The 106,044-nt window shown below is 38.7% G+C and overlaps 1 protein-coding gene across 2 annotated transcripts; it reads right to left on the reverse strand.

The window, feature by feature from the left end:
• Window positions 1-23,542: 23,542 nt before the first annotated feature.
• Window positions 23,543-98,538, reverse strand: brpf3b (bromodomain and PHD finger containing, 3b). Of its 2 annotated transcripts, XM_028796538.2 has the most exons (13): window positions 98,068-98,536; window positions 90,768-92,184; window positions 66,378-66,534; window positions 57,920-58,051; window positions 53,097-53,225; window positions 52,514-52,826; window positions 51,233-51,517; window positions 50,580-51,113; window positions 38,904-38,997; window positions 37,896-37,993; window positions 25,067-25,164; window positions 24,775-24,929; window positions 23,543-24,533 (listed from the first exon to the last, which is right to left on the reverse strand). In XM_028796538.2, exons 2-13 carry the CDS (start codon window positions 92,168-92,170, stop codon window positions 24,350-24,352), a joined length of 3,582 nt encoding a protein of 1,193 aa, XP_028652371.1. In that variant the 5' UTR covers window positions 92,171-92,184; window positions 98,068-98,536; the 3' UTR covers window positions 23,543-24,349. The 2 variants fall into 2 exon arrangements, with proteins under 2 accessions (XP_028652371.1, XP_051780367.1); XM_051924407.1 differs by lacking the exons at window positions 50,580-51,113; window positions 51,233-51,517 and having other exon boundaries at window positions 98,068-98,538.
• Window positions 98,539-106,044: the final 7,506 nt, after the last annotated feature.

Here is a 106,044-nt window from a genome sequence, read left to right on the forward strand (position 1 = left end):
TTTTAAAGCTTTGAGTGTTCCCAGAAGCCCAGTGGTCTCAATGATTGTGAAAGGGAATAAGTTTGGAACCACCAGGACCTCTCATAGAGTTGGTCAAAGTGAGTAGCCAGCCAAGACAGGACCGTCTTAACAGCATTATATGCCCCGGGGCAAAGCAGTGCACTGGGGTCCCCTACCTACTCAACCACTCACAGGAATAAAAGTGTAAATACAGATTAGCATGGACCCCCTATGCTCGTGGGGTCCCCGGGGAACTGCTCAGCGTGATGGCCCTGAGTAGTCAGAGTGGTGACTAAGAACCCAATGGTCTCTCTAACTGGGTAGAAAAAGCTCAAAACCGAGAAGGGATGTTGTACGTGACACGCTGGCTGTGCTGTCACAACAGATATTTGGACCGAAAACTATTAATCAGAACTACAGTCTCGTGTCAAGGGTGCTTTTTGCAAGCCCGTACGAAGAAAAGCGCAAGTAAAATTGGTGAAAACATTCGCGCTTTACTGTTCGAAGAGTTTTCGACATTGACTGCAAACACGGTCGCTGCCTTGCGCGGCTACTCCGGACTAAACCGCGGCGCCCACGTTCTTAACACGATTCTCTCAAGTGCCTTTACACCTGCCCTGATGGAGAAAGCACTCCAAGGTGGAAAACAGGTTAGTGCAGGAATGTTAGACATGCTGGACAACAAGGCGAGCTTACGAGGTCACTCAGACAGGCCTGTGGACACAAGATGGAACTCTGATCTCGATATGCAGGATTCAGTGCTGCAGCAATTTGACGATCGGCCGCATCAACAAAAAGATACTCACGAGTGTGGTCTCCTAAACAGGGTTTTCAGCGCCCGGGGACAACTGAAGATTTCGCGCTCCCTCCTGTTTGCCAAAATGAAATAGGGAACATCAATTCGGCGCCCCATGAATGCTGCGCCCGGGGACAGATGTCCCCCCTTAATCCCCCCCGCTACGTCACTGCTCCTAAATGAAACCGTTCAACTGTCGGACGACTGATTTAGAATCAGATATTACGACTTCATGGATGAATTTGTCAGCTAACTGTTCAGCGCCAACTCTTATCCACGTGCTCTACAAAGCAGCAACATTACCTCAGCCCAAAGCTTCTGTTTCTATATACATTTTATTTAAGAGGATCGCAAAGGCGCAGGAACAAGAAGAGATGTGTAATAATTTGTAATCATCGCAATTTAGTGTATTTGCATTAAATCAAAGGGTGCAGTGAAGTTCACTGGACAGCAGTTAATAATGCCCTCTGTCAGAGCCGGACTGACGTTTACTATCAACGGGAGCTTTCAGAGAAACCAGTGAAATAAACGAATGGTGAGATTCATCCATCCATCCATTTTCCAACCCGCTGAATCCGAACACAGGGTCACGGGGGTCTGCTGGAGCCAATCCCAGCCAACACAGGGCACAAGGCAGGAACCAATCCTGGGCAGGGTGCCAACCCACCGCAGACGAATGGTGAGATTATATAATTTTATTATACTGGAAAACCAGCGGGCGTTATTGCTCTGTAGTGGGCACAAACCCTTTCGGTGTAACATTAGAGGGCTTCTTGTCTGCTTTCTGGTTGGATGGTTTCTTATTTTTGCTCAAGTCAAGTTTTCACTTCACGTGAGTCTCGCGCTCTGACAGTTAAACGGGAGCGCAATGATGAGAGGTGCGTAGGTCTGGGGCTTTTGTGATTAAAGTTATATATGAAGATTGGTTAAAAGTGTATAATATACTTTGAATTATATTTGGATGTTGTGTGGGTTTTGGTATTTGTTACTGTGTGTTTATTTTGTTTAATTTTTGTTAATGAAGTGTAGCGTATGGTCACATCTTTAACGTTTATGTTTTTCCTTTTCCCTCAGAGTGACTGAATAAGCCACACGAAATGTTTTATTTTATTAATGAAACGTGTATGTGAGTGGAATGATTTGTGTTTTTAAATGTACCTGTTGTTGTTTATTTCATGTTAAGTTTGTTCATGAATGTGTCTTGTTTTCACTTTATTTGAATATTTTTAAAGTGCGTCTCTCACGCTCTCTGACAGTTAAACCTTAGCGCCATGACGAGCGAGTGACCGAGTAGGCGACACGAAATGTTTCATAGTTTTTTGTTTACCAAGTGCCCTCTTTAAAAAATGATTGTCAGAATTCTGTCTGTTTTTGAGTCTTTTGTCTACTGAAGAAATTCAAAGTGGTCTTTTTTGAGCAAAACTTCAGAACTTTGTAGACGAGTATTCAGCTTTACCATCCAGACACGGACAGCGGCTCGGCTCTGGAGATTCAGGGCTCATAATCTCTGCACTGGGGATTCCGCTGACAACTGTGTTTAGTGCTTCAGTGCTTTTTGTACATTTGTTTTGATATAAATATTATAGAACTACATGGTTTATTTATGAAGTGTTTACATTTATGAAGATTTGTTCCACACTTTATCAGAGGTTGTCTTGAGGCTAATATTTAAGAGTGAAATGTATGTGTAAAAGTTGAATATACTGTCAACTCATTCATAAAAAAAATCCAAGACAAAATGGTGTTTATTGGTTGTTTGAGTCTGTGCCTGTACAAGAAAATGGAGGTTAGACTTGGGATTCCCAGCCTGAATGATCTTCCCCGTGATGGCCCGGCCCGGCCCTCTGTCATGTCAGAGCCCAGAGTCCTCTCTGTTTATCCGGGTCTGGCATCGGCACCACGTTTGGGCGGGTTTGCACCCCCTGGTGGCGACAATCATGATGTCTCACCTGAATCTGCAAAATGACTGCCAATGTAATGAATCAGATCGGATGTGACCCCATAAACATGAAGAGCAGATTCAGGATGGCTTGAAATTCTTCATAGCTCATGACGCCAGCAAACAGTAACGTCAGTTCAACGCTCTAATCAAAGTTTAGATTACACAAAAAGCGCAATCAACCAAAATCTAAGATTTTATTTTATGTGGTAATAAGTGAAGCAGTAATACACTTAATAAATGGACAGCATTGATAAAGTTTGACTATCAATTCCACCGGATGTATGAGACCTTAATAAACGATCTTCGTCTGGTTTACTTCATTTCATTCCGTTCAAATAAAGTACATTTACTGAGTGAACAAAGTATTAAGGATAGAAAAACATGACATCAAAAAAGAATTAAATATAATCATTTACTTGTATGAGTGTGTCATATTTTAAAAATATATAAACTGAAAATTTAGTCTGAAAATAACAGCGATATATTTTTCTTTGATTTACTCCTCTGTTCCACAGTTTAAAATTACAAACCAAACAATTCAGACATCGTGACTAAAGTGCGCATGGCAGACTGTCATTTAAGGGGATTTGCATACATTTTGGTCACACAACACTTTCTCTACACGGACCCCCCATTTCAGGGCACCATAATGTTTGGACCAGTTTGGTGTCACAGGTGGTTGTTGTTCCTCAGGTGGGTTTCATTGCTTCATAAGATACCTCGGCCTGCTTCTACCCTTTGGAGTCTGTAGCTGCCATTGTTCAACATGAGAACGAGAGCTGTGCCAATGAAAGTCAAAGAGGCCATTATGAGGATAAAAAACAAGAATTAGAGACATCAGTGACACCGTAGGGTGACCTAAATCAGCTGTCTGGAGTATCATTGAGAAGAACACACCAGTGAGCTCAGTATTCACAAAGGGACTGGTGGGCCAATGAAGACCTCCACTGCTGATGACAGAAGAATCCTCACTGTGATGAAGGTAAAGCCCCCAAAGGCCTGTCTGGTAGATCAGAGACAGACTTCAGGAGGCCGATGTGTGTGTGTCAGAGATGACTATCAGCAGAAGACTTCATGAGGAGAAACACAAGAGGCCACACTGCAAGATGCAGTCCACTAGTTAGTCACAAAAACAGGACGGCCATGTTACAGTTTGGGATAAAGGACTTAAAAGAGCCTGCAGAATTCTGGGGAAAAGTCTTGTGGACAAACAAGACAAAGATGAACCTCAGAATGATGGTGAGAGGAAAGTGTGGAGACAAAAATGAACTGCCCAAGATCCAAAGCAGACCACCTCATCTGCTAGACATGGTGCTGGGGGTGTTATGGCTTGGGCGTGTATGGCTGACACAGGTCCTGGCACACTTCTCTCCATTGATGATGGAACTGCTGACGGCACTCGCACAATGAATTCTGAGGTGAACAGAAACATCTGAGCTGCTCAAATTCCAGTAAGTGCCTCTAAACGCAATGGACGGTGTTTATCGTACAACTAGATAACAACCTCAAACATACTGCTATGACAACACAGGAGTTTTGCAAAGTTATTTCACCTTGAGGATTAATGCAGTGCACCAAATACCAAATTAATAATTAAAAATTCTTGAATGGCCAAGACAGTCACCCAATTCAAATCCAACTGAGCAGGCCTTCCATATGCTGAAGAGAAAACTTAAGAGGATAAGCCCCCCCTGAAACACTCAGGAGATGAAGATGGTGGCTTGGCAGAGCATCACCAGAGATGACACTGAGCACCTGGTGATTTCTTTCTCCAATATGAAGAGACGCCTATTAGCTCATATTGGCAGCTATTGCACCATCAATATATTGAATGGAGCTTTTAAATAATTTGTAATGTGATTGATAAAGTGAATTGCATAAAGTAATCAACTATTCCAATGTGTTACTGTATATGCAATCTTACAAGTTAAAAGAGTTGAACAAAAACGATTTCACTTGCACCTTCCCACTTTGTCCACGAGATGTCATCGTTCAGTTCATTTTCAACCTGCGCTGCCGCCGCTTTTCCAAGTGCGCTTGCGCGGCAGTTTCAACTCGCGCCTCGCCGTGGAGATGACCGCGTCTTCGGGAGGAGTCGAGTAGCAGCGACCTCGCTTGGGCAACTCTAGGATTGCAGGTAAAGGGCTCGGTACACCCACTATTTTTTTAATTTAGATTCTCTCTTCTACCCGTTCTATTTGTTTTGCTTTATTTTGAAATACATTTTTGATAATGAAGTGTAAAATCAAATTAAATTGACAAAATTTAGAATTATCCTGCGGTGGGTTGGCACCCTGCCCGGGATTGGTTCCTGCCTTGTGCCCTGTGTTGGCTGGGATTGGCTCCAGCAGACCCCCGTGACCCTGTGTTCGGATTCAGCGGGTTGGAAAATGGATGGATGGATGGATGGATATTTAGAATTAAAACAACAGCAGAATATTGTGTAAATGCTTGTAACATTAAATGTTCATACAGACTAAGGGGAAGTAGAATGGCAGGTTATTCTCCTTTGTGTAATTTGAGCCTCCTCATTGATGTTGGAGAAATGGAGGCTGCCCATTTATCTTCATTTGCATTCTGCGAGTTGTGTCTCTTCTTCTGTGCCACACTTTAAAACATGAAGTAGATACAGAGTGTGACTGGATAAATAAAAAAAATAGAGGTTACCAGGGGCACATATACCAATATGGAGGGGCAGGACTGCTCAGAAAGCCAACTGGCAATGGGCAATGAGCACCTAAGACTGAGACCTGGAAATGAAGGGGACATCAGAACAAGAGCAAAAGTGTGGCACTAGAGGGCTTGCGACCCACCAGACACAGTTGGCATCTGACCTCCTCCTCCTCCTAGTGACAGAGGTCAGTAATGATTAGTTGGGAAAAATGCTCTGCACAGACCCTGTCAAAAAAGATAAAGACCAGGCCATAGAGGATGGGAGCGCAACGACCCGCAGCCAGCAAGATGTCAAATAAAAGGACAAGAGAAGATGGTGACGAGAAACGGCGAACTGAAAACAAAAGTAAAAACTCACGTCAGAAATGAAATGCCTGTGGACAAAAATACGCATAAAGGGTTTCAGTTTTGTGGCATTCTCCTAGTTTATACAATAAGACAAGCTTAGAACTCTTTATATGCAACAATGACGGTGTTTTATTATTATTATTATCATTATTATCCATCCATCCATCCATTTTCCAACCCGCTGAATCCAAATACAGGGTCACGGGGGTCTGCTGGAGCCAATCCCAGCCAGCACAGGGCACAAGGCAGGAACCAATCCTGGGCAGGGTGCCAACCCACCCACACACCAAGCACACACTAGGGACGATTTAGGCTTACCAATCCACCTAACCTGCATGTCTTTGGACTGTGGGAGGAAACCCACGCAGACACAGGGAGAACATGCAAACTCCACGCAGGGAGGACCTGGGAAGCGAACCCCGGGCTGCATAATGCGAAGCAGCGGCGCTACCACTGCGCCACCGTGCTGCCCATTATTATTATTATTATTATTATTACTATTATTATTATTTAACAGATGCCTTTATCCAAGGTGATTTACAAAGCAAGGTATAATACATTGTCACCTGAGTGCTTTGGGGTCTCTGGCGGAGGTAATTCCTCGTCAATCCACAGGGTGGTGCTGTATTCTAACATCTCTTTCTTCCTCTACAGACCAGATAATTGACAGCCTCAGCACCTCTGACATCACTTCCTGAGTTCCACAACCCCAGACCCGCCTCTTCCTTCCTGGCTGGCATTTAACTGAAAGTGTTGCCAGCTTGGACAGTTCGATCTAAGACTGGGGTCCTTAGTGATGTTTTCTTTTGCTGAAAAGCTCCATTCATTTATGCCTTTATAATATATGGGGTCGCGGTGTCACCCCAACTCTTTATCTTTGTTTTGCCCTCTTTTACAACATACAAGAATGAAGGTAAAAGCATTGAAGCAACAGAGATAAGATAAAAAAAATGAGCAGAAGGGAGTAGAAGTTCTACACAATCACACCTACAACTAGACTAAGACTCAAATGTCAGCCAGCATCCTAACCTCTTTGTCATTTCAGCAGCAGCTACCCTGTAGAAGAGACAACAAGCAGATCCAAAATATTTAAGAAAAAGACCCATAAACACAAGTAAATTGGGTGCCGTTCAAACAGATAACAGGAGATCATTCCACCACTTTGGAGCTAAAACAGGGAAGCGTCATCCAGTCTTGACACGTCTAGTAAGAGGAGGGACAGTCAACAGACACGCAGATGCAGAACGGAGACTTCTTGAGGGGATGTAAGGAGAAACCAAGGATTGGAGATCTTGAGCAGCAAAGCTGTTCAGAGAACTGTGGGTCAAGACAAGAGTTTTGAACTGGACCCTTGTAGCAACAGGAAGCCAATGGAGGGACAGAAGGACGGGAGGAGGAGGCGGAGGTTGTAAGCATGCACTGATACAGCACATTGCTGCACCCACCACACGACGTACCACCTCAGGATCCCAAATTAGGACCCGAGTGCAGCCGTGCAACAAGTGACACCTCAGCACCACACTGGTTCAAATGAAGTGGATCAGGGTGAGGTTTTCTACAGTAACTGGAGTGCCAATCCTGGGACCAACCCCCAAGATTTCTCTGTAGGTTGGAGGACCTGCTTACAGGTTGACATACCCAGGAGGGAGCAATTGCAGGTTAAGGGCCTTGCTCAAGGGCCCAACAGAGTGGAATTGAAGACCACCAGTTGGGCTACTGCACACTCTGGAGGAGCTGGAGAGGCCCAATAGCAGCTGAAGAAAGTCCTACCAGGAGAGAGTTGTAATAGTCCAGCCAAGACCGAACCAGTGCCAGAACCAGGAGTTGGGTGGCATAATTAGTGAGGAAGAGTCAAATCCTCTGAATATTACAAAGAAGGAAATGACAGGACTGGGTCCTTGAAGAAATATGTTCAATGAATGAAAGTGAGGTGTCCAGAGTCACACCAAGACTCCTGAATGTGACCAACGGTAAAAGGGTGACATCTTCCAGGGTGATGCTTAGAGACAAATGTGAGGAATGGGAATACGAGGTCAAGGTCAAGATATCTGACTTTGAAAGGTTAAGTTTAAGGGGATCAGCATTCATCCATGATGAGATAGCAGACAGACAACTGGAGATCTGGGCCAAAACCTGTGGACTGTAAAAGGGAAATGAGAGGAAGATCCATGCGTCTCCGGCGTTGAGGTGGTAGAAGAAGCCATGAGAAGAAATGACATTGTCTAAGGAGAGAGTGTACAGAGAAGAGAGAAGAGGAGTCAGCACTGATCCTTGAGGAGCACTTGTAGAGAAGGCAAGGAGACCAGGAGACACAAAAGGATCAGACTCGAATGAAGAACCGCTAATTCCAAGCAGAGCAGTGGTTAACCATATCGAAGGTTGATGAAAGATCAAGAAGGACAAGGACCGAGGAGAGACAAGCAGACCGAGAAGATCTAAGAACATCATTAACTGACAGCAGTGCAGTCTCTGTAGAGCGACCTTCGCTGATTTCAGGCTGAAGTGGATCTAGTAGATTGCTGTCAGAGAGAAAGGAGGAGAGTTAGTTATGGACTATGCCTTTTAGGTTCTTCAATAGGAACAGTAGAAGGTAGAAGGACACCAGCCTAAAGATGAAGACACCAATATGGCTTCTCAGTAGTTTGCAAGCTTCCCCCTTTGATTAAAAAAGCAACCCCATCTACTTGTACGTCTTTGAGGAGACCCCATGAATATTTACAGCAGCATGTGAACACAGCTTCATTATTTTCCGCACTTAAAAGGATTGTTGACCACAAAACGCCAGTAGATGGCTTAGAATCTGAGTAGGATCTTCACAGTGACCCCAGTGGAGAGGAGAAGAAGGGGCCTAGATACAGTTAGGTCCATAAATATCTGCACAGAGACAACTTTTTTCTAATTTTGGTTCTGTACATTACCACAATGAATTTTAAATGAAACAACTCAGATGCAGTTGAAGTGCAGATTTCAGCTTTAATTCAGTGGGGTGAACAAAACGATTCATAAAAATGTGAGGCAACTAAAGCATTTTTATAACACAATCTCTTCATTTCAGGGGCTCAAAAGTAAATGGACAATTGACTCAAAGGCTATTTCATGGGCAGGTGTGGGCAAGTCCGTCGTTATGTCATTATCAATTAAGCAGATAAAAGACCTGGAGTTGATTTGAGGTGTGGTGCTTGCATGTGGAAGATTTGCTCTGAACAGACAACATGCGGTCAAAGGAGCTCTCCATGCAGGTGAAAGAAGCATCCTTAAGCTGCGAAAACAGAAAAAAACCCATCTGAGAAATTGCTACAATATTACGAGTGGCAAAATCTGCAGTTTTGGTACATCCTGAGAAAGAAAGCAAGCACTGGTGAACTCAGCAGCGCAAAAAGACCTGGATGTCCACGGAAGACAACAGTGGTGGATGATCGCAGAATCATTTCTATGGCGAAGAGAAACCCCTTCACAACAGCCAACCAAGTGAACAACACTCTCCAGGGGTAGGCGTATCGATATCCAAGTCTACCATAAAGAGAAGACTGCATGAAAGTAAATACAGAGGGTGCACTGCAAGGTGCAAGTCACTCATAAGCCTCAAGAATAGAAAAGGCTAGATTGGACTTTGCTAAAGAACATCTTAAAAAAGCCAGCACAGTTCTGGAAAAACATTCCTTGGACAGATGAAACCAAGATCAACCTCTACCAGAATGAGGGCAAGAGAAAAGTATGGAGAAGGCGTGGAACAGCTCATTATCTAAAGTATAGCACATCATCTGTAAAACACGGTGGAGGGAGGCAGTGTGATGGCTTGGGCGTGCATGGCTGCCAGTGGCACTGGGACACTAGTGTTACTGATGATGTGACACAAGACAGAAGCAGCCGAATGAATTCTGAGGTGTTCAGAGACATACTGTCTGCTCAAATCCAGCTAAATGACGTCAAACTGATTGGGCGGCGTTTCATGATACAGATGGACAATGACCTAAAACATACAGCCAAAGCAACCCAGGAGTTTATTAAAGGAAAGAAGTGGAAAATTCTTGAATAGCCAAGTCAGTCACCTGATCTTAACCCAATTGAGCAGGCATTTCACTTGTTGAAGACTAAACTTCAGACAGAAAGGCCCACAAACAAACAACAACTGAAAGCCGCTGCAGTAAAGGCCTGGCAGAGCATTAAAAAGGAGGAAACCCAGCATCTGGTGATGTCCAGGAGCAAAGGGTTTTCAACCAAGTATCAGAAATGAACATTTTATTTCCAATTATTTAATTTGTCCAATTACTTTTGAGCCCCTGAAATGAAGGGATTGTGTTCAAAAAATGCTTTAGTTGCCTCACAATTTTATGCAATCGTTTTGTTCACCCCACTGAATTAAAGCTGAAAGTCTGCACTTCAACTGCATCGGAGTTGTTTCATTTAAAATTCATTGTGGTAATGTACAGAACCAAAATTAAAGAAGAAGTTGTCTCTGTCCAAATATTTATGGACCTAACTGTAAGTGTCTTGTAATAAAGCACAAACGAGCATAAAGAGTTGAGGCATTCCACCACCGAGTATACTCGAAAGCGAAGGGGAAAATGAAAACGTCTTAACAGACATGGGTTTGAAATGGAACTGAGCAATACAAAAGAGATGGCAAATATATAGCCGGGAGACAGGAACTGGAAGTGATGTCATATGAGTCGGGTTGTTGGGGGCCGGAACTGGAAGTGATGTCATTAGGAGGCGGGCTCTTCTGATGGTCTGCAGAGAGAAAAGAGAAAGTATCAGAGGACAGCACCAACCTCTGGCCTGGCTGAGAAACACAATTATTCGAGCCTGTAAAGTGCGCACGTGTGTCACAGTGTGTATATAAAACAAGTCATCGAGTACAGTGCCGATAGAAGTGTTCACCTCTGCAGAAGGCTACACATTTTATTGTTATACTAGGGGGTTCGCCCTCTGCTCGTTACGCTCGCCAACCCCCCAGGCCTGCACTACGCGCCAGCCACTTCGTGTGTCTGCCGCTCACGTTGTGAAGAGGGGGGCTGAACGCACCCCAAGGAGATATGGTTGCTCCTCCGAAACCCCCTCTTAAACGGTGATACAATGGGAAACAAATACAGCTTTTTTTACCTCCTTTTTGCCCGATCAGCTGCTGGCTTGCTGCTGCTGCCGTGCCACGTGATCTGCGTCTCACACGGCACTTCGAACATTTAAAAGCCTGTACAGCAGCTGTCCTACTCTTTGTCTTTTATTTCTGGCCCTGGACGTGGTAAAATCTGTTGGCACAAAGTCTTGTCTTGTGGGACATGAGTTCTTGATATTTTTTGGTTTATAATTGAAAAACAGAATAAGAATCTGAAAAATCTAACAACGGGCAGCACAGAGGCGCAGTGGTAGCGCTGCTGCCTCGCAGTAAGGAGACCCGGGTTCGCTTCCTGGGTCCTCCCTGCATGGAGTTTGCTTGTACTCCCCGTGTCTGTGTGGGTTTCCTCCCACAGTCCAAAGACATGCAGGTTAGGTGGATTGGCGATCCTAAATTGTCCCTGGTGTGTGTGTTTGGTGTGTGTGCCCTGCGGTGGGCTGGCGCCCTGCCTGGGATTTGTTCCTGCCTTGCTCCCTGTGTTGGCTGGCATTGGCTCCAGCAGACCCCCGTGACCCTGTAGTTAGGATATAGCGGGTTGGATAATGGATGGATGGATGGAAATCTAACAACATCACATTAAAGTTCGATAAATTCTGAAAAGAATGATACCAAACATATACAGTATCTCACAAAAGTGAGTACACCCACCCCTCACATTTTTGTAAATATTTTATTAAATCTTTTCATGGGATAACACTGAAGATATGACACTTTGATCCAATGTAAAGTAGTCCGTGTACAGCTTGTATAGCAGTGTAAATTTGCAGGCCCCTCAAAATAACTCAACGTACAGCCATTAATGTCTAAACCGCTGGCAACAAAAGTGAGTACACCCCGAAGTGAAAAATGTCCAAATTGTGCCCAATTAGCCATGTGCCCTCCCCGGTGTCATGTGACTTGTTAGTGTTACAAGGTCTCAGGTGTAAATGGGGAGCAGGTGTTTTAAAGTTGGTGTTATCGCTCTCACGCTCTCTCATACTGGTCACTGGAAGTTCAACATGGCACCTCATGGCAAAGAACTCTCTGAGGATCTGAAAAAAAAAATTGTTGCTCTACATAAAGATGGCCTCGGCTATAAGAAGATTGTCAACACCCTGAAACTGTGCTGCAGCATGGTGGCCAAGACCATACGGCCGTTTAACAGGACAGGTTCGACAAAGAACAGGCCTCGCCATGGTCAACCAAAGAAGTCGAGTGCACGTGCTCAGCGTCATATCTAGAGGTGGTCTTTTCAAAATAGACGTATGAGTGCTGCTAGCATTGCTGCAGAGGTTGAAGGGGTGGGGGGACAGCCTGTCAGTGCTCAGACCATACGCCCGACGCACACTGTATCGAATTGGTCTGCATGGCTGTCGTCCCAGAAGGAAGCCTCTTCTAAACATGATGCACAAGAAAGCCCACAAAACAGTTTGCTGAAGACAAGCAGACTAAGGACATGGATTACTGGAACTATGTGCTATGGTCTGATGAGACCAACATAAACTTATTTGGTTCAGATGGTGTCAAGCGTGTGTGAGGAGTACAAAGACAAGTGTGTCTTGCCTACAGTCAAGCATGGTGGTGGGAGTGTCATGGTTTGGGGCTGCAGGAGTGCTGCCGGCACTGGGGAGCTACAATTCATTGAGGGAACCATGAATGCCAACATGTACTGTGACACACTGAAGCAGAGCATGATCCCCTCCCTGGGCCGCAGGGCAGTATTCCAACATGATAACGACCCCAAACACACCTCCAAGACCACCACTGCCTTGCTAAAGAAACTGAGGGTAAAGGTGCTGGACTGGCCAAGCATGTCTCCAGACCTAAACCCTATTGAGCATCTGTGGGGCAGGTAGAGGAGCACAAGGTCTCTAACATCCACCAGCTCTGTGATGTCGTCATGGAGGAGTAGAAGTGGATTCCAGTGGCAACCTGTGAAGCTCTAGTGAACTCCATGCCCAAGAGAGTTAAGGCAGTACTGGAGAATAATGGTGGCCACACAAAATATTGACACTTTGGGCACAATTTGGACATTTTTCACTTAGGGATGTACAGTGAACCCTCGTTTATCACGGTTAATCCGTTCCAGACTCTACCGCGATAAATGAATTTTCGCGAAGTAGGATTCTTTATTTATAAATCGAATATTTTCACAGTTAGAGTATAGAAAACCTGTTTACGATCTTCTAAATACGTTTTTTAACATTATTAGAGCCCTCTAGACATGAAATAACACCCTTTAGTCACCATTACACTCATATTACCCAATATATTAGACAAAATAAGACATATTAGATGTTACAAATATCATATTACAGTGATCCCTCGCTATATCGCGCTTCGCCTTTCACGGCTTCACTCTATTGCGGATTTTATATGTAAGCATATTTAAATATATATCGCGGATTTTTCGCTGCTTCGCGGGTTTCTGCGGACAATGGGTCTTTTAATTTCTGGTGCATGCTTCCTCAGTTGGTTTGCCCAGTTGATTTCATACAAGGGACGCTATTGGCAGATGGCTGAGAAGCTACCCAGCTTACTTTTCTCCCTCTCTTGCGCTGACTTTCTCTGATCCTGACGTAGGAGTTGTGAGCAGGGGGGCTGTTCGCACACCTAGACGATAAGGACGCTCGTCTAAAAATGCTGAAAGATTATCTTCACGTTGCTACCTTCTGTGTGCAGCTGCTTCCTGAAGCGCCATGCTGCACGGTGCTTCGCATACTTAAAAGCTCAAAGGGCACGTATTGATTTTTCAGTTCGTTTTTATCTCTCTCTCTCTCTCTCTCTCTCTCTCTCTCTCCCTGCTCCTGACGGAGGGGGTGTGAGCTGCCGCCTTCAACAGCTTTGCATACTTAAAAACAAACAGCCCTATTGATTTGTTTGCTTTCCTCTCTCTCCTGACGCGCACTCCTTTGAAGAGGAAGATATGTTTGCATTCTTTTTAATTGTGAGACTGAACTGCCATCTCTGTCTTGTCATGGAGCACAGTTTAAACTTTTGAAAAAGAGACAAATGTTTGTTTGCAGTGTTTGAATAACGTTCCTGTCTCTCTACAACCTCCTGTGTTTCTGCGCAAATCTGTGACCCAAGCATGACAATATAAAAATAACCATATAAACATATGGTTTCTACTTCGCGGATTTTCTTATTTTGCGGGTGGCTCTGGAACGCAACCCCTGCGATGGAGGAGGGATTACTGTATTATTATTGTACTGTACATTTAATTACACACACACACAGTTCTTACACACAACCACTAACCTATGAAGGCACGAGCTCAGTAGGAGAGTCTTCAGGTGGTGCAGTATCTTCAGCAGGTGCGTCGCTGTCTTCTTCCGCTGAAGGAGTACTAGGAGTAGGCAGTGGGTGTCTGGGTGCGCGGCTGAAGAACATCTTGATAGGCAGTTGCTGGCGCTGTCTTTTCATATGCGTGAGGAGGCTTTGTAGGGTATTGCCATCTTTGATCATATCCAAGAGTTTCACCATCTCCTGGATGGTAAGCATCTTCCTCCGGCGCTTAGTTTCATTGTCAGAAGGCTTAGAAAAAGCAGCACGTTTAGGAGCCATCGTGGGGCTTAGATAAAAGTTCTCAAAAAGCGCACATGTAGTGACGTAAGCGTGTATGAGAAAAAATCACGATAGAGTGAAGCCGTGAAAGTCGAAGCGTGATATAGCGAGGGATCACTGTACTCACTTTTGTTGCCAGCGGTTTAGACGTTAATGGCTGTGTGTTGAGTTATTTTGAGGGGACAGCAAATTGACACCGTTATACAAGCTGTACACGGACTACTTTACATTGGATCAAAGTGTCATATCTCCAATGTTGTCCCATGAAAAGATATAATGAAGTATTTACAAAAATGTGAGGGGTGGGTGTACTCACTTTTGTGAGATACTGTATGTAGGTTTTAAAATAAGCCCAATTTAAGCGTGACATAAAAAGTCACAAAAAATTGTTGCAATTTTAGGCTCAGGATTTTATATATAGAGAGTAGATAAGACATGAAATTACAGTGGAGTTAATTTAACGTTTTTAATTTTGATCAACAGGAGAAGTCTCCTTAATGTCAATGTGAAGACAGATCTCTGCAAAGTGGTCAAAATTCATTACAAACATAAACTACTAAAGAATCGATCACATAAGTATTGACCCCCTTCAATATGACCCACTTGAATCATCAGCGGTGCCACCAATTGGTGTTAAAAGTCACAGAATTATTTCAATGGAGGTCACCTGTCTGGGCTTTCAGTTCATTTTCAGTTCAAAGGCTCCTGTAGGGTATCTGGAAGAGTCAACCTGAGGTGAATCAGTATGGTGGGCTAACCTACACAAAAAAAATAAATAAATAAAACACATCAAGCAACTCCATGAAAAGCACAAGACAAGAAAGTCTGTGAATATCCCTTGGAGTCCAGTTAAATCAATTATTAAGAAATTAAAAGAACATGGCTGAGGTGTAAGTCTGCAGAAACTTGGCCTTCCAGAAAAAAACGAGTGATGGTGCCAGAAGAAGGAGACCACCAAGAGTCCTCTGAGAACTGGGAAGGAGTGACAAGCTACAGTGGAGGAGCCTGGGAAGACTGAGAAGACAACAACTGTTGCTTGAGTGCTTCAGGGTGGAGCAGCAAAGAGAGAAAACACACAGGACATCTTGGCAGAAGGCAACATGGAAGACCCTGAAGTCAGCTGGAAGAAGGTCTGGTGGTCTGATGGGACTAAAACTGGCCATCATACAGTATATACAGTGCTATTCAAAATGAAAGAGCAGATTTCAAAAATGTATTTCAAACAAACTGTATAAGACAGAGCAACATATTCCACACATCAATGGATAGGAGGAAAGTTCAAAGTTTGGTCGTATGGTTCTTGAGGTTGCATGCACTCAACATGACCACCATGTGTAGCGTGACAAACATCTAAACAGTAGACCATTTCAGGCCACACACAAGTCAACTGGTCCCTAGTTACTGAATTCACAGCTTCCTCAATTCAATGTCGCAAATCTTGAAGATTAGAAGATATAGGTGCAACAAACATTCTCTCTTTAATGTATACCCATAGATAAAAATCGCAGGGGGTAAGGTCTGGAGACCTGGGAGGCCATAGACAATGAGCAAGATCTTGTTATCCACCTCTTCCAATCCATCGTCCTGGTATGGTGTCATTCAGGTAATGCCAGACCTCCAAGTGGAAATGAGGCGGGGTGCCATGTTGCATAAAAATGAAGTCATTCGAATCTTCTTGAAGTTTGTGAGATGTCCAGGTGTGAAAATCCAGGCAACAGTTTGCTGCGCAAAAAAGGAAAGGTCCATAAACTTTGCGTGCAGAAATGGCACAAAACACATTTACCTTCACTGATTTCTCTTGTGGTGTTGTTGCCATTTTACTATAAATGAGAATCAACGCTCGGTGGCATTCACTGGTACTTTTAGGTAGGCTTTTAAACTTTGAGCTTTCCTCTCTCCAATGATGTGCGGAATGTGTTTCTGTCTTATACAGTTTGTTTGAAATAAATTTTTGAAATCCGCTCTTTCATTTTGAATAGCCCTGCATTATACCACACATTATCAAAAACACACCATGCCCACCGTGAAGCATGGTGGTGGCCACATCACCCTGTGAGGATGCTTCTCTGGAGGGTAAAAAGGAATGCAGCAAAATATGGAGAAATCCTGGAGGAACCTGCACCTAGAGAGAAAATCAGTTTACCAGCAAGACAACAACCCAAACCATAAAGCTAAAGCTACACAGGAACGGCTTCAAAACAGCAATGTGAGCGTCCTGAGGTGGCCGAGTCAGAGTCCAGATCTCAATCCAACAGGGAAGTCGTGGCTGGACATAATAGAGGCTGCTGGATGAATAGTAACTTTCTCAAATTAAATAAAGAAAAAACCGAAATCTTAGTGATTGGCAATAATGGATACAATGAGGCTATTAGAAATAAACTGGATGCATTAGGATTAAAAGTCAAATCGGAGGTAAAAAGCTTAGGGGTAACCGTTGATTGTAATCTGAATTTTAAATCGCATATTAATCAGATCACTAGGACAGCATTTTTTCACCTAAGAAACATAGCAAAAGTTAGACCTCTTATATCATCGAAAGATGCAGAGAAATTAGTTCATGCGTTTGTCTTTAGTCGGCTAGATTACTGTAATGCACTCCTCTCAGGTCTACCCAAAAAAGACATCAATCGTTTGCAACTAGTGCAGAATGCAGCTGCTAGAATCCTTACCAGGAAAAGAAAATCCGAGCACATCTCTCCAGTTTTGATGTCACTACACTGGTTACCTGTGTCATTCAGAATTGACTTTAAAATTCTGCTTATGGTTTATAAAGCTTTAAATAATCTCGCCCCGGCTTATATATCGGAATGTCTGACATCTTATATTCCAAATCGTAACCTCAGATCCTCAACTGAGTGTCTCCTTAGAATTCCAAGAGCAAAACTTAAAAGAAGTGGTGAGTCGGCCTTCTGCTGTTATGCACCTAAAATCTGGAATAGCCTGCCAGTAGGAATTCGCCAGGCTAATACAGTGGAGCACTTTAAAAAGCTACTGAAAACACATTATTTTAACATGGCCTTCTCATAACTTCACTGTAATTTAATCCTGACACTCTGTATATCCAATTCATTATAATAACTATTCATTCAAAATTTGTACTAACCCCTACTCTCTCTTCTGTTTTCTTTTCCGGTGTCCTATTGGTGGTGGCTTGTGCCACCACCATCTACCCAAAGCACCATGATGTTCCAACAATGATGGATGGATTAAAAGCCAGAAGTCTGTATGACCATCAGCATCAAGTGACTCCGTGAGAACCCTAACTACAAAGAGGACTATTTCATTTATGTTAGGTAGAATGCCCAGAGGGGACTGGGCGGTCTCGTGGCCTGGAACCCCTACAGATTTTATTTTTTTCTCCAGCCTTCTGGAGTTTTTTTTTTGTTTTTTCTGTCCACCCTGGCCATCGGACCTTACTCTTATTCTATGTTAATTAATGTTGTCTTATTTTAATTTCTTATTTGTCTTTTATTCTTCTTTTCTTCATTATGTAAAGCACTTTGAGCTACTTTTTGTATGAAAATGTGCTATATAAATAAATGTTGTTGTTGTTGTTGCCAACTTCATGAGCTCCATGCGACCTGGCAGGACTTGAGCAGCTCTGCAAAGTGTGGAAATGTCCAGAGCTGATGGAGCACACGGACTCGAGGCGGTCATGGCTGCCAAAGTCACATCTGCTGAATCCTGACATGAAGGGTGTGAATACTTATGCGATTCATTCATTAATGTGTTTTATATTTGTAACTTATTTAGACCACCCTGCTTTCACTTTGACGTTAAAGAGTCTTTTCCATTCATCGGTGTCAAAAAAGCCAAACCAAAGCCACCATGATAACAATCAAACGTGAAAACTTGCGAGGAGCGTGAAGACTTTTTATAGGCGCCGTGTGTGTGCGTATCTCTCAGCCTGGTTTTACTGTACGATTGTTTGGTTGACCCGATGGCACATGTGTGCCCACCCACTAGCCTGGCCTGCCAGCCTCAGAGAAGGCTCCATGTTTGCATTCAGCATTCATTTGAATGATTTTGAGAGCCGACAAGCTGAGGCTGACGTCGAGATATTTCATTTGAGAATGATGCCCGCCACTTTGAGATAAAAGGCGGCAGCTGAATTGTTGAAAATCTAAATTACAAGCCGTTTTACTTGATAGCTAAACCTGACCCTTTATATTAGATCACAGTCTGCCCGTTAGCCAGTAGAAACTCCGTGGCCCGAATCGGGCAGACGACAGTTATGTTGGCGAGCTGTTGTGGCCTGGTGCAAGAATGGCAGGTCAAGTAAAGATCAAAGTGGAGACACAAACCGGGTTGTCCCATTTAATCAACAACAAAAAAAAAGGTGTCTTGGTGTTACGTTTGCAGCACTCGGGTGAAAATAGAAACAAAACTGATTTGGGGGTCAGTCACAGGAGCTCCATCTGTTGGGTTGCGCTGGTCATAAAAGTCGCCTCCTTCTGGGCAGCCGGGTTTCTTCTAGCTGATGAACTGAAAGGGGCGGGACTAAGTGCCCTCACTGAGCGGTTATTCGGGCCTGCAGGGAAAGACGAAGAAGAAGAAGAGAATGTTAGCGACAGCGCCCCCTCGTGCCCTGGGGGATTATTACATACTTCAATCAAGCCGGTGAGGAGATCCAGTAACACACATGTGCAGCAAAGAAAAGCACAGAATGCTGCATCTTACGGAGAAAATGGTGGACATCATGTATAACATTGAGTTACGTCAATTTCTAACAAGTATTTGTAATCAATTACTTGATTAATTAACATAACAATCTGTACAGTACAGTAACTGGCTACCAATTTAGTTGACAGTGACAGCACTGTGCCGCAGTAAAGGACGTCTCCTGTAATGGAGGGTTGAAATACTTAGTTTTTATTGAAGGCATGCCCAACTGGCAAGAGGCTGCCAATGTCTCAACCCATGCCATCCAAGTGTGAGAGCCTATCCTAGCACCATTGGGTACATTGACCTCATGACATTTACAGCAGTAGTAACGTGTTACATTCAACATATTTGTGCTTGTTGCTGACTCCCGCGCTCAGGCCACCCAATAGAGGTCCTCATATTTAGCGACGAGAACTTTGGTCTACTTCTGCACTACCAGCCAAAGACGTTCAGCAGCAACAGCATCGTGATTGTCAATGTATGAGGCCGATTAGCATGGCTTATCCATGCCCGTTTCAGAGTGGAGCCAGGTGGGGTTTGAGGCGCTTTCACAAACGCACATTTACAAGATGATTGTGATTTAGAAAAGGGGTCAATTGCACTGAAACATGCATCCATCAGGTTTTATTTATTTTTTTTTATTTTGGCTTATGCACTTTCTCACTCAGAATCATGAAAGGTTTTATAAATGTGGCCTTTGGACCATAATTGAGGAACCTTCCCATAAAGTGTGGCTGTAGCTCTTTTAATTTAAAATTCTGTATTGTTACATCATGCCATCACTTCAAAGTTCTGCAGAACAAATGGTGGCCACTGGAGGGTGACAAATCACTAGATTTCCTAATTTGAAAAATCATAAACCCTACAAAGTCTTATTTACTCCACATTTATGTGCCACTGTTAAAACCACAGATTCAGAGCCTATCAGCATTAGTGCTAACATGTCAGCCTTATGGCTTTGTTTAGTGCTGCTACAGAAAACAGGGTTTGAAACCCAGCTCTGTCACTTTCTTTGAATATTCCTCCCCAGTCCCAAATAAGTCAATCTCAGTGAATCCCAGATAGTACCGTCCATGTGTTTTAGGGGTGACTCCCCAAGAGGTGGGGCTTCCTGCCAGTCAGCTCCAGGAATTGTCCTCTGCTCGATAAATCTGCTGCTGGCCCTTCTTCATGCATGTGCTCTGCTGTTGGTTTGTGCTGTTTTTTGACTTCACCTCTAAACATCTGAATTTTTTACTTTGGATTGCTTTTGCATTACAGGCAACTCCATTTGGGCTTTTGAGCTTCAATGAGCTTTCTTTTGTACCTCTGGGGAGTTTATGGAAATAACTCTTTAAAAAAATAAGATTCTATGAGGCCTTTTTTTTGTGTCTAGTCTGGCTTTTTGATGGGATTTCCCACACTACTGGGCATTTTTGGAAGCACTTTTGGAGCCTTTGGGGACTCTCTGGTGCTCTGAAGTACGAGTTAATGACAGTATGGTAGCAGCACTACTTAAATGGCCTACAAAATCCCAGCAGCCCAAGTAGTATTAGATAGAGGATGAAAGGCACCATATAATAGATATATAGTGCCTTTCATATCTGTCTAATAGATAAGTAGATATGAAAGGCACTATATAATAGGTGGATATGAATATCACTATATAATAGATACTGTAGGTAGATATGAAAGGCACTATATACTAGATAGATAGAAAAGGCACTATGTGATAGATATGAAATGCACTATATAATAAACAGACATGAAAAGCACTATATGATAGATAAAACTTTGTCTCTAGGGGGAAATAGGCTTTTTACAGAAGCTCTTTAAATAAACACATATGGGGATTAAAAAGAAAGAATAGTTCTGACTTGGCTGTGATAGTCACAGCTGATGCCTTATGCAGGGGTTTTTGCTCTTGGTATAAAGGAGCCCCCATAATGTTTCTTGACCAACTTCTGCCGATTAATTAATTGGGCAGCTTCAGAGAAGTGCAGGGGTTGCTGGCAACAAGGAGGATTAGGTGCTATCTTTAAAAAAGAAGCCAAAGGGGGATGGCAATCATCGGTGTCTGTTTCTATGCTTCACACTCTATTGAACTACAAATACAACCTACATGATTTTCAGTTCTTTCTGGATTTATGTGCTTGTCCAGCGCCTTCCCTTCCTTTTTGTGCGACTTCATCATGGGTGGACGTGTCTTCATCTAGGGAGTGCTCCCAATCACATCAAATCTTCACGTAACAACTGGAACCTGGTAGGAGAAAACTTCATTCAGAGGGTTGTTTTCATTTCTAATCATCGACATCTGCACCTGCTGTAGCGGACTGTGTCTGGACTTGTGTTAATTGTTTATCATGTAATAACTAGTATTTTGTTTGATTTCATCTGTTCAGTGTTTGTTAAATAATTATATTTGTTTACGGATTGTTTTTTTTTTAGTTAATATACACTTTATCCATTCATTTTTAGCTGCTTTATTATGTGTCTCTTGAGTTTGAGAGCCAGGTCAAGACAGAGTGCATTCCTGGGGTCTCCAAAATCAAAAAAATAAATCACCATATTAAAAACTGGGAGAATCTGAACAGCTCATCCTAACTGCTACTGTATGGTAGTATGAAGTGATAGTTGATTCACAAACCTGCCGTCACTGAGGCTCTGCGAGACCCCAGTTTCACACCCCTGGTCAATTCTCTGGCCCTTGCTTTGGCGTTTTAGACCTCCGACGCTGTTACCCAGCAGCACTAAACATGCAGCAGTCATATGACGGAAGAAACCTGGTAAGTACAAATGAAGCCGAGAGGCTGGCTGCAGGAGGGGCCCGACGGTGAGACACACGTGCCATGAGCCCCCTCCTGCAGCCAAGAACTTGTGATGAAGCCCAGGCACAAGGCTGTTCACACTATTCTGTTTTCATTTAAAGACAGCATTTTTCAAATTGAAAACCTCACATTTTGAAATAATTATTTATTTATATTTATAAAAATATCTCTGGCCACAGTAAAACAACCTAAAAGCGCCTATGACGTAGCCATTTGCCTTGGCAAAAAAAAACAATGTCAATGTTTTTTTGTTTTTTATTAAACAAAAAAACAGCGTGGCAATAGTCTAAATCAGGATTCTAGGGTTATAAAAAAGTAGTTCTGAGTATATACCCGTATAGTGTTTACCTGTCTTTACACCCCTTGATTTATTTATTTTGCACTTTGTGAATAACAGACTTTAATAGTGCTGTTAAAGCACATCACAAACGAGAAACTAAAGAGTCAATCAAGTCTGAACTGAAGACAGGACCCTTGACCAACAATGAGGGGGAGAGGTGGGTCTTCAATTCAAAAAGTCAGTCCCATGAGGCTTTAGCTTCATGTTTACGATGTGCAAGTTATTATTGCAGAAGGACACATTTGACAGTATTTTAGAGAGAGAGTGTGTGTTTGCACGTTTTGGGCATACGATTGAATAACTGACATGTAGATTATGCAACACAAGTATCTCCAGGGACGTTTTCCCACATTGTTTGTCGTTGCACAGCGTTCGTCACTATTGGCTTCTATTATATCAAACATTTTTCTGTCCATGGTGCACAAAAACATGACACTGAATTTTTTTCTCAGTCATCACTTCAAACTACATGGGGTTTAAGTAGCATATTAAAAAAAAATCATCTTTGGGTGGAGTAGTCCTTAACGTTTACAGTAAATGTATAAATTCAGGTTAGCACTCTGTGTCTGCCTTTCAAGAACAACTTGGTAATGCAGGAGGAAAACAGGCTTTTGAGTAGGGAGAAAAGTGCAATTTAAATGTATTTAAGTATTATCATTATCCCGACCAGGAGGGAGGATGGTTTATTACCCAAACAGGAGGCCAGAGTGAAATGACAGATGGACAGGCCGGTGGGACTAAAACATAACTTTATGCCCAGTCAGTGTAATATAGTGGATGGACCAGCGAAAGCATACAGTTTCATCTCATATACGCCAAGTGGCAAGGGTCCTTGTGTGGCAGCCCAATTGAGAAATCTGCAGGGGTGGTTGGGAGTTGAAATCTGGAAGTGCAGCCCTGTCAGGGGCCGATAGAGGGCGCTGTTGGTCTAGGACCTTCTACTTTTTCTTTATGGCCCAGAAATACTTCCTGGGAGACACGGAATAGCATCGGAAGCATTTCTGGGTCCAGCTTAAAAGGGAGCCTGTTGCCTTACATCAAGAAGTCAGAGTCAGAAGACAGCGGGCAATACTGAACAGGAGGACGAGAGGAGGAAGAATTTGTTTACTTATCGTGTACTTTGGCTAATCTTTGGAAGGGTGATTATTGGAGATGCACCATGTTTCAATAAATTATTTATTAGAACCCAAAAGTGGGCTGGGCATTGCTGTGTCTGAGGTTTGGAGCTTAGTGGCATCAGCTGGTGGTTACAGTAAAAATTAACTGAAGTGAATTTTACCCAACTAAACTCCAACAAAAGCAGAACAACTACATTAGAACATTTATTTCTCAAGAGAGAAAATATAATTTCAGACAGTAAGGTTATAGTAGGTAAAATCTGCACTTTGTACAAGCGTATAGTCTCTCATAGCCATCTTATAAACAGATCTAGAAAGCAAATGAACACTTTCTACAATAAATACAACATTCTGTGCTTTACAGTGGACTAACAGCAACATTTAGGTCCCATAGCAATAATAGCTCAATAACATTAAAAATGAAATAAAATGTAATAAAGTGTATTTTAAAACCTTAATATTACAACATTATACACAAGTCACAAAGCCCACTGCTTGATTTCTTACTCTTTTCTTTTAAATAGCTCATCTAATTCTTACAATTGTCAAACCGCAGGGTTTCTTCCATACATTTCTCTTAAATAAATTACTATGAGTATTTAATTAAAAAATTAAAAAACATTTACCACCACAGAGATTTAAATGAGTGCTGCAGCCAGCAATAATTTATCGTGGTATTTTACACCTATGTACAGGTCTTTTTCCCCACAGTGATGTATTCCCTTATCCCTCCCATCCTTGCCCCATTTACAAACACAGGAGTCATGATGTATATGCTTCATGTACAAGTGGTTTGTCAATTTGTAAAAGTAAAAAGCTATTATTACAAATGGCAGTGAGGATTCTTTCCTTTAGAAATATATGAAAAAAAGTATTTAAAAATGAATTTGGAACACAAAAAAAGCATTAAAAAAATTAAATTCGTGACATCTTGCTGATTTTTTTTCTTTTTGTCCATTAAGAAAAAAAAGCCAACAGCACCCTCCTTTTAACAAAGTCTACAGGTAGTTTGAGGTGACAAATGCATGGTCCCCTCGCACACGGCTCAGGTGCATCATGGCCCGGTCATACGCAACTTGAACAGATTTACGTATGCTGGTCTTGCGGCCCTCCATCATTCGCAGTTTGTCCACTGTGTCATCAACACCCAGCGGTAGGACCTTGTCACGAGGAAGCCACTGCCTGGAGAGGAATGCAAAGCAAAACCCACAATTAAATTAGAACCTAACAGGTACGAAAAAGAAACTAGTTCTAGAAAGCTACATGATCAAATTAGCATTAAAGTCTCTATTTATGCAGTATGCTGAACTTTGTAACTACACATGCTGCAAGGGGAACCAGCACACTTGAACAGTACAGATACAGAGATTTCCCCCACACTCCATTTTTTTTTTTTACATGCAGTTCATTGCAGTGCACTCACCATGTCCGTTTATTATCAAAAAAGAGCACGAGGTAGAGCTTTTCTCCAGCTTCAACCTGCATCTGATCGCCCAGTTTCAATACATCCAGTGGTGGGACAGGAATGGGAACCCCATTGTGAAGCAGCCCCTCCCTTGGCATCTCTGGATCAATGATCTGATACAAGGGCAATTTAGAAATGGTCAGTTAAAACATCTCTTTTAGACATTAATAACACACAATAGAACTTGTACACAATAACATTTCACAAACGTACACTGTCTATACAAGAAAAATGTCTGAATCCAGCTCACCAGTGCAGGGTAGGATGGGTAACCACGGCACTTTGCCCAAACCAAGTCTAAAGGCTCCAGTTCTGCACTGTTCTCAAAAGGCATCAGAATATTTCTGCCTGTCCAAATGAGAAGATATTTACCACAATTATCACAATACCTTTCATATATGATGGTTTACTAAATCAAATGTTCATGTAAACTTCCACGCACACATTCTTACCCCAGAATATGTTCATGACCAACCATAGCTATTACCAGCATAAAAACTGAAAACATCAAGCACTGCACAATTATGCTGCACTCTCAAATGATGCAAGTTACAACACTGATTATTAATATTTTTATTTTATTAATTTTCATTGTAATCATTCCATACAAACAGATCGATTTATAACCCAACAAATTTGAAGACTAATCAAACCCCACCCCTGAGAAGGAGAGCTTAGCTAAAGGAAAATTGCTTTAGGCTTTTTAATAAGGCAACATTAAACAAAAGAAAGGGAGAAGTAAATATCTATGTAAATAAGAGATGGAGAAGGGAGTTAAATGCAATAATAGTTATTTCTCTTATTCTAAAATAATACTGATTAAATCCTGCCATGTTTTGAAAAAATTTTGTACAGATCCTCTAACTGAAAATTTGATTTTTTCCAATTTCAAATAATATAAAACATCGGTTTCCCACTGACTTATAAGAGGAGAATTAGGATTCTTCCAATTTAACAAAATAAGTCTGCGTGCCAAGAGTGTAGTGAATGCAATCACCGTTTGCTTGTCCTTCTCCAATTGAAGTCCATCTGGAAGAACACCGAACACAGCTGTTAATGGGTTAGGAGGGATTGTGATACCAAGGCTGTCTGAGAGGCACTTAAAAATTTTTGTCCAAAATGATGTTAGTTTGGTGCAGGTCCAAAACATGTGACCCAGTGAGGCAGGAGCTTGGTTGCAGCGCTCGCAGGTTGGATCCTGCCCTGGAAACATTTTGGACAGTTTTAAGCGAGACAGATGGGCTCGATATATAATTTTTAGTTGAATAATTCTATGCTTTGTGCATATAGAACTCGAGTGAATTCTCTGCTTTGCTACCTTCCACTCCTTTTCTGATATATTGATTAAGAGATCTTCTTCCCAATATCCTCTTGGATCTTTGAAAGGTAGGGACTCTAATAAGATTTTATATATTGCGGAAATAGTGTTTGTTTCCTCGAAATTGAGCAGTATTTTTTCCAGCATTGTGGAGGGTGCAAGGTGGGGGAAATCGGGCAATTTCTGTTTAACAAAATTTCTAATTTGAAGATAGTAAAAGAAATGTGTAGCTGGGAGGTTGAATTTTGAACATAATTGTTCAAAAGATGTAAATATGTTGTCTATATAAAGATCTCTGAGCATTTTAATCCCAAAACTTTTCCAGGTATTAAAAACTGGATATACTTGCGAAGGTTGAAAGAGGTGGTTCTCTTGCAGAGGTGCCACTGATAAAAGATTTTCCATCTTAAAATGCTTTCTAATTTGGTTCCATATTCTGAGTGAGTAAAGCACAATTGGGTTTTTAGTATATTTGCGATAACTTTCATTTATTGGAGAGCAGAGCAGGGAATATAAAGAAGTACTACAGGATTTTACTTCTATTGCGGACCAAGCCTGTGTATGTTCATTTATTTGTGTCCAGGTTTTTATGGCTTGTATGTTTGCTGCCCAGTAATAAAACTGAAAATTAGGTAAAGCCATGCCACCTTCTGCCTGAGGTCTTTGTAGGGTCGCTCTTTGGGTGTTTTGAGTTCCAAATGAATGAGGTTATTATTGAATCTAACTGTTTAAAAAACGATTTATTGATATATATTGGAATGTTTTGAAATAAAAAGAGAAGTTTAGGAAGGATATTCATCTTAACAATGTTAATTCTTCCGGCTAGAGTGAGATGAAGGGTTGACCATCTATGCAAGTCTTGCTTAATTTTTTCCATACAGACGGCAAAATTTTGTTGATAAAGAGCTTTATGTTTACTTGTGATATTTACCCCTAGATATTTAAACTGATCTGCTATGGTAAAAGGTAGGGTGTCTAATCCAATATTATATGCTTGTGAATTCACTGGAAGAGTATACTTTTATTCAGATTAATTCTAAGACCAGATATCTTTTGAAATTCTGTTAGTGCTGTTAAAACAGCGGGGACAGTGTTTTCTGGGTCTGATATATATAAGACCATATCATCTGCATATAGAGAAATTTTCTGTTCCAGTCCTTCTCTGACAATCCCCTTTATCTGATAAGAATTTCAGCAGTGAACCGCCAGTGGTTCAATAGCGATTGCAAACAACAGTGGCGACAAGGGACATCCTTGTCTGGTACCACGTTCTAGTTTAAAGTAGTCTGAGCAAATGTTATTAATACAAACTGAAGCTTCTGGATTGGTATACAGTAGTTTGATCCAAGCACAAATATTCGGGGCAAACCCAAATTTCTCCAATGCAGTGAAAAGGTAATTACATTCAATCATATCAAATGCTTTTTCTGCGTCTAATGATAGTAATATCTCTGGGGTGTTTGATTTTGCTGGTGAATATATAACATTAACTCTTTTAGGGCTAATTTTTTTTTTGTTTCTTTTCTCCCAGGGCTGAATATTTTTCCAAAAACTAACATTTTTTAAAAAAGAACACAAAGCAATTGTTTAACATATCAAATCAACAAAAAATATTTACTTTTGACAAATGTTACTGTCTTGCATGTTGTATGAGCCTGAATTCTCTATGTGTTGTTTTGATGCCTATTTTTCAATTGTCTGTTGCTGCATTTTCTAACATATATTGTTAGTGTGTACTGTAGAGAGACAAGTCGCCCATTTGCCATCGTGCCATGCCACTGCCACCAAGTTTTCTGCCTGCATGAAAACCGTATTGTCACCTCTTTTCATCTTCTGAAACTTTATGAACTTTATGTATGGCATTATAGCCTGGCTCACCCCATGGGATTTGCTTCTGTTTATTACAGAAGTGAATAAAACTTTGCAGCAGCACGTACCTAAGCCACCAGGGGACAAAACACGTTTGGACCAATGCTCCCTGAAGTTATCTCACCAGTTCTGTCCCATCTCTATTTGTAATGCCACAGCGCGCTTCATCTCGTCTTTCGTTGTGGGTTTCCACTTTGAATAACGAGAATGCGATGCAAACGCAGCCCGCGATTCAAAAAAAATCTCTGCCTACCTGTTTGTCTCGTCTGACAGTAGCTGAAAAGCAGCATCAGGAGAGAGCAACCTGAAGTACAGCAGCTGGTGATCTGTCGTGTCCAAAAGCAAGCCATGCCGTCTTGTAAACTCCGGTAGCCATATCGGCTCTCAACGGATCAATGTATGTGTATTTATCCCATGCGAACCTTGCCGTAGATGCATCGGCTGCGCGAAGGCACTCAACTGGCAGCAGATCCGCTCGCGCGGCATCGGCTGGTGTCTGATCAGTTGATGCCTGCTTCTAACTCTCTTGCTCGATCTCCTGATCACTGCCAATAAAGTCCGATTCTGAAAAACCAAGAGTCCGACTCCGCGGTAATGCGCAACACAACGTCTGCCAAGTGTTTTCTTTTCTGCACTTGCTTCGCTGCCTTTTCACATGTCGGTGCCATCTTGCCATTGTTTACATTTCGCAACTCACGCACACGCAATGTTTATTTGCCGAGTCAACGAGTCTAGCATTCCTCCAAGCACAGAGGGAATGCCTGTGACGTGACAGTGAGATTTGTCGCCATTAACAGCTGATTGTCGCCCTTTATCCCTGGATGTCGACTTTTGTCGACATTCGCCTTCAACCCCTCCTGTCGACAAAAGTCGACATCCGCCCTAAAAGAGTTAAACAAGCGTCGGAGATTTGAAGATAGGTGTCGGCCTTTAATAAATCCAGTTTGATCTTGTGATATTACCGAGGGCAGCACTTTCTCCATCCTTCTAGCTAGGATTTTTGAGAGTATCTTAACATCATTATTCAGGAGTGAAATTGGTCTGTATGATGCACATTGTAACAAGTCCTTATTTTGTTTAGGAAAGACAGTGATTAATGCTTGTCGAAATGTTTGAGGTAGTATTTGGTTGTCTCTAGCTTCTGTAAATGTTGCCAATAAGAGGGGAGCTAGCTGAGTGGAGAATTTCTTATAAAATTCTACGGGGTAACCATCAGGGCCTGATGATTTCCCGCTTTGTTGTGACTTTATAGCGTCTAGTAATTCTGTTAGCATTAGAGGTTTATCCAGTTCCTCAGCACTTAAAGCATCTATTTGTGGTATCTGTGAAGTATCCAGAAATGCATTAGATTGTGTGTTGTCTTCTTTGGGCTCAGTGGAATATAAAGACTTATAGTAATCTCTAAATGTGTGCATTATTTTATTATGGTCGATGATTTCTTCTCCATTCTTGTTGGTGATTACTGGTATTGCATTGTGAACTTCTTGTTTATGAATTTGTTGAGCTAAAAGCTTATTAGCTTTTTCTCCGTGTTCATAGTAATGCTGTCTAGACTTCTAAATAAGTTGTTCAGTTTCTTTGGTTGTTAAGATGTTAAGTTCTGTATGTAGGGCCTGCCTTTTCCTGTGGAGAACTTCATTTGGACGCCTGGCTTGTTCTTCATCTATTCTAGTAATTTAATTTCTTGGCTCTGACACTTTCTTGGTTTCTAATTTATTTCTGTGGGAAAGATATGAAATAATCTGTCCTCTTAAGAAGGCCTTTAGAGTTTCCCAGAGTGTTCCTGCAGAAACCTCTGTGGACGTGTTTGTCTCTAGGAAGAAACTGATTTGTTTGGATATAAATTCTGTGCAGTTCTCGTCTGCCAATAAAAGAGGGTTAAGACGCCATCTGCGAGGTGAGTGTGAGAGGCTTATTGATTTTAGCTCCAAGACTAGAGGGGCATGGTCAGAGATAACAATTGTGTCATATTTGCATGATTTAATTGTAGGCAAGAAATTATTATCTATAAAAAAATAATCAGTTCTTGAGTAGCTATAATGCACTGGTGAGTAGAACGAATATGTTCTTGAGTTTGGGTTAAGAAACCTCCAGGGGTCTGATAAGTTGTGATCATTCAAAAACTGTGTAATTATCTTTGCAGTATTAGATGTCGTCCCCACTGTCACAGGAGTCCTATCTAAGAGTGGATTTAAAACACAATTAAAGTCCCCAGCCATTATAATTTTATGAGTGTTCACATTGGGAATGGATGCAAATAGATTTTGCATGAATTCCTTATCATCAACATTGGGTGCATAAACATTTATCAAAATCATTTTACTGTTATATAAGTTGCCCATGGCCATCACATATCTCCCTTCAGGGTCCGACACTACATCTGATGCTACAAATGGAACTGTTCTATGTATTAGAATTCCCACCCCTCTAGTTTTCTTTATAAAGCTAGAATGGAACATTTGGCCAGTCCAGTCTTTTTGTAATCTGAACTGATCCTTGGTTAGTAAGTAGGTCTCCTGTAAAAATACTATTTTAGCGTTTAAGCCTGTTAGGTGAGAGCATACTTTCTTTCTCTTTAATTCGTGATTCAGGCCTTTAACATTCCAGCTCACAAAGTTAACTGTCCCATCATGGAGACATTGATTCTGAGTTTTTAATGTCATTTTATAGTTTTAATTGGTAATATGGCAGTTATTAAATTAAAAAGAGTGCCAGCTTAGCTAGATGATGATCCATGGGGAAGGTTACTCTAAATCTCCAGTCATCAAATTGCCTTGTTACTTTATACTGTACATTCAAGCTGTGATGTATAAATAAATAAATCACAGTTTCAATGAAACTGATACCCATCTATGCAGCTACTATTCACTCTCACTTTTGATAGACAGAGCTTTTATTAAATTGTACTTCATGGTCAAAAAAAAAAAAAAAATTATATATATATACAAATGGAAGCACTTTATTGTCACAGCCCCAAGGTGCATTTAAAGAAAAGTCAAATAATTCCAAATATGTTGTATACAGTGTTAAGTATATGATATATATACAGGGTAGGATTCAAAAGTAATGAGCCTCATTTTGTTCTGACGCGAACGTACCTCGCCACGCGCCCCACTTGCCAGCGACGGCGACGGTGGGTGTTGGCTTCACAACGAAAGCTCGGAGCGGTAGGATCGTCCTTGACGGGAACCCCTGTGCGTTACACGGTGGAATGGAAAGTTCGTTAGAGTAACGGTACGCGTTGAAGACGAAGACCATGCTCATTGCCTTCTTTGGAGTGAAGGGGATCATCCAGTACGAGTTTGTCCCACAAGGACAGACCGTGAATGCTGCTTACTACTTGGAAGTCCTGAAAAGGCTGAAAAGAAGCGTCGCGTGAGCGCCTACCTGGCCCGGGTGAACGTTCCAGTTGTCCCCCAGCCTCCCTACAGTCTGGACGTGTCGCCTTCTGACTTCTTGTTTCCGCACTTAAAATCAGCACTGAAAGGAAAACGCTTCGACTCGATCGAGGACATCCAAGCAAATGTCAAGGCAGCCCTTGCAGCCATCCCGGAACAGGCCTACGTGGACGCCTTCGAGTCATGGAAATGCCGCCTACAAAAGTGTATTGATGCAGGAGGTGCCTATTTTGAAGACTATTAATTAGTTGTACCGATTTGCTCAATAAATTTGTCTTTTTGAACAAAGGCTCATTACTTTTGAATCCTACCCTGTATATTATATATAAGATATATATATCTCGGTAATACACTGTTCTTCCTAGAAAGTATTGAAATTAAAAGATCCTTTGTCTTCCGTACATGCATTTCTCCATTTGCAGTGGAAAAATATACAAAATGTTATGAAAAGAACTAAATTCTTTCTTATTCTATAACGACATTCCAAAATGGCTGAGACAAAATTATCAGAACCTGTTTATAAGTTATAACAATTGCCTCATAGTGATCCTTCAGGCAGACTCCTGTGTTTTAATGATTATCACAGATGTCTTCCATCTTGTAGTCACTCATTCGGCCAGTTTATGTGGAGAAAATAACTCAATTGTTTTGTGTCGCATTAAACATGGGAAAGAGAAGGAAAAGCAGAGAGCTGTTTGAAGAGTCAAGGCAGACATTATCAGCCATGTATGGTCAACGAAAAAATACAACAAAGAAGTCTTATAAATCCACAATTGAAAGTATCCTGACAGGAAGTATTACCACCCGATTTGGAAAACAGCACCCAGCAGGACCGCAAGGCACAGACAGCTGAACAAATCACTGAGTGTGCACTCTATAAATTCCAAGACAAGGCAAGCAATGTCAGACCAGGGCAAAGAATATTATCAGTAAAATCGACCGTTGCAACAATGGCTTGTTTTCTGTGCTGCATTCAGGGAAACGCTAATGCTACCTGAAGACCAACTCACAGAGTTTGAGGGGAGCTTCTGTCCAAGATCTAAACTTCAAAATACTCAGAGCTGCTCTTCAAGCTTAAGGAGCAACAGTTTCAAGCTGCACCATCTGTGTCTGTCTAAATGAAAATAGGCTTCATGGTAAATGACCCAGAAAGAACGCACTTCTATGGGAGAAACATGAGCAAGCTCTGGTGCTTCCAACATTGCATATTGTCAAGAAACAGTCCTTGTGAGAGAATAACAAAACAAAATGAGAACTTTCTGGTAAATCATACTAATTCTGCATTCACAGTAAAAAAAAAAAATAAAAAAAAAAAAAAAAGAAGAAGAAAAAATTAAGCTTGTAAAGAAAAGAACACCATCCCTAAGGTCAAACGAGGAGGAGGCTCAGTGATTTGCTGCCTCTTTGAATTTGTACAGGCAACAATAAAATCAGATGGTCATCAGGGGTCTCATGCACAATGCCGTGTGTAGAACTTGCACTATAACATGACGTAAGCACAAAAGCGGGAATGTGCATACGCACAGAAAAATCCAGATGCAGGAATCTGGACGTACGCAAACTTCCATGTTCTTTCGCTACATAAATCCGATCAGCATGAAAAGTAATGCACGTGCACGCACCTTCTGTCCCGCCCCAACTCCTCCCAGAATTACGCCTCTTTGAATATGCAAATCAATATAAATAGCCTTTCTCTGAAAAGACAATGGGAAAAGCACATGGGAAAATATAAGAATTTCAGCAAATACCAAGTGGAGGCAAAGGAAAAACGTACTTTTTGTTGGTTTAAACAGTGGTGTAATCAACAAAAGGAAGTTGATCGAGTGACAGAGTGTCAGAGAAACTCGAAAGCTCAAGTTCACAAAGTCGCACAGTGCCCGAAATAAAAAAGAAGTCACATATCAAAGTCACCGTGAAAAGATGAGTCGTAGCCCACCGTCTGAGTGTCTTATGAAAGCTTATTAGGGTACAGTCAAAAAAAAAAAAGGGAAACAGTGGGGAAAAAAGCACGAAATGTCAACTTTAATCTCGAAATTTCCATTTTAATCACGTAGTTTATTTTGCCATTAAAGCAGAACATCATAAACTTCATCTTAAAATCATTTAATTTACTAGTTACTCAAAATCCCATTGTAACTAAAGTAGCACTTCTATGTGCTCTGTGTGTGAATCACTATCTGCTCCTTAAACGGGCTTTCTCTTTCTCTGACAGGACACATAATCCATTACATTCGTGATATTACAGCTCTCTGAATAATTAAAATACCGAGATGTATACGTGATATCTTTTTCATGATGATAGGAATGAAAGCATGTTATTAAACATGGGAACACGGTGGCGCAGTGATTGGTCGTGTCTCACGCAAGAGGCTTGCTGCGCCATGCGCGACCTTCGATGAAATAATTTATCACAGCAGTACTGTCTCTTTCAAACATACTAACTTCCAATTCCTGTCCTTACTTTTCTTTCTCCAAATACCCAATCGCCACACAATCAGCTCTGTAATAGACGTGAAGCCATTTGTAAGCTTAGAACGCTGATTCTTCAAAACTTTTAAGGAACATTGAAATATCTTTGTAGTACATGTTTAATTATTCTATCCGTCTATCCTTCCAGTGTCGTGTCAGCGCCAGCAATAATACAATGCAATGCAGGAACAATCCATGAACTAGCTAACGCTGCGGCACAGTGTCCTCACATGTTTAATTATTAACAATACAGATTATTTAAATGAAGTTAAAGTTTTATCTGTGTAATATAATCACCATATTTTGCTGCATTTCATCTTAAAAATGATATCGCCATCATATGTAAATACGCGCTTTATAAAGTGGCGCAGGTTGTGCAATATTATAACTGTAGTGCAAGTTTACAGTGAGGTGATTGCACTTATAAGTAAACAGTTCTACAAGGAGCACTTGATGGACTGATTGAGTGCGTTTATAGTTCTTGGGATGAAATTTTCTCTAAACCGCGAAGTCCGTACAGGAAAGTCTTTGAAGCGTTTTGCCGTGGCTGAGGCAGCATCTGCTTCATGCTGTATACCGATAATTCTCTTTCCAATCAGCTGCTGCTGTGATTCCCCACTCAGATACAGTGATATAAATACTCCGAGTGGTGCAGTGAGAGTAATATGGAAAAAGATGATCTGCTGTGGCAATCCTTAACGGGAGCAGCTGAAAGAAGAAGATGCAGTGAGAGTAACAACGCTAAAGCAGTTCTGGTATTTGGAATACTATGGCTATTCCGTGGACCATTATATTGCTGCAGGTTAATTACAATCAGATGCATTACACTAATAAACAATATGCAGTTTGTTTCAGTGTATTTATAAAGCTGCGTCAGGAATGTGGATCTAAGAAAGAAAGGGTGACTACACAGGAACAGTAGAACTGCTTTGACGCTGGATGCCGCCAGTCTGCAAAACCGAGCAGAGAAATTGCGTACGCCAGGGTATGAGGTACCGTGGAAATGTGCGTGGCTTTATGCCAAGTTTAGGTTTTATACATCACAATTTGAGCGTGGAAACGTTCGTACGCAACAATACTGTGCGTACGCACCGTTTATACATGAGGCCCCAGGGCATTTTGGAACAAAACATATAGCCTAATATTGGAAAGCTGTGCCTCAGGCATAGGTCAGGGCTTCACCAGCTGGATAATGACCCTAAATCTACATCTAAAAAGCACCCAAAAATGTAGGAGAAGAAAACACTGGACCATTCTGAAAAGGCCTGATCTGAATGATCAATAAACAACAGTTGAAAATGCTGTAAGTGCACCTGAACTGAAAAAGAGTGGGCCAAACGACCAGTCAGCAAATGTAGAAATCTTACTTAGAGCTTTGATAAAAGTCATTGTCTCCAAAGGCTGTGTGCTATGAAACAGTATGTTAAAAGGACCAATAGTTTAATCAATGTAATTTACATTTGTTTAGTTTTTTTAAATATTTGGTTAAATGAAATACAAATGTTTCTGTTCTATTAAATGTGACAAAGAATTATGGACTCTGAATACATTTGTCAGTTTTAGCTTAGCTCAGAGAAAAGAGTTTTTTTTTTTTTTTTTATTATTATTATTATTATTATTAAAGGGTATCAATATTTTTAGCCACATCTGTATGTTCATTTTATATATACTATCCTGCCATCTATCAAAAGTGACCTTCATACTAATATTGCAAAGCGTAGTGAGTGCTTCAGTGCAACGCTGTGCACTCACGTATGCATATTTCAAAAAAGGACACTGTGTACATGGTAAACATGTTCTGCAATTGAAGCATTTACAAGGGCAAACTTGTGATTCTTGACAGGACTACTGCTGTGACCTGACCCTGCAGCAGAAGGCTCTGGATGCCTGCAATCCTAAGCAATTGTGTTAAACAGACTATTTATATTGGTCGATGAACTATTAACACATAACTATAATTTAATGACAACAGTATCACTTTATAGTATCGGATTCCAGATGGAATCCCTATACTTCCTATTTTTGTATGGTATACAAAGCAGTTTTGTGTTGGTGCCCTGATTAAGATAACTTTCACCCAATACCCACTAAGCTTAAGCATAGTTAAAAATATAGTTGACCAAAGAATGAATGCTAAAATAGAAGGCCTGTGCTTAAAGTTTTTATAAGAAGTGGTTGCAAAAGGGCTGAAAAAGATGAAGACAGGTAAAGCATTAAACACAACCGGACTATCATATGAATGTTAAACAGAGTGCCTTTGAGTTGAAAGGGTGACAAACTTGTGCTTCTTGATTTTGCATGAAGGAAGGATACCTGAAGATTGGAAAGAAGTTTGCTTATTCGAGTATACAAAGGAATAGGTAATCCATTGTAGTGTCAATCATAATGCACAGCTAAGCTTTTGCAGAGTGCAATCAAGGTGGTTAAAAGAGTACTAAAGAAAAGAAAAGAATCGGGTTAGGTGCAACGAAATGTAGTTTGATTTCATGCCTGGGAAGGTAAAAGATACAATGTTTTCTGTCTAACAAATTCAGGAAAAACATCGACCAGAGGGAAAGAAGTTGAATTATGCATTTGTACATCTGGAAAAGTAGTTCGACAGGAAGGTGTGAGAGATGAGGAGGTGGGCATTAAGCAAGTTAGTGGTGGAGTAATACATGGCATCTGTGGTAATATCAGTGTATGAGAATGCAAAAATGGTGCTAAGATCAACAGATGGGTATGGTGGATGTTTTCAAGTGAAGGTAGGACTGAATCAGGGATCTGTTCCGAATCCTCTGCTTCTTCGTATAATGGTGTTGGGTGACCAAAAAGGAACAAGAATGATGGCAATGATACCTGTTGTACACCAGTACACAAATGCAGCCTTTGCTGACCGTGTGCAAGAGGGATGAAGAATGCAGCATGTATTATGTATTGTTTTCTGGCTTTCATACAGGTTTTCAGAAAGTAATCCTAACAACATTCCTGATGATATTTGATAGGTGACCTTAAATACAAGTAGTAAGTTATATGAGATAACAAAGAAAGAAGTTTCAAGCTAAAGTAGTTACACTCACCACTAATGGTGCCCAAGTTTTGATGTGTTATAGCACATACAATTAGGAAATTCACTATACTCTGTATTCGATGTTCAATAATGACCTGATAAAAATCCATGAACTATACTCTATAAATATAAAAAAAATGTGATCCAGAATAAAAGCACAGCTGCCAAGCTATATTTTATACTCATGTAAAATGTAAAAAATGTAATATTTTATTTTAATAAATCTGTTTCAAAACACATACTAAAATGATTTTGCTTATCAAAATTTAAGAGTGCAATATTTTGGCTCCTCTACTTTTTGACTGAAATCTGTAATAAAATTCTTATTTAAGAAAGCTTTGGACTTGTTTAACCAGAATATAAAAAACAATGTCAAACATAAGAAAAAAAGTTTACCAGCCACAAAAATTAAAATATTGTTAACATATTCCTTCCATTCTACTTCTTTTAATTAATTTGTATTTTTCAGAGTGAATTTCGTTAGGCATTTTCCTGAGTTGTATTGATACAAGGGATCTGACAGAAAAGAGGAAACCAAAGTTGGTATTTCTTTTTTATATTTGTTGTGTAAGATAAACAAAACATGCCAGCTACCACAATCTGGACCAAGCAAAAAGAGATAATTAGAATCCGCTGTTTGACTATCCACTAGTAAGAAGACAGGTCTTCCTTACTTGTGAATGCACCTGTAGGCCCCCCAAAAAGCACAAAACATTATGGGCAAATGAGCTGAAAATGTCAGTTTCTGGGTAATGTGTTATGTCAGAAAGAGAACCACATTACCATTATAGTGGAATCATTATTTTGGGAGGCTTTGTTGAGTGAGGGCTATTACTGAAGCAAGCATTGAGTGTGATTTCTATTAAGAGGGTCCTTCCAAAAAAAAAAAAAAAAAAGTCCACTCCTGAAGCTCAAGGATTATGTTTTTGCCTCTGGAAACAGTCTCAAATTTAAGCAAGTCTAGATCTGACTTTACCTGATGGGGTAAATTCCGAGTCTCCATTGACACCATCTAAGAAAGGAACCCGTGAAAGTGCTGGTTTACCACGACTGCGCTTGGGCACTGAGGCATCACTGTTGAAGACATAAATTAAATTTTCATCAGGTGTTATAATGAGGTAATGGAAAGGTTTTCTTTTTAAAATGCCTCAATTGTCACTGACAATTTTCAGAAATAAATGATTTTTGGCCTTCATGCTATTAAAGTTAACATCTTTGTAGCATTACCAACATAGGAGACATAGGTACTTACTGATCTACATCTAGTTAAAACAAAGGAATAATGTCAGATTAGCATTATACTGATTTCTTTCATATGTTTTGCCAACAAGTTTTTTTTTTTGGAAATAATTGACACCCACAAGCTCCCATGAACTCCAAAATGATATATTAAGTGAGGGATTTAAAAACACAAGATTCTGTCTGCAATATGCTAACAGCTAGGCAAGAAAGAACAATGCATTTTTTGCTATTTAGAATTACAGGCGATTCTGATAAATGTAATCATACGTTGCATAGTATACAAGGCTCTACTTCAGCTCATCATTTTCTTTCACTATTTCTTTTAATGTTGATTAGCTTAAATGAGTGTCAACTTATCATCCTCGCCCAGAGGAACCTAGTGGCGAGGGAGTGGTTTATTTGCTAACCACTCCACCATGAAGCAAGTAATGATGAGTTACATGTTACCAGTAGCAACCCAAACAGACTAAGACGACTGATTAAGGCTTTTGTTTCATTTCATAGAAGGTATGTTCTAACAGCATAGTCCAGAACTCAGTTAGAACAATATATATTTTCTTGCTAATTATGACTTAAAGTTTTGCTTTTAATTGTTAAAAAAAATTTCAACATTAAATAAAGTATTAAAACATAAAAAATTGAACATGTTACAAAGGTGGAATGATGGATTGGATTCATTCCAACCTAAAAAAGGTCTCATTAACAAACAAGTTAAGCAAGTTGGTACAAACAGACTTTTCACCTTTCTTTCTCAAACAAAGTGTGGCAAGCTGCTGAAGAACTGCATTCAGAGTCTGAACCACTCTCTGTGTGCTTCCCATAGCCATTAGTCATTCCTACATGGAGAAAAGAAAAAAAAAAAAAAAACTAAGTAGAGGGAATGAAAAAGATAGAAACAGTTGAACAGATATGTGAACAATGCATTTCAGCCTTGATTTCATTAGGTCTACAAAGGCAGCAGGTTTTTAATAATGCACATTTCTCTTTTAGAAGCCATTTAACGCAATATACAGTTTAGTTTTATGCCTTTTTCCAACTTGAATTCTGACAAATTTCCTACTTGTTTAAATTTTTACTCTGTTGAAAAAGATAAAATGTTTTATACATTATTAATTCTCAATCCTATGTATCCATTAATTTTCTAAATCTATTTATACATTTAAGGATTATGAGGAGCTGGAACCTAGTCCAGAATCATCAGGTGCAAAGTAAGAAACAGCCCTAGTTGTGACATTAGGCCACTACAGGGCATATTCACTTAAAGATACAATCGTTTATGCCATATGAATTTAAACTTGTGAAGCAGCATAACACCCATCTTTGTGATTTAAGTGTTAAACGATAATACACAGAGAAAAACCTTTATAAACTCCACGCTGATAGCAACTGGGTTAAGATTTGATCCCAGTCATCTGAAGCAGCATCATAAACCACTTCAACAATGTCAAACATTTGCCTTATAATGAGGTTTATATGATGTAAAATATGGTCACCACGATTAATGGAGCAGAAATTATTAGAACTTCACTTTTAAATGCTAACAGACAATTTGGACCGGTTTAGCTGCCACAAACTCAAGACTACAATAAACATTTTAAGGTTTAACATTTTAAAACTCAGACAGAAAACAGAAAGCATGAGTAAGCATCTAATAATGTAAAACATGTTTAACTGTAAAAATGGCAAAAACTGGCTAATTTAAATAAATAATGAAATGAAAGCACACCACCATTGCAGCTAAAGTCCTAATAATTCTGTCGCAAATCTGCATCACTATATGGAAAGATGAGAGTTAAAAGCAACAGAAAAATAAAATTCTTGAACCAACTTAATCTATTACAGGCTGCTGAGGGCTTTGGGGGCCACAGACTATCCTGGAGGTGTTGGGTGAAAGACCAAACTAATCCTGGTTTGGGTACAAGTCAATTGTTGGGCCCAGTTAAACACACCTTAACACTCATAAGGAGCCAATGTAAAAACCACAAGACAACCCATCATGCAAATCTTCGGATGTGAGAAAAGAACCTGGAGAAATACACAAGGACAAAATCCAAACAACCACCATGCCAACATATACTGATAAGCCACAACATTATAATTATCTGCCTAATATTCTGCAGGTCCTGCTTGCCAAAACAGCTCTGACACATTGAGGCATGCACTCCACAAGACCTCTGACGGTATCCTGTGGTATCTGACATTGCAACATTACCAGCAGACCCTTGAAGTCCAGCAAGTTGCGAGGTACAGCCTCCATGGGTCAGACTTGTTTTTCCAGAACATCCTAAAGATTGGATTGGATTGAGATTGGGGGAATTTGGAGGCCAAATCAACACCTTGAATTGTCATGTTCCTCAAACCATTCCTGAACAATTTTTGCAGTGCAGCACAAAGAGGCTGCTGCCATCAGGGAAAATTGTTGCCATGAAGTAGTGCATTTGATGTGAAACCTTCTTTAGGTAGGCGGTATGTATCCAAGAATCATCCACATGAAACACAGAACCTAATGTTTCCAAGCAGAACATTGTCCTGAGCATTACACTGCCTTACACCGGCTTGTCTTTTTCCCTTAGTGCATCCAGTTGCCATCTCTTCCCCAGGTAAATGACGCACACGCATCCAGCTAGCGACATGATCTAAATGAAAACCCAATATATGAGACCAGGCCACCTTATTCCACTGCTCCATGGTCCCATTCTAATGCTCACATGCCCATTGGTGCCACTTTAGACAGAGGCCAGGGGTCAGTATGGGCACTCTAACCGGTCTGTGGCTATGCAGCCCCATATGCAGCTAGCTTAATTGCACTGTGTGTTCCGATACCTTTCTCTGATGGCCACTGTTAAATTTTTGTTCTACCAATTCATGCTACAGTAACTGTTCTGTGGGATTGGACCAGTTAGGCTTCACTCCCCATATGCATCAATGAGCCTTGGGCACCCATGACCCTTTTGCCAGTTCACTGGTTGACCTTCCTTGGACCACTTTTGTTCGGTGCTATCCACTGCATACCACAAACACCACACAAGACCTACCATCTTGTAGAAGGTCCAACACAGTCATCTAGCCATCAAAATACTGCCCATGTCAAAGTCGCTAAGATTCTTAAACCGCCCTGTTTTTCCTACTTCCAATACTGTACATCTCCTTCAAGAACCAACTGTTCACTTGCTGCCTAATATATCCCATCCTTTTTGACAGGTGGCACTGTAACAAGATAATCAATGTTATTCACTTCACCTGTCAGTGGTTTTAATGTTGTGGCTGATTGGTATAGAAGACTCTTTTGAAACCAATAATGTGACCAGAATTGAACAGGAAACATATGTGTGATTCACACGAGTACATGAAGGAAGAAAACAATATAATATGTAACTGAGATTTCATAACATTGACTTGACTTGTGAGGGGGTATTTATCGGTTTTCAAAAGGATTTCAGTGTCTTTCTGATTTCCAGCCCACTCCGTACATTAACATGTAAATGCTTATGCTTTCATTCAACACGTCTAGCCATCCTTTGACATTAGTTCAAAGAAAAGAGAAATGCGGTAATGTTGGGGTTTTTTTTTGTGCCTAAAATTATCTTTGCAATATGAACAAGTAGTACTAGGGTGCTGTACCGTGTTAGCCATTATGAATGTAGAGAAAAGCCAAGCAAAATGACACCTTTTATTGGCTAACTAGAAAGATTACAATATGCAAGCTTTCGAGGCAACTCAGGCCCCTTCTTCAGGCAGGATTACATCTTGCCTGAAGAAGGGGCCTGAGTTGCCTCAAAAGCTTGCATATTGTAATCTTTCTAGTTAGCCAATAAAAGGTGTCATTTTGCTTGGCTTTTCTCTACAATATGAACAAAATATACAATGAGGGAATATCACAATACCAGAATGTTTGTATTTGATACAAATATCAGGGAAATGTCACAATATTCAGTGCCTATTTGATACCACAGCAAAAACAGAAATCCCATTCAACAGTTTTTATCAAAAGTGCCTCCATTATTCAAGTGAATAGTTTTGTACCTTTTTCTGTAATAAAATATAAAATATATAAATGCTAACAGTAGAGGTATATCCATCAAGCAGTTACTCAACTCTCATTTAAACAAACTACTATTGGCATTCATAAATATCAAAATACAAATGCTGGGCTTAAATTTTAAATTGTAATACACCTATAATCTTGGGGGAGTTTCAGTACAGGGCTTATAAAGAACGGTATTATCATCAACAACATACTGTATTTTAGAATGTGCACATTCCAGATTTATTATTTGTTATTTTCTCTCCAGTACTGAAAAATATTGCTTTGAATCAATAAAATAAAAATTCAAACATTATTATTTCAGTACTGCTCAATTAATGAATTCCAAGATAATTCAGAATATTTTAATTTAAACTCTTTAAAGCTGTTTATGCAACGACATGCTTTTACAATTCCGGTTGTTACAGAACATTTGTCAAATTTGCTATGGTAAAATTTATAACATTTATATTTGCTGCAATAGCTGGTAAAAAAAATAATCCTCTTAAGTTAGTTTAACAGATGAATTAAATTTATTCAGTTTTCAAATGTAACAAAATCCTCTACTTTAATTTTCTGATTCTGTCCTAATTTTTTTTTCACATTTGTCCAAACTTTAAATTTCCTGCATGAAATCATATTAGTTTCACATTAATCCACTGTTTCAGAACTCCTGTGAAACACCCTTTGTTGTGCTGGTTTCACAGTATCTTATATGACTGATAAGACTGTTATTCCATTAGCCTGTGCACTAATACAGAAGTAGAATATTAACTAGACCTGCAGTGTAACTGGCACACTGTATTACATTTACCATCATACCTTTCAAATACATTACATATGTGCTTTCACTATGCTCATTACATTTTAGGGGTTATACTAATAAACATTACTTTGACACAGATTTACCTTTTGCATATTTGTATTTAGCAATGAAGTGTGCCATCTTACCTGTACTTCTAACTGGCATAATCGGAGTGCTTGGTGCTTTGAAGCAGTAAATAATTTTATTTTGGTATTAACAAATGGAGCAGCTTATTTCATCACGAGTGTAGACAAGCCAAACTGCCGCTTTGTCTGAAACTTCCCTAGATTTTCACTTGCTACAACTGGTGTTAGTACTGTCAGTGTTCACAATCCTATACGCACAACAGTGAATGGATGCAAGGTTAGCTCCTAATCCTGAATTATAAAAGCAAGTTAGAAAATGGACGAATGGATGCGCGTCAGTAGACTTACTCAATAGATGGTATTAAAAAGAGATTAATTTTTCCATTATTTTGTCTCCTCTTACAACTTTGTGACACTACAAGCTGAACGATTAAAACTTGCATCTGATCATTCACTTCATAGCATTCTCAAAGCCTGCACAACCCTATTTTCTGAACTAGTTCCATAATGGGGTAAAAGTATTGGTAATGATAGCCTGTGTTTTTTTTTGGTTTTTTTTATAAGATGATTCCTGCAATCATTGGATGAAATTGTCCCGGCTCAAACACAGAGCTTTTCCAAAGATGACTTTTGCGTTTACTCCTCTTGACATGTGTTGATGTAGTATATCAACACACTGAATAAGTATGAATGAGTACTGATACTACAGAATAGCTGGTGCGGTTACGTTTTCGGAACTTCAGTGTCGAGTACCTATGTACCAGTTCATATGACATCCCTAATGCAATGACAATTACAAAGTGTGTGAATTTGACTTTATTTTGCTGGAGACATAAGTCTAATTATAATTCTCTGTGGTGGAGACTATGGTATGCAATGCAATCAGAGACCAATTACAAACATCTAATGTGACTGCACAGCTTTAAAAGAAAACCACATCAAATAAGGTACTTTTTATGTCAAGAAAGAAGTTTCAAGGAAAGGTAGTTTTCACACTCTGGCACCACGAGTAGTAAGTATGCATAAGAATTAGCACATGAAAGCTAAGAATTTCACTGCACTCTGTACAGGTGACAATAATTCTCCTTGCCAAAAGCACAAATTTCTGTGTACATGTGTGGGCATCCAGTTGCTTTGTCTGTTATATGCCATTTGGTATGGGATTCGTAAAAGCAGTACTAATGTTTGTGATGCACAATCTATTGAAATGAAAAAGGCAATGCAGTTTAACTACTACATACATTACAAAATACATTCCAAAAGATGGTGCAATGAAAACAATAGTACTGAATACGTCCAACACAGACCAGCTGCCGGACAGACGAAAATTAGCTTATCCACCTTAAAAAAAATGATATGCGTCTATGTATCTGTTTGTCTATCCAGTTGCGAGGGTTAAAGAGAAAAAATTTAAAACAGGCAAAACATATCAAAAAAAAAAATAATCAGTTAAGCGTCTGAAAATAAGAAAATTGTCTTTTAAGAATATTCTGTTGTCCAACATTATACAGTAGCAACAGCAGCATGGTAGTGTTTTCTTGCATGAACGAGGTTTACAGCTATAATGCTAATGACTCATAACTTTGCATGGTGTGCAATGGATGAATGAAAATGAATGATAAATCACATCAAGAAACCAATGGTCCAAAACAGCTAGGCTGGAATCTCAAACCCAGCCAATCCACTGCCACAATTTCCCAACAAAATACTTCCACTATAAGAATGGTCAGTTTGACGAGTGAGGCTGAGAAGCAGCAACGAAAATGGGTAGTTCTGTCCTTAGAGACAAAGGCTGTCACAAGGGAAAGGGATTTGGTGCAAATTACTATATTGGACCAAATAGAGAAACCATGTATCAAATCAAAAAATTATGAGGTCTATGTTGATTATTTAGATTACAACCTGTCTTAGAGGAAAATGACTGGGAAAACTATAAAAGCTTTGAAAAATAAAAATTATATCTCCCAAAAAAAATTACATTCAACATAGGCATCAGTAAAACAGCAATATTTTGGCTTTAGAACAGGAGATACTGAATAAATACGACAAATACAGGCACTCTCAGAGCTTGCGGCTCCTAAGACAGCATACTTTTTTTTTTTCTTAATTTGGAAAAGCACCACAGACCATCATGATGATGATTGCTCGTCAAAGAGGTTATATGAAAAAACAGATTCCAGACTCCATCCCATCTTAAGCAAGTGTCAATCCTACATATGTATGTTATGCTTGAAATAAGCACTATGAGAAAAGAGTCCTTAGACACAAACAAATTACATTATTAATATCACCACCATTCACATTTTTGTTATAACTGACTGTAGACACCCCAGACGTATTGACTGTTTTACCCTCCTCTACTGTCAATTGGCACAGTTATAAAATTATTAAATGGATAGATATGATTGGTTTCCATTTATGTTATTTACAGTCAAACTGCTTTGTTTTCTTGTCTGTTTCAACAAATCTGTGTCTTTAGGTGTACTCATTATGTAACATACAGTATACAGTAAAACCTTGATTATCCATCAGGGATTGGGACAGAGGCCATGACAGATAAAAGATGGATAACAGAACAGCTACTTTAAAAAAATAGTAGTTATATTTATAAAATAGTTATATTTATTTACAAAACAAAATATACATTACTAACAGAATTAATTCATATAATATTGTAATGAACAGTGTAATAAGGAAACACAACTCGGAGGTACTGGAGTTTTACGTTAAGAGTCTTCATTTCGTAACAAACGGTGCCCTGTCTTATACTCCATTATCTGAGTTACGAAGCACACCTCCAAATCAATAAAAGAAAGCTTTCCCAACCAATCAGTTTATCTGCCACTCACGTTCCCTTTTTTCTCTATACTGCAAACACTCCTGCTTATTGTCTCCTGACTCTCTACTCAAAACTTTCCTCAGCAGCTTCCTTTTTCTCCTGACTTCTCCTGTGAACTCATCTCCTAACAGACACGTCTGGGCCTTAAAGAACAGAAGCCATTCACCCATTCCCATTGCTTACAGCATTTATTACACACTTTCTGCTCCCCAACAGTGCATCACAAGCTGCCTGCACATCACAATATATTAACAAAACATAACAGACTTTAAAAAGATAATTACAATAAAGGAGAACATGAACACATTAACGTTACCGTCAGTGGTTTCCACTTTTAACACATTTTTTAATTTTGTCAGCATCACGCTTTATATTGTTCACTGCTGTTCTTTCTACTCCATAAACTGAAACAATACTTGAAGCTCTTTTGCCATTTTGTAAACTAATATTTTCAGTTTTCTGTGACATTTTCAATACCACATGCTTAGGTTATAAGCCATAACAATGTATAGCAGATTAATTATAAAAAAAAGACAAAACTACAAAATGCTATTAAAATTGAAGGTACGTAACTGACACTGTGATTTCAAAATGCAGCCTGACACGTAGTGCTGGGGAAGAACACTATGCCCTAGAAGAAGGGAGAGTTGTTCCAATGTGCAGAGCGTGCAGCATACCGTATGGCAGAAGTAATACAATAATAGGTAGGAACTGGTGTGCGCTTTTTTTTTGGTCCTGACAGTTAAGAGACTGACGGTTAATCGAGTCACAGATAATCAAGCTTTTACTGTAACTTGGAAGGTTTGCATTTTACCCGAGAACTTGTCAGTGCGCTTTGCCCCCGCACTCAGCAGTCACTATATAAAAATAAACTTAACTGAATTAAATAAAACATTAGAAAGCACATTGTGTCAATATCGGTGGTGGTAAGAAAAAATAGACATGTGGAGAACAAGTACATTTTTTGCAATGTATACTATTTAGATTTCGGAATCTCTGCAGCAGAGCTAATGTTTGCCATGTGCATTCTGGACTGACTTCTGAAAGACCCAATTCAGAGCCTAATTTAGGTCAAGTACTAATACAGGTATCATCCCAGATGTAACAGTTCAAGCTACAAGGTTTCAAGTTTACCAGGACTTTAATACCTTTATTAAGTTACAAGAAATTTTCTTCGAGGTTATGAGAATCAATGTGGCATTTTAATGTCATGTTATGTTTTTGGTGCAGCTTTTGCGCAAGTATGTATAGTGCAGTATACTATTCTCATTTGGGCACAGATACTGCACAGCATTTTATTCATTTGGGCAACACAGACAAAGAAGCAGAAGATGTGGACGATCCAGAAATGAAGTCAGAAGATCTTTTCCACTTCATCTGTTTCTTCTCCATCATCCTCTCATTCACTGGTACAATCATGAGCCATGGTGCCACCACCACCCCAATGTCCTCTCTTTGTTTTCTGTTTGATTGGCGAGTGTGATACTGATGCTTTGATAACTACTCTGTTATCTACTGAAGTAACTGTGCTAATTTTAATTGATTTCACTGTTATTTACAAAGACATAGTTCTCAATTTGGGATTTAGGAATGCATTTACCATTGAAATTAACAGTGAATTCATTTTTGAATTACAACAGTTCGCGTTACAAAGAGGATTTTCAGGAACGCATTATTCCTAAAGATAAGGAAGACCGAGGATTTGAATTAGGAGGTCTTCTTGTTAGGTGTAACAGAATTTTTGCCTACTAGATTAAGAATTCAAAAGTAAAATAAAAAGAGAATATAAAACTGGACAACAAAGATTTTGCTTCCTGAACACTTTTGTGTGTATCTTATGAAATTTGTTGTGGATTACACAAAAAAACAAACAAACAAAAAAAAAAATTGCATTCATTAGTGTGCATATACAATGCAATATCTGTGGTGGTATAAAAGCAGCTCATTTATACAAAGTGCTGTCATTTCATTTGTGAATGAGACAACTATGCTAAAGGGCCTCACTACATTAACTCTTTGAGGGCTGAATATTTTTTCCAAAAAAAGGATGGTTTCACACAGAAACCAACATAAAACATCTATTGCTGCATGCTGTGGCTGGCAGTTTGCCAAGAATGAGTGGCAGGCTTGTTGCCAGGCTGTCTTCACATGGCTGGGACAGCAGCAGCGTTGGTCACGGTCACAGTGCATCACAATCTGGTTTCTACCTCTTATCATTGTTAAGTGGCAGTCCACCCTGGCGAACATTGTCAGTACCTCGGCTAGCAGGGGACCGATCAGCTGAAGCTGAAACCTCACGTTTGTTTTCAATCGCTTGTATCAAAATCGGAGTCCGACAAGTCATAGTCCAGTTCAGAGATAACAGACAAGACGTTGTCCACGGGGCAGTTTGCTTTTCACATTCGCTTTGATTTCTCGCCAGATGTCAGTGCCATTTTTGCCATTGTGTGCGTCTTGCTACTCACGTGAGCGCAGGGAATCTCGGTCAAATCTAACTTTCCTTCTATCAACGAGAGTCCAATGTAATGGTTGGTTTTGTCACAGTTTACAGTTGATTACCATTGTCAACTCCTCCTTTTGACAATAGTTGACCTCAGCCCTAAAAGAGTTAAAAAGAACTGGCCACTTCATAAGCATTTAGTTCCAGAATAGAAAACATGACATATAAACCACTTTTCAATCCCAACAAAGATATATCTTGGCCTCTTCTTCATATAAAAATGAACTGATGAAAGTTTTGTGAAAGAAATGAACAAGGATGGTGAAAGATTTTAATATCTAAGACAGATGTTTCCGTGATTAACTGATGCCAAGATAAAGGAAGGCATTTTGGTCCACAAATCAGAAACGTCACCAAAGACGAGCGGTTTGAAGATCTGCTAGTGGGGCTGGAAATAAACAGCATGGAAGGCAGAAGGTTGACAAAATGCTTCAAAAATATATCACCATGAAGTGCAACATGTCGCTAAAGATTCATTTTCTGCATTCACACTGCTACTTTGGTTGTAGTCAGTGATGAACATGGTAAATATTTTCACAAGACATTACAATAATAGGAAATTGGCATCCAGGCAAGTGGAACCCACTACTGTTGGAGACTAAAACGAATAGCATCAGATGCTGAAAACAAATGAAACTCTGCAGCAAAACAAACATTTTTAACTCAACTGAAGTAATGAAATGAGTCATACTTAAGTGATTTAACACGATAAATTCAATAAAGGTTTTTCTCATGTTTCTCCAAACGTCTACGTGATACAGACAATCTGAAATTAGATTTGTATCCAGGTTAAAGGTATCTATCATAATCACTAAAAATTTTCAGGAAGCAAAACACTTTTGAAAAAAATTTGTTGTCCAGTGCAATCAGAAATGGCTCCCTGTAATTAATATTTCAAAAATAATGAAACCATAATATTATTTTACTGTAACCAAAGTATTAGCATATTATTTTATCATAGGGTCCTTGCAAGTTATACCACTAGTCAATATAGGAAACTGGTCATACAAGATTTCTTTAATTTTGGATAGGACAAAAAAGGTGTTTTAAGAATAATGAATGCACCAACTACTATTAAAATCTTTTAAAAACTTAATTTTTCACTAAAAAAAGCAAGCTGATTGCCAGAAGCTCTGCAAGCAATTCAAGACAGAAAACACACCACCACAAGCTTAAATACCACCCTTGACAATTGTCATGTAATAACCCTATGGTGAACACAAAGGAAACAGTGACACAGAGCTCTGATCAGATCCATTACTACACAGTCACTATAGGCTATTACAAAGAAAAAAAAAAGAGTGTTTCTTTGAAGAAAAATGTATTACTATTCAATTTCAGTAAGTGAAAATAAACTTTTATTACATTTTATTTATAGTTCCATCTACAACAGTCTAGAGAACTGGTTTTACAAGTTACAATAATTCAGTAGTATGAAAAAATAGTGTTGTAAACTACATGTATCAAAACTGGTTTTTGGGCTTAAAATAACATGCATTTAAACTTTTGATTCCCTTATAAAAAGCAGTCTAACCCTTTCTCCAGTAATGGTTTGAACCATTTCACAGACTTCTTAAAAAATATATACTTCACTTTCTACTGCAATATCAATCTGAAATTGGATTCTATATTATAATGTCCTACTCCAGGTATCTTAATTTTAAGATCACATTCTGAGAAGTACTGACAAAAGTTAACCCTTTGAACTTTTCTAGGAAGCAAAACATGAAAAAGAGGGGACATGCATCAATAATAAAATGAAGAAGCTTGTTATATAGAGACTTGTGAACTTATGCAGTAGATCATGCAACCATGTTATGGAAGCCAGAACAACATTAATATAAAAAAGGATGTCTTTCCAAAATAACTGTCCCTTTTCTTTTTAAAGATTACTTAGAAAAGAAGTAAACCTGGATGGATAAATGGTCTCCAAACAATCAGCACCAAAAATGTTTTAAGAAGAACATGATAGTCTGTTCCCTTGTGGGTAACAGGATTTAAGAATCTGTTCTTGGAAAATGTTTTGAGTATGGGAAAGGTGCTCTATAAATAATATGTAACAATAACAATAATAAAAATAAAATTGAATGAATAAACTGGACAGAGCAGGGTCTGACTTGAGGCAAATGTCCAGTATCCTTGTTACAGACAATGCCATTCTCACCTGGCTCGGTATTCCGTCCTGGAGATTTTTCACCTTCACTCTCTGAACTGCAGCTTAGGCTCTGTGGCCTTTTCCGGGACTGCCTTTCACAACAGTCCTTTGCTGGGGACAACTGCGTTGGAGACAGTGGGCTCTGTGCATCCCCATTCTGGAGGGGACTCTCTGAACCCTTTGGCATCTTTGCTCCATTTTTAGCTTTCTTGAACAAAACAGAAGTACGCCTGCCCACACCTGAGATGGGAGAGATGGAGGGATCTGGTGTACCCAAGGTCAAACCATTAAGGCCATTATCACTTAAAAGCCTCTGAATGATTGCTCCGCCACGTCCCTGGCCATCCCCCTGAAGCCGCCTGCTGGAAATAACTTCACTGTCAGACTTAAGCCGTTTGTGCAAACGACTCTGGACTTTGATTTCCCCTCCACCACCCATCGGTTTGAGGGTGGGTGGTTCCTCATTTGCATCACAGTCTGTTAATGAGGGAGGAGGTCCGGTAGGTTCTAGGGTTGGTGGTGGAGTGGACTTGACATCTTCAGCTTTTTAAAAAAAATAAATAAATAAAAATAAAAACAAAAACAGAAGTTCAAGATTAACCAAAAAAAGCAATAAGAAGAAAGCACAGAGAGATAACACCACTGTCTGCTTTTGTCTTTACCTGGTCGGTCTGGGCTATCAGAAGACTCCTCCACTGGAGTTTTCTCACCATCAGCTTCTTCTCCATATACAACCTTAGAATGGCCTCCATTGTACAGAACCTTCTGCTGATGCTGCCCCAGTTTATATCGAATGCTGTTGATCTCCCTGCGAAGCAGTCGTACACGACGTGTGCGAGCACCACTTGACCTCATAGCGCTCACCATGTCCAGTTTGTCCAGCAACTCCTTCAGCTGGGCCTCTAGCGAAAGGTGAACACGATTCTCTGGGATAAGGATGTTGTCCACTATATTTAAAGGGTAAGGATACCATAAGTGACTTAGTGACCATCGCATTAAAAAAAGAAGAAACTATTTCAAACATCTGAATAGAAGCAGCATGCACTGCAAATTTTTGGGAAGTTTAATTTTTGGTTTTTTTTTTTGCTAGTGGAGATTATAAAATGTTTGCTCTGCCCAACAAGTCCTAGTAACTTGGGAGGCATGGGTACTAGAGGCCTAACATTTGTGCATATAGGTACATAAACTTCTTACACCTTGGGTAGGGCCACAAGGTACTCCAAAGGAATCTGGAATTACTCAAGACCACACACTTTTCTTCAGTTTAAAGAAGAACACTTGTAAGAGCTCTAGATGAGCCCTTTGCACATCTACCAGGAAGAGTTCACAAGCCAGCAGTCTCACTTAATAACAATACAACATTTTCTACATTACAATAAAAATGTTTACATGTTAAAAACTCTTTGTTAATGCAACATGGCAAAGGGTAACCTGTATTAATCTGCAAGTGTAATTGTAAGCTTTTAAATTTGCTTGAGAACAATGTGACCCTGTGTTCAGATTCAGCAGGTTGGAAAATGGATGGATGGACAATGGAAAGATACACAGATGCTTGGAGGGGGGGCTCGCCAATGTCATTCTGCTCCCCATTAAAGCTAAAAATACAAATAAGGAAAATACAGATAGAAAATGTAACGTATTTTATGGACTGACACAATGTCTATAGGTGAGGGAAACAGCAGCACCAGATGAACTTTTCAGACAGAGAGAGAAGTTGGGGGTTTTTGGAGAGGGTATGGGGGTGTTGGGAGCATGCATGATACAGTGCGTTGCCATACCCACCATACAACGAACAACCCAGATCAGGACTCGAGTGCAGCATGCAATGACATGAGAGATGTTTTTTTAATTTTTAATGGTGGCTTTAGTGCTAATCCTGTCACCAAGTCCCCAAGTTTTACCTGCAAGTTTAGATAAATTATGTTAACAACAAAAATACTGACCATCTTCCCAGGAGAAACGGTAAAAGTCCACTGTTTTAGGGGATTCTGGAAGGTGTGTGCCAGTGTCCAGATCAAAACCAATGCTGTCCATCTGACGTTGAGTTTGCCGTAGAATAGCCCCGCCCAGGTCTCGTAACCGGACTGCAGCCCGATGGAACACAGTGTCTTTGGAATTGTACTTCATGCAGTTGTTAACAATGAGGTTAAAATCAGCTTCAAATTCTTCTAAGGCCTTATACCTGTGAGCCTCCAGCTTTGTTCGCATGGTTGCAAAATCCATGGGCTGGCTGATAAAATCTAGATAATCTGGGACCTGTAAGATTAAAATATAGAACAGCCATTAGTCCCAAAAAATAAATTATTCCTAGGTATTTACTGTTAAGGTTTGTTTTCAGTGTTCTGCCAATTCATTTGAATTCATCTCTCATAGTACTTTTTAGAGCTAGGGGAAGATTTTGTAATTCATGTAAGGCTGCAGATTCAGACAATCATTGTGACCTTCTTTTATTGAATAACCCTAAATAAATTACTTTTCAAACCTTAGGTTCCTTATGAAGGAATGGTTACATGAAAGAAAACGTACCTCCTTGAGGTCAACTGGCTTGGCAAATATCTGTGCAGGATCCTTTTCCTGCAGCTGGTCTAAAGTGTTGCGAAGAAGGACAATGAAGGGAGTAAGCTGCAACTCCATTGCTGCCTGATGGACTTTGACCTGGCAAAAAGAAACAGTGGTAAACAAAATGATTATATATTGAGCGCTGTCATTTACTACCAAAGACTATTTCATTTGAGACAGTTTTATCAGTTGGAATAACTTTTGAGTTTTTCTTCTTCAGTTAATTATGTAGAAATATAGTTTATTTTGACTTTGGAAATGTATTGCTACAGCATAAGAATTCACATTAAAAATACTGAATGGATAAATACTGTATGTGTACAAATCTTTTGTTTTGTAGAAAATCATGAAGACTTTTGAGGGGATTGAATACTTTTGAATGTCACTGTACGTGAATTGAATAATAAGCGAATCTACCCCTTTAATGATATTATCCAGATTGAGGTGTGGTCCAACCTGATTGCTGTGTCAATGCAAAAAAGGAAGAAGCTCCATTCTGTACTTGTGTTTGTACTGGAGGGAACCAAACTTGCTCGAGAGTGGTGGATACCTGCTGCAAGGGATGTCACAAGAACTAGTTCTGAAAACATGAAAATACTTCTTTTTTTAATCATTTTTTATTTTTTTAAGCCTTTAATTTATTAAAATCAAATAACATTCCATAAAGGCAAGTCAAATTTTACAAAACTAGGTTTGAATCAAATCAACCCCTACCCATAAGAAAGAGAACTAGGTCAACTGAGTAAAACTTTTAACAGTAGGATAAATAAATTAAATAAATAAATAAAGGGAAGAGAATCTGTTTCCTCAATAAATGTTATTGATTAGACCCAGCCAGGTTTTAAAATAAGTTTTACACAGATCCTCTAAGTTAGAATTTGATTTTTTCCAATTTCAAATAATATATAATATCAATTACCCACATATAATTAATATAACTAAGTGAAATTCAGCGCTGCTCATATTTATGACTGCAAGTTGATAAATTACAAGGAATACCCACAGATACAATTTTAAAAAGGGGGCAGGGGCTTGAGGACATATGACAATGGCTCACAGTGGTGATGCCTAAAAGCATGGCATTAACACATGTCAAAAGCAAAAACACCAGAGTTTGTTTTTGAAGCAGGAGAATTTCGGTAAACAATTGTGAGATCACTTTTATTCTCAAAAGCATTTTAAAAAGCCAAAACACATACATACAGTCGTTTTATCCTATTATACAGTTAGAATCCCATTATCGCATTAGTTCAGAAATAAACTTGTGCATGGTTTGAGAGCGGGTGGCGCAGTGGTAGCGAAGTAAGGAGATCCGGCTTCGCTTCCCAGGTCCTCCCTGCATGGAGTTTGCATGTTCTCCCCATGTCTGCGTGGGTTTCCTCCGGGTGCTCCGGTTTCCTCCCACAGTCCAAAGACATGCATGGATTGGCGATTCTAAACTGGCCCTAGCATGTGCTTGGTGTGTGGGTGTATGTGTGTGTGTCCTGTGGTGGGTTTCCGCCCTGCCTGGGATTGGTTCCTGCCTTGCGCCCTGTGTTGGCTGGGATTGGCTCCAGCAGACCCTCGTGACCCTGTGTTCAGATTCAGCGGGTTGGAAAATGGATGGATGGTTTGAGAGCAAAATAATGTCACCAATCAGTAGGGAGTTGAGTATTGACACTATGAGACCTTAGTTACAGATGTTTTGCTACATTGAAATATTAAGACTGTTTACAAAAAAATCATTAATCATGTGCAATTTTATTGCTATCTTTTTTCAAAAGAAAAAAAAAAATTCAACTAGGTAAATAAACTCATTTGCACATTTTACTCAAAAAGCACTTATTTGGATGTCATAAGAATCTGATCTAAATAAAGATGGTCAGTTAAACATTGTATACTTTTTGTTTTTATAGAAAAAGTGTGCATTTAATCTAACTTATTACTTTCATAGTAAAAAAAAAAAACAGTAACAAAGATAATTTTAAATACGGACACTTGTATTTCAAAAAAGCACAGCAATGACAAACTGCTTTTCAAATTATAAAGCTCTGTCATTATTAATCTCTCCTACAGTAACTCTTGGTTTAAAGTACTAATGAAAAGAACAGCTGTCTACAAAATCTATGTGAAGTACAGAAGTGGTTACTTTATGTTGCTCCTTTTCCAACTTACATGCAGCATCACCTGTTTTATGTATCACTTCCACCTCACATTATCATGGGTGAACAAATTATAAATACATATGGTAGTCTACTGGGCTACTAGCTTTTAAATTCTGGTAGTCCATGTATGCTTTCTTGTAGTCTAGGTTTATATACTGGGTGAAAGTCTACCTGCAACATTTTACTTAATATTTTGTTTTGCATGAGTGCACATCGCTCTTTTACCACAATATAAAAACAACGGGCATCTTGGGAGAAAATATTTTAATAAACAGATGACTTTTAAAGAATGTCATGTTGATGCATTGTCTTTCTCCAATTTACACAAGATACTTTATCAAAAATAAACTGAAATACTGCATTAATATTGCATTCTCCAATTTCGTTTTCAGACCTCCTTTTAGATCTCATCAATTAGTTGGTCAAAAACTTTTATCAGTTTGACCTTCAAGATTATTCTGAGGTACAGTATGTCCTTTACCGTGTCATACACCTTTAGCTGACCACAGCCACTGATTTATGTACATACAGCTGCATTATAATTTGTCACACTTGGATCATTAAGAGGGTTCTCATGTTAGTAAAGTGTGTTAAGCTAATAGTAAGGAGTATTTTCACAGCCTCCAGTGTACATGTTAGGAGACCAGAGTAAATACTGGCTAATGGTGAGCACCTTATTATTATTTTTATGAAATTCTTACCTGTGACGGCACAAGACAAAATCTGTTTGTAATGGAGTATAGCCCTCTGATTTCCAAAGGTTAATATCCATTTCCTAAGGCTAAACACATGAACATTTGTGACAGGTGCATTGTTGGAACATTCGGGCCATTTGATCAACAAGCTGCTGAATATTTTATATCATTTTCTTATAATTGAAAAGAGTCATTGTACATTTTTGTTTCCAAGTTGGATGTTTCATGAAATTGCTAAGCAATGCATCAGCATTTGTTAGATATTTCAGGCTGACTGGTGTAATAACTAATCTGAGAAACCTTTATCTTCCCACACATAGAGAGTTTCTCACCTTTCAGTACTAAAAAAAAATTACCACTCCCCACCTCTAAAAACAAAGAACAGCTTTTATATGTGGTTTCTGAATGCTCTAGGCATACAGCATTTCTCTGACTTGGTCATGCTGTTTCCCTGGTGTCATTGCTATTTGTAGAATAGCATCCATATTTAATCCATCAAAAATAATCTTCCAGTATTTGGAAAGTTGTTTTGTACTTATTTTGTCATAATGCTGGCTTGTAATTATGATACCTTTTAAATGCACTGGAGTTGAAGCAATAGTGGAAGGGTTTGCCTTTTCCACCGCTTTTTAATTTTTAAATCCGTAACAGAATTATGCATTAATTATTTTATTCATAGCATAATAAATGGTGAGAGGATATAATAAAATTTTGGCATTCTTGCCCTCACTGGCCAAATTGCTTTACAGCTAACACTATGGTTTCTCTTGCTTTACATACTTGCTACACAATTTTGTTATATTTCTCACTAGCATGTGAGAGCATACAGACGCATTAACCAAAAGCAGTAGGAAGGGTGATTATGATAATGTGATTGGATGACATACAGCCTCTCCTTGAAATTCCAGTACTTAGAAAAATTTTCATGCAAAGCTCAAGGCAAAAACACAGCACATATTGCAGAGTCGGATGTCATTTTTGCTGTGCTGCCCTGGCAATCAGGGTGGGCGCATCAAGTATAAACCAGGAGTGTCTGGCACACTATAGGCTTCCAAGTTTAAAAGCGACACCAAATTAAAAGGCACGATTATTAATGTACAGTTTTATTTTAATCAAATTGTTTTGGGTTAGGAAAACATTGCATAGACTGAAGATCCAAACTATCTGGTAGCCTACTGGGCTTTTGCGAGTCTGTAGTTTGGTTGTCTGGAATTGAAAACTGGTAGTCACGGGTGTTTGGACTACCGATTTGTTCAGCCTGATCAAGATTTACTTTTTTTATTTTTTAACCTTCTTTGTAATTTTCAACAGACACACTTTTGGAGAGTTTCACTGCATTAATTTGATTGATCAAAATGTTTTTAATACATTTCCCTACTTCTTTTCAGTAAAAAAACAAGGAATTTTAAAGCTATTCTCAATTCTTATCAGCCTGCAGTTGTAATGCGTCTTTTTTATTTACTTTATTAAATATGCAACTAGTTACTAAGACATTAACAGCAACACAGTAAATGCTGGGGCTGCTGGTCATGTCAAAGTGTTCCCATAGACTAATCTTTCACTCCACTAATGATGCTGTGATAAAACCAATACTATACTGTACATCCATGCAATTTTTAAACTTACCAATTGTGTGCATAACCAAGAACTAACACTCCATGTGGGGGTAGAAAAGGTTTTACTCATGAGTACAAGCAAACTTTTTCACTGGAACTACTAATGCTTTAATTAACCATAATTGTATGGGAGCACACCATAAATGAAAGCGTCACTACTGAAATTTTCAAGGTCAAAAGGAGAGGAAAGGAAAACGCACACACACATCTATCCACACATCTAATGTCTCATGATACAAGAGACATTGTCCATGATTTGGACAGACTCCTTTTCTTTTTCTAAGTCTTTTGGGTGTACTGATAGTTATTTCTGAGAGCCCAGATCCAAGTGTTACCTGCTCTCTCTTTAGCTTCTCTCTCTTTCGGATGAGTTCAATAAGAAGTCGAGCCCTCTCCAAGTCATGCCGGAGCTTCTGCCAGTACTTCAGCTCCTCCTTGACTGCACTGGTCTTCTCATCAGGCTCAGCCTGTAGAGAGAAAGGTTAAAAGAATAAAGGTCAGGACGCTACAACTAACATTATATCTAAAAAGCTGCAATCCTTAAACTTTTTATCACATACGAGGGGGGACCCAAAAATAACCGGAAATATTTTTAAAACGTGTTTAATTTAATTTTCTGTACAAACTACAATTAGTCTCCTTCAAAGTACTCTCCATTGGTGGAAATACACTTATCTAACCGTTTGTTCCATTGTTCGAAACATTTTTTAAATTCGTCTGAAGTAATGTCCATTAATGCTCTGGTCGTTTCTTGTTTTACCTCTTCGACGTCAGCAAAATGCCTTCCTTTCAAGTCTTTTTTCATCCGAGGGAACAAAAAGAAATTACACGGAGCTAAATCCGGTGACTAGGGTGGGTGGTTCAGGGTTGTCATACCGTTTCTAACAATAGTTTCTGCAACACTTTTTTCAAGAAGAAAACAAAATTTCATTGCCGCGCGTTGCTCACGATAATCGGCCATCGTAAAAAAAACGACGCTTGCACAAAACTACTTTTACAAAAAAATTCACTGAACACAAGCACAACCTTCCAGACTGATGGCACTTGGCAGACTGACTTGTGAGGAGTGTAACTAGATCACCCTAGCGGCCCAACCACGTACTACAAGTACCAACCTAACAACAACAAAATTCCAGTTATTTTTGGGTCCCCCCTCGTAGATATCCATTTCTCGACAACAAACTACATTTCCTCCCTGTGCTTAAGTTTAAGTACTTGTATTTTACTGGAAAAGGAAGAACAGAGCAGAGTTAAGAGAAAAAAACATGATAATGAGCTGATACACTATGATGTGATGAAAAGGAGAGCGATAGGTTTTTTGTAATGGTGACTTTGTGATAGCATGTACTGCAATTTATAGAAGATTTTCTAGTAAATGAGGTCAAGAGAAAAAAAAGAAAAACATGGGCAGATGTCACGACAGGTAATAAGAACAGAATGGAATGTCATAGTTGGGGATGCCCAAAAGCAGAAAGTAGACAATGGAAATTTCAAATAGGTATTAGGTTGGAAATATCCAATTAATACATATCATATCATGGATATCACCTAGACTGTCAATAATCTGACAGTAATCAGGGATTACAGCAGCTGAAAACAGGGATGTACTGATCCAATAGCAGGCATCAATATCATATTGATTTCTGCTCTGCTGGTAAGTACTGGTACATTCTGCTTAGATTGATAAGGCTGAAATCAAATTCTTGGGACCACATAACATTTATTCTAGACTGCTTAAGAAGGTTAGAGAGTACAGTACATACAGGTGCATCTCAATAAATTAGAATATCATCAAAAAGTTGATTTATTTCAGTACTTCACTTCAAAAAGTGAAACTCATATCATATAGATTCATTACACACAGAGTGATATATTTCAAGCGTTTATTTCTTTTCATGTTGCTGATCATGGCCTACAGGTAATTAAAACTCAAAATTCAGTATCTCATATGCATATTACATATGACCAACAAAAAAAGTGATTTTTAATACAGAAATGTTGGCCTACTGAAAAGTATGTCCATGTACGCACTCGATACGTGGTCAGGGCTCCTTTTGCATGAATTACTGCATCAATGCGGCGTGGCTTGGAGGCGATCAGCCTGCGGCACTGCTGGGGTGTTATGGAAGCCCAGGATATTTGATAGCGGCCTTCAGCTCGTCTGCATTGTTGGATCAGGTGTCTCTCATCTTCCTCTTGACAACACCCCAAAGAGTCTCTAAGGGGTTTAAGTCAGGCGAGTTTACTTGCCAATGAATCACACTGATACCATGGTCATTAAACCAGGTATTGGTACTTTGTGGCAGTGTGGGCAGGTGAGAAGTCCTGCTGGAAAATAAAATCAGCATCTCCATAAAGCTTGTCAGTAGAGGGAAGCTTGAAGTGCTCTAAAATTTCCTGGTAGAGAGTTGCGCGGACTTTGGACTTGATAAGACACAGTGGATCAACACCAACGGATGACATGGCTCCCCCAAGTCATCACTGACTATGGAAACATCACGCTGGAACTCAAGCAACTTGGATTCTGTGCCTCTCCACTCTTCCTACAGACTGACTCTGGGACCTTGATTTCCAAATGAAATGCACAATATACTTTCATCTGAAAAGAGGACTTTGGACCACTGAGCAACAGTCCAGTCCATTTTCTCCTTAGCCCAGGTAAGTTACTTCTGACGTTGTCTCTGGTTCAGGAGTCGCTTGACACAAAGAATTCGGCAGTTGTACCCCATGTCCTGGATATGTTTCAGTGTGGTGGCTCTAGAAGCAGTAACTCCAGCCGCAGTCTGTGGTTATCCCGGTTGCTTGTGCACCTTTTTCTGCCACATTGTTTTCCTTCTACTCAACTTTCCATTAATATGCTTGGATATAGCACTCTGAACAACCAGCTTCTTTAGCAATGACCTTTTGTGGCTTCCCGTCCTTGTGGAGGGTGTCAATGACTGTCTTCTGGACAAGTGTCAAGTCAGCAGTCTTCCCCATGATTGTGTGGCCTACTGAACCAGACGGAGAGACCATTTAAAGGCTCAGGAGACCTTTACAGGTGTTTTGGGTTAATTAGCCGAGTGGAGTGGGACACCAGGAGTCTACAATATTGAACTTTTTCACAATATTCTAATTTTCTGAGATACTGAATTTTGGGTTTTCATTAGCTATAAGCCATAATCAGCAAATTGAAAAGAAATTAATGCTTGAAATATATCACTCTGTGAATAATGAATCTATATACAAGTTTCACTTTTTGAACTGAATTACTGAAATACATCAACTTTTCAATGATATTCTAGTTAATTGAGATGCACCTGTATATAAACAAATATATCTGCCAAAAAAAATCACTGCATAAGGGGAAATTTCGTACAACTGGAAGCTTGAAAATGTTATTCCAACATACAAAAGACATCATTAGGCAAATTCTACTTATAGACTAGTAAGCTTAAAATGCATCATCGATAAAGCAATGGAAGCAATGATTAAAGATTGAGCAACACATGTCAAGTTCAAGTAAATTAGGGAACAATCAAGACTGTATGGGTAGAGGTTAGCCTCCATTGGGTTGCAAGTTACTATCATACTTAATGGTAATAGGTCGCAAAAAGTTTGATTAATCTACCCACGGCAACCCAATTTACAATCAAAATTGCTGATAGTCGTATTCTATTACCCTCCACCCCCAACAATCATTCATGATTCACAAAGGGGAAAAAGCTAAGATGACTGGCCATAATTCTCCAAAGGGGACAATACCTTCCCCATTCCCCCATTGCACTGACATTTGTTTAAGGAATTTAACAAGGAAAGGGTCTCTACAGACATTAAAACAGCAAGATTGGGTCGCAACAACAAAAAAAAAAAAAAGTTTAAGAAACTGGTTTACACTAAAATGCTGGAATTTTATTACAAAGCAGCAAATGCCTATGATCAGAGACATTCACAAGATATAATTAATCTTGATTTCTGAGGCAGCTTTTAACAAAGTCCCACAAGAGGGGGTTCAAGACGCAGTGTGCAAGTGTGTGATAATTGACTTTAACACATGAAGCAAAGAATTATGGTGCAAGATACTTTGTTTTAAATGTTAAAAAGCGTCCCTCAGGGATCAGTGTGGACATCACTGCAATTTTGAATATACATAAATGATGTCGATAAGAAAATAAATAGAAAGCTGGTTAATCTTGAAGATGATATCAAACTATGTAGAATGACAGATAATCTGCAATCAGCTAAGAGAGACTCATGACAAATTCAGACTTGGAAACATTTGTGTGACAAAGGAAACTAAATATATATTAAGTATGACACATAAGAAGTAAAACTTATGATATGAATGCTACAGTAAGAGTTTTGAAACTTGAGAGAAAGTAGCATACTGTACTCTTCACTTTCTACATATAGAAAGTATACAATAGCAATTAGAAATGCTATTGAAGATGGTAGAGTATATAGCCTAAAGTATGTAGTACAATTCATAGAGGAGTTTTTTTTATATGTTTAAGCTGCTTAATGTATCAATGAGGCCTCATAGAGATGTCTTCAGAAAGTCAATTGAAGTACAACTAGGCTGATTCTGAGACAATGTCACATGAGCTCCAATAAGAGATATCAGCTGCAAGGCAATACTAAAGGAGATGAATCTTTTCAGTTTAAACAAAATATTAAGAGGAGCCATAAGTGATGTGTTCAGTAAATCCAAGTTATCCAACAATAACACAGAGAGATAGAGAGAAACTTCTTAAGGGTAAATTTCACACATTTCAAAGTTCTGAAAAATATAACTATAGACAAGTGAAATAAGCTCACAAGTACTGTGCTAGACAGGGGGCTTTTAAAGGACCTTTACAACTCAACTAAATGTTATTTTGAATAAGATGAATAAGACTGACAAGCTTTGTTGGACTGAATAGTCTGTTTCCATAAAAAAAATATTCTAAGGTCAAATAAAAAAAAAGTCTTGGCTGAATTACTCTAATGACCAATTATTTAAATACGTACTTTTGGAACAGCGTGACAATGCAATTAATTCCTCTCCCTCCCATTTACTGGAATATCGTGATTCAAATTATGTGGTTAGGGACTGGCAATACAACTTAAGAGTAATGCCTTCCAGTCATACCAGTGTAGTAAAAAAACACCTATAGCCCAGTGTGTTACTGATGTGGGTTAGAAAGCCATGCATTGAATCAGCTGGCTCCTTCAGCTGAATGAGACTATCCCTCATTTACTTACAGCATAAGGCAAGACTATCAACCAGCAACTATACAATTTCATGTTCTAATGACCAATAATTATTAACCGAGAGGAGTTTAAGGTCTGCAAAATTATTTTCACAATCTACCACCTGCTTTTGTTTACCACAAGAAAATCCAATCATCACGGCACTGCCAGATCTAAACAGCAGCGTGGCGAATTACTCGCGTACTGAAGTTACTTTAGCTGGAGGTGGAAGTCCCATTTTACTTTATGATGCCAAGCAGAGTGCAGCAGTCTATTAGCCAGCAAAAGCGCTGTGAAGAAGCTGTCTGTTGTTATGGTCCTGCCTTTGTCCAGTCTGATAGCAGTCACGAAACATCGTATCTTTGATTGCCGGTACAACAAATAGTTCTGAGCAGGCATCAACCACAGCATTGCTCTTGTGAAAACAAACAATGGAGATAAACGCCATCAACTCAGAAAAGTAGAGGCAAGTTTGTTGTACCACGTGAATGTCACTGAATACACAGAATAAAAAAAAAAAAGAGTGCAAACTTTTACAAGTAACCAAAATTTACACTGGGTGCTACAGACTCAAATCAAATGTATGTTTTTATTATATTATAGTAATAATCATTTCTTTGGTTATAATCTTGAAGCACACGTGTTTATCTGATATTTGGAATAAAGTCTTCACACATTATACATTTAATGTCTTTATTAGTATAACATGTTAAAAGTTTCTGCTTTAGCCATTTGTTCAGCATTGCTTGCCTCGCATTTCCTTTCATCCTACACTTACCCAGATCTTTGTTGACATGGAACACACATGAAATGCATGTATCCCAAATAACGATATACTGTATTATTCACCCTAAATAACTCCAGGAACCTCACATGCAGATAAGGAGCCTTGGTTTGGGCTGGAAGAACTTTTTGCCGAGCTGAGCTCCATCAAGGCAGGGAATGGGACAGCAGGCTGCTTATGCTGATCGACGCATTTACAACACAAAAGACGCTGATGAAGAGGTGAGAAGAGTTTTAAGTTGGGCCGGGATTATGAGTTTTTTCGTAGGCTTCTGGGATTCTAGTGTTAAGACCTTCTGAACTGACGCAATATTTCTTGCCATATCATTGACATTTGGTCATATACAGTTATTAAAAAACACAATAAAGCAACAACAAACTACTAACACAAGAGATTGTAGGCTTTCCTTATATTGAATTTAAGGTTTAGTTTAGAATTAGAAAATCTGCAGTTACAGAAATATTGTTACAGAGAAGACACAGCAATGGGCCACTCTGATCCCTTATCATGTTCCACAGTTCTACAATAAGGTTATACAATAAAACAAAAAATGTGGATAGACTTTTAGAATACAATTTTTTTGATTAGAACTTTTTTATAGAAAATAATAAAACCACTATTTTTAAAATGTTGCTTTACAACTGTATTACTTTAGATGCTCCCTTGTTTACTTTATTTTATTTAACAGTTATTGTCACTAGAGAATCAGGAATGTATTTCTTTCTTGCATGCATATTTCAAAATAAACAGACGGGCATGCTTTGTTTGGCCTCTTTCTGAAACAATTTCCTTATTTGTCCTGCGATTTTTAAATTTTTTTTTCTTTTTACATTCGGATTACTCGATGGGAAAATAATGCTGAAAAAACTACCACTGAAGTTTCTTCCATCATTCTTTGCAAGAAGCAAAGCAAGATGAACTTCTATAAAAAGTACAAAACAGTCAAATGACTTGTATGTATCAGTAAACTGGGGACATTTTCAAAATGAGCTAGTTTTGTACATGGTTGGTATTGGAAGTGTTTTTATCCCTTTTTAAATTAGCTTGCTTTCTTGATGGTGAATAGGGGAAATTCCCTCTTTGGCAATGAACTTGTTTTGACAGAACGTGTGCTCAGAAGTCAGCATTTATTATTCCTGAGTAAAAATTTAAGTTATACATGTTGGCAGAGTGAATTGGTGTCTATCTGCCAGTATTTCACTAGAAACATAATGCTACAGCTTGGCATTAAAATAAAACAAAAATAAAAAAAAAAGCTGAACTGTGCTAAAAATAATGTAGATGACGTATTTCTTGTAAATATACCCATACTCAAGGTACTTTGACATTCTAAAGTAAAACGGAGCATGACATATACTGTTGACGGGGTCTGCCAGTTTGTGGTTTCTCCTTTTAAGACATAATCCAAACCATTTTTATATTTTGTGTCCATTAAACTAACAGCCTTCAAACCTTGACTTCTCAGGTTGATGTACATCAGGACTTTTTTCTGCCCTCTGCCATAGCTGACATGTGACTACCTTCAGCCCTAAATACCCAAAGCAACACGTAGTCAAGCAGCTACTTAAATGTAAATTTAGCTGTCAGGTCTAGTGGTGCCTAGTATTTGCTTTACAAATATGAGGACAAATTGTTCCACAAAAATGTATCATGCATTTACATCAGTCAAGAGTGCATACTAATGTATGGCATTGTTAACCCATGTTTGTGAAACACTGAGAGTTAGATGGAATATGTGAAAAACACTTTTAATGCTGCTCTCAACAACAACATGCAGATATTCTTATACTGTATGTGCCAGAGTCCTTTTAAAATGGACAATTAAAGAAACATGAACTGCTCAATTGCTACCACTTTTGGTTTTTTAGAATGTTAGAAAAATTTTGACAAGAACAAGCCATTCAGACCCACAAAGCTTGTTTATTCACTGGCACACCAAAAGTCACTATTTTCTAAAGTTTATAAGTATTCTGTGCAAATCATAGTAAAAATTGCAATTCTCTAATCTTCATTAAATATTGCATGCATTTTTTAATCTATTTAATATAATTACTGCATAACACTGAGTCTTTCTAATAGTATCAAGAGGAGGCAGAAACAATTCCAGCAATACTTAGCAAGGTACCAAACCTAAAGGTTTTCTTTGAATTGGAAACCCAGTAAGCTCCAAGACCCAGGCACAAAGAGGTATGAAACAGTCCTACATCACATCTAAGTGGAGTTAATAAATAATTTAAACAACTCGCAAAAGACGAGTAAGAAAAAATTATTTGCAAAGAGATTGACTTCTTCATTGACAAGATTTCTCCTAATGCTGCATACCAGGGACATGCCCATCCTGCTTTATAGTAGCCAGTACATTGTTCTTTGATTTTGCTATCATAACACCAATATTTCCCATTTATTACATACTAGGAATAAAACACCCTGGATATGAAGAACTAACTAAAGAACTGACTGTTCTTTGGTTATACTAATCTCTTCCATATTTAACTAAGCTACTCACCAAAAAATTAATTTGCTACATTAACAGTTTTATCATTATAATTTGTTTTAGGTTTGCAAACAAAATTAACTAGGGAAAAAAAAATTCAGAAAATAAAACATCAAATCGGAAAGTTGAGAATATTTCATGAACTATTTAAATTTACCAAAATAGCAAATGCCTTTTCAACTTCAAACCTAAGGCAGTAATAATGTTATCTACTTAACTGTAGTAATTGCAGGTTATTGGTCAGTAATCAATAATATACTTAAAAGAAGCAGAGCTGCAAAGTCATGCCATATGGTTCCCTCACCTGATCTGCGTTCCGCTGTGACTGAAGGTGAGAATGCAACCTCCGAATTAGCGGCACCCCGTTTCTTGACTGTCTCTTCAACAGCCAATAATTATGTAGTCTCTGCATGAACTGGTTCTTTCGCTGAACATTCACACCAGTGCAGATTTTATTTAGCCTGTTTAAAAATAAATGCTTTTATCAGTTTGGCTTTAAACTTGCCATATATAACATAACTGTACATACATCAATGTTAAAAACCAAATAGGGAATACCACTAAAAATTTTTTTACAACCATGTACTTTTATTACAATAATCTAGCCAATTCCATTCACTTGCTAGCTTTACAGCAAGTGTCCTCCACATGTGTCATATTTTAAGAAATAACAAAAAGCGTTCTCTCTTTTCAATAGTGCATCCCAAAAGAAACACCTTTATTGAAGAACAAAAGAACACTGAAACATTAAAATCTGGCTAATTACTATTAGGTCAGACAATCTCCATGGAAACAGTGAACACACATATACATAAATAAATAAGAAAGGGACTACAAATTACTGATGTAGAAAAGTATGGCAGGTAATGATTAAACACTGATTAAGTAAAAGTTTAAATCAAAAACTCATTGACTATATGCTTAACTTATATGTGCAGCACTTGATATAGAATTACTTTTAGAAAGCTTATTCATTTGCAATAGGCATACTAGGGCAGTATTTAAACTAAACATGAGATTTCCCGCCGTTAACCTTCAGAGAAAATGAACCATGGTCAAAATTGCTCTGTTTGGGAACACCTTAAGCAAAAAAGTGACTTGATAAACAAAGACTTTATGCAGCTAATCAACTGCTCTGAGCCTGGGTACCACTGTCACTGTTACCGGCCACAAGGATAACTATTTCACTGAAAAGACACACTAATTAAGAATCCAGCCAACCTCAAGCAAAATGTTTGTTTAGACAACACTAACACTAACGCACCAGCACATAGGTGAAAACAAGTGTAAATCACATGTACTACAGACATAAAATTTTGCATTCAGATGTACAGCTTATAGCCTTGTCACAAAACTAACTGCTTTTGAAAAGACATGTGAACTTGAAGAAAAAGGGTGGTCGCTAATTTGCACACCCACATGGATTGGAACATCACTAACATGTTTCACTCAGAATTGACATTCACTATCAATGACAGATTTAACATACAACTCAACCATGGTCAAAGACCCTAAGCATACCTTCATTAAAAAAAAAAAAAAAAAAAAATCTCCACAATATGTATCTGTTATTAATCATTGTTGCTGTCCACATATCGATATGGTTATCGGTCTAAAAAATCCATAATCGTTCGGGCCCTACACAGGATTGATCCTAAGCATATAAAAGAGCAGGAGCAGATTGGAGGGCTTTAATTTACTTTACACCGCATGGCAGAAGAGGAAGTGGTGGCCCTGGTAAAGGCAGAGGACTAATTCATCAGCTTCTTCCCTGCTGCTAAAAAAAAGTAAACACAAAACCATAGACAGAAGACTCAAAAAAAAAAGATAAATTGTGTTCATGCTAGCAAGCATTTGTACTAGGAAGGAAGCAAGTTCAAAGGATGTTCTGAGGATGGACAGTTATTCAAATACAGTGTAGGCAACATCAGGTGTGCTACAATGTAAAAGCAAAATTTTATAGGTATCACTGTGGGAGGAAGGGATGAAGCCCCCACTTCTCACACCTAAACCTACCCCCAGAAAGAGAGTAGCAGTTGACAGTTGGGAGCTCAGTTACAGGTACTAACACGCAGGTTTGTTCCAGCATCAACGAATCTTGTACAGTGTGTTGTGCAAGGACAGAAAGTAGGAAATCTTCCTGGGCATATGGGCAGGTTCATGAAAAAAGTCTGGGTGGATCAAGTTGTCATTGCCTACAATGGAATAAATGACACAGGTTGGTTGCCAGCTCTGCAAAGAAATTATAAAGAGCTGGGTACTAAGGTGAGATGTACTATAAAACCGACACTTTTTTTTCCCCAAGCAAATCTTATAGGAGCTGACGGTTTACTATATTTTTTTATTTGTGAAGGGTAGAAAGTTATACGGTTATGGAACATTGCCCCGCCTACGCCTTTTGGTACAGATGGACTCCAATATAAATATTAATAAAATTACAAAAGTTAAAAACATACTTGTTTTAACGCTTAAACCATTAAAAATAAAAAAACAATTCAACTACAGATATATGTAACTGCATGTAAATATAGCAGCTACACAAACCTTGATGATTCCTAGAGATGGGGATGAACATAATATAAATGTATACATGCCATTTAGTAGAGAAAGTCAAAAATTAAAAAGTGGGAGGTGTACCTATTAATATAAAATAGGATTTAAACAAGAGATGAGGCACATTTTAGCATGAAAATATGTATTGACTAGAAAGCAGCAATAACAGCGTCCCACCATTAACAGTGCATTACAGACATCCTAGCCATGATGGGAGTAAATGTGCAATTTTTTTTATTAAAATCAAAATTGCAACTTACTGAAGGATGTTTTACTAAGAGGGGATGGACTTATAAAAAAACAAATAGTAGCCAAGAGACAGCCATTAAAACAGTGAAGCATAATAATGTGAATTTCCCATTGGGATTAATAAAGTATCTATCTATCTATCTATCTATCTAATGTGAATTTTATGCCAAAACACTAATGAGAGGAGAAGCCAGTTTAGATTTATTATTGTTTAATAATCACAACAAAGTTTTGAGGTAGACGTAAGTGAACCACTGAGATCTAGTGCTACTAATATAGCAACTTTAACAGTGTTTTCGCAGAGTGTCTATACAAAAATTAAAGCTGCTAAATCTGATTTTAGTAAAGACAATTTGGATCAAATGCAGCCAAGTCTAAAAGAGACAAACTTGTACATATGAGGAAGGCTGAGGAGCAGTGGAGTAGGTTTAAGAGTAAGTACAATGTAGGACTCATTACTACAAACAATTACAAACCTTGAGAATTTGCAGTGGATGAATAGGAAGCTAAGAAAGTAATTGCAAAAAAAAAAAAAAAAAAAAAAAGGCACCTACAAGACAACTCGAGTGTTACTGTGAGTCATATGAGGAAAAATAGGAAAAATACACCACCAGGTATAAAAGATAGCAGAAAAGCTATAAGGTAGTTATTGAGGAATACTGCAAATAAGCAAAAGAAGACCAGATAATAATCTATCAGCATCTCTGCAGTAAAAGAAAGGTCAAGGAGGTAGACGAGGTGTAACAGGAACAGTAAGAGTGAACTGAAAAAAGCAAATACGATTTTCCTATATGAATTAGTTTGGAATTTCCCAAAAACTACAAGAACCATTGAGGAGGTACTGAGAAATCTGAAGACAGAGAAGGAGTTGGATTTCTAGAATTAAAAGATGCAAAAAAAAAAAAAAAATCAAATAACTGGAATCAGACAAGATTCAGTACTTAAGAGAGATATCATTAATGAAAACTGTAGCTATAAACTAAAAAAGGTCTTTGTTTACCAAAATAAAAACAAAAGTAAAAGTGAAAAATGAAAATTAAAGCAAAATAAAAGCTGCACAATCAAACTCCTTCTTAAATAAAATGTGTAGGAACAAAAATCTGTTATATATTTTTTAAAATACACCAGTTGCCAACAGCCTGTGCCTCCCTTTTACTAACTGCCCACTTACTATAGGGCTACCCAGAATAAGGAGCATGACAAGTGTCATCTACCGAGGAGAACATGTTTTTCAATACGAGCACACAACAAAGCAATTCTCGTAGACATGCAAGTACTGTCAAAATAACACGGACAATAGAGATAGCAAGTGCATATTCCATGTTGGCAGTCAGTTTTGTGAAGCTGACTTAAAAGGGAAAGAATTTAAAAGAATTTTAAAAAAAAAAACACTTAGAAACTGCTTTAACAAAGAGGTCTAAAAGAGACTGAAGCTAGAGAGAGGCTGGGAAAAAAAATGCTAAAGAATTCAAAAATGGCTGGCTAATTTGATCAAACAACTTTAACTTTTTCTGCACAGAAAGCTGATATTAGATCACTCCTGTTGACTAAACACAAAAAAAACAAGAGGGTGTTGATATAGCTATTTATTAAATCAGGAATGTCTAGCATGTTGTAAGAACTACCTGCCTCAATAAGGTACTGTGACATACTTGATCCTAAGTTTAAAATGCCCAGTGCTATTAAAATAAAAAGCCTGCTTCTTGAACAGATGGACACCGCTACATCGTGAGTGAGACCAATTTCATAAAATGTTCAGAAGATAACCATCCACGTAGATGGCTAAAGCAAACCTAGCCCAATGAATGTTTTATGGGCATACCTGTATGTTTCTACAATCACCTTGCCATGAAGGAACAACATGGATTTCCTAATCCACAATGAATAACCCATGAAAAAAATGAAATCACAGGTCAAAATAGTATAAAAAAAATGCAACAAAAAACTAAAAAGAACTTTGTGATTAACCTGGCTTGAATTTCAGTGTGGGAATTACACCTATTTCTTTTTAAAATCCCTCCTGGTTTAAACTCAACAAAGCAGGAAATACCTCTGCTTTTTCAAGGTAAAAAGACTTTTGTTATTGCACTTTTATCCCACTAAGAAGTTATTTCATATATATCTGTGCGTGCTTCAAGAGTGAGATGATGTAACCATTTAATTGTAATATGTGATCAATTTAACTTGTAGTGTTATGCATTTCAATGAGGGAATTAAAATTATGGCAAAATTAATAGCTTTTTAATGCTGAGGCACATGCATTTTAACACCATTCATTTAGTGAACAGGTGTGTCTAATCCTGCCTTGTACAATGGTGTGAAAAACTATTTGCCCCCTTCCTGATTTCTTATTCTTTTGCATGTTTGTCACACAAAATGTTTCTGATCATCAAACACATTTAACCATTAGTCAAATATAACACAAGTAAACACAAAATGCAGTTTTTAAATGATGGTTTTTATTATTTAGGGAGAAAAAAAATCCAAACCTACATGGCCCTGTGTGAAAAAGTAATTGCCCCCTTGTTAAAAAATAACCTAACTGTGGTGTATCACACCTGAGTTCAATTCCCGTAGCCACCCCCAGGCCTGATTACTGCCACACCTGTTTCAATCAAGAAATCACTTAAATAGGAGCTGCCTGACACAGAGAAGTAGACCAAAAGCACCTCAAAAGCTAGACATCATGCCAAGATCCAAAGAAATTCAGGAACAAATGAGAACAGAAGTAATTGAGATCTATCAGTCTGGTAAAGGTTATAAAGCCATTTCTAAAGCTTTGGGACTCCAGCGAACCACAGTGAGAGCCATTATCCACAAATGGCAAAAACATGGAACAGTGGTGAACCTTCCCAGGAGTGGCCGGCTGACCAAAATTACTCCAAGAGCGCAGAGACGACTCATCCGAGAGGTCACAAAAGACCCCAGGACAACGTCTAAAGAACTGCAGGCCTCACTTGCCTCAATTAAGGTCAGTGTTCCCGACTCCACCATAAGAAAGAGACTGGGCAAAAACGGCCTGCATGGCAGATGTCCAAGACGCAAACCACTGTTAAGCAAAAAGAACATTAGGGCTCGTCTCAATTTTGCTAAGAAACATCTCAATGATTGCCAAGACTTTTGGGAAAATACCTTGTGGACTGATGAGACAAAAGTTGAACTTTTTGGAAGGCAATGTCCCATTACATCTGGCGTAAAAGGAACACAGCATTTCAGAAAAAGAACATCCTACCAACAGTAAAATATGGTGGTGGTAGTGTGATGGTCTGGGGTTGTTTTGCTGCTTCAGGACCTGGAAGGCTTGCTGTGATAGATGGAACCATGAATTCTACTGTCTACCAAAAAATCCTGAAGGAGAATGTCCGGCCATCTGTTCGTCAACTCAAGCTGAAGCGATCTTGGGTGCTGCAACAGGACAATGACCCAAAACACACCAGCAAATCCACCTCTGAATGGCTGAAGAAAAACAAAATGAAGACTTTGGAGTGGCCTAGTCAAAGTCCTGACCTGAATCCAATTGAGATGCTATGGCATGACCTTAAAAAGGCGGTTCATGCTAGAAAACCCTCAAATAAAGCTGAATTACAACAATTTTGCAAAGATGAGTGGGCCAAAATTCCTCCAGAGCGCTGTAAGAGACTCATTGCAAGTTATCGCAAACGCTTGATTGCAGTTATTGCTGCTAAGGGTGGCCCAACCAGTTATTAGGTTCAGGGGGCAATTACTTTTTCACACAGGGCCATGTAGGTTTGGATTTTTTTTTCTCCCTAATTAATAAAAACCACCATTTACAAACTGCATTTTGTGTTTACTTGTGTTATATTTGACTAATGGTTAAATGTGTTTGATGATCAGAAACATTTTGTGTGACAAACATGCAAAAGAATAAGAAATCAGGAAGGGGGCAAATAGTTTTTCACACCACTGTACAAGCTATGGGACAGATGGAAAATTCCAAGTTTTCACGTAAAGCCTTGAGACCTGTAGGGTGACCAATTTTAAGGTTAACATCAGCAAAGGAAATGGAACTTACCAGTTCAGTTCTTTTCTGTTACCACCCAATGTGCTTCCCCTTCCTGAACTGTACTGAACATAGGCACCATTTTCACATAGGTGTATATTACATCGAATTTTTCAAAACTGAACAAACTGAACCGAAGTTGTGTATTACTTTTTGACACTATAGGACAGTCAATTTTGTCGAGTGTAACTGTTTATTAAATTACTGTTCTGTGGTTTTTTTTTTTGCGAGATAACTTCTAGTTTTACAATACCTTGAAGGCATATTTAATCTAGAGAATTTAATTCTACTTTAAGGAAGATGGTGCAAAAATAATGTGTTGAAACTTTATAATTAATAGCTACATTATTATTTTTGTCCTTGTGATGTACAACCTCTTACTCAAACAGCACACAGTAAATTTGATATAGTGGCAAAAAAAAAAAAAAAAGTCAGTATCCACTCAAATAAAAAAAGCTCCAAGAACCATGCGTCATTAAATCTTTCCACATATATGATTCAAATTAGGTAGTACCATAAAACATGCAATGTACAACAATCAGAGGTTTCTTTCAAAATTGACACCTTTGTTTATAAACACACATTTTTGGCGTCAACTCACAGTGAGACAACTTGGAAATAACTATCTTACTCAAATTATCCAAGACACAATGCTGACCTTATACCCAGGTCCCTTATATAAAACAACAACTAGGTTAGCCCAAAATGGCATTTTTGTAGTGACGTTATATTTGGAGAAATATGATGCATGGTTAATAGGTTTATTTTTTAGATTTCTCTGGGAACAAAATATTATTTAAGTGTGTTTTACATTATTTAAGCATGGAAATCAACATCACTTTAGTGTTTCCGTCAAAACGCTAGCTGGAAATTCACATTTACACAATGAAGTGGCAAGGTGGGAAGTTAAGACTTCAAAAGTGGTAATTCTAAACATTTCCATGGCACATGAACACTGCATGAGGGTCATAAAGTTGCTGTGCATTGTCAGAAATAAAAATGGCTGAAGGGAAAGAGAGAGCTTTATCAATTGTATGTATATACATATTAAATAACAGTTTATGTCAGGAAAGAATAAGCTAACAGATATCAGATCATAAACAATAACTCACTGTTCCCAAACTCACACATCCTCTAAAAATCAAGTCTGATAATTTTTTCAAGTTACTTCATAATTAAAGTATATGTGAATTTACCATACAAATTTGCATTCTAAAGTGAGGCATTCTTAAAAAAAAATAATAATAAAATCCTAGCCTGCTCTTATATTTGGTACGTTTTAAGGCTTCCATTTTCACATTGTGACCTCGGTACCTTTCACCTTCATTATAAAAGATATCTTCTTTGAGGCAGAAAATATTCCGATGTAAGAAGCATTCCTTCTGTGTTTATGAAGTGTGTTAATGACAACAAAAGTAAACTTTAAATAATAAAATTTGATGGAACATTCTTGGTACTATTTTCTTAACACAAGGAAGTTTCATGTTCGCCCCACTGCTCATAGCAGATATTGTGGGTTGAATTGACACCCCCCTTTCATTCACCAAATTTCCAAACCTTTGTCTCTGCAGTTCTGTTTCTTCAGCAGATATGTAGTGCAATGGCTTGTAATGCCAAGACACATGCACTCAAATCACTTGATTATAAAAAACGGTGAATACTTTTCACTTTTTTCCCCATTACGAGTTATTTTACATAGCCTGCAGAGAGAGATTTACAAAAGAGCCAAGTCACCGATACGTCGATAATATGTTTACAAGGACAACACACACAATTGCAGTTTCCATTATGTGATGTAAGCTGATAAAATTTAAAAAAAATTACAGAGAAAGTGAAAAATTCAGAGTCCAAATAAGCCAAACTATGATGAATCAGATAGAAGCTCCACAAGCCTATTGCAAAATTTTATAGGATATGTTGAGTCACTCTTGCTGAGGATATGGAAATTATTGAGTTAATAAACTCACTGACACCTACTGATACCAATCAACCCATGTAGACTCATTCGCTGGGATGAAGGATTGCTCTGTGTTGCCAATGTTAAAATTACTGTCCTTCTTCATCTTTTACCACTTCTATATGGGGTCAATGTACTTTATCAACTTTCTCCATAGAGCTTGGTTCTGTACATCTTCCCCAGTCAGATCCTTTTCCTTCATACCTTCTTTTATATTATCTATCCACTTCTACTTTGGCATCCCTCATCTTCTCTTCCCCTGTATTTCTATTCTTATCACTCTTTTGCCCACATATTCATTGTCTCTCCTCATCACATGTCCATGCCACTTCAACCTAATTTCCTGTATTTTCTAAGATCTCTCCCATGTTTTTTTCACTTCCGATTGTCTCATTTCTTATTATGTCCTTTAACTTCACACATCCATCTCAACATCCTCATATCTGCTATATCAAACTTCTTCTCTTGTGCTCCCTCCAGTGCCCATGTCTCCTACATCATTGCTGGTCTTACCACAGTCTTAAAAAACCTTACCTTTAACCTTAGATAATACAACAACCTCCTGATACCTTCTTCCAATTGTTCCATGCACACTGCACTCTAAGGGTTATCTCTGCATTTAGTTATCCATCTTGGGCTACCTAGAAATCTTAAATATTTAAATGCATCCACTCTTTTCAATAGCTTTACCTGCAGGTTAACTTGTGAATCCTGATCATAATTAAACCTCATATGTTCCGTCTTTGTCCAATTTATATACAATCCTCTATCTTCCAAAGCCTTTCTCCATTCTTCCAACTTCCTCTTTAATGGTGCTACTCATTAAAATGCCTGTACTAAACTTCTTAAAAATCAACGTGATTAAAAGGAACGTATATCAATAACATGTTCAGTCCTTGTCACTTAGCTGCACATAATATGCATGCTCAATCTTTTTCTCACTAGACCATGTGCATGATGATATCCAGCAGCAGCAAGCAATATCTTTGTGAAATAAAGAAATAAAACGTCCATGTACAGAAAGACTGAGTGATGCTAAGAATAACTTTTTCAGGAATTATTGACTAGTTGTCTGCAAAACAAAGATGGCAATTTACATCTGGATGTCAAAATTGAATACTGTCTGTATCTTTGCTAGGAGATGACTTTTCAAGGTGAAAAGTATATGCTAAAGGAAAAAACAGCTCAGGGGCTGAAAAGCTGCTGTGATGGAACACTAACAGCTGAATGTCTAAACAATGGTTTGCTTTTTTTTCCCTTCCTAAAATGACATGGCTATTTTGCAATAAGTGTCCAATCTCAAGACACGGATCAATACTTGGTAACACCTCTGGCTTAAAACACTGAGGTACTCAGTAAGTTACGTTTTTGTCTTCACACTGGGACACCAGTATCCTTCGCAACCATTATAAAATGCAAGAAAAGGCTGACTTTTTTTTTTAATTTATTAAAAAAATGTTTTACTTTAGAACACAATTTCTTGTGGAAAATTAATATATACCTTGATTGTAAAGAAAGAACTTCAACTTGAAAAATACCAACATCTTCCTTTAAATTACATCATAAAAAGAAAAAGAGAAAATACAAAATTACATCCACCAAAATAATCACTGTTGTCACTTTACTGTTTAACAACCCTTAAGAATCACACATTTTGACTGTGTAGATCTTGATTATTTAAATACACCTAGTGGTTACTCACTACTGTGAAAGAATGCCATTCCTCATCAATGATCTGAAATATGTCATTTGTGAAAGAGAAGCTATTCTCCAAAATTCAGTCACACACTAACTGCTAGCTTTACCCAGTAGGCACCTCAAACTCAGGTGTGAAAATCATACAATATGTTTTAAGTCCTGACTGGTTGTTACATTTCAGAATACTGAATTATTGATACATATGTTGGCGGCACAGTGGTAGTGCTGCTGCCACGCATTAAACAGACTTAGGCTTGCATCCCAGGTCCTCCCTGCATGAGGTTTGCATGTTCTCCCAACGCCTACTTGGGTTCCTCCCACAATCCAAAGACTTGCAGAGGTTGGTGAATTGGTGATACTGAACTGGCTCTAGTGTGTGGTGTGTGTTGGCCTTGAGATGGAGTGGCTCATTTCAAGGGTTTCTGGCTGCATTGCACCCTATGCTAGCTGGGAAAGGCTTTAGCACATCCCACAATCCTGCTCAGGATGAAGCAAGTTAGAAAATGACTGACTGATATATATGTGGAACACATTTTGTTATGCATTTATAAATGTAACAAGTCCTAAAACCTACCCCCTAATCAACAAGTACTACAACCTTCTGCTCCATATGTCCAGTGGATGCGTGAATGCTAAAACTTTATCTTTAAGCATACTATAATTAATATTTCAACACAACCTATCATAACCACATTCCAAAGAAATGCAGCACATTTTCTGGAAAAAAATAACTACTTACAAATTAAAAGAAATCAATGCAACAAAGACAACAATGTGGAATAAATTTAACCAATAAACAGAGCAACAGGGTAAGGAATACTATAGAGGTGCTTCAACAAGGTACAAAGGTAATTGCCTATGTAATAAAAAAAAAAAACTTTAACAGGAAATATGGGAGCCGATAAGTTTGACCGAGCAAGTACGATGAAGTTTTAAATAAAAAAAAAAACAACACCAAGAGCAAAAAACAATACTACCTTGTGTGCTCTAATAAAAATGCTTGTTCAGGAAACCTAAACAGGTGACAGAAACGGTGCAGGGATGCTGTGTAATGACTTTGTCATCGTGTAAACATAAAAGCAGGCTGGAGAATAATTGCATTGTCTAAAACAATACACTAATTAAAGAAACATGAAACTGAAAACAAACCATGTTGGAAGTATTAGTTTTAAGTAATGGAGCTTGGACAAAAGACACAGACTGAGCTGGAACGTGATAACTTTTCTCAGCCTGAGTGAGGATTCAGAAGTTAGGTAAGGGACCTTCCCAGACCAATAAGTACAAAGAAATTAACTAAAGCAAAAGACAAAAAAAGCAATAAAGAAGAGTGAACAGTGATTTATTTATTGCAGTAGATGTTTGTGATAATGTAAAAGAATTTTTAAATGATTTTTCCCTTTTTTGACCTTTCTGATGAAAGCACTAGGAGTGGCTATACTGTAGATCAACAAGAGAAATGATTTTCAATCAGTTCATATCATTGCACATTGCGAAGTATTTTGAGGACAAATGTAGTTTGCATAACAAGAGTTTGTGGTTGAAGTCGAAAACATATGTACATGCCATACTTCTGCTACTGTTATTTACTTTAGAGAGAGAGAAAAAAAATAGTAGAGGTTTATAGTCGAGGAACAAATCACACAGTTACATTTTTTTTTTTTGGAAGGCCTAAGGTTACAAAATGACATTGTGAAGTTGATTAACTCCACACTTCTATATTTTCGTTTGAAAACTGCATTTTAAAATAAAACAATCTGTAGCCACACTAGTGTTTTCACATGGTTTACTAAAGTATCTCCAACCACACTGTAACAACTGAAAAAGCATATGCTGTATACATTCTCCTTCAATGAGCATGCAGCTTTGTGGAATTACTCATAAATAGTTAAAGATGCTAAGATTTGCATTGGGTGTAACGAGGATGGATAGGATTAGAAATGAGTACATTAGACAGTCAGCTCAAGTTGGACGGTTGGGAGACAAAGTCAGACAGGCGAGATTGCGTTGATTTGGACCTGTGCAGAGTAGAGATGCTGGGTATATTGGGAGAAGGATGCTAAGGATAGAGCTGCCTGGGAAGAGGAAAAGAGGAAGGCCTAAGTGAAGGTTTACGGATGTGGTGAGAGAGGGCATGCAGGTGATGGGTGTAACAGAGCAAGATGCAGAGGACAGAAAGACATGGAAGAAGATGATCCACTGTGGCGACCCCTAACGGGAGCAGCCAAAAGAAGAAGAAGTAGCCAGCTGCATGTTTTGTTTTTTTGCTGCAAACTTTCTCCAGTGTAAACAAAGATCAGCGGGGGGGAGGCTTGTTTTATCATAGAGCAAGACACGATTGGAATATTATCCTTTAGGTTAAAGAATGTGGTGTAATAAACTGGGAATACGGAATTGTAGAAGTTGTCCTGTGCAATTAGAGAAATGGAAGGAAAAGCTACTTTAATGAATTCAGACCTTTTTATTTTGTCCTTTAAATTAAAATGGAACATCATTTAAGTTTGGACTTACGAGCTCGTTTTAAGCGCAGCTGCTTAAATTTTTAATTGGAGAAAAAAAAAAAAAAAAAAAAAAGATGAAGATGAATTTGAAACTGCTGTTGAGTAAACAATAGGCTTTTTAAAGATTTGTAAGGAGTTTATTATTTGTTGCTGTGTGTCATACAGCATAGGTTTTGATTAGAAAACAGTACTACATAAATGAAATAGTAAACCATATTTATAATTACACCTCAACAATTATGAATGTCTATAGCTGACACTATGAAGAAGAAAAAAAATGTATATTGTAACAGCAAAAGGCTGTAGTGCAATTAATGATTTAAAATAATTAAAACGTATAAGTGCATGTACAGTATATTTGCATTTAAGCGGTGTTTAACTGCCAATATGAACTGATTGTGTAAGAGTTATATATATATACATATATACATACACACACATACATATACATACAGTGGGGCAAAAAAGTATTTAGTCAGCCACCAATTGTGCAAGTTCTCCCACTTAAAAAGATGAGAGAGGCCTGTAATTTTCATCATAGGTATACCTCAACTATGAGAGACAAAATGAGAAAAAAAAAATCCAGAAAATCACAAGAAGAATTTATTTGCAAATTATGGTGGAAAAAAAGTATTTGGTCAATAACAAAAGTTCATCTCAATACTTTGTTATATACCCTTTGTTGGCAATGACAGAGGTCAAATGTTTTCTGTATGTCTTCACAAGGTTTTCACACACTGTTGCTGGTATTTTGGCCCATTCCTCTATGCAGATCTCCTCTACAGCAGTGATGTTTTGGGGCTGTCGCTGGGCAACACGGACTTTCAACTCCCTCCAACGATTTTCTATGGGGTTGAGATCTGGAGACTGGCTAGGCCACTCCAGGACCTTGAAATGCTTCTTACGAAGCCACTCCTTCGTTACCCGGGTGGTGTGTTTGGGATCATTGTCATGCTGAAAGACCCAGCCATGTTTCATCTTCAATGACCTTGCTGATGGAAGGAGGTTTTCACTCAAAATCTGACGATACATGGCCCCATTCATTCTTTCCTTTACACGGATCAGTCGTCCTGGTCCCTTTGCAGAAAAACAGCCCCAAAGCATGATGTTTCCACCCCCATGCTTTACAGTAGGTAAGGTGTTCTTTGGATGCAACTCAGCATTCTTTCTCCTCCAAACAGGACGAGTAGAGTTTTTACCAAAAAGTTCTATTTTGGTTTCATCTGACCATATGACATTCTCCCAATCCTCTTCTGGATCATCCAAATGCTCTCTAGCAAACTTCAGACGGGCCTGCACATGTACTGGCTTAAGCAGGGGGACATGTCTGGCACTGCGGGATTCGAGTCCCTGGCGGCATAGTGTGTTACTGATGGTAGCCTTTGTTACTTTGGTCCCAGCACTCTGGAGGTCATTCACTAGGTCCCCCCGTGTGGTTCTGTGATTTTTGCTCACCGTTCTTGTGATCATTTTGACCCCACGGGGTGAGATCTTTTGTGGAGCCCCAGATCTAGGGAGATTATCAGTGGTCTTGTATGTCTTCCATTTTCTAATAATTGCTCCCAGAGTTGATTTCTTCACACCAAGCTGCTTACCTATTGCAGATTCAGTCTTCCCAGCCTGGTGCAGGTCTACAATTTTGTTTACAATTTTGTTTCTGGTGTCCTTCGACAGCTCTTTGGTCTTGGCCGTAGTGGAGTTTGGAGTGTGACTGTTTGAGGTTGTGGACAGGTGTCTTTTATATTGATAACGAGTTCAAACAGGTGCCATTAATACAGGTAACGAGTGGAGGACAGAAGAGCCTCTTACAGAAGAAGTTACAGGTATGTGAGAGCCAGAAACCTTGCTTGTTTGTAGGTGACCAAATACTTATTTTCCACCATAATTTGCAAATAAATTCTTTAAAATCAGACAATGTGATTTTCTGGATTTTTTTTTTCTCATTTTGTCTCTCATAGTTGAGGTATACCTATGATGAAAATTACAGGCCTCTCTCATCTTTTTAAGTGGGAGAACTTGCACAATTGGTGGCTGACTAAAAACTTTTTTGCCCCACTGTATACATACATATTATATATGGAAGAGAAGGTCTGTGATACGGTTTGCATATTTGCAGTTGGAGATCCACGAAGGGAGAAAAAACGAATCACGTATCATAAAATAGTTTTATTCCTGAGCTTTCAACCCCTATCAGGGGTCTTCATCAGAGGATAATGCTTAGACTTATGTAAGTCGTTTTTTCTCCCTTCGTGGATCTCCAACTGCAAATATATATATATATATATATATATATATATATATATATATATATATATATATATATATATATATATATATATATATATATATGTATGTATGTATGTGTATTATATATATATGTATGTATATTATATGTGTATGTATATTATATATATATGTGTATGTATGTATATATATGTATATATAATATGTATGTATACAGTGGGGCAAAAAAGTATATATACTCTAAAAAAAATATTGTATATTAAATGCGAGCTAATCTGCTCTCTAGCAGTTTAAAATAAGAGTTGCTTACACCATTGTCAGTTATGTTATATAATGTTACCTGAATACTAGCTGAGGCACTTAGGCTGGGAGACCATAAGACGTTCTTTTAAATTAATGATGTGCTGTAATAAATGTTTTGATAATTTCTTGTAAGGGACGCTATACAACAAACCAATCTTGCCACAAGTGTCGAGCGTATGCTGCAACCCATAGTTCACTTGCCGAGTAAAACAAATGTACACGCTGCTGATATATGATGTAGCGAAACATTACACAGGGAAGGAGGGGGCCAGAGAAAGAGAGAGAGTGCAAGCTCAGTTCACGTCACCAGGAAGCGCTCCGCTCACATTAGTCAGAAAGCGTCCATGAGCAGCTGACGCAAGATAAGTTTCTCATGCTAAATGACAACTGCTTCTAAGTCAAGGGTTTGTGACTGACCACCGAGAGTTATCACAAAGCAAATCTTTAACCCGAGATGTTTCGTGGTGCGAGTCCACAGCATTACAGTTATATAGTTGTTAAATCTGCGTGTAGGAATTGGTAAGTGGAACCGTAATTCAAAGGTCTTTTCGATTTCCTCGTTCTTATAAATTTAGAACCGGTTTTCGAGACCCAACCCTTGTATATATACACACACACACACACATATTGTTTTATATATATCTATATACAGTGCATCCGGAAAGTATTCACAGCGCATCACTTTTTCCACATTTTGTTATGTTACAGCCTTATTCCAAAATTGATAAAATTCATTTTTTTCCTCAGAATTCTACACACAACACCCCATACTGACAACGTGAAAAAAGTTTACTTGAAGTTTTTGCAAATTTATTAAAAAAAAAATTGAGAAAGCACATGTACGTAAGTATTCACAGCCTTTGCCGTGAAGCTCAAAATTGAGTTCACGTGCATCCTGTTTCCCCTGATCATCCTTGAGATGTTTCTGCAGCTTAACTGGAGTCCACCTGTGGTAAATTCAGTTGATTGGACATGATTTGGAAAGGCACACACCTGTCTATATAAGGTCCCACAGTTGACAGTTCATGTCAGAGTACAAACCAAACATGAAGTCAAAGGAATTGTATGTAGACCTCCGAGACAGGATTGTCTCGAGGCACAAATCTGGGGAAGGTTACAGAAAAATTTCTACTGCTTTGAAGGTCCCAATGAGCACAGTGGCCTCCATCATCCGTAAGTGGAAGAAGTTCGAAACCACCAGGACTCTTCCTAGAGCTGGCCAGCCATCTAAACTGAGCAATCGGGGGAGAAGGGCCTTAGTCAGGGAGGTGACCAAGAACCCGATGGTCACTCTGTCAGAGCTCCAGAGGTCCTCTGTGGATAGAGGAGAACCTTCCAGAAAGACAGCCATCTCTGCAGCAATCCACCAATCAGGCCTGTATGGTAGAATGGCCAGACGGAAACCACTCCTTAGTAAAAGGCACATAGCAGCCCGCCTGGAGTTTGCCAAAAGGCACCTGAAGGACTCTCAGACCATGAAAAAGAAAATTCTCTGGTCTGATGAGACAAAGATTGAACTCTTTGGTGTGAATGCCAGGCGTCACGTTTGGAGGAAACCTGGCACCATCCCTACAGTGAAGCATGGTGGTGGCAGCATCATGCTGTGGGAATGTTTTTCAGAGGCAGGAACTGGGAGACTAGTCAGGATAAAGGGAAAGATGACTGCAGCAATGTACAGAGACATCCTGGATGAAAACCTGCTCCAGAGCGCTCTTGACCTCAGACTGGGGCGACGGTTCATCTTTCAGCAGGACAACGACCCTAAGCACACAACCAAGATATCAAAGGAGTGGCTTCAGGACAACTCTGTGAATGTCCTTGAGTGGCCCAGCCAGAGCCCAGACTTGAATCTGATTGAACATCTCTGGAGAGATCTTAAATGTGCACCGATGCTTCCCATCCAACCTGATGGAGCTTGAGAGGTGCTGCAAAGAGGAATGGGCGAAACTGGCTAAGGATAGGTGTGCCAAGCTTGTGGCATCATATTCAACAAGACTTGAGGCTGTAATTGCTGCCAAAGGTGCATCGACAAAGTTTTGAGCAAAGGCTGTGAATATTTATGTACATGTGATTTCTCAGTTTTTTTTGTTTTTTTTTTTTTAATAAATTTGTAAAAACCTCAAGTAAACTTTTTTCACGTTGTCATTATGGGGTGTTGTGTGTAGAATTCTGTGGAAAAAAAATTAATTTAATCCATTTTTGAATAAGGCTGTAACAACAAAAGGTGGAAAAAGTGATGCGCTGTGAATACTTTCTGGATGCAATGTATATATATATATATATATATCTGTATATCTATACTAATAAAAGGCAAAGCCCTCACTGACTCACTGACTGACTCACTCATCACTAATTCTCCAACTTCCCGTGTAGATAGAAGGCTGAAATTTGGCAGGCTCATTCCTTACAGCTTACTTACAAAAGTTAGGCAGGTTTCATTTCGAAATTCTACGCGTAATGGTCATAACTGGAACCTGTTTTTTGTCCATATACTCTAATGGAGGAGGCAGAGTCACGTATCGCGTCATTACGTATTACGCCTCCTACGTAATCACGTGAAGTGAAAACAAGGAAGAGATTTACAGCACGAGTCAAACGCGGGAACGAAGGTAAATGACATTAATTGTTGAGTGTCTTTTAATACTGTGTAATTGTTGAGTGTCTTTTAATACTTTGTAAGCATACATATTAACAGATGTGCAATTAAACGTGTGCATTTACGGGGTGATTTCTCAGGCTTAAAGCTCGAAGTGATCACTCGAGTGAAGGCAGCTTCACAAAAAAAACAGATCCTTAACAAACTGTTATTAGTATATTTTCCCTCAATTTTAAAAGGTTTTCTTTTCTTCTTAATAAAAATTTAAAAGCAGAACTTAAAAGCAGATATACATAGATATTATATATCTGATATACGTGTATGTATGTAGATATGTATATATGTGTATGTATGTAGATATGTATATGTGTGTATATGTATATATATGTTGATATATTATATATGTAGATATGTATATATGTTTATGTATATATATATATATATATGTTTACATAACCTCTTTAACACACTACTTCTCCGCTGCGAAGCTCGGGTATTTTGCTAGTCTATACATATTAATAAAAGGCAAAGCCCTCACTGACTCACTGACTGACTGACTGACTCATCACTAATTCTCGAACTTCCCGTGTAGGTGGAAGGCTGAAATTTGGCAGGATCATTCATTACAGCTTACTTACAAAAGTTAGGCAGGTTTCATTTCGAAATTCTACGCGTAATAGTAATAACTGGAACATATTTTTTGTCCATATACTCTAATGGAGGAGGCGGAGTCACGTATCGCGTCATCACGCCTCCTACGTAATCACGTGAACTAAAAACAAGGAAGAGATTTACAGCACGAGTCAAACGCGGGAACGAAGGTAAATGACGTTAATTTTTGACTGTCTTTTAATACTGTGTAAGCATACATATTAACACATGTGCAATTAAACGTGTGCATTTACGGGGTGATTTCTCAGGCTTAAAAGCTCGCCTTTTATCAAACGCGGGAACAAAGGTAACTGACGTTGTTCACTTTCTTTTAATACTGTGTAAGCATACATATTAACACATGTGCAATTAAACGTGTGCATTTACGGGGTGATTTCTCAGGCTTAAAAGCTCGCCTTTTACTAAAAAGGTAAATGCAAAACTATTTTCAATCATTCTATGATCTGCTTCTCACAACTGAAGGCACCGTGGCTGATGTTACGTCACTTGCTGTCCAACCATAAGCTTTACCTGGTAGGTAACCGGACACTCACTTCACTCCCTTACGGGAATCGAACCTCTGAGGTTTTCTTTTGTTCTTAATTAAAATTTAAAAGCAATACTTCACCGCTGCTAAGCCCCTCTAGCACTGACGTCCGAGGTTCGATTACCATAAGCAAGTGCAGCAAGTGTGTAATTACATTCACGCCATTCGTAGTCTGATTCACAATCTGATTGTATGGGTGGTTACCTACCAGGTAACGCTTATACTTGGCCACCAAGTCAGGTCGAAGTGATCACTCGAGTAAAGGCAGCTTCACAAAAAAACAGATCCTTAACAAACTGTTATTAGTATATTGTCCCTCAATTTAAAAACGTTTTATTTTCTTCTTAATAAAAATTTAAAAGCGGTACTTCGCCGGTGCGAAGCACGTGGATTTGACCGACTGACACATACAGACATATTCATGAGTGCAGGTACTTCGGAAAGAAAGCACCGTGTAAACCTAAAGTTTAAAATTAAGTTCATAGACCTACAAAAGGTTGCCATTCATTTGAGGCAAGATTGCTTTTCTTCTGTACAACTATAAGTTACATTCTCAAGAGTGTGCTTGCACGGCTTCGGATATATATATATATATATATATATATATATATATATATATATATATATATATATATATATATATGTCTATATATAAATATGTAAGCTTATAAGTACTGCCTTACTTCTCTTTAAGAAAGGAAGATGTAATGATACTTGATTTAAACGATTCCATGTCTTCCTGGGTTTGCGTAGCTTATTGTCAATATCTTTACGCCTGTTTTTAAGACTTATTTACTGAAACGGGCTTTCACGAAAAAAGTTATCCATTTTACTTTTTTTGTATCTCTTTAGTAATATTTTAGTGTAAAAGGATAACCAGTATTTAAACCTTTTATGTTACTTTATACATTTATTTTACACAATGTTGAAAAATTAATAAGAAAGCTACATATTTTGGCAGCTGCTGCTTTCATTTTCAATGAAATGAAAAAAGCTCTCCAAGACAAAACGTCAATGAAGAAGAAACAGTTTGCACTATCTAAAAAGGAGAAACCCTCGTTTATAAAACTTTGCTGCAGATGACTTAGCTTATTGTCAATATCTTTACATGTTTTTTTAAGACTTATTGACTGAAACGGGCTTTCACGAAAAAAGTTAGGGCTTTGCTACAGGATACACCCTCCACAAGTTAAGCAAGTAAAAATAAAATATATATTTCTGTTTTATTTAAACCTTTTAAGTTCGTATGCACAGCCCCATTTAATTGTTTAATTTTTTTTTCTTTCTTCAGTAATATTTAATCTCCTTAAAGAAAAAGAACATATCCATTTTACTTTTTTTGTATCTCTTTAGTAATATTTTAGTGTAAAATGATAACCAGTATTTAAACCTTTTATGTTACTTTATACATTTATTTTACACAATGTTGAAAAATTAATAAGAAAGCTACATATTTTGGCAGCTGCTGCTTTCATTTTCAATGAAATGAAAAAAGCTCTCCAAGACAAAACGTCAATGAAGAAGAAACAGTTTGCACTATCTAAAAAGGAGAAACCCTCGTTTATAAAACTTTGCTGCAGATGACTTAGCTTATTGTCAATATCTTTACATGTTTTTTTAAGACTTATTGACTGAAACGGGCTTTCACGAAAAAAGTTAGGGCTTTGCTACAGGATACACCCTCCACAAGTTAAGCAAGTAAAAATAAAATATATATTTGTTTTATTTAAACCTTTTAAGTTCGTATGCACAGCCCCATTTAATTGTTTAATTTTTTTTTCTTTCTTCAGTAATATTTAATCTCCTTAAAGAAAAAGAACATATCCATTTTACTTTTTTTGTATCTCTTTAGTAATATTTTAGTGTAAAATGATAACCAGTATTTAAACCTTTTATGTTACTTTATACATTTATTTTACACAATGTTCAAAAATTAATAAGAAAGCTACATATTTTGGCAGCTGCTGCTTTCATTTTCAATGAAATGAAAAAAGCTCTCCAAGAGAAAACGTCTAAAAATCAGAAACCCTCATTTATAAAAGTTTGCTGCAGATGACTTAACTGAAAATAAATGAATAGTTCCTATGTGTATAATACATATTTATCTATTTTACTTATGCCTTTATTCCACCAACTTACAACATCGGAGGTACAATTTGTTACATTACTTTTGTTTTTTGCAGCACAGGCAGGTGAAGTGACTTCCTCAGGGTCACACAGTGGTGTCAGTACCAGGATTTGAACTGACAAGCTCCGGGTTTACTGAAATTTAACTGAACAAAGAAAAAAAACGAAAACGGGCAAATACGGCTATGCATACAGATGTCCATCCGTCCATTATCCAACCTGCTATATCCTAAATACAGGAGCCAATAAGTACATATGTATATATACAGTATATTTATATATATATATATATATATATATATATAAATAAATATGTATGTATATATGTATGTCTATATATGTAGATATGTAAATTTGTATATGTATATATATGTTTATGTGTGTGTGTGTGTGTATATATATATATATATATATATATATATATATATATATATATATATATATAAAAAAGACAGCAACACTCATAACAATGACAACACAATTACATTGACAATCATGTTACGTTATTTTTAAAATGTTTCCTTTACTTTTTCATAACCTCTTTAACACACTACTTCTCCGCTGCGAAGCGCGGGTATTTTGCTAGTTACTAATAAAAGGCAAAGCCCTCACTGACTCACTCATCACTAATTCTCCAACTTCCCGTGTAGGTAGAAGGCTGAAATTTGGCAGGCTCATTCCGGACAGCTTACTTACAAAAGTTAAGCAGGTTTCATTTTGAAATTCTACACGTAACGGTCATAACGGTCGACAACGTCCGCCATGTTAAACTTTCGTATTAATGGCCCCATCTTCACAAAATTTGGTAGGCGGCTTCCCTGCCCGAACCGAAACCGATGTACGTACTTATTTCGGAAGCTGTGAGAAAACAGTAAAAAGGAGGCGTGTCAAACGTCACCGTACATTTTCTGATGCAGCTAGACGGAAACAACTTTGTGACGCTGTCGCTAAATACTCGCAGGCAAATCCACAAGTTAATAGAGCTTCTGTTTCTAGGTACGATCACAATAATGAAAAGCGGCTCATATGAAAACAACAAAACAGTACACATTGGATCCATGGATGTTGACTGTGAGTATTGTCAAGCTCATAGGTGGAAATGCGAGTCTCCTGGTTTGTGCTGTAACGGTGGTAAAGTCTCTCTCACTCCTTTACATAAGCTTCCTGACCTTCTTGAGGGCCTGTTAAATGGCGAACATCCTCAAAGTGAGCATTTCTTGAACAACAGTCGAAAGTACAACGGCGCATTTCAGATGACGTCATTTGGTAGAAACCAAATCGTTGAGGGAAATTTTATGCCTTCATTTAAAGTCCAGGGACAACTGTATCACTTGATTGGCAGTCTTTTACCTATGTCGACAGAGGAACACAGCGGTGCGCTAATAGGCCGTCCGTCGCTCCGGTCTCTTCATTCCCTTCCTTGCTTCACCACTGTATTCACATCTCCCTGCTGATAACTGCAGCCTTTTTATTTAATCCACGGCTTCTCCGCTGTTTTATTGTTCGTTTATTACGATTATAGTTATTGTGTAGGTATTTTAGACTTAGTTTACATTGTTCAGGTACGCATTTCCTTTATCGTTCCACCCATTCCCCCATTAACATGTCTATCGAGGTGATCACCATCGATCAAAGAACTGTCACTTACCATGTGGTTTCCATGCCCGGAGATAGCGACTGCCTTTTCCATTCTCTGTGTTACATATTGCATGGCCATATCAGGCTCACTCTTGATATCCGGAGAAACATTGTGTCTTATGTACTGAATGACTGGGACAGGTTCAAGGTGTGGACTGATGACGGTACAGAAGATAATTATACTACACAGGAGCACTATAACAGTGAAATGCTTAAGCCCTTCACCTATGGTTCTGCATGTGAGTTGATGGCTGCCGCTGAATTGTTTGTTGTCGCTTTCAAGTGTACCGAAATGGCCAAATATTTTACACCTTTGGACAACCGCCAATGCCTCTTAAACATCTTACATTCACAGATGACAACTTGAGTAGTGGACACTTTGATGTTTATGAATATTTAAACTCTCAAAAGCTGGATGCAAAGTTATCGATGAAAACAATTTCAATTCAAACGCCTCCAATTTCCAGTAAGGCTCTGCTTCGCAATGACAATTAATAAGTCTCAGGGACAGACCCTACAAATGGTTGGCATGGATTTGAGGCAAGATTGCTTTTCACATGGCCAACTATACGTTGCATACTCAAGAGTAAGCTCAGCGCACAGCTTGGTCATATTACAACCGGACGGCTGAACTGACAACGTGGTATACAAAGAGATCCTTAACAAATAATTATTGGTATATTTTCCCTCAGTTTAAAAAGGTTTACTTTTCTTCTTAATAAAAATTTTAAAGCAGTACTTCGCCGCTGTGAAGCGCAGGTATTTTGCTAGTATACACATATTATATATATATATATATATATATATATACACACACACACACACACAGGGCATATACTGTATCCCCCCCCCCCCTAGAGAAATAGTGAAAACTACTTTTATAATTAAACTTTGCTTCAGATAAGTACATTACAGAAAAATGGAAACAATATAAACTGCTTGTAATTAAAAGAAGCATTTTAATTTCTTTTATGCCATATCTGTTATGGGTAAATATTGTGTATATTTCATTAAAGTATGTATCGTATGGAAATTTGATCTATTTTTATGGTCCTTGAACAATAAGCCTACAGAACTGATTTTTGTTAATAAAAAAGAAAAGTTAACACCTGTGGACTATAATTTAATTATAAAAATAGCAAACTTAACACTTCAATATAGGACATAAGACTTCTATGCATCTGGTTATATGCAGGAGGTAAGTGTAAAAAAGTTATTTAAAGGGACAAAGAAAAAAAATCTGAATTGGCCGATCAACGAACATGAAATCGGTGATTGGTATAGGCCTTATTGAACCTGATCAGAACATCCCTAGTTCTTTTGATTGCATTTGCAGAATTCTACTTTTTTTCTGGTAAACAATGCTAACTAGTGATAAAAAAATCTGATGTAAAATAGTTTGCAAAATTCTGAACTGAAACGCCACGTAAAGTAATGGTGCTTCTAGCAGTGCATAAAAACAAAAAAAATGAACCAAGGACTATTCATAGCATAAATAAAAATATTAATTCATAAGAAACAGCTCATGGCTTGCTGTGTATAGATAATAAACTGCTGGTGGAGACTTCCAGATATTAAGTAAGCATTACTGAAGTTTTTATATAATACCCACCTGAAGGAAGGTATCTGTGGCACAGTCACCATGGGCACAGCTGACCTACGTGAAGCCACGTCCAAAGATTTCTTGATTTTTTGCTTTAATTTTGAGGCCTTTTTCTCAGGCTGTTTGCTGTTATTAAAAGTTACTCCCTCCTCCTCCTTATTCACTGTCTGCTCCTCCTCTTCCCCCTCACTATTGGAAGGGGAACTCTGCTTCTTTACTGTCCCAGGTGGGGAGTGGGCCTCACAGAAGGCAGTTTTCTTGACGGAAAAAGTAGTGCCATTAAGGTTGGTCTCCCGTACAGGATCAATCTTCATAAACAGGCCAGCTCTCTGAGCACATGTTACATGGAAGGCCGTGTAACAATTTGCCTTGTGACACTGGATAGATGCACCTACTCCTTTTTGCTTACAAATGTAACAAGTAAGCTTCCAACGTGCAGGTGGAATATTTTCTACTCCTTCAACTGGCTCAAGGAACACTGTGTTGGCAAAGCAAACCTCAGGGATCCAAATGGCACACACAACATGTGCCCAGCGCCCATCACTTGTTTGCTTGAAGGCCCCACCTTTATTTGGGCAGAGAACACAGTCCACGGGCCGCGCAGGAGACTGCAAGCAGCAGCGGCACAGCCATTGTCCTTCTGGGATGTAGGGAACCCCATAGCATTCTTGGTGGACGGCCAAGTTGCAAATGTCACAGAAGAGGATTACATTGCTGTTGTGGCACTCATCATCTAAGCAGACACAGCAGAATGCATCCTCATCGATGACAGACTGAGAAGGACCCTGACTTCTGATTTCAAGGAAGGACTCTTTCTCTAATCGATCCATGAGTAATTCAAATGTATCCAGAGATACAGAGTTTTGACCATCTGATATCCTCTTTTCATTTACCATATCTAGCCATGCAAAATCCTCCTCATCCATGTCATATTCAGCCTCTGCATCTAGTTCATCCACAGTCTTCTCCATGTAGCGATAATAAGCAGCAGGCATCGGAGGGGCATCAGTAGGTGTATAAGCTTCAACAACTCTGAAATTGGGCTTCGGCAGTGGATGATTATGGTGTGCAACTCCTGCAGTTGTAGCGGACGAATTCTTGCCAGTCTCCTTCTTCTTGCCTTTGCTGGCCGTTGTTTTTTTACTCATCTTGCTGGCAAACAAAGGCTGCTCACTGTTCTCTTTGTTACTGTTGCACTCACTGATGTCTTGTGCCATCATCTCATCCTCAGTAATTACCTTCAGTGGGTCAAAGATGCTGATTCGGTGCAGCCGTCCATCAATATCCACCTCCACCATCTTTTGAGCCTGTGCATAAGTCAGGGTCTCACGTGTTGGAGAACACTTCAGGCTGTAGGGCGATGGGGAGCGACCCTCTACACCTTGCCTCCCCTTCTTTCGAGGCTTTCTCATTGTCTGGCTACTACCTGCCAAAAAGGTTACAAAAGAGACACAGGTTATTTATTAGATTTAGGCAGAACACCAGCTACAGAGAGAAAACACCATATACAAACAGTTCAAGTGCAAGTTTGACTACTCTTAAGCCACATGTTGAAAACTTTCACATTTCCTATTCAAATTATTTACCTATAGAAATATTTAGGAGCACAGGCTTAAAACAGTAAAAGGGGAAGCACAGAAGTGAAAACAGACATCTTCAGAAGCAAGATAGACAAAGATGGTGCATAAAACCACTCAGCAATCCATAGATGAACTATTATACAAGGGGGGACCCAAATATATCACTAGCTATCATGTGCCTAAACGTCTGGTTAATCAGTCTGAGAAGTGGCATCATGCAGAGTTCAACAAGTAATATTTCTTCAATTTATTCTACAATCACATACATGACTTTGCTCATTTTTCCTCCAAGCCACCATGGCAGATTTTCAAGAGACAACAATCAAAAAACAGCTGACACATTAACAGAAAAGCATTAAAAATAGTCTGTTAAAGTATCACATGCAAATCAGCATTTTGCATCATTACAGCACACCTGTACACACTGTGTTGTTTAGTTATATCATTTTCTGACCAAAAACAATGTGGGTGTTGCTGCACACCACTGGTACTTGCCAGATCTCACGCCATGCGACTTTTACTTGATCCCAAAATCAAAATTGAGACTGAAGTAAACAAGATGTGCTGCCACGGAAAATATCCAGCAAAAAACACAGGAGGCCCTAGACAAAGTAACAAAACTGGAGTACTGTATAGGAAATCTTTCCAAGAATGGGAGAAGCGCTGAGAAAAAGTGTATTACATCTCAAGCAGACAATTTTGAAGGCGAGTAAAGGGAAATTTCTGCAAGTTTTTATATATATATATATATATATATATATATATATATATATATATATAAACAGTTCCAGGAATTTTGGGTACACCCCTTCTCCATCCTACATGCAAAAACTGTCAATTCATTTGAATTAAAATGAAGCTCTCAAGCATAATACTGACTGTCTATAACAATAAGGAAACGAAGGCACAAGTCCAGCAGCTTGCCCACAGCAAGGCACACCCAAAACACAATCCGAACCCCATAGTTACCTAGAGATTCTAACAGCCAGCAAGACAGAACAATGAGCAGATTCAGGCACAACAGAATACAAAACAGGATTAATAACAAAGAAACTAAAGTGAAAGCTTTGTGTCACAGACTGTAAATTAGGGTTTAAGGATATGATGTACTGTGTTATTGTTGTATCATTGTTTTCAAAATGAACTTGGAAAAAGGTGAATTACTGTATAATCACCCTTGAAGTCTCTGACACCAAGTAGAAATTAAAGTAGTCTCAGAAAATGTACAAGTGATCTATTCTCACTGACTTTATACCCATGAACACCTCACCAATTCACCTTTTTTTGTTTTAGGGAAACAACTAACCAAGTATCTTTTGACAAACTTTAGAACTACACCACGCAGCTAAACAAAAAATAAAGAGAAATGCAAACAAACATGGCTTTCCCAAATAGCTTAAAAAATATTACTACACATACTAAAAACAGTATTATTCATGACTCTGAAAGTACTGCATTTCTGAATGGTGCATGCAGTGTGGCACAGTAGTGGATTATATAAATGAGGTTGCTGGTCAACAACCACAAACACCTTACAGTGTGTGCCTTAGCAGTAAATTAACTTGGCAGTACGCACAACTGTCATTTGTGGCTTTAAGTTAAAAAACAAGAAAAAGGCAAAACAACTGTAAACAAAAACAATTGTTTATATACATTACTTTCATACACGAAAGTAGCTCAAAGTGCTTTACTATAATAATGGCTAAAGAGAATCATAAAAGAAAGTAAAAACTAAAAAATGTATTTCACCTACTTTGCATGGTATCTTTCATAAGTAGTATTATTACTCATAATATTAAAAAAAGTAGATGCAGAAACATTAACTGTAGGGAAATTATGTGGTTTTACACTTTGTGAAATCCGGTTATCTTTTCTTTACTACCACAGCAAAATTTGAAACAATTTCTTCGCATGTATAAATGGCTTCACAAAATGGCCAAAACAGTAGGAGCTTTTAAAGGCTATTGGTGGTAAACACCCTCTGAGCAACAAAGGCTAGTAACTGCCCATCATTCAGTTCTTCCTCTCATTTCACACCTTGTGAACATGCTACAGCATCAAATGGGACTTCGCCTCATTCTAAATCCAGACTCTTCTTCAACATTACTATTTGTAAAGTATTAATTTATCCAACATTTACCACAAACGGAACCACAAGTGATAAATACATAAGGAAACTTTTTCCATAGTTAAATCAACAGCAGGCCAGAAAACTTGTACGCTATTAGAGCAAGTCAGAGGTGGAGGTTAAACTGGCAAAGTTGAGGTACTTCGGTTCATTTCCTTAGTCGCCACACTGCCAACAAACCTTGATACACAGTAATCAAGACTATTGGTGTGGAGTTTATAAAGCCCCATCAAATGGAGGCACAACATAATACAGTTTTAAAATCTGGTTTGAAAACTATGACTGAACTGGCATCTGAAAAGATGGTAAGTGGGAAAAGGTGAAAACTTTCAGAAAATGTCTTAATTTAGGATTTAAATGTCACTTCTGTTAGGTGAAGTGACAAGACCATTAAAGATAAAATTATATTTTTTGTGTAAGCAATATCTCAGAGTAGTGGTAATGCTTCTCCATTACTAACAAAAAAACATCAAATGTGCCTTTTGCTGGTCCCCTGCTGTAGTGTGAAATGGCTTAATCAAACTGTCCTTTCAAAGAACAAACGATTGGGAAACACAAGTAGCTTTAAGTGATAGACATCGTTTACACAAGACAATGTGATACTTCACTTCCATTCCTTTTGAATGCAGAAGGCAGCATCAAAGAATAACTACATACAGTTGATTTAACAGACACCAGGGGCTTATGTCACAAGTCTAAAACAGCCCAGTGTTTTGGGATTACATTGAATTAGTATTGTCAGTTGCATGTCCAACCAACATGCAGCCACCTTGCCACTATCCAGCACCCTGATAACAAGAATAAAATACATAACTCAACTTTATTTAATATAAAACATATCAGCTTAAAGACTAGTTAATGTTGTGATCAGTTTTAAGAAGAACCTACTGCAGCTTGAGTTTTGCTTTCAGCTACTCTGCTTACAATTTTTTTTATATTCTTATTATATGTAGTTATTGCATTTCTGTTTTGTAATGATGAAAGGCACTACAGAAAACATTCATCAATTACATTACTGAATTATTTAATCAGTGTTTCAGGGTTTAATATATCATATTTCCAGATTGAATTACAATAAATCAGAACCAATTTATAAAAACAACAAACATTGAAGTTTTTTTGTTTTCATTGTGCTAAGGCATGGGACTCACTAAAATACTCACAGCAAGTACTGCTAAACTCCATGTGTGAGAAGTAGCTTTAACACTGTCTAAAATGGCTTGTGTAGAACAGAAAGAAAAAAAAAGATAACTTTTCTGTGCTCATCTCAACTACCATGGTCACTGTCATTAAAAGCATTACACAAATACAGTGAGTTACATGTTATGAATGTTGAAACAAAGGTCTGTTATCAAACGAAATGGTCAAAGCAGAAGGGATCAGACATCCCAAAGTCAAAGAAGAAAGAACAGTTGTACTTGTTAAGGCAACACCAGAAGATCCAAGTTACTCTGTGGCTAAATAAATTTACAAACATTATTAAAATTAATCTTTAAGTTACCCAGAACTGGTAATAAAACTATCCTTGGGGAAATTAGGATATCTGTAGACTTTTGTTTTTTAAATATTTACTATTACTGTACCTTTTTTTGGTTGATGCCTTTGGCCAAGACAACTTGCAACATTTAAGATGCAACTGGTTACTACAGTTGGAAATACAGACAGATGAAGCGACTTACTTATGGTCACACAGTGTCAGCTATGGTATTTGAACCCATAACCTCAGGGTCTGAAGTCCTAGGCACAAAGCCTTAATCGCACTTCCATTAAATTATATTACATTTTATTTATATAGAGCTACTCAAAGTACTTTACATAGTGAGTACGGAGCCACTTCAACCACAATCAATGTGCATAATCCACCTGAATGATACAACAGCAGCCATTTTGCAACAGTATGCTCACCACACATTAGTAATTAAGTGGTGAAGGAGTGAGAGAGAGTCTGAAAATTTAGGACAGGATGGTTAATCTTGGCTACTATTTACAAAGGAAGTGCAGGAATCTTTTATGACCACAGAGAGTCAGCACCTTGTTTTTACGTTTATGGGTCATCTGAAGGACGGTGCCACTTTTACAGCACAGGGTCCCCTTCACTACACATACAGACCACAGGGCGAGAACCCCCAACAAGCCTAAGCAACACCTCTTCCAGCAGCAAATCAAGCTTTTCCTACATGGTCACCCATCCGAGTACTGGCCGGGCCTGGGCATACTTAGCTTCAAGTGCATTACCTGAACTGAACCCAGTACTCCAGGTGAGGCCTCACAAGTATGTTATATAACAAACAAGTACAACTGAAGGGAGGTTATAACACCTTTGAGGTACACAAACGAGCATCCTATTAGCTTTCATGATCACTTATCCATAAGGTCCTGTGTTCAATACCCCGTGCTGACCTTTAAGTGTTCCAAGTCCAACTATTCTTAAATTCTGTAAGGGCACTGATCCAAACAATTCGTATCATAATTGATATGAACTGATCTGGGCCAAACTTCAATTATCCAACTGTCTTAAATAAGCGTTTATAACAAACCATTGAAATAAGCACTTTTCAAACAATTACGCATTTAACACGACTGCTTCTGAAAAACGTCGGAAGATCACAGTGCACAGGCGCTATATAAATTGGGCTCAACTCCTGCAGACCGAAACTACGTCACTACTTAGCTCCGCCCCCACTGGAGCGCAAGGATGCCAATCCTCACCTTGCATGCCCTGTTTACCTCCCCTCACCCCCTCGGTACCAATGGCACTGTTGTCGTTTATTTTATTTATGTCACTATGAATAACTGATGGAATGGAGCCAATGCAGCACGCGCGGAAAGTAAGGACGAAGGAATGTGTCAGGTGCTCCAATGATGCCGAATTCCATCCTCCCCGTTAACGGATAATTTGATAGAAATGTTGAGCCAGCGTGGGGGGCGGGGTCATTTGAGCCCATGCCCCCCCAAAAATCAACAGCATACCGGCACCAAATTCAACGAAAACACAACCCCCAGTACTCAGGACTCGGACATGCGGTGTGCAATTTAAACAATTTAAACACATTGGTTTGTCTTGCACGGTATTCTAGAAAAATCCTTCAGCTTTCAAACCAGAGTTCGACCCGCCCCGTTTTTTCTCGGTGTTACGAAGTAATTGACAAAGTCGCAGCAAATTGGAAAAACCGGATATGAGAGTGTTTTATCGACTAGCAAATGAGAGAGCAGGAAAGCATCAGGAGGCGGAGCTCTCGAGTCACACAAACCAAAAAAAGGCTTGGTTGGGGAAGCTTATTTCAAACAGGCAAAGAAGATGGCGGCCATCTTCTTCACGAAAGAACCATAATCAAACATCGATTTAATAACGAGAAAGAGCAGCTCGAGCTCGTCGGTGACCCCGTTACTCCGTATGCACTCCCCTCTATCCCACCTGCTTTGTCGTTAACCGCTACGATCCCCCAGTATGTTAAAGTGTCCGCTTCTACTGACCGGGGGTGGGGGAAGGAGGTGCCTTGTAAATAAATAAAAAAACACAGTAAAGGAAATAAGACAGGACAACCAGGTGAGGCGAGTACGTTAGACACACAGAAACGAAATACGTATATAAATGGTTTACCTGGCTGTTGAATGGCGCGCAGCGACCCAGCTAAGGCGCCAGACACTTCTAGCGATACGGCGACAACGTCTTCCGCAGCCGCGCGCACTACCTCCGGTATGGCCTCAAAGCGCCATGGCGCCCAGCGCAGTATCTGCGCCCCACAGAGCCGCCACTGCGCTTTCCAGATAAACTCTTCAGTATCTAACGTATCGGCTTCTTTTGAATAATCGCAGCGCTGGCTGGCACAGGAAAGGAGCCGCTTTCAATCAACAGACGAAAGACACGCCTCTCAAGGGGAGAGCGAGAGAGTGTGAGAGAAGAGAGAGAGAGAGAGATGACCGGGACTCCCGACAGCCTGGCAAACATGGACACCTCGATCTGCTGTCCGCCTGCGCAGCGTGCTGAGACGAAGCGAGATGGGAGGCTGCACCCACATTGCTAGCTTGTCGCGTGCGCGGCGTGCTGCGCTGTTCCGCCGTAAGCGTGCCCGGAGCCCGGCGCTTACTCGTTGGTTCAGTACGCTTCTTGTGTCACCCTTGGCCTCCGCCCGCGCAAAGTCGAGTCCCGTTGTGGTGCGCGGAGTTGGGTCACAGGTGCTGCCTCCCAATTTTAACCCGCGCTCACCCGTTTACCAGTGGATCTTGAGTGTCGTTAAGTCTTTTGCTGCGCGTTCTGCCCGGGGGACGATGTCTTCGTGCGAGCCGGTAGATCCATAGGTAGTCAGAACCGCATGAAAGGCGACGAATGACTGGGTAACCTGTGCGGACGCAAGGGACTGTTACCGCCTGCGTTGAAGAGATGCAAATCGTCGTCCCTGAAACAAAAGCAATTACACAGGAACTTGACAGAAGTCAAAACATTGTGTCCGTGAGGCGAAAAACCCAAATTCACCCCAAAAAGCTAGTTTCCCTTTACACGATTGTGGAAACCTTGACCCCAGTTCCATCATTAATGGACACTGGGCTTGAGTCTCCAGCCTCCAATACGGTTTCTAGAACAAGGACTTGCAAATAACTAATGTAAATGTAAACGGATAAAGTTTGGAGTGGAAGATGCAATTATCTGCCTGATCCACCAGGCTTACTCTTCCCTGGATAAAGCAGGCAGTACTGTGAGGATTACAGTTTTTGTTTTTTTCCAGTTCCATCAATTCCATACAACCTTACCAGTTTAAGGCATGAGAAGAGTTTGATATTTAGGCTGGCGAGGGGGTGAACCATAAAAATACCGTAATTGTAAACTGTACTGCTACATATTTATATCATATTCCATGTCACATATAAATTGTAATATAATTTTACAATATTCAACAGACAGCAATTTGTGAAGCTGAGGGACTGTGTCACAAATGGTGGTGTGTAATACTGGAGCACCTCCTGTACAACTTCAGTTTACCCTCTACACAACAGACTGCCAGCAAAATACCAGTGCTTACCATTACAAAAATTTTCAATTGACTCATCCATCATAGGCTGCATTAATAATGGTGATGTATCAGAGTACAGGATGGTTGTGGAGGACTTCACCTCGTGGTCCAGGGACAAAAATTTGCAACCCGGCATAAGTGAGACAAAAGAACCGGTGGTGGACTTCTTACATGCCTGACAACACAGTGGTGCTGGACAAGAAGGGCCAGAGCAGACTGGATTTGCTAAGGTGTTTTGATGTGTGCAGAAAGCTGTTGGAAATGTTCTATCAGTCCATAGTTGCCAGTGTGTTTTACTATGGTGTGGTCAACCAGGGAAGCGCATTGAGCTCAAAAGAAGCACAATGCTTGAACAAACTTATCGGGAAAGTCTGCTCCATCACAGGGTGAACCCTGAACACACTGGAAACTGTTTTGGAAAAGAGGATGGTGGCAAAATTGGATGCCATCGTGAAACATCCCCTCCATTGAGGTGCATCAACCTGCAGAACCACAGCACCATATGTTACCGCAGGTCAATGACAGCAGTTTCAGGGTGGAAGTGACTTCACCATGTCTAGACCAGCATTTTGGTAATAAACGTTTGTATTACCCTGCAAGAGCAAGCACATAAGACCCATCCTGTTCCACTTTCACTGCTGGACAGGACTGAATATAAAATTCTATTAGTAGTTTTTAAAACTTACAGAAAACACTGGACTTTGGAAGACAATTTAATGTGTCAAATGCATACATACCGTGCTTGTGAAGAAATTACTTCAACTTGGAAAATGCCAACTTCTCATATAAGAATCAGATTGTTAAGTGGTCTGAGATGTCTAAGGGACCCGTTTGATTGTGCCTCCTTTTCCGGAATGCATCCCCAGTCCATAGGTCCCCTGGGCCTGACCAGACACCAGGGCCTTCCACCCCCTGCAGTCCAACAGAACCAATCTGCATTATCCATCTTTATTACACAACAGTGATTTGTTTTGGGATTCTCGAAATTTTCATGAAGAACTGGCAATTAGGAGAACGCTCAGACATTGTTTCCATGTATATAAAAAAAGGCAAGAGAAGGGTTTTTGTACAGAATAGGCACTTTCATTTGAATTGTGACCTCAGAATTTTGACTAAACAATTCTTAATATTTTCAGTCGGGATCATAAAGGAGACCGACACCCATCTGACTCTACACCCCACTTTTAAAGTGGCAGCCATTTGAAAAAAAACACGTTTTTTGTCCTATTTCTGTGCATAGATTAATGTATGAAATCTTAGGGGCACAGAATCAATTAAGGGCCGACCCAAGTCCTTAGCCCATATAGGGCCAGAAATATGATTTTTTTTCAGTCAGAACCATAAAGGGGTCTGACCCACATACATTCTCAATCATTTTTCAACAAAAAACATGATTTGACTTCATTTTTTTGTTTTTCCACCTATATTTTCCAGTATCTTTTTAATATAGAAAATAACATAGCTTTTAATTGCACAGATGCTGAAAAAACATTTTTTGTCCTATCTCTGAGGATTATATTAAAAATAATTCAATGATAAACTACAAATGCAGTAAAACCCTGTGATAACAGGACCTGCAAATGGTACAAACTGCACTGCCTTCCTTCCCCACAAGTGATCAGTAAAGTCCCATTTGCTAGTTTGCTTAACCTGAGGCTGTCCACACTCAAGTCTAACGAGTAGTGCAGTGCTTCTGTTGGTGGGCATGCACCATGTGTTTGCTGATGCTGACGCTCACAACAGGCCGACAAGCCAAATGTGTGACAATCAAGAAATCAGACATAATAAGAAAGTTAAAAGACAGCTTTCCATTCATTCATTCATCTGGTATACAAGTTATTTTAGAAACTGGGTTTCTGTGAATAACTGGGTTATTAGAGTGCATGTAAACACAGTAACTGTTGGTATGATGGTGGCGTCATCTGCAAATGTAGTGGTAAAGGTGAAGTTATGTCAGGTCACACAGCCAGAGGTGAATATGTACAGAAGGGTGCTCAGCACACCACAACTGTGGAGTGCCTGGGCTGGGGGTCACCATGGAGAATGTGATTTTGCTAGAAGTAGTCCTCACATGCTGCGATCTGTTCGTTAGAAGTCTAAAATTCAATTGCAGGGAGTGGCACCAAGTCTTGAATTGAGGAATCTGATGGTCAGCTTTGCTGAGACAGCAGTGTTCAATGCTGCACTGTATTTTATAAACATGCGTTTAATGAAAACAACAGTTTTCATTATCCAGAATTGGAGAAGATGCTGCCAGTTTGTTCTACTACTTGCAAGACAGCAACTATCCACTCCAAATATTGTACTGGTCTTAAAGTGCCAGACGAAGGCTAGAGATCAGTGTTTAATGCTCCTTTTAAAGACATGTCAGTTACTCAGTGTGGCATTAACAGTTCTTGCACGACTTGCCTGTCATTGTGTCTATTGCTTTTCATGTGGATATGTGATGGCTATCACCTGCACTCTCAGTTCTTAGGCGACAGTGTGTCTGCTATTTTTCTCTTGACTGTGTGAAGGCTCATGTCCACTGAAGTCCACTATGATTCATAAATTCTTCTAATAAGCAGTACTTTCCCACATTAAAAAATTGGAAGACTTGTTGAATAAGTGAATCATGAATACGGCTTGCAAGTTAGCAAATCTGCTAGTTTTTGTGCTGGTCCCTCTAATGACCCCCTATTCAAGATTAAACTTTTGACACTCCATAAATTTTGTATGTTAAGTTAGGTTAACTGTAAAATACACACAAAATCATGAACATTTAAAAAAAAATCCCATAAAGAAAATAAAGACTTGAAGTCTAGATTTTAAGTTTTATTAACATTATTATGCTTTCAACAGTTGTTGAACTTCAGCTCATCCATGCTTTTTTCCCCACCCCTACTCCCCATTACAACCCTCCTACCCATTGAAATTTTTGAAACACCATATTAATATAGTTTAAGTTGGACCATCAACAGGCAAATGCAAAATTTTATGAAAACCTGTTCAACCATTTTTGTATTATTATTGGCAAACAGGCAAGATGCAATCTGAGGGTTGAAATAATATCCACAGTGTGCAGAACAGGTAAATAATATCAGACAAAGCTAAAGAATTCAAAAGAGAGAGTATTTCAGTTTTATTTTCAGAGATGTCCAGTGGGGCAAGCTATAAATCCTTCTTATTTGCATCGTGCAGTCTTACTCTTTGATGGACTGGTACCCCATTTGGATAGAGAATGTATCATTGTAAGTGCAAGTGAAGTTATTTTCTTCAGAGAAGCGTGCACAATTATAAAGTTAATCTCCTGTAGACAATATAGTGTTTCTAAACCACCTGGTCATGGGTCACAAGCATATGAGAAAGACAAAAAAAGCCACTTTAGCTTCTGCAATGTGTAAAACCCCAATTGTCCTCCAAAGCACTAGTTGTGTGCGATATTGCCTCAATCAAACCATGCTTGTTTTATGAAGCACCCCCCCCCCCATCAACTTAAAAGGGTAAAACGGGGTCCCACAGTCATAAAGGTTGAGTGACACTGGACAGATCTCAAAACTGCTTATATGGTTCAGAGCAAACTATTTGCCTCACATTGAATGAGCAGCACACCTGGCAACTGCTTCTGTTGTAAAGATATCAACTGTCAGTATTCTGCAAGTTGCTGTGAATAAAAGCCTCGATTAGATAAATGTAAACATATAATCAACATTGATGCCAGCTGTTAATTCAAAACCAAGTTATTTAACAAGGATTCAGGTGCATAAATGAAGCTGAAAAATATCGTAGTTATTTTAATAATAAACATTTACTCAGATTAGCTAAAATATGTACATTTAGTGCCTCAGTAGCATGATTATAAATTGTGTACTGTGGCCCTGCAATCAATACATCCATTTTTCCCCCCAAACACACTTATGCTAATTGATAGTTGTTGGCACCATTAAGCATAAAGCAAAACACAATCCAGAGAGCAAACATCAGCCCATCTCAAGGCACAATCATGCACACACCCAAAATCACTCATGTGCAAAATTAAAGTTACATTCTAACTATTTTTTGTTGTTTTTGAAGCATACTCTTACTTCCTATATTATGTTTTACTGAGCTGTGTTCTTTATAATATTTTGTTTCCAAGTTAAATGAATTAAACAAAACAATTACTAGTTAACCTAATGGGTATGTCTTTGGTAAGTGGAAGAAAAAAAAAAAAAGTACTGAAAGAACAATTCCTATAGACGGCAACAAGGCTGGGATATGAACTTGTGAGTGAGCAGCATTAGCACAGGCCTCCACTCTACTGTACTAAATAGACCTTCAGGTTAATTTTAATTTGGAAACAGTAAATCAGTACATCAGACATCAGTATGGCACTAAGAAAATTTGATTGATAGAGGGAATATATTATCTGGCACAGAGAAAAAATGGCCAATAAACATATTTTGATACAGTGCTACAGGAACTTGTAGTCAAAGGACCACAAGAATGTACATTTTATCACTAAAAAAAGTAATTTTTGTCATAGATTTCCGTGATGTCACAATACCCAGTTTTAATTGTACAATGTTCAGCTTTAATCTATATCTGCAAAATTTACTATTCAAAATAGCACAGCCAAATAATAATAAAAATAAAAACACCAAATAGCTAGACAGAGTAGTATAACTTCCTACTACTGAATGATTACAAGATCTTCTGCGTGCTATTTAACATAATTGACATCAGAAAAGGTATGTTTAAAATTATGGCTTTTTAAGAAAACTGTTTTTTCAGTAGTTAAATTTTGTCACATTCCATGGGAGATCGGCACGGTGGCGGAGTGGTAGCACTGCTGCCTCACAGTTAGGAGACATGGGTTCACTTCTCAGGTTCTCCCTGCGTGGAATTTGCATGTTCTCTGCATGGGTTTCCTCCGGGTGCTCCAGTTTCCTCCCACAGTCCAAAGACATGCAGGCTGGGTGCATTGGGGATCCTAATTGTGCCTAGTGTTTGCTTGATATGTGGGTGTGTGTGCCCTGCGGTGGGCTGGCACCCTGTGTTGGCTGGGATTGGCTCCATCAGACCCCCGTGACCCTGTGTTAGGATATAGCGGGTTAGATAATGGATGGATTCCAAAGAGGTGTATAATAGGATGATAAGCGAGTATAAATTGGCTCTTTGAGCTTGTATACCCTAATACTGCCAAAATAGGCCCCTTTTCCCTGTATTCTCAAAATTGAATAAAAATGAATGTATGAAAAAATCCCAGCAGAGGTCTTTGTAATGCATAAAGAAATTGCACATAAAAGTACCAACTACTGTACCAGGCTGCCACATGTAAAATCATCTTACTGTAGATAATCTACAACATTACATCATTCAACAATTTTAGTTGAAAATTTTACATTTTTCCAATGTACATTATCAGAAGGTATTTTCTGGGAGTTTTTTTCAGTTTATTTTTAAGGCCATGGTTTTGTCAGATAAGATATTCTAAATGATTACCAATATTTCATGCATACATAATATTCTCATTCCCGCTTAATCCAGTTGAGGGTTACAGGGAAATGAAGTCATGTATGAAGCAGGTGTAACGTAGTCACCAATCTCATAGACTGTACCAGGTACACATCTGAGAATTTCCTGCATTTGATATGTTGGAATGGTTTTAAATAGTATATACTGTAAGCTAGGTTATTATGTGCAAGCTTATTTAATAGCATGCAATTCATCCCTTCCCATTATCACACCTCCCTACTCAACGTTACTAGGGAACACATTCTAATGGCGACTTCTAAGATCACCCTGTCCTCGACGGTTTTCCTCACCAATTACAAAAAGTTTTGTGCTACAGGAATAGTGAATGACATCACATGTGCATGGCTGCTGCTTGTCACCATGGTAGTGCTTGGACATGGACATACTCTTGCAGTGACTTACAGGAATTATTAAAGACATTTTTAGTTACAACCCTCCTAAATAATGCCAATCAAATTTACCAAGGTACCCAAATAACAGCACCCCACTATCTTTTGGAAGGACAGTATGTTACCATGTTGGATCAGAACCAGTTGAAGCCATTAATGCATTCCTTTGGCCCAAGCTAGTGACAAAACTGCAAAACAGAGATGCACCAAATTAATCCGACAGTGATAAAAGTTGGATTATTTAGATTTTTAACAAGCAAATTGACATAATGGGTTATGATGTTAAAAATGTGAGTCAAGTGCATGTGTGACACTTGGAAGTGATCTTATCAAGTGTAAACAGATAAAGAAAATATTTATTATGTGTCAGCATTGTGAATACTGATGAAGGAAAAACACAGCAGGTTTTTTAATCACAGAATGGGCATGCTTGAGCACCTGCTCACTCAGCATCCTAGCCGTGAATATTAAATCTCTCCTTGAGCACACCATTCTGTGTAGTCTATTAAAAATTACAAAATCACCACCACTGTCTTACCAAGTAGTGCGTGCAGTTTTTGAAATAAACTAGAATTATGCCAAAGGGCATTAAAGACAGGATAGAGAAGAAGCACTTAAAAATACAAATATACTGAAACTGTACAATGGAACCCACTTAAACAAACATTTACCATTATTTTATGC

Source organism: Erpetoichthys calabaricus, chromosome 3 (genome assembly GCF_900747795.2).
Source record: "Erpetoichthys calabaricus chromosome 3, fErpCal1.3, whole genome shotgun sequence".
Lineage (NCBI taxonomy): Eukaryota > Metazoa > Chordata > Cladistia > Polypteriformes > Polypteridae > Erpetoichthys > Erpetoichthys calabaricus.

Coding starts and splice junctions, on each gene's coding strand:
- brpf3b (XM_028796538.2), bottom strand. CDS start 92,170: ATGAGAAAGCCTCGAAAGAAGGGGAGGCAAGGTGTAGAGGGTCGCTCC. Junction 51,518..52,513: donor CCGTTTCTCCTGGGAAGATG/GTCAGTATTTTT, acceptor CTTTAAATATAG/TGGACAACATCCTTATCCCA. Junction 38,998..50,579: donor AGGACGGAATACCGAGCCAG/GTGAGAATGGCA, acceptor TTCTCCATGTAG/GAATGACTAATGGCTATGGG.